Source organism: Camelina sativa, chromosome 11 (assembly GCF_030686135.1).
Source record: "Camelina sativa cultivar CO46 ecotype springtype chromosome 11, ASM3068613v1".
Lineage (NCBI taxonomy): Eukaryota > Viridiplantae > Streptophyta > Magnoliopsida > Brassicales > Brassicaceae > Camelina > Camelina sativa.
Window position 1 is genome coordinate 24166052 of NC_141890.1, and position 123727 is coordinate 24289778.

Sequence of the window (123727 nt, forward strand, 5' to 3'; positions counted from 1 at the left end):
TTGAATTCAAAATCTTCTCCATTTGTTCAGTGTCTCTAAGTACCTTTCATATGGCTGTGAGGATGCCATGTCTGGAGTAGACATTAAGCCTTGCGTCTGGGTAATGGCCGGTTGTGAACAATCTACTAGGAAGATCAGCACATTCAGATGATGGTTCATCAGTGGCAGCAATGGAAGGAGTATTGCTCGATGACGGTTGGTCGGAGTTTGGTCTAAAGAAACGAGTTATGCGGCGATTAGTCATTCTCTTATATAACCAGACGACGATTCAGAATTGGGTTACTCTGGTGACGAGGAGTGAGAATTGGGTTTTATCTGGTGAAATTGAGGATTCAGTGGTGACGGCGTATTATAATTTGGAACTGAGAAGAAGATGATGGATCGTGCAATCGGGGGCACTCACGTGACGGGTAACTTCGAACTTCAATACGATAAGCAGATTGGGGGTGGTTGCTCTAGGCTTCTACAAGTGATTCCGAAAACGGAAGGAATTCGAAGTTATCATTGTGGGTGAATTAGGGTTTGAGAGAAGGGGATTGACGACAACGAAGTAAATTGTGTTTTTTATTTTTAACTTCCAATATTAAACATAGTAAAACTTTTGGGTTGAAAAAAAAAGGTTAAAAGTGAGTGTAGAAGAATGAGGGGGCAATATGTAATTTCATAGAGAAAAAGTATAGTAGTAGTGGAAATTAGGTGTATTTGTTATTAGATGTTTGGAAAGTAGGTGTGAATGCTATTTTCTCGATATTAAATTACATGGGGAAATTTCAAAAATACTCCTTTTGCAATATCATTTTTCAAAAATACTTTCTCTTTCAAACTTTACCAAAAAAACCACTACAAAATTGTAAATTTTCAAAATTTGTGTGCAAGCTTATAAATATATACACAAATTACCTTTATATGTGTGTAAACTTTTTATATATATTTTATAAATACAATACAAATATCTTTTAAAAACCTTTTAAAAACTGTTTAAAAATCTTTTAAAAACCTTGTAAACCTTTTAAAAATATTGTAAAAAACTTTTAAAATATTTTAAAACTTTATAAATATTTGGATTGAGTCTGGAGGTAGTAGTTATAATCTAGAAGTAACTTGTGAACCATATAAAACTTTATAATTTTTCATATTTAAAAAGGGGTATTTTTGAAAATGGATAGATGAAAAGGGTATTTTTGAAAAGGGATACACCAAAAACGGTATATCTCAAAAATTCTCTAATTATTTTGTAAGTATTCTAAAAACAAAAGAAAACAGTAGAGTAATAAAATTGTCAAATGTATACTCGGGCGTAGCCCAGATTAGTTTCTAGTCTTATTATATAAAGTATGGTTTCAAAAGTTACTAATTCATAAGATTGCGACATGTGTCAAAATCTTATTATGTTGTAGATTATTAAAATAAAAATTAAAAATTGAAAATTAATTTATATACAATTTTGTAATTTTAAATAAAAATGAGTGTTTACGTTATATTGAATTCCTTGGCCTAATCTAAAAAGATAAGAATTTATCCTAAAAACTCTAAAATAAATAAATTTATACAAAAACAATTCTACGTTATATTGAATTCTTTGGTCTAATCTTAAAAGAAAAAGAATTTAAATATAAAAATATATATTCTCTCAGATCTTTGTCATATATATAGAGAGGAAGACGTCATTCCGATGTATCAAACTCAATTATAATTTTCAAACATAAGCACTACAAATGAAACCAAAATTGTGAAAATAACGAAAAGTCAGCCAGGAAAAATAATAGAACCATTATGAATAATGATCAGATTGTTATGATGGAGAAGGCGTTTACCAATGAACCTCATATGCGACTGAAACTAGCTACACTTCAGGCATGGATCGACAAACTAAATTAATGCTTAAGTATAAAACTCATATTCAGCTTCACATACATATTTTTCATAATTGACTAATATTATTTTACAAAGTATAGGGACCCCAGCTTACAACTATACAGCTAAGAAAATGGTAACAAGTTTAAGTTTTTAACTTTTTCTCTTTTTTCGAAACACTTTCATCTAACAAAAACATATATTTCAGGATTTCTTACAAACAATAAAAATAAGTTAAAACTAGCAAACATTCGAACCCATCAAATTTAACCACAGATATCTTGCAAGGGAATCTAACAGATATCTTACGCTAATTATATTAAATGTGTTTTCTCAATTAGATTTTGACATGTATAAACAAAAAATAATTCATTAAGCATGTATATTATTAATAATCAAGAAATATTGAATAACAAATCTATACTAATAAAAAGTAGGAGCTATAAGCTCCTAAGGCCGTCCACAGAGGATTTTAAACAACCAATAGAAATTTGACATATCACTTATTAACATTTTATACAATTTCCAGCATTTTCTATATTAAGAATTATTTTAAACAATCTATCATGATTTGACATGTCATTCATTAACATTTTTTAAATTTATAGAATTTTGTAGAAAAAGGAAAATTTTAAATTTATGGAAATCAAAGAACTAAGCACAATATCCCACATCGGCTAGAATATCCCTCATCGGCTAGAAATTTTTTTAGACAATGGTTCAGAACCAGTATAAATAAGATTAATATGCTTCCAACAACGAATGAGCAAGAAAGCTTGATTTATCAGGCGTCCAAGTTTAGAAGTTATATTTGGTTTGATCTGGTTTTTTTTTGATCATATTTAAACTTTAAACAGTTTCAAAAAAATATTATAATATTTAAAAAATTTAAAAGTTTAAATCTTATAAATATTGAAACTTTTAAAAGTTCTTAGCTTATTTTATATTTCGAAACCTTTTAAAAGTTTAAAATATTTTAAATATTGATGCAAAACATAAATTATCTTATTTATGTACATTTGTGTTTTTTATTTCTTATGAGCTATAAAACATATTTTTGTGTATAATTTTATAGATGAGTTGATATTCTTTCATTAATTTTTTATTTTGGGTCTAAGGAAGAAGGATTGACATCGCAAGACCTTAATTTGATGTTTGAGTCAAATTTTGAGGTTTAAAGAAGAAAGATGGACGACAAACACACATGTTTTATTAGCTATACATAGGCATGACCAGGGTTATGGTTGTCACGGTTAAGGTTTATTAACCATCGGTTATGGTTAGAAATTTTTGTAACCTTAACCAGAACCGTTTAAAAAACGGTTAAACGGTTACGGTTCAAGCGGTTACTGTTATATACGATTACGGTTATTTGATAATATGATATGGTTGATATTATTTGATGATATAATATAATTGATATTATTTATTTATAATTAATATGTTCTTATAGTGTACTCATATTTCTATATATTATATGATTCATATTAAATAAATAATTATTAGTATATTTTATTATGTTTTTAAAATATTATAAACCAAGTAAGGATTTTGGTTTGAGAAGTTTCTAATGCGTGGATCTAAAACCAAATAAGTATATGGATAAAATTATCAATAAATTGGGTGCATGTGTTGACTATGCAGATAATCATGAATTTTACAAATTTTATGAGAAAAGAAATGATTTTGTTCTTGGAGTATGATGGGTTAACAAGTTGTGTGGTAGTCTAAAAAAGGTTTTTCAGTGGAAGAATGTGAAGAAGTTGACGAGGAAGAAGAAGAAAAAGAGTATAACGAAGAACCAAACGGTAAAATTTACGATGACAATTAATACAAAATTTGACAATGAAAATGACAAGAAACAATATGAAGAATAAGAAAACATTTAATAAAAACACGAAAACATCAGTTTAAACAGAGATCATGAAAAAAATCAAAGATTATATCAGCAAAATTATATCATGAAAAAATTATATCAGCAAAATATATCGGCAAAATTATATCATGAAAAAAATCAAAGATTAAAGCTTTTGATATAAACATGTAAATTTTATGTAGATATAATCATATTTTCTAAATTAGTTGTTCCTATTACGTTTCACAAATAAGAATTCTTTTGACATAACTTATGTTATTTTTTTTAGACTAGGTTTTGAACTCACGCTACGCGTGGGTTTATTTGATATATTTTGATAAAAAATTATATATGATTGATTACGGTAATAAAATATTATCTCATAAAAAAATTAAAATTAGTACTAAGAAAAAAAATTAAATTTCAGATACACAATTTTTTAAAATATAAAAATCAGTTGTGTTATAAAATCAAATCTGATAAACAAAATCATAAATTTAACTTGACGTCCAGGCGCGGCAAATCAAACTAATGACCTCACATATCCTAAACCATTTTTTTTTATCACCAGAAAAATGAAACAATTTTATAATCATGAATTTAACTCGTTTTCATATTTAATTGATCACGTACTTCTCTGTACCCTTTCGAATAAAAAATCAAAACTTTCTGCTCAAAATCTCTTAAGGATCCAAAGAGATGCTTATCCTCTCAATCTAATCACTCAATAGTCAAATCACTGCCAAAATGTTTCTCAAGAAACAGACAGACAAAAGGAAATAAAGCCTCTTCCTTTATTTGGATCTAAACCCCTTTTACCAATCTTCAAAATCACACCTACAGTAAGAGAATGAGATTAATGAGTTTTTTTTGGAACAGAAACTGCCAAAAGAAGTATCCTTTAGACTAGATTTTGGCAGAAGAGTATAGCATGGGAAAGAGATTGATAAAGATATATTATACTATCATCAAACTCATGTGTACAACCGCATCACAAGTACAACAGTTTATATATAATATTAAGATATACATCTCACCAAGCTAAGCTAAGCTAAGCACTCATATTTCACCGCCATGAAACGAGAGAGATAAGGAGGAAGAAAACACAAGTGAAACAGAACGTTTATTTAATTAGTATATGTGAGGGCTTACTAACTTTACTTGAAGCACTGATATCAATTGATATCGGACGCTATATGCTTTGTCTGACTTGGGAAGTTCTCAGCTTTAAACAAGAAAAAGCACGTTTACAGGATAGAAACAAGACAGTGTAATAATAAAAATCTAGAGAAGAAGGAAGCATAAATGCTGGCTCACATACAAACAAGTAGAAAAGCGCGAAAATTTGTTAAACAAACAAAAAAAAAGCTGCCTTTTAGTTTTTATTTTGTCCACACAGTGAACCAAAAACCCTTAAATCATTGTCTCTCTGTATATGTGAGTGTGTGCACTGTGTGTTCCTAATTAAATATTATTGGTTCCTACATAGCCCAAACAAAAAAAAAATAGTGACTATAAACCAATAATATATATATAGTTAAATTTAGATTAACAAAAGAACATATAAGGTATGTAATGATACAAAAATTATATTTCTAATTAGAAAGTTATTTTGATGTTAAAAAAATTTAGAAAGTTATTTTGTGTTATTTCTCATTCCCAATGTTCTTTTGTTTCATGAGGCTGTAAATTTATAATAATAATTAATTATTTAAAACCTTATTTATGTACTAATTAACAAAATAATATCAGAGTGATAACGAAATGATACTTATAAAGACAATACATAGCATCAAGTTTCAAATATCTCTGCAAAGTTGCATTGTGTTCTTTAACCTTTTGTTCTTTCTTCTTTGATATAAAAAGCGTAAACAAAACTTTGTTATTTTTTTTCTTCGTCAGCATGTAAGAAACACTTTAGTTTGAAATTTAAATGATTGTAACTTTTTAGTAAGCTGAAACGATGTCTGCATTTAGCCAGTAAATTAGTTTACTAGAGTCAAACAAATTGTGTGTGTCATTGATAGAGTTTGGACCAGTCACCAACATAGGACCATAATAAGCTGCGTTTCTCTGACCAGAGTCAGTCACTCTCCGATTGATAAATATTTACGGCTGTTTATTATCAGTCTCGTCTTGTCACACTTCTTGAGAAGCTAGTCTATGAAGCGATACTATTTTCAACATAAATAAATAATTAGAAAACAACAACAAATCTTAAGCAAATTTGATAGCGTACAAACGTTATAACGCTTTAGCGGCGGTTGTCCCGCTCGGATAACACAACGATTAATTAGTGTCTCTTCATAGACTAGCTTTTTTTTTTTTCAAAATTATGCGTAAAAGACAAAAATTTTAGTTTTGGAAGGATTACTACATCAGCATATATATATATATGTATCTGTAAGAGTTTAGAGTGATTAATTAATGAATATGTGTGCCATGTTTAGTTCAGAATATTTTGGGGATCAAAGTTGACAAGTTTTATATGTTCACCATTTGAGGCGGTTTATTGTCCCTCCCGTAGTAGTCTCGAACCTTGTTTTGTCTTATGTATAAATTTCAACAATCTCCCTTGCTTTGCTAAATAAGCTTTTATAAAATATTTTGTATCCGACAGATTTGAAAATTCTATAATTGTTTTACGATGTGTATACAACACCGGAAAATGGTTAAAATCAATCTCAACTATTTGGCAAACGTTTTTTTATATCTAAACTTCAACACCCTGCAAATAACAACCTGAACTGTATTAAAATTTAAATTTTCTACCTAAACTATAAAAAATATTGTCAATTTCAACCTCTGTTCGAACAGTGTTAAATTAGAGTTTAACGATGTTGAGTCAGACGATCTTTGGCATCCACATAGCAGTAGGAATGACCAAAACTAAGTTGTTTTGGTCATTTTTAAGTGTGTTGTAGCAAGAAATAAAGCATTTGAAAAAAAATGGAGTATTGGAATCCGTTTTCGGGTGTGTTGTGAAACTTTATTTTTGACCATTTCTTGCTATAAAATACCCAAAAATGACCAAAACGATATAGATTTGGTAAGTCTCAGTGCTACGTTGATGTTACGGACTTTTTGACTCAACATCATTAAACTCTGATTTAACACTGTTCGAACAGAGGTTGAAATTGACCACATTTTATATAGTTTAGGTAGCAAATTTAAATTTTAATACAGTTTAGGTTGTTATTTGCAGGGTGTTGAAGTTTAGGTATAAAAAAGCGTTTGACAAATAGTTGGGGTTGATTTTAGCTGTTTTCCCTGTATACACACACCTTACTGATTCAGAAGATCATAGTGGTTCAAATGAGTTAAATAAAGTGCGGGCGCCTTTTCCATATAGCTTTTCTTCCTTTGTTTCATGATGACAACAAGATACTATCTTTTTTTTGGTCAACTGATTATATTACTGATAAGATGAAACTGATATTCTTTTTACAAAGCTTTTGACCCCTACTTTGAAATCCCCAAAAAACAGGTCGCCCACAATTAGCCTACTTCTACCAACCCCTACACCCTGTTAGATAAACCTGGTTTATACAAAAAATGGTTAAAACTAAAAACCATTTGGGCTGCTAGAAACGAGAGAAAGCTATAGAGAGGATGCAACCCTCTCATCTTCGAAAACAGCTTGAAGCCAAAACGGGTAACCGGAAGCCACATAAGATTGAATCCGGCACTCACTTGTTACACTGTGCGCAATGAGATGGGCTCCTCTATTAGCTTTAGGTTTCTCTGCTACCACCCTCCACTGTCCAAAAACCCCCAAAATTCTTAACAGTTCCCCTGATTCATACGAGAAAGACGGCCATGCTTTTGGTCTCAATACACATCTTACCCACAAAGCATCCTCAAACGCAAAAACCACCTTCCCACATCTGTGACTGATCATGCTTTCCATCGCCCATCATGTAGCTAGAAAACTTGCATGATCTTTACTTGGCACTCCTGTAAAGGCTCTACGACTATGCAAAACAACTGTACCTTTATCATCTCTCAAAACCCATGACCCACCTGCGAGTTGGTTTCTTCTAGACCATGAACTCCCCACATTACATTTGAGCCAACACGTTGGAGGAGCCTCCCAAATCTCCTTTGTCCTCAAAGTACTCTGAACCGGGTTTCTCGAGTCTGCTACATTGATTTCTTCATCAGACCTATCCAAAGTCCTCTCTTCCCCATTTGAATCCAATCTTTGAGCTACAAACCATTCTTCCACATCCTCCCTGATTTTTTGCACTGATTCAACGGGTGAAAAACGTTTTCCTTCAAAGAAAGAGATATTCCTATTTTTCCAAATTCTCCACATAATCCACGAGAAACTCTTTATTAAGGAGACCGGCCAATGTTTATTGCCTCTGTTTACCAGAAGATGTTGCATATTCGAGTACACTGATCCTTTATCAAACCCATGCTCAGGCGAAGGATAGTCTGAAAATGCCCACACCTGTCTAGCTCCAACACACTCAAACAGAACATGGTTGATTGATTCACCCTCTTGACCACACATATGACATCGTTCATCGAGTCTCAAACCCCTTCGGTTAAGTTTGGATATAACAGGCAAAGCTCCACTCAAAACTTTCCAGAGAAAAACTTTGAGTTTAGGGTCAATTTGAAGCTTCCAAACCTGTGCTTTGAGCAGATTAATTTATGGCTGAATATCCGCTTCTTGATAGACCGTTTTCTTGTTGATTTGTCCTGCTAACCAATAGGCTGATTTTACTGTAAAATCGCCACTTTTGTTATATCTCCATACCAAAAACTCCTTATTCACCACTGGTCGATGTTTTTTAATCCTCTGAATATCCATTGGAAGAAAATGAAACTCCAGCTTCTGATCATCCCAGTCTTTTTGCTGAAAATAAATGAGGTCCCTCACTCTAAGGTTTATGTCAATCAGAGAGTTCTTTATCCAAGGTGGTCTCATAATCTCGTCTTCCACCCACGGATCCATCCACACTTTTAAGGATTCACCATTGCCTACTCTGATTTGTAGACCTTTTTTAAGAAGGTCCCTCCCAAAGATAATGCTTCTCCAGCCATAGGAAGTTCTTTGACCCAATCCCGCCTCCAGGAAAGAAGAGTTGGGATAGTATCTCGACTTTAAAACCTTTGCAAAAAGACTATCCGGATATTGAATCAACCTCCATGCTTGCTTTGCTAAGAGAGCTTGATTAAACAAACCTATATCACGAAAACCCATTCCACCTAACTCTTTCGGCAAACAAAGCTTCTCCCAACTTATCCAGTGAATTTTCCTATGTCCTTCACTAGAACTCCACCAATAATTAGCTATCGCACTTGACAGATTAGCACATGTAGACTGAGGCAATTTAAAACAGGACATGGCGAAAACTGGCATTGCCATTGCTACTGATTTGATCAACACTTCTTTACCTCCCATGGACAGTGTTTTTGCATGCCACCCCGAGACTTTAGCATTTAATCTTTCTTTGATATAGCTCAACATCTCCACTTTTGATCCGCTAAAACACTCAGGAAGACCTAAATACTTCCCCGCACCTCCTTCATTTCTTATCCCCAACTTGTTTTTAACCTCCCACTTGACAGATTCAGACACCTTTACTCCAAAGGAGATTGAAGACTTTGCTTGGTTGATAACTTGTCCAGTAGCTTTCCCATAGATTGTAAGGATATCTAAGAGCGCCTCTGCTTGATCCTCATTAGCTCTGCACATAAAGAGGCTATCATCCGCAAAGAGGAGATGATGAATAACCGGTCCTTGTTCATGAAGTTGAATGCCTTCAATTTTTCCTTCTGCTTGAGCTAAGTTCAAAAGATGAGAGAGGCCTTCAGTACACAGCACAAACAGAAACGGAGACAAAGGGTCCCCTTGTCTCAGTCCTCTTTGCGCTTTTATCAGACCGTAAGGTTGGTCATTAATCAAAACCGAAAAAGTAATTGTGGACACACAAAACATCACCCAGTCCACCCATGTTGTGTGAAAACCCAACGCCAACAAAAGAGATCGTAGGTAGCCCCATTCTACTCTGTCATAGGCTTTTGACATATCCGTCTTAACGGCCATATAATTCGTGGACACCTTTGGAATGGTGTGCAGGCTGTGAACCAACTCATGTGCCACCAGTATGTTGTCAGATATGAGTCTTTCAGGAACAAAGGCGGTCTGGGTCTCTGACACAATCCCTGGAAGCATCAGTTGTAGTCTTTTAACCATGATTTTAGATACCACCTTATACAGCACTGAGCATAGACTTATTGGTCTTAAATCCTTCATTTGGGACGGATGAGGTATCTTTGGTAGCAAGCATAGATGCATATAATTCCAATCCTCCGGGAAAGATCCACTTTCAAGAAAACCCTTCACTTCTTCTACTACTTGATCTCCAACAATCTCCCAATATTGTTGGAAAAACATGGCAGACATCCCATCAGGACCAGGCGCCTTTGCTGGATTGATAGAAAACAAAGCTTCTTTTATTTCCTCTTTTGTTACCCTTCGAATCAACTGCTCATTCATTCTATCTGATACCCTCGTAGACATACCCAAGAACCAGCTTGCAAAGGTATCCGGATTTGATGCAGTAAATAACTTTTGAAAGTAGTCAGTCGCAACCTCACCCTTTGCTACCTCTGACTTCTGTTCCACTCCATTCTCATCGATTAAAAAATCAATTCTCAATCTTGATCAGTTCTCCTTAACTGACGCATGGAAAAATTTTGAATTTCTATTTCCGCTTTTTAACCATTTGAATCTGCTTCTTTGTCTCCAGAACTGTTCTTCCTCCCTGTAAGCTTCAGCAAGCTCCCTTTTAAGATTGAAAATCCAATCTCTCCTTGGATAAGAAGAATATTGCTCTCTCTCTAGATCATTTTCAATCCGATGAATATCCTCTTTAGCATCTAGGGGATTGTTTCTTTTCCAGGTACTGAGCGCTCTCCTGCATGACCGGATTTTCCCTGAAATCTTCAAAACATTTCCATCTACCCTCTCCCCCCAGGCTTGAGCTATTACATCAGCCACCATTGGCTTCGCTAGCAATCTTCTATCCAATCTAAACAGCCCACAAAAACCTTCATTTGATCCCGAAATTTGCACCAGAACCGGTCTATGATCCGAGCCTCTCATCTCTAAGAAAGCTTGGTTTGAGTCTGGGAACCGGTTAAACAATTCTTTATTTCCAAAGGCCCTGTCCAAACGACTTTGTATCCACAGATCATACCTTTTACCAGCCCACGTCAAACCATTCCCCTTATGTTTTATTATAAAAGGTATATAACACCACCACTCAAGAAGAAACAATAAATTAAGATTACTTAGAAGATTGTGTCATAGCCTTCTCATCACCTTTACCTCCATATGTCCATATCTCAAATCAATTGTGAGAGTTCTCCTTTTGAACCTTCCCGACGTTCCCATGTATTATGTTTACATGTACATACATGGACGACACCTTATGAAAGTCGATTCAACAACATCAATAATTACTCCAAATATACGATTTTACAAATATACTATACTAAATACATATTATCATATGATATTTAATTCATTAAATTTTTTTTATTTCATTATAAATTCAAAATTGAACGATATGAATGCTAATTGTGAAAATATTCCCTATATATTAATAGAGAAGTACTCTCTTGGAAAAACTGATATATCACCGTTAGAAAGCTCGAGACACATTAGCTATTTAGCCTCATTTAGATTTATTATTTACAATTATATGCCATTATATTTTTGACAAAAAAAACAAATGTGTTATTCTTAAAAACTTTATCACATAACTTTATTAATACTAATTAAGTTTAAGCTTTAAATATATTTTATATATTAGAAAAATTATTTAATTGAAATACATGTGTAACCCACGCGGATCTCACGAATTCAAGCAGGACGGATGCAAAGATATTTTGCGGCTCAAAATATTTAAACCCGTTGCGGATGGCTTAATGGACGAGTTTGACCGGGTTAACAATTTTATTTAACATTCATGAAATTTTAGTTTTTTGTGATTTTTATCTGATTTGATAGTTCAAGATTTTGATAAAAATCTAACGATCACTACTTCGGTTCATATTCTATCCAAATCCGCTATCATGTCAATTTAAAATTTAGGGTGCAACGATTACTATTTTATACTTTCATAAACTTGATGAATTCAAACTAATATAAATTTGTATTATAAATATTATACTAAGTACATAAATTTACAAACGTAGTATCTCAAACAAAAATTTTACTTCGTGCAACAGCAAAGAATATTACCTAGTCATATTTATAACACAGTCACATGTGACAGAAATATATGAGAATTTGTTAGATTTGCCTTTTTGAGATATCCTTTTTCAAATATACTCATTTTTTAAAACATTTTCATATATACTGTTATGTTATGTTATCTGTTAAGTATGGATACAATATCACAAAATTGAAAAGAAATAAATGAAATAAAGAAGACTATAAGAAAACTGAAAAAGTAGGAATGAAAGGAATATTTCTATTGTTTTTTTTAGAATGAAATGATTAAATGAATATATACATTTTGAAAATAGGCTATGTACAATATGTAAGAAAATATTATATAGACAATGGTAATAAAAACAAAGAAGGAAAAGAAGACTAATAATAGCAATAAGATTAAAATGAATTTAATTTTTAAAATATCAATTAAGTGGAGAAGGGGAGACTAATAGCCATATTTTTATCTATTTATCAATTTGTAAAAGGGAATAAATTTAAAGTTTTTGAATGAATAAATGAAAGTCATTTTTTTGTTGGACAAAACTAATTTTTTATACCGTTAAAATCCAACCAAGCTATAAATATTTGAAATTCGTTTTGGTTTTATATATGAAAGAGGGAAAAAATTTGGCCACGGGGGTTCGAGTAACATTGTTCACAGGGGTTCAAAATTTAACATGATTTCTCCCGATCCCAGAAGATTAGTATTTGGGCGTAAGAAGCCTTTAAAATCACTTCTGAGTTATAAAATAAAAAATAAAAAAAAAAACAATGACGATGAGGTGTGTATGATATTTTTTAATCCAAGTATAATTGTTCAATTAATTGGTGTATACGATTATGTTTTATTTTTGTTTGTAACTGAAATTCTATAATTATTTGAGAATCGAATTAACTACGCCATAAACTTATTTTTTCTTTGAATCTGATATAACCCCATATGATTACAGAGATTCTGTATGAGTTTATTAAATCCGGTTCAGCTGAGAAAACTAGATTGAACCATACTCTGGTTCGGTTTTGACTGGGCCGTTGGTTGAAGGGTCGAGAAGAAGAGGACACAAATTTGAGCCGATACGGCGTCGTTTCAGTTGTCTGTCAGTCCCCCTTTTCGGATAATCCAGCCCTCGGTTCGACCCGACCCGACCCGACCCGTAAAATATCCCCAGAACAGAAGAAACACCTTAAACCCTAAAATGTCTGATCTCATCTTCCTCACTTCATCATCTATTTTGACTCTTTCCAAGTTCCAATGGCATCTTCTTCTAAAGTATGCAGATTATCATCAAAGATACATTCTTTAACACATAAGCTAAGCAAGACGAATGTTCACGTTTCTTCCATACCTTCTCCCATTAAATCTTCATCTCCATCCTTAGCATCTGCCCGTATCAATCAATCTTTTAGGTCAGTCTTTTTTTCTCTCAGAAATTTCGCTATTAAATTGGTATTTACTGCAAATGAACTTTTGGGGTTTGATTAATTTTGGTGAAAAATTGCGAATTTTTGATTTGATAATTTGAATGTGGGTGTGGGGGGGGGGGGGGGTTTAACAGAGTACCAGTGGAGCTAAGTAGCTGTTTATCGATGTTTCCACTGCACAGTGCAATAGCATCAGCCAGATTGATATCAAATTTGTCTGTTGAATCTAAGAGCTGGGGTTTAGTTCCTCAAGGTCTGTCCTTTTCTCAATCTCTCTCTCTCTCTCTGTCTCTGTTACATTTCAGAATATCAATGTTTTTGTTATTTGGGATTGAAGAATGAGGACTTGTTACATGTTCTATATATCATGAAGATTCACAATATGTTGTTTCTCAGTGTTTGCAACTGTATCTTTTTATCTTTGGATGTTGTTGTTGCTTCCTTGTGTCCCAGTTTTAGTCATTTTGGTTGGTTAATATGGCAGTAAGTGTCATCACGCTTACACTTTATAAACCGTGGTGATCAGTTCTTGATAGGGAAAGTATATTTCTATCTGATTAACGTAGCTGTAAGAGGAGCCTGATAGATTGTGTTAACTTTGCTTTATGAACGTGTTTTTAGTCCCTGATGTCTCTTGCCTACTTTTACATTCTCGGATTGTTGTTACATGTTCTTGTGATTGGAACTGTTATATCTGTTGCCTTATAAGTGTATCACTACATGTGTTAGCAGCTCTTGTTTCATGGTTTCGTTTATTAATTTGCATAATTCATCAGAGTTAGTTATTTGTCAATGACTCTGGCAACACTCTTATCGTGTGTGGGAAGCTTATATTTGATATAGACTTGTTGCTTTGCTCAATGCATTTGCAAATTAACCTCTTTATCTGAAATTGCAGGTATTTCTATGCCTTTATGACAGCATTTCTCAACTTTCAACAAGTTTGGGGGAGGATAAAGACATGAAATGTAAACAAAACTGACATGATCCATACAATGTTCGATCAAACATATGAGTCCTCGATCATCAGACCCTTCTTTAAATTGACATGATCCATACATTGTGAAAAGTAGAAAAAAATCGAATTTTGTCTGTTGGGGGGGGGGGAGTCAAATGTCTGAAAATACAAATCAATGTTCATGGAAATAGAAATCAACAATTAGTATTTGATGAGAGGTGAGAGGATGCTTCTTCATCTGCTACTTGTTCTTCTACACGAGAGACATCTTCGGAGATTAAAGCGAGTAAATGGGAAAAGGAAAAGGAACGAGAGAGTTTGAAGCCAAAAGATCTCTTGTCCTCTTCATCTTGATATTGGAAGAGAATATGTCGGAAGAAGTGGAGATTATCAGAAACGCCAGAGCTTGGATTATCACAAACATGGCAGCATTTGTCAGTACTTCCGTCCACGAAGCCATTTGAGGGTTTTTCGAAAACGTTGGCCGTTTTTGCAAATTAACAATGAACAACATGGATTTAAAGGGCTAAGCAAGGGTTATCGTTTTTTGCCATTATTTTTATAATATTGAATTGAGTGTACGTTTTTCCAATTACATAAAACAAGCCTTTGCTCTTGCTTTTTAGTAAAAACGTAGTACGTGTTATAATGATTTGGACATGTAAATTTGTTTTTCCTCTTGATCATGAGAAAAGATTTGCTTTATGGTAAGAAAACATGGAGGATAGAGGAGGAAAATGAGAAAAGACGCATATTTCTTGCTAGACCAAGTATACTTCATCAGGTCATAAGTCTTTCCAATAATGAACAAACTATATACTATTGTATTCAATATCAAATGAAACAGAGCATTCACAGAAGTTTTCTTTTATCTTTAAGTAGAGCGACATTTTATAGAAGATTTTTATAGCGTGTTGTCGATGTGTCATCAGTTAAATGGAAAATTGTAATTTACAATTTTCCATAGGAGATTGTACTAGTTTTGTCGATGTGTCACAATACGTACGATTGAATTTTATGAGAGGTTGGTTGTTCATCGGAAAACAACAAGTTAATGTTGGTAAGATAGTTCGACCACTGGATGGATATAGCACACAACTTTATATCTTTCCATAAGACGAATAGATCACATCAAGACAAGCATGACAGATTTCAGACATAAGCTTCTCTAATAATCAAATATGAAGCAACACCAACAAAGACACTCATTTTACACTAGTCAGAGAAGACATACTTTGCTCTTTCAACAATGTGAACACCAAACATAATTTAATCAATACAGAAATGTCAAGCATATAACCAGCTATACGATCTTTACACTTAAATAAAACACACCAAACTAAAAAAACACTGTAGTAACAACACTCACACTGCATGCAAGTAAATGTTTTCTAATCAAGATCAATTGCCACAAATAAATGTGCAGTTGTGATCTCTGTATACAGGAAACAAGACCCTACCAAATATTAAAATTAACACCAGCTCAGTGTTCCATGGAAATTTGACTGACTAAACGGAAAAAGCATTAGTATATAGCAAGTAAAAAAAGCTTAAACTTAGCAGTCAACTCTAACTTCTAAGAGCTCAAACAATAGAAGCAGAGACATAATGTGAGTGCAAGGAAACTTTACATGATGATGATTGCAACAGGAATAACACCTAAACCTGCATCCACCTCTGGCTGAATCCCAAATAACCAACGTCAGCCATAACAAGAATAGGACCAAGAAAGAATACGTAACATGAAACACACTCAAATCAGATGCCATAAGATTTACAAAACTAAAAGAACTCATGCATTATTCAGCTTCAACCGTAACAAGCAGGCTATGTGAGACACGTTTCAGATCACGTAAGATAGCTTTAAATAACTATCTTACGAGAGCAGATGTACTTATTTCTAAAAATTAGGTTAAAGAGAAAAATTCACAATAAATAAAATAAAAAGAACAACATAAATGATAGAAACACACAATATCATACAAATGAACAACAGCCAAATTGTGGACATCATCACTTCGAAACTGCAAACAAACAAGGGCATACAACAACAATAATAAGAAGACAAAAATGCAAAAGAGATTTCAAGCATGAGCTTCTCTAAGAATCAACTAAGACAATTAAGATGTTTGATTCAGTGGTTCAAACGTGTATACCACTTTTTAATTGTATTTGTTTGAAATCTTTCAAACATAAGAGAAGATATGTGTGAGAATTTTATCTTTTCAACAAACAATAACGAAGTAAGAAAAACCAGAGTTATAATTTCTTCTCCTAATCTGAATCTTATGTAGGTTATTAATAGTGGTTCACACTTACAGCAAGAGAGAGAGGTGGGGGAGGAGGTTGTTATATTCTTAAAGTTATAAACGATCCTTCATCAAACTCCATTTATCTATCAGCAAAAATGCAAAAGAGATTTCAAACATGAGCTTCTCTAAGAATCAACTAAGACAATTAAGATGTTTGATTCAGTGTATACCACTTTTTAATTGTATTTGTTTGAAATCTTTCAATCATAAGAGAAGATATGTGTGAGAATTTTATCTTTTCAACAAACAATAACGAAGTCAGAAAAACCAGAGTTATAATTTCTTCTCCTAATCTGAATCTTATGTAGGTTATTAATAGTGAGAGAGAGAGGTGGGGGAGGAGGTTGTTATATTCTTAAAGTTATAAACGATCCTTCATCAAACTCGATTTATCTATCAGATCATAATAGCACACAATATCATTAAAACAAACATAACTAGGATAAGAAAAATGAACAAAAACAGCCGAACTGTAGACATTTTTCATCACTGGGAAATCCCAAACAAACAAGGACATACAACAATAACAAGAAGACAACCGCTGATAATGCAAAAGAGAAGGACCACACAATACACTTCCATAGAGACAAAAACCGAGAAATTAGTAACTAACAGCAAGATTGTTTCATCAATTACATGATGCAAAGGGTAACCCAATATTTTAAATTGGAATAAGGAATCACAGTGAGACAATGCACTCTAAATCCAAACATGCATAGCTTTATCGCTGCACACAACTTCCTATCTTTCCACAAGACAAATGGATCACATCAAGAAAAGCCTGACAGATTTCAGACATAAGCTTCTCTAAGAATGAAATATGAATGAACACAGACAACACTTATTGTACTAATCATTCTACACTAGTCAGCGAAGACATAGTTTGCTTTTTCAACAATGTGTACACCAAATATAATTTAATCAAAATAAAAATGTCAAGCACAACCAGCTATACGATCTTCCCGAATAAACTGAATTATCACATAGTCACCTACACGGTAACACGGCTACACTTAAAGAAAACACACAAAAAAAGAAACTATAGTAACACTCACACGGCATGTAAATAAATGATTTTCTAATCAAGCTTGGTTGTCACAATTAAATATATGTAAGTTGTTTACAGGAAAAAAGATCCTACCAAGACAAACAATTGTAGACATTTCATCACTGGGGAAACCCAAACCAACAACCACAGCTTACAAATGCAAAAGAGATTTCAGATATTAAAGAAAACACACAAAAGAAGAAACTATAGTAACACTCACACGGCATGTAAATAAATGATTTTCTAATCATTGGTTGTCACAATTATATATATGTAAGTTGTATACAGGAAACAAGATCCTACCAAGACAAACAATTGTAGACATTTCATCACTGGGGAAACCCAAACAAACAAGGGTATACAACAATAACAAGACAACCAACAACCACAGCTTACAAATGCAAAAGAGATTTCAGATATAAGCTTCCCTAAGAATCAAATATGAACCAACACAGACAAAACACTCATTGTAGTAGTCATTCCACACTATTTAGAGAAAAATAGTTTGCACTTTCAACAATGTAAACATCATATATAAATTAATCAAAATAGAAATGACAACCCCAACCAGCTATACGATCTTCAAAAGTAAAATTCCTGTCGCATAGTCATCTAGATGGTAACACGGCTACACTTACAGAAAACAGACAAAAACCCCGAGAACTGCATGCAAACTGCAAAGGGAGCTAAAGAATAACCTGAAACTCTTATGACGATCTTCAGAAACCCGAGAACAACTGCATGCAAAGAAAGATAAAAAGGCAATGTTAGAAGACCTATGTTAGTTTGTTTGCTACTTGTCGAGAATGGGTAGACACAGTAATGAATTTGTTAAACAACAGAAAACATTAACCTTAGAGATAACGAAACTGAATCAAGTAATAAACATATATTAACGAAATAGAAATTCACATACCTGATTTTCAGACGTAGAATATCAAGAAATTCACATACCTCAATTTAAATGTAAGCGTGATCATGCTCCATGGACGTCATATTTCTGCAACCCAAGCAGTTTAAAAATTTGGGACTGCTTCATTATGCTGAGATCACGGCCAGGGACAATCAGAGAGGTAATTTAGATTACCTCAACAACCGAGGCATTTGCTTTTAGCATCAGGTGACTAGGAACCCGAATAATATATGCATTCTAGGGACAGGGACAATCAGCGAGGTAATTTAGATTACCTCAACCTTACCGAGGCATTTGTTTCTTTGCTCAGGTGACTAGGAACCTGAATGCATTATAGAGACAGGGACAACCAAACCTATAGGGACAGGGACAAAGAGGTAATTTAAATTACCTCAGCCAAACCGAGGCATTTGTTTTCTTTGCTCAGGTGACGAGAAACCCGTATGCATTCAAGGGACAGGGACAATCATACCGATAGGGACAGGGACAAGCTGAGAGGTAATTTAAATTACCTCAGCCAAACCGAGGCATTTGTTTCTTTGCTCAGGTGACTAGGAACCTGAATACATTTCAAGGGACAGGGACAATTATACCGATAGGGACAAGCTGAGAGGTAATTAAAATTACCTCAGCCAAACCGAGGCATTTGTTTCTTTGCTCAGGTGACTAGGAACCTGAATACATTCAAGGGACAGGGACAGGCTGAGAGGTAATTTAAATTACCTCAGCCAAACCGAGGCATTTGTTTCTTTGCTCAGGTGACTAGGAACCTCAATTCATTCCAGAGACGGGGACAATTAAACCGATAGGGACAGGGACAAGCTGAGAGGTAATTTACAAACGGAGGCATTTGTTTCTTTGCTCAGGTGACTAGGAACCTGAATACATTCAAGGGACAGGGACAGGCTGAGAGGTAATTTAAATTACCTCAGCCAAACCGAGGCATTTGTTTCTTTGCTCAGGTGACTAGGAACCTGAATACATTCAAGGGACAGGGACAATCATACCGATAGGGACAGGGACAGGGACAAGCAGAGAGGTAATTTAAATTACCTCAAATAAACCGAGGCATTTGTTTCTTTGCTCAGGTGACTAGGAACCCGAATACATTCAAGGGACAGGGACAATTAAACCGATAGGGACAGGGACAAGCAGAGAGGTAATTTAAATTACCTCAGCCAAACAGAGGCATTTGTTTCTTTGCTCAGGTGACTAGGAACCCGAATACATTCCAGAGACATGGACAATTAAACCGATAGGGACAGGGACAAGCTGAGAGGTAATTTAAATTACCTCAGCCAAACCGAGGCATTTGTTTATTTGTTTGCTCAGGTGACTAGGAACCTCAATACATTCAAGGGACAGGGACAACCATACCGAGGCATTTGTTTCTTTGCTCAGGTGACTAGGAACCCATATGCATTCAAGGGACAGGGACAGTAGGGACAGGGACAAGCAGAGAGGTAATTTATATTACCTCAGCCAAACCGAGGCATTTGTATTTTAAGGTGACTAGGAACCCCCATGCATTCAAGGGACAGGGACAAGCAGAGAGGTAATTTAGATTACCTCGATAGAAACAAGACAAGGAGTATTTGCATACCAATACATAACAATTGTAGTTATGACTAGCTCATCATATGAGTGAACGTGTGACTAGTTAATTGGCAAGCAATCAAAAACGTATGATACACCAGATAAAACCAAACCTATAAGGAACACAGACACACACAAAACTATAGGCAGAGTAAACGATTTTGAAACCCAGTAGACGTTAAGTTGAAAACCTATAACCGAAAATACTAAAATCAAAGAAAGTAAGATTTTTGTTTTAAAACCATAATTATAACCTAACGCCACACAAACTATGTAGGAGTATTGAGTAGCATCAAAGTCATCCCATACCTTTCGATAACCATTAGGCTTCCCAATATATTTGTCCTGATTTCCAGTAACGAGATTATCTGATATCGAAGCTAACGCTAACGCCCCTCCATGGAATCCAAAATTTTCACTGGCTGACTCCAAATCATGAAACTTTGAAGTGGCTGTTTCCACAGATTGCTTAAGGTAAGTTTATCAATCGAAAACTAAGAAGTGGCCTTCATATGTGCATCAAACATAAAAGATCACCACAACTTACTGCATCTTTTTCCCAACAAAACCAAATCATCTCTGGAAACGCCTGATCCTGAAAACCAAAACCAGTAAAATATTTCCAAATTAGGACTTAATCATGAGGTAAAAGTAATCATAATGGAGCTATACTCACCATCATCCACAACCTTGACAGAGCACGAAACAACACCCACGAAGATAGAAACCTGAAAATAGAGAGATCGATCAAAAGAAATCCAAAGAACCAGATCAGAAGTAGAAGGGGAGAGATCGATCGATTAGGACTTAATTTGATTATTGCGGACCTTGGTCGCATCGAGATTGTTGAACACGAGTTCCTCCACGACCTTCCTCGTCATGTCAAACATCATAATTCCAGAACGCTTGGAGTGATGAACACCCTTAGGCAAAGGCTTGATCGACTTCATCCCCTGAATTATCCCGACTGAAACACGGAGAAACAAAAACCCCCAAAATTTTCAAGAAGCAATTCGGGGGATATCAATTATTGGAGATCGCGGAAACCCTAACGACAATCAAATCGAAATTACCTAGAGATGGCGATTTCATGGGAACTGGGAAGTGATTGATCGTCGCTAAAGGATAAAAAGAACAAAACAGAGTCAATACGACGGAAATTGAAAACCCTAAAACGGGATAAAATCAAAAAAGGCAAAGAAAGATCTAGAAATCCTCATATAAAATAAGCGAAGAGAACTTATCTAGAGACTGTGGATCTCTCCTCGCAAGAGATTGATTGATTCTTCTCTTGAACTTGATTTCGTCGGGAGTGAATCAACAAATCGCCTCTCAAGGAAGAAGACGATGAGAGCAGAGCAGAGAGAACTTTAATTTAATTAGGTTTACGAAGGGAGCGTCGGGTGTTAAAATAAAGACTTCTCTCTCTCTCTCTCTCGGCTAAGCCTTTAAACGGTGCCGTTTCGTTGTTTATTGTACCATATACAATATAGCCGTTGGAAAATATTGAGATTCGGAATTGGAAAATAACCGTTGTACAAGCCTCACAAAAGTTAAATCAAAATACTGAAGTTCTTTTTTGTATATTGCACAGTTGGCTTTTTTTACAACGGTTATTTTTAAGTAAAGATAAATGATTTGCTTCTCATTTAGATCACAAATAAAACGATTCTTAAGTAACCTGTGACCCAAAAAGGAAAGATAAATGACCTGTGACCCAAAAAGGAAAGATAAATGATTTGCTTCTCATTTAGATCACAAATAAAACGAGCCAAAAACATAAGTCATTGTAGTTTTTGTCAAGTACTGACAATCAAAGAGTGATCCGTTTGGAGCATATTCAAATATCAAGATCCTGGTGAAAGGTTCCTTTTCCTCACAGTGCACAAGCAGGTTTACAAAATTCTTGTGGTTGATCTTCCACAACATTTCAATCTGAAATCATGAAACAGAACGCGCTAAGTGCACTTTATATAGTTGTAAAAATAAAACTAAAAATGGGAGAAATTATACCTTCTGATCCAAAAGTGAATTTATGTATTGTTCTTCCAGTCTTTAGCGGATGTAGTAGCAAACGAAACAAAAGCTATCTCCACACCACTTGATAGTGTGTGTTCCTTTCAACAATCTCCCAACTAAGCAAGATTCAATGACATTACTAAAATCTTCACATCACATGCAACTTCAATCTCAGATCTTTTGAGTAACAGGGATGCCTGAGGATCAAAATCACACACTGAAGATACAAAGTTGGCTTAATACTCATAAGTAAGTAATACTCATGCATTTCCATGTATGTAACAATGAAGAAAGAAACTTACCAGTTACAAATACTTTCTGTTTAAGACTGTTTTCTTTTGTTTCCTTTTGTCTGTCTGTTTTATTGTCTATGAGGCTATGTATTGTCTTTATAAGTATCATTTCGTTATCACTCTGATATTATTTTGTTAATTAGTACATAAATAAGGTTTTAAATAATTAATTATTATTATAAATTTACAGCCTCATGAAACAAAAGAACATTGGGAATGAGAAATAACACAAAATAACTTTCTAAATTTTTTTAACATCAAAATAACTTTCTAATTAGAAATATAATTTTTGTATCATTACATACCTTATATGTTCTTTATTAATCTAAATTTAACTATATATATATTATTGGTTTATAGTCACTATTTTTTTTTTGTTTGGGCTATGTAGGAACCAATAATATTTAATTAGGAACACACAGTGCACACACTCACATATACAGAGAGACAATGATTTAAGGGTTTTTGGTTCACTGTGTGGACAAAATCAAAACTAAAAGGCAGCTTTTTTTTTGTTTGTTTAACAAATTTTCGCGCTTTTCTACTTGTTTGTATGTGAGCCAGCATTTATGCTTCCTTCTTCTCTAGATTTTTATTATTACACTGTCTTGTTTCTATCCTGTAAACGTGCTTTTTCTTGTTTAAAGCTGAGAACTTCCCAAGTCAGACAAAGCATATAGCGTCCGATATCAATTGATATCAGTGCTTCAAGTAAAGTTAGTAAGCCCTCACATATACTAATTAAATAAACGTTCTGTTTCACTTGTGTTTTCTTCCTCCTTATCTCTCTCGTTTCATGGCGGTGAAATATGAGTGCTTAGCTTAGCTTAGCTTGGTGAGATGTATATCTTAATATTATATATAAACTGTTGTACTTGTGATGCGGTTGTACACATGAGTTTGATGATAGTATAATATATCTTTATCAATCTCTTTCCCATGCTATACTCTTCTGCCAAAATCTAGTCTAAAGGATACTTCTTTTGGCAGTTTCTGTTCCAAAAAAAACTCATTAATCTCATTCTCTTACTGTAGGTGTGATTTTGAAGATTGGTAAAAGGGGTTTAGATCCAAATAAAGGAAGAGGCTTTATTTCCTTTTGTCCGTCTGTTTCTTGAGAAACATTTTGGGAGTGATTTGACTATTGAGTGATTAGATTGAGAGGATAAGCATCTCTTTGGATCCTTAAGAGATTTTGAGCAGAAAGTTTTGATTTTTTATTCGAAAGGTACAGAGAAGTATGTGATCAATTAAATATGAAAACGAATTAAATTCATGATTATAAAATTGTTTCATTTTTCTGGTGATCAAAGAAAATGGTTTAGGATATGTGAGGTCATCAGTTTGATTTGCCGCGCCTGGACGTCAAGTTAAATTTATGATTTTGTTTATCAGATTTGATTTTATAACACAACTGATTTTTATATTTTAAAAAATTGTGTATCTGAAATTTAATTTTTTTTTCTTAGTACTAATTTTAATTTTTTTTATGAGATAATATTTTATTACCGTAATCAATCATATATAATTTTTATCAAAATATATCAAATAAACCCACGCGTAGCGTGGATTCAAAACCTAGTCTAAAAAAAATAACATAAGTTATGTCAAAAGAATTCTTATTTGTGAAACGTAATAGGAACAACTAATTTAGAAAATATGATTATATCTACATAAAATTTACATGTTTATATCAAAAGCTTTAATCTTTGATTTTTTTCATGATATAATTTTACCGATATATTTTGGGTCTTTTATTCGTGCGGGCCCTTCAATGGAAGATATCAGATGCAATGAAATGGAATCAAAGTATATAAAACCCGCTATATTAATCGAGGATGTAGACACTAATGCATGTTCCAAAGGTAATTCTAGAGTTAGTAGCGTTATAAGTTTCAAAGATTAGTCGGTGGTTGATGTATTTGGTCAAAAGCTAGAGTATTATCTTCTGGATAAATGTCAATGATTCCGGTAATGAAACAAGAGCTGCTTGACCGAGTAATTGAGAAGCAATTTTGTAATTTGGGAATTTGGAACGGTAAACCGTTTTAAAATTGGTTTCAAACCTGATTTATTTGGTTTTCTATCGAATTTGGTTCGTTAACCATTTAAATCCAGGTATATAGAGAAATATATGAGAACTTTTGATTCGGGTAAAAATAAGTTAAGAACTTACGATTCGAGAATATTTGAGATGAGGTCATAGTTCTAAGTAGTTTTGGTACAATACGATACTTCTGAGGAGTAAATAAAGCATCGATCTTTAACGTGATTATGACATATATCATGTTTTGTATTGTTTATAAAGTTTCTATTTTGTATATCTGAATTATCTAAGGCTTTATATATATCATCATGATTATAATATTCAAATTTTTATTTTTCTTATGTTATATTAACTTTTTTTCAATTTCTAAACTTTGATTGGATTGGTCATAAAATCATTGTAATAGAGTAGATAATTTTCACCAGTTGTTCATCCAAAATATCTTTGGAGTAAAAAAAACTAAGGGTTAAAGAAATAATGTCACAAGACAATTTTAGTAATTATAAAAACTATAATTATGTCCAATGCACTAAGGTAAGTCCTTAATGCATAAGGCACCATTACACCAGAGATCGAGTCCTGCTCCCTACAAATATATGGATTAGGCTAATGGGCCGGCCTGTTGTGGCCCAATGGTTGAAAAAAAAACTATAATTATGTCAAGCAACATAAAATTTGTAAAAGACATTTTATAGGTTGGTGATAAAGAGCATACTTTAACAATAAAATAATATAGGGTTTAAGAGCATATTTTTAATGGTGAAACATACAGTAAAATTGTACGTGGTTACTATATTATATGTTGCTTTGATGAATTCTTTGCATGTAAAATATTTTGTAATATTTTGTGAAAAGTTTTTGAAATTTGACAATAATAATATTTTTAATGATGAGTATTTGGCAAAATTTTTGGTGAGATATAATTTAGCTTTAGATTATTGTAATAATTTTTATACTATATTAAAAATATAAAAAAAAATAAATAAGTGTATGAAGGTAAATACAAATATGATTTTGGTGGTGTACAATTTAGCTTTAGATTATTGTAATAATTGTTATAATATATTAAAAATATAAATAAGTGTATGAAGGTAAATACAAATATGATTTTTCTCTAACTAAAATTATTTATATATTTACTTCAAAAATTTAAAAAAATATATTTTTTAAAAATTGTTTAGGGTTTAAGATTTATTCTCTTCAACGATTTCAATACCTGCACATCGTGCGGGCCTTATCTAGTTGCAAATAATAGCAAGTTAGAAGGCTTTTTTTTGGTAGAAAACCTTTCAAATATTTATTTAGTATTTCTATTAACAATCTCATTTTCTAGGTTAGTTTAAAAAAAGAAAATTTGTTAGAAATGCCCTTTTTAGATATCCTTTTTAAAAATACCCTTTTTTTAAAATTTTCTTTTTTGTCCTCTTTTACACAATTACAATAGGGAAATTACCTAGAATATTATTAAAAAGTAGTCTTATTACAATAATAATACGTTTGAAAACTGACTTACTAAAACAATACAAAAAAGTTTGACTATTACTTATAAACCATGGTTGTTTGTTTTATTACAGTAATGCCATTTACATTTAAAGTTATCTTTGATTTTTAAGAGAAAGGGAACACAAAAACCTTGAAGGATCGATTCCTGATTTTTTTGGGATTCTCTTAAATTTGGGTTGACAAAAAACATGAGATTGATTCCTTCTAATTTGATTCATCTTCTTCGACTAAAATCATGGCAAAAGAAAGAAAATTATCAGAGCTGGACAATTGTTTCGTGGGCTCACTATCACTTTCTCTCTCGAGAACAAAGTTGTAGATCTAGTTTTGCCTTTGCGTGAGTTTCGTTTTCTTCTGGTTGATTGTTGTAGGAACTTAGAGAAAGATACGGTCGTGGAAGTGGGCAAAGGCATCTCTCCTAGCTAGGGTTGCAGAAGAAGATATGTTGAAGATGACTACAAAATTACAATAATATTCTTCATTAAAACGGATTTATGGACATACACTAATCTCAAGAACGCTATGTACGTACACCAAACTGCAACATACATTAAACAAAAGAACGTTATGTACGTACACCCAAACTGCAACATGCATAGCTTATATTTTTGACACCTCTATAACTATGTTCAACAGTGGGTTTGACACTTTTATAACTATGCTCAACGGTGGGTTTATTTGTAATTGTGAGAATATGGTGAGAGAATGTGATATTGCACCTTTTAGTTATACATATCTTTATGTGTGGTTGTTTTACTTATCTCCCTAATTAGTCTCAAACAAGATTAAATGACATAGTTCGCTTTATGATGATTGCTATCACGTTTCTCACATAAGTATTTGTTTTGAATGTTACATTAAAATAACTTGTGTACGTACATGTTTTGAATGTTTTGTTTGTAAACAATTTGTGTGTTTATATGCACGTTTATAACTTGTGTATGTATGCGTTCATATGTACGTACACGTTTATATGTAAGTACACGTTCAATTTTAGGTTTAATGAACCTGAAATTACCAGAATATCCTCGTCTTCTACCTCTAACATACGACTGAAAACTCTAATTTCCCCTGCCTCACTTTATTTTTTCACGACTTATGTCTATTTTTTTGGTTTCACTTGTGGGGTTTTTACTCAACTATTATAGATTTTCATCTCAACATCTGATTTCTAACTTAAAAACCTATAAAAAGTGAGTTATATTGTTTGTCTGATTTCTTGGTCGATTATACTCAAATCATGTTGAGGAAGAACAAAGACATAAGCTTCAAAATAACATGTAAATAATGCAAACAAATGTAACATATGTTTTCCAATAGTCACCAAAAAAAAACAAAAACTAAGTCTATCATGTCTAGTATACCATATACTAACTCTAACAAAATATGAGGTATTCTAGTCAGATTTAAATCTATCGCAATAACCAACAATATCTCTACCATATTTTATAAGTCTACCATTACATTTTTATAAATCTGTCAGATAAATCTATTAATTATATAAGTATACCAAAACAATCTATTAACAGCTTAAGTTTGTCAATTATATCTATTGCAACGGTTAATAAGTCTATCAAAAATATCTTCGCTACCAAAAAAAAATCTATCTAAAAACTCGCTCAATTAATAAGTCTATCATCAAACACAATTAATCTACCAAGTTAATCTACCAAGAACATAAATCTACCTAATTAATCTACTTTTCACATAAGTGTACCATCACTACAACTAAATCTTCCATTTTAATCTACCGTACACTTACAGTCTACCAAGTTAATATACCAACTTTCTCTACCATTTTTATGTACCCGATTTGTATACCATCAAACCAACGATAGACTTTCTCCCACTTCCCAATGTTTTTTTTCTTCTTAATGACATTTTCTGTAATTGCATTTTTTCTAACACTAGTTTTAGGGGTACAAATGGTACATAAGTTATTATAGTAATTATCAACCTTTTTGTACTACTCTAGTAATAAGGAAACAATTTAGTAATATTATAGTAACTCTCCCATTATAATATGTGAAATTAATTTTTAGAAAATTTTTTGGGTTGGAATTCTCTATTTTACATTTAGGGTATAGTTTTTAGGAATTAGGGTTTATATATTAAAAATGTTATTTTTGAAAATAGACACCGTAAAAAGATATTTTTGAAAAATGACATAGAAAAAAAAGTATTTTTGAAAATCTCATTTAAAAAAACTAATTATAATAAACATATATATATATATAATTAGGCCAACATTTATATTTGATTATTTAATAATACGTATAACATTACTACAAATGGTGTTATATTGCGCATTTTGTGTAACAAAACTATATTTATAAGATAATTAGAAATGCTGCATTTTAAAAAAATAATTTTTAAAGTTAAGTTAACCAAAAATGTTTATATAATTTTAGTTCAACATACAATTATAAAAAAAAATGATAATTTTGACCACATTCGATTATACTTGATGAAAATGTTCATATTTCTTAACAATAATTCGATTATACGCGGGCCTATTTTACTTACCTATATCTAGATTATCAACATGAGTATAATGACATTATAACCGACTTTAGCCTATTGAAATGGAATAATTTACATAGTTTACTGCATTTGTATTTGTTTTAAAAAAGTAGATGACTGCTCTCAACACTTTTCACACTTAGCATATTAAAAGTTGTTTCTTGATGTTAAAATCTTCCGCAGAATTAATTTCACGAAAACTTAATTATTACCAGGTGAGAAAAGCATTAAAACTTCAAAGTGTGTGTGACAGAGGGTTTTTGAAAGCGACTGCTGTACGGACATTTGCGACAACTCCCCTATAAAGATTTTACTCAGCTAACACACAAAACAGAATATATTCTCAACACAACACTAAAGACAATTTTTACCAACCACAGCCACAACCACAAGAGAGAGAATGGGAAAGAGAACGACTAATGCTCTGAAGAGAGAGGAGTTAAACAGAGGAGCTTGGACTGATCATGAAGACAAGACCCTTAGAGATTACATCACGACTCATGGTGAAGGCAAGTGGAGCACTCTCCCAAACCAAGCTGGTACTAATTTATCTATCTATCTATTCATAGTTACATCATATCTTCTACCTACAATAATTGTCTTTTGCACACACAAAAGGGCTCAAGAGATGTGGCAAAAGCTGTAGACTCCGGTGGAAGAACTACTTAAGACCGGGGATAAAGCGCGGGAACATCGCACCTGATGAAGAAGAACTCATAATCCGTCTCCATAATCTCCTTGGAAACAGGTTTTCACCAAAACACATAGAAATTTTCTTTTTTGTAGTAAAATTATTTGTTACATGACATGTATGATAATTAACGCAGATGGTCGTTGATAGCTGGGAGGCTTCCAGGCCGAACAGACAATGAAATAAAGAACCATTGGAACTCAAACCTCCGCAAAAGACTTCCCAAAACTCAAACCAACCCACCGAAACGTATAAAACATTCGACCAAGAACGAGAACAATGTCCATGTTATACGTACAAAGGCGATGAGGTGCTCGAAGGCTCTTCTCCTCTCGGATCTGTCTCTTCAGAAGCAGAGTAGTATCAGTCCACTTCCTTTGAAAGAACAAGAGATGATGGGTCAAGGTGGGACGTCATCTTCGTTGATGGGAGATCTCGAGTTCGATTTCGATAGGATCCAGTCGGAGTTTTTATTCCCGGATTTGATTGATTTTGATGGTTTGGACTGTGGAAACGTAACATCTCTTGTTTCGTCTGAGGAGATTTTGGGAGATTTGGTTCCAGCTGAAGGTAATCTCGATCTCAATAGACCTTTCACTTCTTATCACCACCATGGCGACGATGAAGACTGGCTCGGAAACTTCAACTGTTGAACCTACCGCAAACATCTATATAGTATTACATACTTTTCTAGCTATACGGACAAAAGTATATGTGTCTGAACGCTTCTAAGTCCTAAAATTCTAACTTACTATAAGGAGAACAAAGAAACAAATAAATTATACAATTTCGAGTGCTGTGGAAATTAGTTTTGTCTTTAACCTAATAATATTTATTTATTTATATTACTGCAAATACGCACGACTTATTTATTTTTTGAAAGATTTTGTTTAATTAATTTAGAGCATACGCCAATGATAGAGCTTTTATTATAGCCTAACTACCGCTTAACCACCACCCTACCATGAATTTCTACTTGCGTTGTTTGTTTGTTCCTAGTAATACGAATCCACTTTACAATATTGTATAACGAAATTTCATTTTAATATACACGAATAGTCTATTCATAGGCAGGCACGGTCATAAATGTAAGGAATTTGTTCTTTTCATTTATGGAATCATCGTATATATACAAATAGATAGTAGATGATTGTTTCGTATATACAGTATACTGAACTTTTTTACTAGATTTAACTTACCACTAAATTTAACCTTTGGTACTTATATTCAGGTGCTATTAAGAGCAGCTCCATTGGTATGCTAAATAGAATACTTTAATCATTTTATAATATATGAATTTTTAATTTAAATTAATTTTAAAAAAAATAACCATATGAGAAACCTATTATGAGTCGTTTCTCATCGTGTTTCTGGAATTCTCTCCTCTTCTCTCTTCCTTTTTTTTTTCTTATAAATATTTTAATGCTGAGAGATTTTACCTACATACGAATGGACGGACCTGTTCTAAGACCCCAATTTCCTGTAGTGAAAACAAAATTGGTTTAAAAGAAAGTGAACTAAGGAGTTCTTTCCTTGGTCGACCCTCTTTTAGCTTCAGACTCAACATTCGGGTTTTTACATCCTAATTTATTGTGTCATTTTTCCTTGCAGTTTGAGCATATCATGATACGTCTGTCTTGCTTTAACTTGGTTTTGGTATTCTTAGGGCATGACTGATTCCAACGCATCATTTGTGATTACGGTTGCAAAAGTTTTCAGAAACGGACAATTACAGTTTCAAAAGCATTGTTAAGTTGAATGATTGATTTAGCGGTTGAAAATGAATGCGTCTACAGAGAAGATTTATGACTAATTGATCAGTGGGTGCGATAGCGGTTAAACAGAAAATTACCAAAATAAATATAATTTACAATTATAAAAAGTATAAAAAACACAAAAAATATATTTATGAAAAATTATAGAAGACTTTTTAAGCTTTTTGTTTGTTCCATTTTAAAAGATTTTTTATAGGTTTCTATGTACTATTTATATTAATTTAATAGTTTATGACTCTTAAAAATACTGCAATATATTTTTCTATTGGTTGAATATTTATAAATAAGAAATTATTTATTGTTTTTTCATTTTGTGTCTTTAGCTAAAAACTTTTATATAATGGGACAGAAGAAGTACAAAAAATTAACATAATTACTAAAGAGACATAAATAATTATTCAAAAAAGAAACAAATAAACTTTATGATGAAACACAAATTATTATTCATATTGGAAAATTTAAAGAGGATGATTAGTGTTTAGAATTAATGTGAATATATATAAACTTTTATAATATATTTTAGATTTATTATTTATGTGATTTTTTTCTTTATTTTTTTAACCTCCCGCTAAAGTCCGTAAACGCAGATACTTGCGTGAAGAAGCTTTTGGAATTTGACGATTTAGGGCGATTTTAAGCAGTAAAAAACGATTTCTTTAATGAATTCCAATCGCTACCAACCGCAATAAATCGGGAAAACTAATAATCAACACCTTACAAGAAGTTTCATTAATTCATCTTTTCCTAGCGTAGTTACTTGGCCTACCACGGTTGCCTTATCTGTTTGGCGGTGGCAAGACATGCAAGCTTGGAAAACTAGCTCACTACCGTGCTTATTTCATAACGTTAAAAATATTTAGAACTTACAAACATTATTGGAAGACGGTACGTGAAAACCAAGAGGGGCTTTATATTCACTTCTTCATCAAGGTTTCCATGAGGAAAAAATATTATAAACATTCATTTAATAAGTATAAATTTCAATCATGCGTTGTAGCCAGTTGAACAAAAATATGTATATACACTATTTTAGCAATCAGAGAAAAATGTCTCATTGTAATCAATGTCTGATATATGTCTTGACAATTTTCATACATCACAAGATATACACACATATATATATATATATATATAAGTCTTATTAGACCGCTCAAGTGAAGTGAGTCATCAGTCGCAAATTCTTAATCTTGAAGATCCATTTACATTCAAGAGCTTTGTTATCTAATAGATAACACTTCCAAATAATATCCAAGTACTATATTATTCAATCATCTGTTAATGTTAATCCTTTACCGCGTCATTAAAGCACCTAGGATCCCAAAAAATTGCGACAGCTGCGAGAAAAGTTCGATAAGAATATGAGATGCAACTGGCCAGAATCAACATATTCAACAACCATAATACTAATACTCAGCTAATGAGAGAATAAATCAAAAGCGGGCACTCAATGTGATTCAATTACGCACATAGACTCTCTTTAAACAAAAAAAAATAACAAAAACTGATTTGTGTCTTGTTTTTTTTTACTTGAACGAGTGTTGGAGGCTAGTCAAGTAGTCATCACCGTCCAAATGCAAAATGAAAAACATAATCACGCAAAGCAAATACATTAGCAGAATTTATGTGCTTGAATCACCCTATCATGCATTTATTAACAATACTTTTATTTTATTTTTTTTTGTTGAACCCTGCTTAGCTCACATTTCTGATGCTAGTACTCTTTAGATTGTTTCTCCACTTGAACATTTGTTGATTCCGGCTTAGGAAGGTCTTCTTGTTTATAACTTTGTTGTAAATTGCGTTTTTTTTTTTTATATGTGTTTGGCTTTTTGTTTCTGTTTCTACAAATTGGTAAATTGCGTTTTGATGTTGCCCAAATGTAGATGTGTGTTTTCCATCTTGAGTGAGGGCTGCTTGCTTAGAATCTTTACATTTGTTGATGTTAGTAGTGTTGAACGTGTTTCTCTGGTTGAAATTTGTGGCTTTGGAAGATGGGAGAAGAAGGCTTTAAACATCTTACATGAATCTGTTAAATTTTTCTAGGATTTATCCAACTCAATTCCCCGAGTAAATCTACTTGATCGTAGCTCCCATGATTATATCTATAAAGATGGAGGGAATGATGTTGATCCAACTTTGGTTATGGTTGCTTCACACTTGGTGGGCGACCAAAACAGTGTAGTTGAAGTAAGTTTTATCTCTGCGTATCATCTTTTCTTCCACTGCTTCAATTGGCACAAGTTTTCAAGTTGATTTAATTTGCAGCTTCATTCCCTACTCTCCTAAATCTTGCTACTGAAATCTTTTGCTCTATTCTTCATTCAGTATTCAGGTGTTTGGGCAAAACCTGAGAGTGGAAATTTCTCGCAGTGCATTGACAGTTCAAGGAGTCGCAAAAGTATGCAATATAAACTGTTAGTCCTGTTAGTAGCTTAGCAAATCTAAACTTTTTGTTGTCTTCTTTAAGTCCTGACCATATTAGTACACATTTTCTGCAGAGTTAGGTGCTATTACGAATGGCTACCTTCTTATAAATGCTAATGGAGGACTTAACCAAATGAGATTTGGGGTCAGGCTTTTGTGTTTTCTCATCGTTTCTCTAGTTATCTTCTGTTTATAAGTTCTAGGCTGATGCGTTTAACTATTTTAGAATGCAGATATGTGATATGGTTGCAGTGGCTAAAATAATGAAGGCCACTTTGGTGCTTCCCTCACTTGACCACAGCTCATATTGGGCAGACGACAGGCTAGTTCCTGACTTTATTACTAATTTAATTATTCTCATGCCCTTACGAAGCACGTAACTTGTTAGCACTCTGTAGATTTCACCTAATTAAACAATTAAAAAAGTTATCTTGTTCCTAGCCTACTAAAGATAAATAATGAAAGCTCAACCATAGTCATGATAGGTGACTATCAGTTGGTTATATTGTCTATTCATTAGCTTATTTCCTAATATCACCGAGTTTGCAGTGGCTTTAAGGATCTATTTGATTGGCAACACTTCATTGAGGAATTGAAGGATGATATTCACATAGTTGAGTCGCTTCCACCAGAATTAGTCGGAACCGAGCCTTTCGTTAAAACACCCATATCGTGGTCTAAGGTCAAGATTGCTTTCTTGCTATTTGGTTATTATTGGGGTCCTCTGGCTCACTAGTTTTTGCGTACAATTGTTTACAAGAAGACCCTCAGTAATTAAAAAAATTCCTTGTTACAGGTTGGTTACTACAAGAAAGAGGTCCTTCCGTTGTTGAAACAGCATATCGTAATGTACTTAACCCACACAGATTCCCGGCTCGCTAATAATGACCTACCTGATTCTGTACAAAAGCTTCGTTGCCGAGTAAATTATAAAGCTCTGAAATATTCAGCTCCAATAGAGGAACTGGGAAACATTCTAGTTTCTAGAATGAGGGAGAACAGAGGTCCATACCTAGCTCTTCATTTAAGGCGAGTAGCTTTCTCTATTTCTCTATTTGTCACTTCATATTTATTGACATTGGGCCGTATGCCAGTTTATTTAGATAGATCTAGATGCAAGTCTAGTTTGAATGTGCTTGGTGTATAGCTCATGCAGAGACACTGAGTAATCCCGATAAAGTTTGGTTTTATTATAAGCATATTATCCTCTACAGGTATGAGAAGGATATGCTGGCTTTCACTGGCTGCAGTCACAGTTTGACAGCTGAAGAAGACGAAGAATTACGGCAAATGCGATATGAGGTTAGTCACTGGAAGGAAAAAGAAATAAATGGAACAGAGAGAAGATTGCAAGGTGGTTGTCCCTTGACTCCGAGGGAAACCTCGCTTTTCCTGAGGGCTTTAGAATTCCCATCCAGCTCCCGGATTTACCTCGTAGCTGGTGAAGCTTATGGAAATGGAAGCATGGATCCCCTCAACACAGATTTCCCCAACATTTTCTCACATTCAACTCTTGCCACCAAAGAAGAGCTGAGTCCGTTTAATAATCACCAGAACATGTTGGCTGGTTTGGATTATATTGTTGCACTTCAGAGTGCGGTATTTCTCTACACATATGATGGGAACATGGCGAAAGCGGTTCAAGGTCACAGGCGATTCGAGAACTTCAAAAAGACCATAAATCCAGACAAGTAAATTCTCCCGTATACTGTTTGTACCTGCTCTAGGTTGTTGTAATATTTTTGTATCATTTTTGTTCACATATTCTTTTTCGATGCAGGATGAACTTTGTGAAACTTGTTGATTCATTGGATGAGGGGAGAATATCTTGGAAAAAGTTTAGTTCCAAAGTGAAAAAGCTGCACAAAGACCGAAATGGAGCTCCATATAACAGAGAGTCAGGGGAGTTCCCAAAGCTGGAAGAGAGTTTTTATGCAAATCCTCTTCCCGGGTGTATATGCGAGACTAAAGAAGAAGAGGATAGGATGCGACGGACATAAACATGGGCAGATACTTCTGGTAATATTTTTTAGTAGCCTGAGTTTTACAGTTAGCAAAAAAAAAAAAAAAAAAAAAAAGATGAAGCGGACTGTGATTTTTTTGCCTCCTGAAACTAGAGAGGGTGATTGAGATTACCAAAGCTCAAAGATTGAGCAATTGGTTTCAAAGAGCCAAATTAAAGAAACTACGGGGACAGTAACTTACTGCATCTTTTGTAAGAAAAAACCGCGCTGAAACGTTCACGGTTCATCCTCAGTCAAATTATACGGACAAAGCTTGCCTCTAGCTATGGCCATGGAGATTTGTGGAAGTGGGTAAACAATAGGATTCATTGTTTGTAAGTCTACAGTTGTCATTTTTTGTGTTGCCTTAACTCGAATCAACTTTTTGTTCTTTTATACGCATTAATAACATAGAATATAATGTATTGCTGCATGTATCTTTTTCGAGCTGTTGATGAAAGTGTTGTTATCTTTATTCAGCAGCTTACATTTTAGAGATCGTTCAACCAATCTCATGGTTTTACAAGTTGCAAACGCAAGACTGCTTGATCGAGAGACTGTTAAACAGTTTAAAAAAAGTAAATTTGTAGTAATAAAAAAAAAAAAAAATAGTGATTATTTTGTTTCATCATTAAAGTAACGTGCAATGTGTGGAATGGATTTTTCAAAGTAATATGAGACAAGTTACACAAGAGTCTCATCCCATCATATTGCATCAGAGTCTTTGTGCTGTGCAGACTACATTGAAGACCCTTTCCGTTAAACGCTTGCCCCACGCGCATAGACTGAACATGAATATTCAGCCCCCCATACAATATCTTATATCATGTAGTCTAGTCTTGTTCATTAAATTGCATAATATACCCTCTTCTTTGCCAACGGGTTCCCGTGCCGCCTTCTTGTCAAAATGGCAACGAAAGTTTGTAATTTATTTTTAAAAGTCAATAAAATTTAGACATTTAATGCATCAGGAGAATTTTTTTTTAATTACTTTTTGTACATGTTTTCTGATATTTTTTTGAAAAATTGAATTGATATGTTTTGCTTACTCTGAATAGAAAATGAACTATTCAAAAAACATGTACAAACAAAATATTAGGGGAGTATGTTTTCATTTATGTTTTTATTTGCATTTTCATTTTTTTTAGTGAATGACTATTCATCTATTGTTATTGTATTTTCATTTAAATAGAGGTCAGAAGCTCTATGGAAAAATTGTGGTTCAATTTTATGTTTTCTTAGGGAGAATTAGAATACAAAGACAAACTAAATAAACAATGAATAGTTTTGCTTCTTTTATATATTATATGGATTTTTTTTTTTTTTGAACAAAATATATTATATGGATAAAAACTTTAATGTTTGGGGTGAACATTCTAATTATTCCAACAATGTTGATCTTTTAGTTAGCTCCAAGAACATTCACAATTTCATATCGGATGACACATTTTTGCTAGGGGTTTCTTAAATTCATTACAGTTCAGAACTTTAACCCTAAAAAACTGAAGCTCCCCATATTTATTAACCTATTAATTAGTATTTAGTGTTGTTCAAAAAAACCCAAACCTAATGTTTTAAAAAATCCAAATGAAATATTTCCAGTATCTATATGAATCTTAGGGAGTGTAGTCAAATATAGTCATATCGGGAGATAGCTAGAATTCTCTCCCAGGCACGACTATCGAGGAGGCTCTTTCAACCTTTTTCTCCGGCGCCGGTGAGGCTTCTGCTCGTCGGCGTCGGGATCCATCCGGTCCTCTACCCTCTCATTTAATTTTTACTCTTTCTAGTGTACCTTTTCACCTTTATTCCCCGTTTTTTCCCTTTTTTAAACTACCCCAACCCGAATAACTCCTCTCTCTGATCCACACCAAAACCGCCGTATGATCCCGTCGATCTCCACTTTACCGAAGAGACCCTCTTCGCAAATCTCGGGAAGCCACTCTTCTCAGCCCTTCCTATGGCAAGTTACTACGAAGCGAGGATTTTCCTCAGTGGACTTAGCTTCTATCGTCGATTCAAACCGAAGCCACCAACTGATTCCGCCGAACTTTCATTCACCGGAGATGTGCTCTGCTTCGCAACCATCTCTGTTTGACTCGGACAGTCGCCTCAGCCAGCTATCATCTCGGAAATCGGTCATGATACTAGGATTTTCCCCAGTGAACCTAGTTACAAAAGACGATCCCTGCCACGGCCACTGCAAGAACCCGCCGATCTATCACTCATTGGAGAATCTCTCTACACCGCAGATCTCTCCGTCAGTCTCGGGCGGCCGACAACTTGACCAATCTGTGCGGCGTTCTCTTGGAAACCTACGGTTTCCCTTAGTGGACCTAGGCCTCAAGACAAGCCCATTAGTACAAAACGAGGTAAACCCATTTATTATCCTAAGGTTGGTCAAAATATTAAGCCCATGTTATTTACTTCATCGTCCATGGATTATCATTGCCGAGTCTTGCTTCGCTTTCCTTTGCTCTTTGGTCGAAGACTCCATTGGAGAAAGGTAACAATAGTGCTGGTATGCTTATTCATATCTCTTGTACGGAACATGGCCTTAGCTGTTACTAGGGTTTTGAGATTTGGCTATAGAAGATTACGGTTATTTCGCCTTCGCTCCTTGATTTGCTCTAGCGATAGTTGTACCCTGGATCTTGAGCACCTTTTGCTCATTGACGGTTACCAACTAAGCTGGCTACGTGATGATTCCAAGCATCACTTCCCAACTACCTCCATCACATGGATCCCGTACCAAGCAGCCCTTATTGCGCCTCTGCGAAGTGATCCAACCTTTATTCTTTGGGTTTCAAAGCAACCCCTAACCGACTACATCAACATAGTCCCTGGTTTCTCTGCCGTCCTGTTACTGTGGGTTCCTATCGCCCCGGTGGACATTGATGCATTGATACTCTTGTTAACGTCACAATGTCTTATGACAGTGACCATTCACCTGTCCTTTGAAGCTCTTGCCGATGGTCCCTCGATGTACCAAGATCTCACATGTACCATTGGGTTCCCAAACCTATGGATCATAGCTCTCCTGGGTACAACTACAATCGATGAACTCCTTTTATCACATTTTGGCATTGGGGAATGCTCTCTTTTTATTGTCTCAAACTTTGCCTGCTGCCTCATCTCTGTACTTGTAATGGCTACCTATATTGAATGAATGAAGGCACAAGGTTTTGACAAAAAAAAAAGGGGAGTGTAGTCAAATTAACATTTTAAGTGATTTGTGTAAAATTTACAAATTTTCTGTTATTCAATCATATTTTAAAAAGTTTAATAAAATTTATTGTTATTGAACTAATGATTTAAAAATTTACTATAACATCCACTATTATTCAAAATAATTTGTGGATTTAGATTTTAATGATTTTATGAATTTTGGAGGTTTTGAAAAGATTTTTTAGTTAAAAATATAGAAATCCAAATCTCATGGTTTTAGTTGGGATTTGAAAATTTTTTACAATAAATCATATTAATTTTTCTAAAATCATCAAAACATTTAGAATTAGATTGAATACACTCTCTTAGATTCTATAACCGAGAAAATTGAAAACGACCTGAATTTGTATGTGTACATCCTTACTTTTACTTTTATTTCTTCTAAAGAAAAGAAATGTGGTTAACAAAAGAAAGTAGTTTTATCTCAAACACAGAACACGATAAAATTTTGAGAAAAGTAAGTTACAAAAAATTAAAAACTTAAAAGTATATCTCAGTTTGAAACAAAAAAAAAAAAAAAAATTACACCAAGTCCAAAAATTAGTTAATATAATTTTATCAACTCTATATATCAAGTTATCAACTCTCTCTCTCGTGAAACTTGAACCCCGATTTAGGATTCAAAAAGTTGCAAAAGGATGTAGCGTCATTTCGTGGGACCAAGCAAATGTCAACAACTCAGAGTGAAGAATTCCCTTTTCTTCCCCAACGCGCTCACAAATACTTTCCACATCAACTGCTTTCGTTTCATATATAGTTGTAAAGTTTCCACATCAAACCAAATATAGTTTTTTATACCCTTAATAAAGAAGAAGATGACACAAATATTTTATCAGGTGTTCTAGAAGCTTGACTCACTCGCCTATTGCAAATTCCACCAAATCATTTTTATTTTGAACGAAACTTCTGTGATCTTCAAATCATTTTTATTATCCTCTTTTTTTTTTTCTTGGATAATAGTGAGTGCAACCCTCTTCCACCATTTTTTTCTATTCATAAACATTTTATGGGTGTCTTAACATTAAAATAGAGACATTCTCATTTTTAGAGGTCTAAATTTGAAGATACTCTCCTATTTTTATTTTTCATTGCTTTTGTTCTTTTAAGACACTCCCAAAAAAATAACTAATGCTGGTGCTCTTAGAATGTTTCTTAAGTTCATCTCTAGCTTTTTTATTCAAGAAAAATCGTTATATAAATGTCGTTTTAGAACATTGGCTCGTTACTCTAATAACTTCTTTGACAAGGAGTATAATGAACTTCTTGATGATACATTTATTTATCTAGCTATCCAGATGTTTTCAACGTTTTTTGGTCAACCATTAATAGATTCGGTTAGTGACATTTTAAGGACATTAATATAAATGGTTTGATTGTTTTCGGCTATTTTTTCTTTCTGAAGTCAGTCAATTAATGAATTTTTACTATTCTTATTTATCATTGTATGAAAAGGTATTATATGATTGTATTCAAAATTCTAATAGGAAAACGGGTAAACATGTCAATTTCTTCTCCCTTTTAGCCGTCCACTCACGACTATGAATGAACTCACTCGTCTAAAACATTAAATTACATGACAATGTCAAACCGCTGTTAAAACTTGAGAAAGAAGTATAAAATCTCCACCTCAAGAAGTCGTCGTCCTATTTCTCTAATAAACTATTAATTCTCAAAATAGAAAACACTTGTTTTTTGCCTTTTAGGTAAGAAATGTTCTTTGAGAAAAGAAAAACATAGTTGTTAGTAAATATGAATTAGGAAAATATTAGTTAAAGTCTTGGTCCTCTCTTCTTGGACTACTTTAAAAGCTCTTTCTCCCAATACAAACCAAAACCATTAGGAAAAAAAAACAAAACAAAACACCTCTCCAAGAACAAAACAATGGCGGTGAAGAAGAAATCTTCTTGGAGATGTTTAATGGTTTCTTGTTTCCAAGATCAAGACATCATAAATTCTCCCAAAAAGGCAAAGAAAAATGATGGTGAAGGTGTGATCACCAAACAGAAATCGTTTCTTGGATTGTCGATTCTAGACATAAGCGATCCGAGTTCAACAACCTTGTCTGAAGATCTTTCAATCTCTCTTGCTGGCTCTGATCTCCACGTGTTCACACAAGCAGAGCTCAAAGTCATAACACAAAGCTTCTCTTCTAGTAACTTCCTTGGTGAAGGAGGGTTTGGTCCGGTTCACAAAGGGTTCATCGACGACAAGCTCCGTCCTGGTCTTCAGGCTCAGCCCGTTGCCGTTAAACTTCTTGATCTTGATGGCCTTCAAGGTCACCGTGAGTGGATGGTTCGTACATACATCTCCGTAGCTAAATCCTCTGTTTGTGATAAAAGATGATGAGTCTAAATATCTAATCTTTTTGGGGGTAAACTTTTTCAGACGGAGGTTATGTGTCTAGGGAAACTAAAGCACCCGAATCTGGTGAAGCTGATCGGATATTGCTGCGAGGAAGAACATAGACTTCTCGTTTATGAGTTCATGCCTCGTGGAAGTTTAGAGTCTCAACTCTTCAGAAGTGAGTTGACTTTTTTTATTTTGTTATCAACTATCAAATCAAATGATCTATTCCTTTCAAGAACAAGAACTGATGAAACTGGTTTGCAGGGTGTTCCCTACCGCTGCCTTGGTCAACGAGGTTGAAGATCGCTTACGAAGCTGCAAAGGGTCTACAGTTTCTCCATGAAGCCGAGAAGCCTGTCATCTATCGCGATTTCAAGGCCTCCAATATCTTGTTAGATTCTGTAAGCAACCAAGTCTCAAATTTCTTCTTCATTGATCTTAAGGGTTTGTAGATTACTAATTCTCGGAAGCGGTATTAAACAAAAAAAAATAATATATATATATATATGGCCTTACCATATAAATTTACATAAAATGGACGTATTTGTATCCACAAATTGTGAATGGTGAAGGAAAAGGGTCTTGGCCGCAAGTTCCATCCATGACCGCCATTCAAAAGTCTAATTGTTGGATTTGACTAATTTTGATTTTTTTTTTTTTTCAGGATTATACAGCAAAGCTCTCGGACTTCGGGCTAGCAAAAGACGGACCACAAGGGGATGCAACACATGTGTCAACACGGGTGATGGGCACACAAGGGTACGCGGCACCAGAGTACATAATGACAGGTCATTTAACGGCTAGGAGTGACGTGTACAGCTTTGGGGTAGTGTTACTTGAGCTGTTGACGGGTAGGAGATCGGTGGACAAAAAGAGATCCTCAAGGGAACAAAGTCTCGTTGACTGGGCTCGTCCAATGCTCAACGACGCACGTAAACTCGGGAGAATAATGGACCCGAGGCTCGAAGATCAGTACTCCGAGACCGGAGCACGAAAGGCAGCAACTCTAGCTTACCAATGCCTAAGATACCGACCAAAGACAAGGCCAGACATCAGCACCGTTGTCTCAGTTCTCCAAGACATCAAAGATTACAATGATGATATTCCCATTGGGACGTTCACTTACACGGTCCCTACTAAGCCAAGCCGTGAAGTTAAAGAGATTACAATTCTCCAAAACTACGACAAGCCTCGCAACGTTCAAAAGAGTGATCAACAACAAAAGTTCCGGTCGCCCGCACATACTGCACGAAACCACCGGATAACTTTGAGAAATGGATTGAACTCACCAATGCGTAATGAGGCTGGAGGGGAACGGTACTGAATTACTGATTGCTTAAACCCATTCATAAAAAAAAAAAAAAAAAAATACATAAAATGTAAATATTAATTATAATTCTACATCAAAGAAAAAAAAGAATTTCTAGTATAGGTTTTGTCTAGATGGGTATTATTTTTTTCGTGAGGTTTTCAATTGTTTTTTTTTTTTCTTCTTTTGGTTTGATTCAATCAAAAGCAAGCGAAATGGACACATAAGAAAAATGTTGTTGTTTTTTTTTCTATACAAGTTGTGTCACAACTTTGGTCTAAGAAGTTACAAGAAAAAATAAACCTTTGGTCATTAGATAGACGCGTTATATAAATCACTCGTCTCTGTCCTCTCTTTTCTTTAATGCTATATTCTATTCATCCACGTCTTTAGTAGCTGTAATTTAATAAAGTCCGTCCAAAATTACAATCATTTTGTCTGTAATGCATGACACGAACCTATATGACTTGCACATTGTTCATTTTTTTATTGTAAGTTCTCAGAATCACTTTGTTTTATTTTATTTTCTTTTTGTACTGTCGGAGTTGGTGCAATGCAACATAGCAAACAACAACCAAACTGGTATAAACGGTTAGGAGGTGAGGGCAAGCATCATCTCTGTGTGCAAGCATCATGCTTCATGCCTATGCAAACATTACCAACCAACTCGTATCAGAGCAACATATTATTTTTGCAATGCCAACCACCTGAAGTTAATCATTCTTATTTTGGAAAACGAGAATGATTCTTCACTTTTCAATTTTTTTAGGTTATAGGACATTCTACAAATGAAACCTTAGAAAAAAAAAAATCTGATCATTCTCGATATTGGAGATCAAATCTTGCGGAAGCTCACCAACTACTAGACCCTAACAATGAACAACATGATTGAAAGGCCATACATATCAAAGTATCTCCCTAAATGTGTATATCTTACACTAAGTTTCTATACCATAACTTAAAAACTAATCAAGTTAACAAATGAAAATATTGATGAATTTGAAGATAGTTTCTTATTAGGGGTTATTGGTTTGATATTTGAATAGAGTTTTAAAGATTTTAAATGTTAGGTAGAATCTGTTGTTATTAGATCAAAATTTTGTTAAACTCTGTTAAAGTTTAGTGTTATTAGTTTGTGATTTGTAAAAAATCATTTAAAGTCCTAACAAATTTGGGTTATTAGATTCAGACTTTTATAAAGTCATTAAAAGTTTTGTGTTATTCCATTAAAACAAAAAAATCTAGGATTGTTAATGAGTTCAATTATTATGTTATTGGTTCATGTTTTTAGACTCTTTCTTCACAAAATAAAGTCATAAAAAGTATAACAAAAATACAGTGATTGTTTGGAAGACTTTACAAATTTTAGAAAACTAATCTAACAAAACTCTCTATCAATCTTTAACAATCTTTCACTTATTCACTTTTAATGATTTTGTTGTACTCTTCAAAAATCTTCATAAATTATCAATAACAATCTTTCACTTATTCACTTTTAATGATTTTGTTAAACTCTTCAAAAATCGTCATAAATTAAAATCCAATACCACCTTGACCATAACGATGAGGTTATTTATTGATGATAATTTGAAGATAGTTTCTTATTTCACGGCCAACTAATTTAGTTTGATCATCGGCCAACTAAAATAGTTTCTTATTTCACGGCCAACTAACAATCTTTCAATTATTCACATTCACTTGCAAATGTAACATGATCAAAGGAGGAGCTAACTAAAATGGGTCAAAAGAAAGAAACCTCAGAAAAGGTCTCTGATGGGCAAAGAGAGAGAGAGAGAGAGAGAGAGAGAGAGAGAGAGATGACTTGAACACAAACAAAGGTCTCAGATCTAAATCAATCCGTAAAAAAGGTCATTACAATAAAACTGAAAAAAGTTTGCTTGGCATCATTTCTGAAGAGTCAAAAGACTTCAGATGCTCTGACAAGTGACAAACCTTACAGTGCTTTTTTTTTTTTTTCAAAGTTTGCTGGGTTGACTAAGTGAATTAAAATAGGGAAGGACAACCAAACGAAAGATCGATAGAGAGTGATCACTTAGCGAAATATCTGAGAAAGCAAAGCAACTTAACGTAACTCATACTTGTTTCACTAACTCGATCAGTCTCGTTCACTAATGGCTGTCAAATGCTCATCAATCTCCTCTGTTGTCAATGCACGGAATAGCGGATTCTCAGCTCTCACCACTCCAACCTATCATTCCACCAACCGGTTTGATAAGATATATCAACCACAAAATGAATAATGACTACTTCAATCTGTACATAATGTTTTGCCATTTAAAAATTTGGGTATTACGAGAAGAGTTTTATATACCTCAATCTCAGTAGCCTTGAAGTCTTCTTGAAGAACAGATTGCAAAGCGGATATGGCAGTCTAAGAAAGTACACAAAACACAAAGTGAGGAACAATGTGCATTTGGTACATGCATATACAATAATAATCGATTTGTAAATTACACTTTAAAAACGGTGCCCTTACACAGGAAACATCAAAACTATTCACCCGGAAAATGAACATATGCTCTACCATATTAGAACATAAACAGGCAAAAATGTCAAAGTTAATGCATATAATCACCTGCACGGTTTCATTAAATGTGAAAGCTGGGTTTTCTTTCATTTTCTTCTCCAAGAAATTGACTGCTTCTTGTTCCTTCATACCAGCACTAGTTGCCTGCACGAATATAGGTTTCGTATTTATTAGCTGCTTCTCAGATTACATAGGACTTCAACATGAAAAATCCACGCAAGAGAGAACAAAATTGTGTATATTCTCTAGAGATCTTAGTCATATGGTCCACAAGACTCATGTTTAACCTGTATGCAATTATGTGATTGAATAGGTACACAAAACGTGACACATTTTTGTTTCGACCTACGATCAACCAGTATCTAAAAGTATAAATGATTATGTTGCTTAAAAACCTAAATACATTCAAGATTTCTGAAAAGTGTTAAGATCAGCGAGAGAAAGACAAGATTGAAAAAGTTTCTTCTATTCTTCTTTGTAAATCTTCAATGAAAACAACCCAAGGAAAACCAGATACAAAGAACCAAAGTGAAAGTTAGGCTACGTTATAGAGTCCCCAAACTATCCCAAAGCCCAAAAGGCTTACCACAAATAACCCAAATAACCAAAAGCTTCTGCAGTTATGACAACCTCTTATTATACTATTTACACTTATGCTTATTATCACAAAGACTTATAGACTGAGGCATTTTCTTCTATGTTAATCACAAGCAGTAAGTAGTGTTTAGTGCGTGTCAATATGCTTGTAAGAACATGCTATTGAGATAGGTTATCAAAATCGTGATGCAGCCAGCAAAGGCAATGAAAACAGCAAGCATGAGAAAACAAGTTTAGTTAAAGCATAAACTAAGAGTGATAATACCTTGTGACCGTAAAAATGTCCAGCTGGGTCACATTTGTAAAGTAAGGGACCATTCTCTTCATCAACGCCCAATACCATAGCAACTTCATATTACATATAGAGAGACAACAAAAACAATTATTTTTGTCAACTAATAAGATTTATCAAAATGTGAAGGCGATAAGTAAATAAAAAAAATGTACGAAAGTAATGTATAACTTTGTCTTAAGAAAAGAAAGAGATAGCAGGCTTACCAACTCCAAGGGGTCTCATGTAAGCATGTTGAGTGTAGACCTGTGACTTGTCTGCGATCCTGTAAGCAAGATAGTTATTAATCAGCAACCTCAGTTATATAAATTTATCACAGGAGAGCTCGATAAACTATAAGCCAGCCTACACTAAAGAGCTAAGAACCGCATATGAAAAAAAAAAGAGAGGAACAGGTCAATAAACAAGTATACCATTTAGCGAGAATGTCGACAGGCATCTCGTATCCATAAGTGAAGCGAAATTCAGCTGCTTCATTCCTTGCTTGTTGGACCAAAGACCTTGCATCAGCTGAACATATAAAAATTTCACATTTTAAATCTACCAGTGCAGAAAGGATCATGAACTCTACAACTTTAAGAGGAGATACAAACCTGTGATGCCAGTAGCAACCAATCCAATGTACTTGGTGATCGGGAACAGATGTGTAACACTAGACTGATCTAAAAGCTTGTCCTGTAGCAACCCCCAAAAAAAAAACGTTAAAGATAACTAAAAACCCTAATGGGTGAGATCTGCCAACAGATCCTAAACCTACTCGAAACCTCAACGGTTCAATTCATTGTATCGACGGCGATAAAAGATGCAAACTTTTTTGCAAACCCTAAAGACGAGAGAGAGAGAGAGAGAGAGACGAAGTGACTCACCGGAACTTTCTTCTGGGTAACGACGCAAACGGAATCTTTCCCTCGAACTCCGATAGAAGTGATACCAGATGTTTTCACGGCCTTGAAGGCATATTCTGCTCTCAAACCAAAACAGTGTATTCAGCACTTTTTTTTTGGTGAAGCTACAAAGAAAAAGAAAAAGAAGGGATTGAATCGTTTCGAGTAATACTGACCTACTTGAAAGAGACGACCTTCAGGAGAGAAGATAGTGATGTGACGATCATAGCCAGCTCCGCTTCCTCTACTCATCTTCTTCGATTCGATTCGGGGTTTGGGTTTTCTTCTGCAGTGAATCGGAGATTTGATTTTGATAATAACAAAAAGGAACGGAATTGAATTCTTTCTGTCTTTCTCTTCAAGACAGAAGAAAAAAATTGTTCAGTGTGTTTTCCCATTGTGCCCCTCCGATGATCTTTTTATTTACTCTTTTGCCACTTATGATTTAAGTTCGGACCGACGTAATATTTCCCCCTTGGAACTATCATATCTTGCCAGCTCCCCATCGATCTTCGATATCTTACCAGTTCTCCTTCGGACTTATATTCTCCGCTTATTTCCGCCTGAATCCATACTTATACGCCTATTTCCCCATCGAACTTGATTTACTCGGTTTTGGTACAAAACCTGATAGAAACCCATGTTAAACCGGTATGAAACCAATTTAGAATCCGGGTAACATATACAACCCGACCCGACTTCTTCTTCTTCTATTTTAAAACGAGAAACCCCAAATTGGCAACTAAGAACCCTAAAAATCGAAATTGAAAAGGAAATCTCTCTCTATTTCTCTCAAAATCATGAGCAATGTCTCTGGATCTTCGAGCGGTTCGACAAATGTCCGCGAAAGATGAAGAGTTGTTGGTGTACCTAAGAGATGTTGGTGTGGAGAAGCAATTGTGGCCAAAACTTCCAAATCCGACCATAACCCAAATCGACGATACTTTTGTTGTGTATATGCAGCTGGAAATAAGGTAATATGAAGAATGACATTCAAGTTTATGGTCTAGCTTGTTATTAACTCGGTTCTAAATGATAACCAAATCAATCTAGCTTATGAATGACAATCACGTTTTCAAGTGGGTCGATGAGGCTTTGTTGGATGAGGTGGAAACAATGAAAGAGTTCATATTAGAGACAATGAAGGTTGAGAAGAAGATGCAAATGGAGCTGCAAATAGAGCTTGAGAAGAAGATGGAAATGGAGCTTGAGAAGAAGATATTTGAGAGGATTGAAGATGTAAAAGCTGAATTCAAATCAAGGATGAATAGGATGATAATTGTTTTAGTATTTGGTTGTATGATCATCTTTGGTCTAGTTAAGCTAATATGATGACATTGTAAGTTGTTAAGGTTCAATGTTAAGCTAATATGATGACATTGTAAGTTGTTAAGGTTCAATGTTATGCTAATTTGGTAGAATTGTTGAAAAGAGATGTTAGAATTGTTCAAAGGAGACCATACAAATTTATTCAAAAGAGTAGAACATCAAGGCTTAATAATGTTCAAAAGACACATAGACCATACTAAAGCAGAACAACATATGTTCTGAAATAGGTCATAATACCAAAAAAAAAAAAAAAGATTGCGCCTTGTGCTAATCCTCCACATTACTTCATCCATCAATTACTTCTCTTCAGTAAGACAACCTTGAGTAGATTCCACTTGAGTTCCACCCTACAAATTTAATCAAATATCATAATCAATTGAGTGAAACAAAGAACAACCATCATATTAGAAAGTATAACTAACCTGTGTTGTATTCTTCTTATTCTTATTCTTCTGGTGGTACCTACAATTATGATCAGCTGCACCACATATCCCACAATGCATGATTCTCTTCTTTTGTTTTGGTTTCTTCTTGGTAGGTGACTCATGAGCACCTTTCTTCCTCTTTTTGTCTACCTTTTCATCATCCGGTCTTGGTGGTGGATGCACACTTTCACCACCAGTGCAAGGCCAATAGCGTGGACCTCTTTGTGGAACAATCCCCTCCGTGTAATTCTCCTTCCACTTGAAAGTTCGGAACCATTCACACACGTAGTCTTCAGCTTCCAATGTCTTCTTGAATATCAGTCCGTAAGCATGTTCGCAGGGAATTCCACATATCTGAAACTTCATGCAGGTACAAGTCCTTTCATTCAAATTGACTTTGTGTTTGTCATATCCCAGGTAAACTTCATAAGCTCCATTTGTGTTGGGATGTACAAAGCACAGAGAAGCTGCCTTATGCTCTTCAGCCAAGAAACGTTTCACATATGGAGTGCATATCCTTGACAAATACATGAATACACATAAAACTTTTGAATTCAATACAAAATAAATGAAAGATAAAAGAAATGTAATGTTACTAACCTTCGTGTGAATGAGAAAGTGCAGACAGCTTAGCAATCGGAACCATTGCAAGCCTTCGAACAACCTCCAGCATGGCCACAAATGGCTTCTCTCTTGCCTTGTTGATTGTACTATTGAAGGACTCCACAAAGTTGTTTTCCACATCCTCATAGTAGCTGCCAATCTTGTGGAATGCCCTACACCAAGTCTTTGGTTTAGTATTCATAACATCTTCATATAGGGAACTGTCATATGCATGGATCCTCTCAAAACTCTCTTAATAGTCTTTACTATTATAGCACCAAGCTAGATCCCATAGTAGTTTCTTCAGCCGCTTCTTATTCGGATGAATCTTCTTTAGATTACCATAAATGTGCCTAACACATTTTCGATGCTCAATCTTTGGTAACTTTAACTCAACAGCTTTAATCAAACCCTGAAACAAAGAAAACATAATTAACTTTTTGTCGATGCAACCTTTATCAAAACATAAAACATATCAAATCACATTATAACCTTTTGTCGATCAGACACCATAATGTAACCATCCCCATCACCTAACTCCAAGTTGATCTTCAGCCTATTCACAAACCATGACCAATTATCTGTGTTTTCAACTTGAACAACACACCAAGCTATTGGGTAGATATCATTGTCAGCATCTCTTCCTAAAGCAACCAGAAGCTGTCCCTTGATTTTTTCTTTCAAGAAACAACCATCAACTCCTATAAGTGGCCTGCAGGATTTTTTCCATGTTCTCCTAAGAACATCAAAGCATACATAGAATCGCTTAAACACATCCTGTCCAGCCTCGTTCTTCACCGTTTCAACCTCTACAATAGAACCTTGATTTGCTTCCAATATCTCGGCCCCATAATCTTTGAGCCGCTCAAATTGAGTGTCATATTCAAGCTCTATCCATCCCAATGCCTTTCTCCTAGCAGCTTGACATTGACCTCTAGTAACTGATATCTTCCACTTCTCCATTATAGTCTGCTCCATCTTCAAAGGCATGTAATAATCTGGTTCTTCTCTTATCTTATTTAGAAACAACCTAGCTATCACTGGCTTCTTAAACATTTCACACTCTCCATTAGGTACACAAATATGCTTCTTCGTGTACAATGTAATCCTCCACATCGACTCATTGTGCAGACATGCCGCATAAACTTTCCACATACATTTCCCCTTAGCACCAACACACTTAAAACCGATTCTAGCTCTATCGTACCTTTATTGCTTCAGGTTACAACCAGATACAAGTGCGTAGTCGAGAACACACTCCTTAAAAGTGATTCCATTGTAGAAGCTTTGACCTTTGTACATTGAACCATCACCACGAACGATGGGAGTTCCCCTTCTCGCAGCACCACTACGAACACGTTCCTCATCCTCATCGTCACTTTCTGGGTACACGTTATGACGAATCGATTCCTCGGTTTCGGTAAAATCTGTCGCCATCTTGTCGATATGAAACTCATCATGATCCTTAGCTTCTGCGTCGAAATCTACTCCAGGAGGCGGATTAGGAATGGGAACTAACACCATCGCCATTGCAACCGCCGAGAAGAAACGATTTCGGGAATTTAGGGTTCGTCGAGAGAGCAAAAGGGAAAGATCGATTTGGGATTTTATGATTTCTAGGTTTCCTTAGGTTTAGTTATCTAATCGGGTTGTAATTGGGTTGTAATCCGGTTTAATGTGGTTTAATATGGTATCATTTGGTTATTAAGGTTCAGAAGTTGGTTAAACAAAACAGTAAACCATTTTAACCAACACAATGGGGAAACGATATGAGTAAATCAAGTTCGATGGGGAAATAGGCGTAGAAGTATGGATTCGGGAGAAAATAAGTGGAGAATATAAGTCCGAAAGAGAACTGGTAAGATATCGAAAATCCATGGGGAACTGGCAAGATATAATAGTTGTGAGAGAGAAATAGTACGCACATCATTAATGAGGAAATATGGGCTTTTTTCTTCTTTGTAACGGCAAATGGGGCTTTGGGCTTTTTTCATACCGTCAGGCGTCAAGGTGATCGATTAATTAAACATCAATTTGAATGCGGGAAAAATCATACATTAGCCATAAAAGATAAAACGGTGCTAACGAAATAGGTCATTTATGAAAAGCACAAAACTGGTTTAAAAAAAAAAACAGAAAAACACACATATCTGTCAAAGAGAGGTTTATTATCTTCATGATCACAGTTGGACAAAAATTACAATATATTGTTACATCAAAGACACATTTAAAAGGTCCAAGTTTGCAGTGAGAACAAGCTTCAATAAAATTTTAAGAGCTTTGTTTATAATATAGTTTCAGTGGTTAAATCTGATCGTTTAGTGCAAATGAAAATAAGACATTATTTGAAGAACGTAAATAGATTTATTATGAATTTATTTCTGACATTATTCTAAAATTTGCCATTGGAAAAATTCACGAGAGCTCCATCTCAGTCAAAACAAAATTTACGAGTGAATTTCCTCAGTGTTTCTCGATAACTGGACTCAACTCACAAGTTTTCTCTAGGCTTCATCATTGCTTGCTCAAGTTTCTGATCACATATGGAAGTATGCCTCCGTGGTTGAAGTACGCCAGTTCCACCTATGCACAGCACAGTTACCATTAGTTTTTACAATTTCTTCACGAAAAATATTTTGCAAAATGGAGTGTACAAATATTATACCTCAGTGTCAAAGCGGACTGTGCAGGTGAAAGATTTTCCAGTGTCTGTAGTGACAGTAACATCTTGCCCTGGTCTTATCTCCGAGATATCGGTTGGGAGATGGATGGTGTAACGCTCCTTACCTGTCAATCCAAGGCTGTCTGCATCCTCACCAGACTTGAAACACAGTGGGATGATTCCCATTCCCACCAAGTTACTCCGGTGAATCCTTTCAAAACTCTTTGAGATCACTGCTTTAACGCCCTGCAAAAGACAACAATTTTGTTTCAGAGAAAAAACAAAAAAGCAGACAATATAGACACTAACTGCAGAGAGATAGAGGGAGGTTCGAACCTGTAACATGGGTCCCTTGGCAGCCCAATCACGGGAGCTACCACTACCATACTCGGCTCCAGCCAGAATAATGGTGGCCTCACCAGCTGCTTTATATTTCTGGGAACGCAGACATTATCATTACTTCATTACACAATCAATAATACACCCACCGAACTTCGTTGCGAAAATTAAGCTACCAAAACACTAACCATGGCTGCATCGAAGACAGAGAGCTTCTCTCCAGTAGGAATGTGAACCGTCTTGGGGCCAACTTCCCCATTCAACAGCTTGTTAACAAGTCTAATATTAGCAAATGTTCCCCTAGCCATAATTTCGTCGTTGCCACGTCGACTTCCATATGAGTTGAAATCTTTGCGGTCAACCCCCCGTTCGAGGAGAAACTTTGCAGCGGGGCTATCCTTGTGGATACTTCCAGCTGGAGATATGTGGTCTGTGGTGATACTATCGCCTAAGTTCAGTAAACAGTATGCATCCTTCACACTGCTAGGCCCTGGAGGATCCATGGTCATGTCCTTGAAGTATGGAGGCTCGTGTACATAAGTTGACTTGGGATCCCATGAGTATAGAGTATTTTCAGGAACAGACAGCTGATTCCACATCGGGTTTCCCTTGGTGATGGACTCGTAAGTAGCTCGGAACATGTCCGGTAACACACTGGACTGAACAACCTGTAACATATGCCCATAGAAAGTTTCATTAATGTGTGTACCTGGAGAGAAATACATTCAATGATTCTAAGTTGTAAGTACCTGAGCAATTTCCTCTGTGGTGGGCCAGATATCCCTGAGGAAGACATCCTTACCGTTCTTGTCCTTGCCAATGGGCTCTGTCTCAAAGTCAATATTAACCTGGGAAAGAAAACACATACATATAAAATATATTAGTTAAGTACAATCAAAAAGGAAACATATTGAACTCTTAAAAATTCCCCAAAACTGTGTACCGTTCCAGCCAGAGCATAGGCAACCACCAAAGGTGGAGACGCAAGGTAGTTAGCTCTTGTTAATGGATGAACACGGCCCTCAAAGTTCCTGTTCCCAGAGAGTACAGCCGCTGCCACAATGTCTGACAATACGCAAAGAAAATATTAAAATAATATTGCATGCCACTATTGTCTACAAAAGCTAACCAATTCCATTTTTTCAATCTCAGTAATACCATTTTCTGTAATGGCAGCTCCCACTGATTCATCAATTTCTCCAGAGTTCCCAATGCATGTAGTGCAGCCATAACCGACAATATTGAAACCTTGCTGGTTCAGAAATTTTTGCAGGCCGCTGCAGCAAGAGTACGAGAGTGCGAATGTTAAATGTGTCCACCAAAGCTCGAAATTACAAAGCATTAACTACGTGAAATGTGCAACATACAGGGCAGTACCTCTTTAGTAAGTATTTTGTAACAACTCCTGAACCTGGTGCAAGACTTGTTTTTGTCCAAGGCTTAACCTAAGGGTGGAATGATTAACTCAAGAATCAGAGATATTCAAAACATTACATAAGTTTAGTTAAATCTGGTGGAAACTAACCTGAAGGCCAAGTTCACAGGCCTTTTTTGCAACAAGAGCAGCACCAAGCATGACACTGGGGTTTGATGTATTAGTGCAACTTGTGATTGCAGCAATAACCACACTGCCATGTTTAAGCTCTGCAGGTTGTCCATTGAAAGAAAACTTTGCTACCTTCTCCTGCGCCTCCTTAGGTATAGCGAAACCCTGCCCAGAATGTACACATCGAATCAAGAAAGTAGTACCCACCAAGTGCGTCCACAGCAAGTTTATATCAAATAGGTGCAAAAAATAACTAGACATCCATATACCAAATATGATTGCTTACCTTGAATCCAACTTTACTGTCTAAACAATAGTGCCAGTCAGCTTTCATTTCTTTTAGAGGAACACGATCATGCGGCCTGTGAAAAGAAAAGAATATCATCATAGTGGTCAATCAATTAAATAGAATACTTAGTGGTTAAAACCAACAGATCTCACACCTCTTAGGTCCGGAAATGCAAGGTTCAACACTATCAAGATTTAATTCCAGATAAGACGAGTAGACGCGCTCTTGCTGAGGCTGAATTTATTTAAAAGACAAAAAAAATCGATTAACAACCAGAAGCAAAATTGATAAGAAAATTCCAAGATACACGAAGGACAAAGTCTCACCTCACTATAGTCAACAAACATGTTATTTGCCCGAAGGTATGCTTCAATCATGGCAACCTGCACCCAAGGAACTATGTCAGTTCAGACTCCTGAAAATATGCAACAGAAAAATTGAGGCCAAACATTCACCGTCTCATCACTTCTTCCTGTCAATTTGAGATATTGTAGAGTAACATGATCCACAGGAAAGAACCCCATGGTTGCACCATACTCAGGAGACATATTGGCAATTGTGGCCCTGTCAGCCAGGGACAGTTCACTCATACCATCACCTAAAATGCCAAAAAATAAAAATACTTAACATACTGTGGCCAACGAACACAAGTATACAAAACTTACGGGAAACGTGTTCAAGAAAAAGACTTTACCATAAAACTCTACAAACTTGCCAACAACACCATGTTTCCTCAGTATTTGGGTCACAGTTAAAACTAAATCAGTAGCAGTAACACCATTTCGTAATTTTCCGGAAAGATTGAATCCGACAACACCAGGCAATACCATACTCATGGGCTGTTAAAAACAGAACACTCATTAGTAACAGAAAGCTTGGATGAACTAACAAATTAATATACTGAAGCAGAGAACTAATGACACAAGGTGATCTTAGCATCTGACACAAATCCATGAAAGTAGCCTTCAAATTCACCAACAGTAGATGGGGAATAGTGTTTGACCAAAAAGAAAAAAATGGGGTATAGTCAAAACTCAAAAATAAGAAATAAATACTTTACCTGGCCAAGCATTGTCGCCTCAGCTTCGATGCCTCCAACTCCCCATCCAGCAACTCCCAACCCATCAATCATAGTTGTATGCGAGTCTGTTCCAACCACACTGTCTGGGTAGAGAAGACCTTGGGTATTGAACACAACTCTTCCCAGATATTCCAAGTTAACCTGAATTTAAATATCCAGACTTAATTGATACCAGATGAAAGCTATAAAAAGCAAGACAAATTTTAAGATGAACCAAGAGATTAGCGTAGCAAGCTGCAAGGGAAATTACCTGATGCACAATACCAGAACCAGGGGGCACAACAAGCATGTTTTGAAAAGCAGTAGAACCCCACTTAAGGAAAGCGAATCTCTCCTTGTTCCTCTGGAATTCAAGCTCCATGTTGGCTTGAACTGCATTCTCAGATCTAGCAACATCAACTTGAACTGAGTGGTCAATCACAAGATCCACTGGAACCTGGAAGGCATGATGGTGTAAATAAAACACCTAAGATAAAAACAGAAGAAATCAGCTGGTTGGACAAGAGATGTACCAACGGATTGATCTTGTTGGAATCACTTCCCAGTTTATTCATAGCATCACGCATACAAGCAAGGTCAACAACAGCTGGGACTCCGGTGAAGTCCTGCCCAAAACATAAGTTTCAAAAAAAAAAGGTTGAGAAATAGAAAACTACACATTAATGGCATATCTTCTAGACTAACTCCTTAGTTTACCTGCAGAAGAACACGGGCGGGTTTGAAAGGAATCTCGACTTGTTTAGGAGCAGTGTTCTCCCAGTCAATGATCTTCTCAACATCTTCCTTAGTGACTTGGAAGTTGTCACAGTTACGAATCGCAGATTCAAGAAGAATCCTGATGGAGTAAGGAAGCTTATCTGCATCAAAACCATATAAAAGATCAACAAAAAAAGAGGCTTTTCGTTGAACTGGTCTACTCTAACTACTTTTAGACTTGACTTAAAGCCAAATGGAAACAAAAAATAATCTGTTGCTTCATTCTAAACTAACTGACAAAATTGGGAAGCTATAGGAATTGGGTCGTTTCTTGAGACATACCAATACGTGGATCATTGAGAGCAGGCAAGCTGTAGAACTTTCCGAATTCGCCACCACCAGGCTTAGGAAGAGTGGTGAAGATCCCTTTGAACGGATGCTCTGAAGCTGAAACAAACACACACAGAAAACAAAAAGAAACATCAGTTCTTGTTCTCCATTTGCAAAATCCTCAAAAGAGACAAAATTCGAAATTACCCATGGAAGAGAAGGTTCTCTGGAGACGGTCTAAAACAGGAGAAACGGCTCTGATCTGAGAACCGAGTCGAATTTGAAAGGGCTTCGAGTGGAGACAGTGACTCAAACGAGGCAAAGAGGTTAGAAAAGAGCGGCGAAGAAGAAGATGAGAAGACACAGGGGGAGATCTCAAGGAAGATGAAGAAGGGAAGTAAGATCGAAAGGAGAAGAGAGCAGAGCGAGAAGAAGAAGCAGCAGCTCTGGATATATACATGATTTGATCAATTGGGAACGATCATGGAGTATGGGGGGGGGGGGGAATCTGACGTCGGAGATGATGGAGAGCTTAGGGCTGCGTGCCACACTCCTTTGGCAATATATACGAAATTACGAATGAGGCTTTTGTTGTTATGATTAATCCGCTCGACTAGACATATACTATTATCATTTTGTTATGAGATAAGGATCATTTCGGATATGAGATATGAGATAAGGATCACTTCGACTAGACTAGACTACACTAGTGATTTCGACCACGCTAATTAGCCCTGGGAGTTTGGTTTGTTCGGTTATTTTGGTTCCGTTATTTTGGTTTTTCGGATTTTCCTAGTTTTGAAAAATCTACCGAATTAGACTGAAATTAGGTTCGGTTCGGTTCGGTTCTCAAATAATTCGGTTTTTGGCCAAAAAACCGAAAGAACCGAATTAATTATTTGACTTGGGAAAACAAAACTTAACTGGGCCAAACTAAAATAAATAAAAAAGTCCCGTTATAGAAATTAAAGTAACAAAAACGGGCCCAGCCCAAATCATTGTTATTCTCACATGTTTGCCCTACCCGAACCCCTAGATGATCTAGGCTAGATCAATGACAGGTTCTTAGACGGCGACTGAAGAAGATGAAGGAGATCGGAGAGGAGAGATATCAGACAAGAAGGAGATCGAAGAAGAAGAGGAACAAGGAAGAGAAGATCTAAGAAGAATAAGATCGGTGAGGAAGAAGATGGGAGAGGAAGGAGATCGTAGGCGAAGAGAAGAAGAATAATAAGGAGGAGAAGAACGGAGACAAAGAAGATTGGAGACGAGAAGGAGACACATATAAAACTCTCAAGAAATCTTTACAAATCCTCTAACTTCAGCATGATAGAGCGAGAGAGAGTTGGCGATGGAGGATAAGAAATCAAAGAGTCGCCAATGGATACACTCGTACACATACGTTAATATTATTATATTAGGTTTTTTTTTTTTTCGGTTAACCGTTCGGTTAAGGGCAACCAAACCGAATTAACCGAAAACCGAATACAGTTTATATATGTCGCCGATCGGTTCAGCCTCCAAAACCGAAATCGAACCGAACCACTAAAATTTCGGTTCGGTTCGGTTTTTTCTCCCAGGGCTAACGCTAATGATTTCGACTAGACTAGACCACTTCGATATGATATAAAGATCATTTTGTTAATAATTTATAGTCTTTTTGCTAATTTATTCAAAAATAAAAAATTTAATACAATAAAGCATCAACATATACTATTATCCACCTTTTAATGACAAGCTAGACTTTATCGTACTTCGATTCAAATCATGGAACACATGTAGAAGGAAAAGCATCACCATGGTAGAGTCCGTTACTTCACACAAATAATAATAATTTACAGTTAAATTGTCTCTTTAACACCATGGTTCGCTAATGATTTTAAATCGAGCTTGTACGACTCCAAATGCATGCTCGATGTCCTTCCGACATTCTTCTTGATGTTGTGCAAATAATTTGTCTAGTTCACTTTGAGGAAGATGAATTGATTTAATGAAAGTTGGATAAAAATAATAGATACCATCGGCTAGATAGTATGCCATACTATACGGATTTTGGTTCACAAAAAGTTCACTTTTGGCGTGTTTCCTTGTTCAACATCATCGAACAATGGTGAACGATCTAGAACATTTATATCGTTCAATGTGCCCGGACACCAAAAAAAACATGTCAGATCCAGAGATCATGGGATGCAACAACTTCAAGAATAAGAGTGGTGGTTCTCTTACCTCTCCAAGTAAATTGGCCGTCCCATGATGTAGGACAATTTTTCCATTCTCAGTACATACAATCAATACTCCCAATCATCCCCGAAAACCCCTGCAGCTCGCTAACATGCAAAATTCTTTGTAGATCGTCTTGAGTTGGAGCTATGAGATATATTTCCTCATACAGTTTAATGATTCTTTTACAGAATCTACGCAAGCACTCTAATGTTGTAGAACTTTGATGTACTCATCAACTGCGTATGCTGCCATACAATAGGCTAACATTCGCATGGCCGATGTACATTTTGTTAGTGGAGATATACCTTCTTTACTGGTTGCGTCAACTCGTTTGGGTGAAGTAGTTGTCACTTAGAGATAGGTCTCCAACGATCCGAAGAAAAACATGTTTTCGCATACGGAATCACCGACGGAACATTGCATCATCATATGTAGGTTGATTAGCAAAGTAGTCGTCAATCAATATTTGGTTTGCTGCTACATGATATCTCTTGATGTACTTTCTTTTGTTGCGAGGTGGATAATCATCTTTAATATTTTTGCGACGCTCTCTAATCCAGTTGATGATATACCTCTCTTCAATTTGAAATTGTCTTTTGTAAACTTCCATATCAAAAGAAAATTCTGATGGATCCATTGAATTTTTGTTTAGTGAGATGATCTTTATAATATTGTTTCATCAATGGAAGAATGTGTTTCAATTTATAAAAAATCGAGTGGTTGAAAAAAAAAAGATCATGTGGTTGAAATCCAAGAGATAAGATTACATTTTCGTCAATAATGGAGACTATGGAATACTAACAAAGAAAACATTGCATGAAATGACAAAAAAATACATTATTGCATGAAATGACAATCAACCATTATTGCACATTACAATAAAAAGTAAGTAAGTGTAATCATACACTTGACAACCACTAATTTCCAAATAGCTCTTGGCCTAACTTCTCCAACAGCTCTTTGCTCTGGTCATCGAGATGTTCTTTTTCACTTAGCTTCATAAACATTTTCATCTTTTTCAGTTGGTTTGCCTCCTATTGTCTCTTAGCTATTTTTTCCAATTGTTCTAACTCCTACTCCTTCAGTTACTTGTATTCATTACACTCTTCATTAACGACATCTAAGGCTGCACCCTTACCTTTTTTTTTTAGTTCTTTTTTAGCTTCATCCATCCCCATTGGACAAACACTAGATCCTACAGAATTACAGGTAACTTGCATCACTTTCGTGGGCTCTCTTAGATCCACTGCTTCCAGACCCAGTATTTCCTCCTACCTGAATACCATAACGTGGTTGATCACGGACAGCGAGCCATTATGACATTAAATTGAAATGCCCATTCTTACCACTTGAATACAGTTCATGTGCTTTGGTTAATACATCATTCTCTGACCGTCCACTTTGTTGCATATGCTTAGCATTGTCGTAAGCACCAATTCATTTGCCCAATTTTTCGTTCACATAGTTGAAATGATTTATGCACGAAACTCCATCACACGGAGGATCAAATGAGCGATGCTCATTACAATACTCAGCAATTTTTTCCCCAATATGAATTCACTCTTTTGGTTTCTGCCAACAATGCTCTCTGTTCCATATTTAATCCATCCACTCAATAAAACCAAATTTTGCTCAGTTGTCCATTTGGGATTCTTCCGACGAGTAGAAGTTAAAATCTTCTGTATTTGGAGTGGCTTCATCAGGACCATTTATCCCTCCAAGATTTATTTATGTAGAAAATCCGGGAAATTCAATTGCTCTAAGAACATTTTCATTATCCATTGGAGGAGGTGGTTGAGATGATATGGCATCATTGATCCATAATATTGGTGATAGTTTGGAACAGATGATGACATAGGAAAATTTGGTGAAAAACCATAATTTGGAATATTTTGAGGTTGGTTGAAAGAAGAATTTTGAAATTGATAATTGCTAGGATTTGGATAGGGAAAAGAATAATTAGTAGAATTTTGCATGGAATTATTGTTGGAATTTGGATACGGAAAAGAAAAATTAGTAGAATTTTGTGTAGGATTATTGTTAGAATCCATTCACAAAAAAAAAAACCAAAGATAGAAAGCAAGAGTTTATTGGAGAATAATAAGAAAATTACGGTAGAAATGATATTTTTTTATGTATCTGGATGAAATGAACCAAGTGTCTATTTATAGAGTTTAAAAATTTATGAATTTCCATATAATTTTACATTTATTTGGTATATAATAATTGATCCTAAATAGATAGGATGAGATAAAAAATCTCTAAAATCAGAACCGCGAATTACAATTTAACAAGTGTCATAACAAAAATAATAATTAAGGAAATTCACAGTCAAACTGTCTCTTAAAACTAAACTACAAGATTATGTATAAGTGGGAAGGATTTCTAATTGATACTTTAAGATGACAACAACTAGATGGCTCCTTTGATTCAGATTTTAAGCTATGTTTTACCAAAATTTGATATTGCTTTATTCTTTTTCTATTGGTACAATTTTTTTTTTTTTTGAAGAATAACTTAAAAACTAAATAAATATTTTAAAGTATTTATTACTTTTAAAATATATTGTCAAGGTTATGAGTATTGACAAAAAAGAAGCAACTTTCAAACAAAAATGAAAATGTTAGAAGAATATAAGTCAAGAAAGCGGCATATATATATATATATATATATAGAATTTGAAAATAAATTTTCATACGAGATGAACAAAAAAAGTAGAAAACTCACTACGACAATTTGTTAGACATTTAGACCATACCTTTGCATTTTTACCTAATATATCCAAAATATTCAACCAAATAGAAAGATTATACATAGTAATGAAAAGGTAGTGGAAGTTGCGCACAATTTTTGAAAAAATAAGTTACTCTCTCCGTTTTTAATCAATTGTCGTTTTCGAAGTTAATTTTGGTTTCAAACTAGTTGCCGTTTTATGTTTATAATATATTTTTAAAAATAAATTTTCCAATTTAATCTCTATTTTTTTAGATTACGAATTAATGATATCAAATAAAACAACACATTAATTAGGGATAAAACATAAAAATTAAACATTTTTTTAATATGTGTGAAAACCCTAAACAAAAACTAAAAAAACCTGAGAGAGTAAGTATTATTCATAGTAACGGTTTAAACGATAACAATATAACTAAATAAGGTACTAGTTTAAGTACTAGTTCAACAACAAACTGGTGGTACAACATGGATTCATTGCATATTTCATTCTCTCTTTCGAGGGAGATTCTGAGGGAGAAAGTGATAAAACTCCACACGCAAGTCGTGATGATCTCGAAATAGGATAGTTACCTACAAAATAAGCATTCCGTCGAATCCAAAACATGCAATTCACGACCAATAAAAAAAGTTTTAATATAATATGTAAATATACCTCATGGCAGATCTCATCAGTGCTCTTTTTTTCCTTCATAAACATGTCCATAATATTCACAAATGATTTGTATATACGAACATCGTCCTGAAACTGTTTCTACGGATATATGACATGTAAGAGAAAGTGGAACATAAAACATTAAAGAGAAACATAATTTCTAGTAGAGCTAGACTACAAAATAGTTATATTTAGTTTAGGTTCTTATAAAACTGATAGCAAAAAAACACTAAAATTCACGATATAAAACTAATATTTATGTATCTAAAAAGTGTGTATATCTACCTTAACCTTCTTGACAAAATCAAGAGCTTTCCAATACTCATCAGACATTATTGGTGTAGTTTGTTCACCGTCCAGTTTTATCCTGAGTTCCTTAGGCAAAAATGGATTGAAACCCAAAATCAGTTCCTTGTCTTCCTTAAAGAGTTCTCTCACCACTGATCTTACAATATACGAATCCATCCTACCATGAAAATACTTTCAGATTATTTTGTTCAGTCCCCCCACAATACAAACATCTTACGTGAAAAAAATTTGAAATTTCTTTAAAAGCAAAACCCGTTATACATTAACACTGAAAATATATACCTCCTAGCTGTGAAAGCTGTCATGACCTCAAGAAACCTTATGTAGACGTCACGTTTGTTTTGAAGTTTTTTCTTCACAATCTTGAGATACTCCTGTGGGTTAGTTTTAGTTGGCCTCGATGCGACCATGGTTCACAATTTGTCAATGCTTCATTATACCCATAAAAAGAGGAAAGACATAAGATCATTGTAGGTGTTCCAACATTACAATAATGGAATGCAATCAAAGTTGTAGTAATCAAACTCGAAATCATCCGAATTATAAACAAGTGTTAAAAACTAGTAACGAGAGAACAATCAAATGAAATATTGCAGTGGAATTTGAAGAAAACATAATAAAAACTGAAATATCATCATCCTAATATTATTATAGATTATACTTTGAAACAAGTGAGAGATGCTCAAAGAAAAATTTGAAAACTAATAACAATAATAACATGATACAATAAAGAGAAGCATATTATACAATAATCAACACATGATTCATCTAGAGGGGAGAGATTCCTCACCTCACAAGAAACCCCGGAGAAGTGTTAGGCTTTACCAATAATTAATATGAAACTTATATATAAAACATATACAAAGAAGCAATCTTCATTTTAGGGTAAAATATTATGTTTTTACTCCTTTTTAGTGTTCTTCATCTTTTTATTTGACCAGTGGGTGACATGAGGAGAGATTTTCTGTTATCTCTTTATTAAATTTATAATTTTGAGCCATGGTTGAAATTGTTGTGATAATTTTAAATTAATATGTAATTAATTTTTACAGTAGTCAATGTCAAAAAGTAGAAGGAAAAAAATTCTTTATTGAGATTTATTCAAGCTTTGATGAATATTACCTTCTAACAGCAATCCATATGTACCCTAAATTGAAGTGTATAAGATTTAGTTTATTTTAATATAGTAATGTATTAAATACCTTTTTTACTAAATAGATTTTCTATTAAGTTTTTTTCTTTAAATATATATGAGATGTTGATTTGATGGGATATAATTTAATTTAAGAATGAATTTGGTAACAAATTTAAAAAATTTGACTTACATATATTTAAAATATGAAAAAGTAATTTGATTTAAATGTGGGATGTAATTTGGTTATTTATATGGTGTTTATCTCACAATTAAATAGAAAAGAAAACATTGAATTTAGTTGACCATATTTAAGACCGACTAAACAACAAAGTTAAGAATAAAATTAGAAAAATAGTGCTGAGTTGGCACTCTAGATGGAGAGAGTTCATTTTGATTTTGAATATATTAGGTTAGACCCGCGCTACACCGCGAGATACTTAGATACATTTAATTATTGAAAATATGATTTTTTTTTTTTTGGAATTGGAGAAGATAGAAAAATGCACCAATAAATATAAATAGAAAAAAATCTCAAAATCAAATCAAGGATGCCTTAATGTTTACATTTAAATCAGGTAAAATTGTTTATATAAATAGCCTAACTAACCCTGATTTGAATATATTAGAGTAGTTTGAATTATTATTATTATTATTATTATTATTTTTTTGTTACAACAAATGAAACAGATTAGCTCAGTTGAGGCAATTGGGAACAAAATTGTTTACAAAAGTAATATTACCGTTCATGGGATACATCAAAAATTGCATCATCGATACTACCATTTTGGCTCCTTTCGCATATTTGGAAGGCTAGAAACAACTCTGTTTTTAATGATTATTGGGAGGGGGGGGGGGGCTCAAAGACTGTACTACTCTCAATTGCTGAAACAAAAGAATGGATAAATATTACAAAAAATCCTGATTCTCATGGGCATGAAAGCAGACATACACAAACAACACAAACTACTTGGACCCCGCCCATTTTTCCTATGTTGAAGTGTAACTTTGATGCAGGTTTTGACATTGACAACCATACAGTTACGGGTGGATGGATTGTAAGAAATTATCAAGGACATGCACTGGTTTGGGGTGCACAGAAACTTTCTGAAGCCGAGAATTCATTGGAAGCTGAGGCAAAAGCATTATTATTGGCTCTGGAACAAACATGGCAACATGGATATAATTCTGTCATTTTTGAGGGAGATAATGAATATTAATATAAGTTGATCAATGGTACTTTAAAGAATGCTTCACTATCAAATCTATTGCAAGATATCAAGTATTGGACTACAAAATATAGCTTGATTAGTTTCAAATTCGTTAAACGTGAAAACAATCATGTAGCTCATACTTTAGCGAAATTTGGCTGTAGAGATCAAGAGTCTTATATTGAGTCTGTAATGGTACCTGAATGGTTACATACCCCTCTTTGTAATGATATTTTCTAAATCAATATAAGTTCTATTTGAGTAAAAAAAAAAAAAAAGTAATATCATGTGGTTGTGTACGAACTTGTCGTGCCAAATGATCCGCAAGTTCATTATCCTTCCTAGAAATCAGGGTCAACGAGTAGTTTGAATTTTTGGTGTAATTTTTGTAATTTTTACAAATTTTATAACATAATTGTTATAAAGTGTTTTTATATCGATCTTATTTTCGGGTAACTTCAAACCACTGTGTTGGAAAAGATCAGTACATGTTAATTTTTTAGTACCATCATATTTGGATCATTTTTTAATTGCTTCAATCATCTAGGGTGTATATATATTTGATCATATCATCACCTACGGGTTTGGTTTTCATTATTCTTTTTATATTATATTTTTTCTATATTTTTTATTTTATAAATTAATATATGCTGTTTAGAATCAAGTATCAGAATTAATTAAATTTTTGATAATTTTTTTTCTTTTTCCTATTATTATTTGCATCATCGTATGATACTTGAGGTTTTAATTTCATAAATTAAGTTTTTGAATATATTTTATTTCATATGATACAATTTCCATTATCTGAATGACAAACTAAATCCACACTAGTCGTCTAATGCAATATTATGCAAGTTAAGCAATAATTATGAACAAAACTGATACCAAACTTACTCTAAGCACACACAAATTATCTCCACCAAAAAAAAAGTACACTAAGATTATGAGATTAGCTCTAATAGGCTATGTAAACATCATCAAGAGACGAAGACTAATATCTGGCATGATTTCAATCTTATACCTCAATGACAAAGCCAAATCATTTCCATCACTGATTAAAATCATCTTTTGAAAGTCGTGTGACCTGAAAATAAATAATTTCCTAATTATCATCAGATGTAAGAAAACCAATCAACAATATATAAGAAACAAATCATCAAGTTATTATTCTTTAATGAACTAAAGAACATCATGAGAGTAACATATGAAAAACAATGATCGAAGATATTACGAACCTATAAGCCTAGATTAGAGCATCTTCTCCACTGGTCACTGCACAATAATGACGTTGACTCAATGTCAAATAATAAAATTAGCCAGATTTATGAACTGGAACAAAATCCAAAAAGGTCTCTCTATTCTTTTGTTTTTTTTACAACAGAAACATTACATAAAAAACCGCAGAGAATTCTCTTAGAATCATATATGATGTAGCAGTTACCTTTGAAGTATTTCACCCAAAAGTTCACCGCCTTGGCATAGCCTAACCAAAGGAGATAAAGAAAGTAGATTAACTACTTTCATCTCAATCGTTCAGTGGAAAATGATAAGGAGCCATGGAAAAGAAAAGTCAAATCTGAATAGGTGTATGTGATAAGGAGATTCACAAACAGCCTCCAAACCAAACTAAAGCAACATGTTATGGTACTTTCACATGGCGATTAATGTACCCGACAAGATCCTATCTCCAATCTACAAAAAATCAGCTAAACACCAAAGATAGCTTCGTAAAATCAAAACCCACAATTCCAATTTCACAATTATCCCAGATTCAGCCAAATACCAAAGATCAAGAAAACATTCAAAATTCAAACTTCGATAGCTTCGTCTAATCGAATCTGGTCCTTGTCCACATCCATCTCTTGAAGCTTCTCAATCAAACCCTCTCCAATCGACATTCTTTAGATTGTCCTCCACCCGAGTCATTGAGTTCCAAAAACCTCTGAGAAATCTTCAAATCCCCATGCTCTAGATCAATTGTGGCTTCTCATAGAACAATACAAACGAAGAAAAGAAGGAATCGATCGACAGATAGAAGAAGAAATTGACATAGAAAAGAAGAAAAAGAAATCGATGGGTCCACCTTGTAAAAAAAACAATGACGTGTATTAATAGTTATAATTTTATTGGTTACACATTTTATCTGATGTGTCAACTCCTCTTTCAACTAAAAGACTGATGTGTGAGCTCTACAGAAAAATACATTCTATTTTTATTGTATTGATGCTTCTCATCAGTTAAATAAAAATAAATGTATAATATAAAGTGCTACAATTATATTTTACAACCAACAAAATAAGTTATTGAAGATACCATACATACAAAATCATATACTCTTTAACTTAGATGGTTCATCATGCAATCACCTGATTTTGAAAATTTACATAGATGGAAATCTAAACTTATGGGACTAAATATTTGCTTAGCTGAGACTACAAAATTGATATACATCTCCCAAAAGAATGAAAAAAACAATTAAGTAAATCAAAAGAATGAAAAAATTCCAATCTTTTATCTTATAAAGCACAAGTCACTTGTGCAATTAAATTGTGACATTTGGCAATTCACTAAAAATAAAACAAATTAAAAAAATAAAAGCATATATTCAAGAACTGAAAAAATTAAACGTAAAAGTAATTAAAAGCACAAAATCCTCGTTCTAAAAATTTCTAAATTTTCTCATCGAAAACTACCACGATTCTTAAAACCGTTCCCCGACTTCCTCTATTATAAGAACTCAAGTGGAACTGTAATTCATCTTTATATATCTCCCTTCGCATCTCTTGCACCACTTTATTCGATTCATGGATAAACGTTTATCTCAATTCCATTCGCTCTACACTTTACCTAAAATATATGCGATCCTCTTTGCTGGAAACAAAATGAAGATGTTATTGGATTATAGTAAGTTCCTAACTGAATCTATAAAAAAAAGGAATGGAAGATGAAGAGCCCTTATATCCGAAGTTGCGAAGTTATGTCAAAGATAAACCTGGAATAACTCTCGGCATATTAAAGTTATTATCGTGGATGAAAAGGTACTAAAATCTGATATTTGTTTGGTTACACTGATTAATTAGTTTACATTACATGCACACCCATATATGTCTGTGGATCATATCAAAATACACACAATTTTAGAAAATCTTTGTAGTAGATAAGTATAAATTAAAACATTCGTCAAACGGCAGTTGATTCTAAATTCATGAAATGATCTACAGGAAGGAGAGTGTTAAACGCCACTTTATCATTGCTGCAATTGCTGCAGTGATATTATGGAGGTAACTTCTTCAGACCATTACTCAAAACTGCTAAATATTCAACTTATCTTAGGTGTTATTGATCAAATTTAGTTAGAAGTTAGAACGTTGCGCTAATCAAATTTTCATCGCTTGGTTATAATTCTTTAGATAATGACATTATATGTATGGATCTCAAAGTTTACGTTTATTTAACAGAAAGTGTACTTTGTTTGCAATTTAAAACCACATTGTCACTTGATATGCAGTCAAATCCTTTTTTTGTTAGTAGTATCGATCGACTACATTGCTCTTAAGTATACTAATAAGTGTGTGTGTCACTTTTGTTATCGAGTTTACTAGCCACGCTAATGAGAAATTAATTATTTTTTAAAAAGACTATGTGACATTATGAGGATTCAAACTGGAAGAAGATTCAAGGAGCAAAGAGGAAGAGAAAAAAAACAGACACGTAGAATAAGAGAAAGAAATAGGAGGTAATTTAGGAGCTCTCATTACTAGGAAAATGTAATTTTCCAGATTATTAAAATTCTAGTTACTGTGAAGTATAAATATTAGATTATCTATTTCTTCTGCCTTTTTCCTTTTTCACTTTCTTCTTATTTGTCTCTCAGAGAAAAAAAGATTGATTTGTTTTATTGAAACAAAATGAATTTCCGTGCATTGCACGGGGCTAATACTAGTACATTATAACTTACAAGTTACAACAGAGCAGAATAATGAGTAGAACAAAGTAATATTAATTGAAAGAAAACAAACAATCATTTTTTTTTTTTTGTGCAAACAAATAATCATATATATTGACAAAAAAGGACATAATAACTTGCACAGTAGTGCAGAATAATCAGTAGAACAAAATAATAATCAGCATAAGAGAACAACAAGTCAACCGAACATCTTACCAATGTAATAATAGGAGAATGGTACGACTCCAACATAAGACAAGCCAAACCAATGCAATACTCAGATTGGAGGTCCAAATGAAGACTACACGAAACCAAATTCTTTAGTGACAAAAGTAATCTCTGAATCTATTAATTTGTTTTTCACGGTATCCGGCACCAGAGCTTCTGCCCACACGGGTATATAGGATTCATCATTCTCATACATAATAAAAAAGGTTGGTGGTACAAAGTACAAACCATAGTACCTGTCCCCTTGTTCCAAGCCATTTGAGGCATAGTTGACCACCTATGAGCCTAGAATATACCGATTGACCGAGGAACTTAATTTATTGAATTGAAGAGTAACACAAACCAAAAGACATAAAAGGTACACCCACAAAGACTGTACCAACACATCCGAATCTGGAAACAATGATGCTATTAGAAGTGCTCATCCTTTTAGCCCTTTTATATCAGAGGGATCTCAGAAAATGGATTATCACCATCAATACCAACCATGACAATCGCATTAAACAAAAAATACAAAAACAAAGGCAATTTTAGGAATCCCCCCATAAAGAAAAAAAATACAAAAAATTAGAATTATGTTGCTACGAAGAGAGTAGTATCTCTCTATTTGTCCAAATTTGATGCTTTCAAAAGAGATTTATATAACTGAAGTTAATTAAAATGAAATTCTTTTTCATGAAACAGAAAACTTTGTAGAGTTACACCTCAAAGTGCGTGTCCCTAAAGGTCTCAGCTATTTTGAGTAAACCGACCAAACAATGCAAGAAAAAGCCATCATATTGCATCTTCCTCTCGTCTCACACTGGTTTCTTTAGACACTGAACCGGCTTCTTCTCGAATCGTCCTGCACAGTGACACCGATTTATTAAGCCACATGAGGAGGGGTAAATCATGAACAAGAAGATGATAGCAACTAAAGAAAATTGTAATTACATGGTTAGTGAAAGCTATCTTGTCGGTGACATCAAGTATCTCCTTCCACTTTTTCCCAATACCCATCTGGATTACAATAACAAACAACAAGTAGTAAATTAGGTCAGATATTTTCATTAACCAATCTTAACATACAGCCAAATTCTAAAAAGATTGTCCTTTGGCGAAAAGAGCTATGTTTACTACATATATCTTAAAATAACGCACACCATATAAATGAAAAAAATAAATAATACGTTTAGGGGGTAATCCAAAGTAGTAGGAGTATCTCAATCATCAGTAGCTGGTAAAACTTATAAGTAGTAGTAATAAAGCAAGAAGCTACTAGTTGGTAAACCAGATGTAGTTAAGCTCGCAATAGTCAGTTCAATACGTATCATTGAGAACATCCAGCGTGTTAGCATATTCTAAACCTTCCACAGCTGGACTTGTTGCTATTTACTACATAGTAGGCAATCAACAAATGCAACAAAGGTAATTTTGTTTAATGAGCGGACCACTTTGTACACAATACACCAGCAAAAGGAAAAAAATGGAACACGATAACCAAACTAAATTCAGAGATCCCACCAGATTACAACTAGAAGAAAACAACAAGAACAAGCACAGCAACATCAACATGAATATAAAGAGAAGACAAAACATCATACCAGAACAGCTTCATTTGATTTCGTCCTTGTCCATAATGAGAGCTTGTCTTGCTTGGCACCAGGGCGGATGCTAGCAACCACACCACATATCTCATCCGCCTCATCAAATTGCTCCCCAATTAAAGCCATCAACTGACGAGAGAGAGAGAACTTAGTTGGTTAAAAAAGAAGAAGCAGCCACATATAATAGTCCAAAACACAAGAGAGAATGTAATTACAGTTTCAAGCCAGCCTTTGTTCAAAGCCACATTCCTGTCAGTAGAAACAACCCAAGTCCACTTGCCTCCATTAGCACACTCTGGATCTTCCCACTTAGGCTCAACACCAGCTTTGAACAAGTGAATCTCAGCATTCGCTTTCAATTTGCTAGTCTGGAATATAGTCTCGTACAAACTGCACAAACAACCAAATCAAATCAAAATCCTGAGATTCTTATCTACTTAATCGATCTAGACTCTCTATAGATTGACATAGATCGAGAGGTAAACTAAATCACATCTTCATCTTCTTCTTCGGCGTTCACAGAGTATTATATATACAAATCCCAGATTCAGAAGAAATCTCATTCAACAAAGCAACATCGGAAACGAATACAAAATCTATAGAAGAGGGAGGTCGTGTTGACATCAAAAAATAAGGAGAAGAGAGAAACACAAACCCCCAAAAATCTTCGACGGTGTCGAAAGTATAGGCTTTGCGAAGAGAAGCTCCCCAGGCGGCGCCTTTCTTTGATTGGTTATCGAACCAGAAACTCCACTTCCTTTCGAGCTCGTGCGGTTGTTTCTCCGCCTCAGTCGCCGGTAACTCCTCAGCCGCCGCCGGGAGGGGCTCGTTCACAACATCTTCGGTCGCCATATTCTTCGCAAAAGTTTTTGTGTTTGGTTTTCTGAGGTATTATCTCTCTCTCTCGAGATGGGTCAAACCGAGATACTAGTATTTGGGATACTTGAAAGGCTTTTTCAGGACTTTGTTGGGTCTATTTTGGGCCGGTCCATTATATGGAATAGTTTTTTTTTCTACATAATATGCCAATATGGTTTGGCTTTTTGGACTGCAAAATAAATTTGTGCTACTCGAGTACTCTTGAAATTTGAGTGTGCGAGGTGATACTCTGTGTAGCACAGAGTGTTTGAAATTATTTTACGTATATTTTGAATGCATAAATATTTTAGTTGATGTGTTTTTTATAGTTTTGAAATTTAAAAAAGTGTTAAGTAGTATATTTGGTTTACGTGCATGGTAGGTTAAAATATATTTAGATAAGTATGTTGTTTAGACATCTTTAATCTTTTGTACGGTAATAGATATAAAATGATCGTTTTGCAGTTTTGAAGCGATAACGGTACGTTTAAAAGTGTTAAATCCAAATATCATATTTTAATTTAGTTTTAGTTTGGACTATTACACGTATATACACTACACGTAACTATTTTAGAATAGCAAAAATATCTCGTCTCATCCCGTCTTGTCCTGTCCCGTCATGTTTTATCTCGTCCCTAGCCGTAAAATTTTTTATGTCCTATAACTGTTCTCTTTTAAATAATTAACTATTAGATAATTTTTATCGTCCAAACATTTTGGATAAGAAATAACTAAATTGGGTGCTTTTCTCAAATTTTTTGACATATTATTTATTTCCTTCTGCAATAGAAGATTTGTTCATAGTAAATAAATTAAACAGCTACTTATTAATATCCAATTTTGCATAAATATATAGTAATACAATATTGTCAACCAATTGTATTATTGAATTTTAGAGTTTTAAATACTTATTTTAGGTTAATTAGAAATACAAATATAAATTGAATTTTCTTTGCTTCTTTTTTGTTTCTTAAAAATGATTTTTTATAATTTTTCTTTAACAACACATGTAATCCATGAAATAGTTTATTTTCATAAATATATATTATTTTTATTTATGATTACAAAATACAGTAGTTACATAAGATTTTAAAGATATTTCTTGCATATCTTGTGTTTTAGAGAGTATTTACAAATAAGTTGATTTTAGATATATTTTATATATCCATTAAAATAAATTTGAATTGATTTTTATTAATTTCACATATCTTATATATTAATTAACTTTATATTATTAAGGCTATAATGAATACTTTACTATTTTAAAATACCTTTTAAAATAATTTAATTTTTATTTTAAATTGTAATTACTTAATTGTTTTCAAAATTAAACTGGATTTATTTCTTTGTTCCTAAAACTGTGAGGAAAAATATGCACAAATATTAATTTTAATTTCCTTTTTTTTTTTGTTTTTTCCTAAAATATTTATAAATAATCATAAATTTAAATTTGAGATATTTCAATGGTTAAGAACTATTGTATTTATAGTGATATTAGGTATATTTAGATATATATTTAGAAGTTTATATTTTATATGTCAAGTCTCCTAAAAATTATCTTGTTTCCAGTTTTGTTATAACTAAAATATGAATATTTCATGTGTAAGATTATCTCATAAGATTGTTTTAGATTTGCAGTTAATGAAATCTTGGCAATCTAGCAATTTTGTAAGATTCGGAAATAAAAATATATGGTTTAAATTAAAACCATTGAAAAAATCAGTGGCCAAGATTTAATTTTATTTTGATAATCGACGGTAAGTATTTGAAGAGAAAATTGGATCAACTAATCAGGTATTAAATGACTTGCGCGTATCCGATTTGATTTGAAAGGTTAGAGAATTTTATTTCAATGATATACTAATGAATATATATATTCATAACACTCTCCCTTGGATGACCATTATAAAAATGTAGTTCCAAATGCGCATGTGAGATGCTGCCTCATTAAAAACCTTACCAGGAAAACCCAGTGGGAAAAACCATGGTTAAGGGAAAAAGAGTGCAGCGCGCTTTTACTCCCCCTCTTGAGTACATCACTTGAAATCTTTGAGATGACCGAACCAATATGATGAAGTAGCTTCTTGAAAGTAGTTGGTAAATGGTTCGCTAAATCTTCACTTAACAAATTTGTAGGACATGTATATCCACCGTACATCATCATTCTTCTGCAAGATATTGGTATCTTAAATGACTCATCTTGATCATTATCTTCATCTCTCACAATCTCAGCAATGTATGTCAAAGACTTTGAAGATGATAGTCTTTCACCATTGGAATCATAATATTCCTTTTCAGGTGTTTATCTTCCGCGTATTCTTTTGTTGTCTCGTTAAAAACCTTTCATGGAAAAACCCATTGGGATATAAACCATGATAAGGGAAAAAGAGTACAACCACACACATAATCATATTTCTCCCCCTGAAAGCATCATCTTCAGGTTATACATTATGATCATATATATCATCTTTTCTGAACTGTTATAAACAGCGCTTTCAGGCACAAACTCATATGATCATCATATATTTTCCTGGGTCATTGAACTTCAAGTCATTTGAACCCCTTTCATATAGAAGATCTATTTGAACTTTAAGCCCAAATCTTCTTTTACATACAATCTTTCAAACAATCATCTTATACATTGGAGTTATTCATAATCTTCTTGTATAAATTTCTCTTTCAACTCTTCTTCTTAATATGGTGCTTCAAGACCATTTTTCTATGTAAGATGACGTAAGGATCTTGAGATAACATCTCATTCTTCATATGTCAAATCTATAACCTCAAAAAATTTCATGAAATATATGATCTTATATAATGCGGTTTCTCCATCTTTCAGGTTTAATACTTTATCATTGATTGTTGCTACCGGAGATCAGATAATATTTTCATCATCAACATATTTTGCACTTGTTCTTGTACCTTCCTTTTAACAAGAACCACTTGTAAGTGCTGAAGAGATAAGATGCACATATAATTTTTCTTTGAACAAGGTTCAGCAAATGCCTACATCCTCAAACTTTGTTAAAAATATTTCTTGAACACATTTACAACTAGTGTTCAATCTCGGATTTACACAACCATAAGATCTTCTCTTAGCTTGTTCCCGATTTATTTTCAACCCACTATGAGATCTCTAAGATCAACAATGATCTACACACATGATTCTCTCATATAGATAAACTCTCACCATTTTCTCTCCAAAGGTGTAAAAAAAAAAGGCATCAAGATTTTTCCTTGCTTTTACAATATTCTCGAGAACTATAAAGTATTGCTTCTAGCAATATAATTATTTTAAGGAAAACTCTTATAGTTTGAAAACCTTCTAAATAGACTAAAGCAAGTCTTGCCTTATTTTCAAACTCATAAGGGATCTACATAGTTGCTTCCACCATATGAGAGTGCACTTCTCATAATAATCCCCTTATGTCCCACTCATTTTACACTTTCAAGTGTAAGGATTACAAATCCAAATATTATCTCTTTAAGAGACTGAACTATCTCAAATAGTTACTTCTTTCAATGATTAACCAATCATTCTTTGTGTACACTTTCCAATAAAAAATTCTATTAACCGTGGTTTATGATCCTCGATTTTTATCAATACAATTATCAACTGCAACACTACATGCAAACATATTACGACGTCGATTTGCTTATTGGTTCCTTTTCATTCTAGACATGACTCAACTTGTTGAGATTTCCTTTCATTATGATTCTGAGGTACCTGAATCTCTTTCTTACTCATGTCTACATCTCTTCGAGAGATTTGCCATAACTCTTTGCTTCCTCGGTGCCATATTAAATTATGCTCCTTTTCTTTTCCGAGAATGATTATATTTGGAACCATAAGTCTATCACACTTCATGCGATCTTTAGACTTACTAGCAGTTGATCTTATCATTTTAGGACATTAATTGGAGCACAGCTGGTATATGTGAATTTTCACTCAAGGTCAGAAAATGGCTCTTGCATGCTTTTAGCATCTTTGCAAACTTTGCCAATAAATTATCTTTTCAACTTCTAGCGCACATTTCTTAGTACGAGGATCAAGATAATTTCTTCCAATATATTTCTTCAGCTGTTTATTTTCTCCCCCTAATGTTGGAAAGACTGACTCACTGAAACAACAGTCTCTTCATCTCGAGCCTCAAATTCTTGAGATATTAAATCTTGGAAAGATATTCATATCCAACATATTTCCAACATTCTTTCAACTTCCATCTTAATCATTGTGGTGGAGCAACTTAACATGTATAATCACATTTAGATGGAATATATCTGGTTTCTGACCCAAACCAATTATAGAGGGGAGTACTCATGATTATTCGTTGGCATGATGAAAATTACTTGACACATAGAGTCATTTATGTCAATTACTTGGCATGGTTTCACCACCATTGTCAATTAACCAAATACTCTCGCAAACTCCATGTTGCAAGTTAATAACAAACATATATAGTGGATGATCAGTCCACAATATCGCTTTGTATATGTACCAGAAAATTGACATTATCCAAATTCATGGGGTCGGTGAAAGCCATATAATCGGCTTGCTTTGTAAAGCAGCACACATAAGAAATCACTACGAAAACTCTTTAGGTTCTCTAATGAATCTTTTCAGAAATTTCTGATTATTCTTTCGCATCACTACTGAACCGGAATGGCTTAACCGGTCATGCCAAACAGTGAGATTTTCATTAAACCTTCTGGTTTATTATAAGCATTTTATCTTCTAGATAATGCATTTAATCTCTAAAATACTTTTCTTGTCCTGGGTAATACTTATGATTTCAAACTATTCTTCCTTCCTTATTGTCTCAACATTATTACTTTTCAAATCCTTAAGATTTGCTTTATCATATGAGTGATTAAACTCATTTTGGGTGTGAACATAATCTTATATCTGTTCCATCACCTCTGTATGTGGGATTCATTAATTCTCCCCCTCGAGATGATGACACTTTATGTCTATCAATCTCGATTTGAATCCCACTGTAATCAATAACATTCTCACATTGGGTCATGTATTATATCTTGGACCCTTTTAACTTTTGAGACTTAAGAGACTGTAACACATTAATATCAAATTGTGTTCCCATAGACAATAATATATATACTCTTCTAGAGCTTTCAATACTTTTTCTACTACTTCTTAATATTGTAGTAGAATAGTGGAAACCACTTATAGCATAAAGTCATATTCACTTCAAAGAATAGACCAGCCCAATAGGATGTGATTCACATCAACATCTCATAATTTTACTCATTCACAAATAACAAGATTATAAAATTTTAAAATATATTTTTCACTATATTGTGTCTACATGACAACAATATTTTGTGACAAGTAAATTATGTATTTTCTAATATCTTTCCATCAAAGATATTAATTTTAATTATATAATCTTGGTAATAATTGGAATCAAGTTGATTTGTATTCTTTTATAGAATTTTAATCATTTACTTTCTTTAGATTATTCTAAAAAACTATTAAATTTTTATGGTCATATACTTGGACTTAAACCTCCCCATAGAAGTGATGCCAAGAAAACATGATCAATAATTATTATTTAGTAATTTATTACTAAATTTTCAATGTATTCACCAAGAAGGTTGGAGACATGATTTAAAATATTTTATCATGATATTATATCTAATTTTAATTAGATTTAAATTTGTGATTAAAATTCACAAACATTATAAACAGTCATATAAATGAGTGTTAAATAAGTAATAAGCATCATTTATATATATTTTTAATAACCTTTTTTCTTTTGTAAAACAATTAAGAAAATAATTTCACGATAAAAACTTTGAAATTTCTATAAAATCATGTCACTGAAATCGTAAACAATAAAATCATGATTTTTAGATGTCACGTATTTTAACCGTAATTCTCTATTTTTGCAGCAACTAATTAATAACTTGTTGACTGTTATACATTAGTTAGCTAAATACATAATTTTTTAGTTTGATATGCGAAACACACATACACGTTCCTCGTGTATAATATGCATATACGCATAATAAAGTGGAACGATAGTAATATCAGTTAATCAATTAGCTTATGGATTTGTTTACCAAACCCAATTACACCAAAATAACCAAACTAGCAAAGTACCAAAACAGTTAACCCAGTTCGTGTTTTTCGTGAATGACACTAACACTTAATAAAATATGTGTCAATTTGTTATATATTAAACTAAAGCATGTTACGATTGATCACATATTGAAATCATATTTTGGTGTTCTAATGAAATTTAAGTTTCATCTATCAAACTTAAATAATATGTCAGATTAAGAGGTACTTATCTTAATGGGAAGCGGAGATCTGAGACGTTCCAACGACGGTATTGGTTAGCTCGATGTCGGTAGTCGGTAGTTTTGAAGTTTGGACAAACGACGGAGCCACGAAGGTAACATCGCCTAGGATTTCCAAAAGTAATCTCAGTAAAGTAATTAACACTAATGATACATGAAACACCGTACAATATTGTGTAGCCATAAGTATATTAATAATAATAATAAAACTATCAACGTAGGCTTAAGCACTGTGAAACAATATACTTAATAATAAAATACAGTAACAATCAAATAATCCAATAAGACTTAGGTAACCACATACACTAATTACGTTGATAGGCATGAGAACACATATACTAAAATATGTATAAGCCGATCAATTATTAAAAGTGAGGTTACTTATCTCGGATGGTGAGATGGGGAGCAGAGGGAAGAGACGGCAGAGATTTGTGTTTTGCTAGCTCACATGGTTAGGGGACAAAACTTATGGTGACGGCTGATGGGTTTTTTTTTTTCGGTTAAGGTTAGAAACTCGTGCTGATAACGTATTAAGACAAGAGGTTTAGGGAATTGTTCTCTTGTATTATTCCTCTATTTCATATGATATAACATATATATAGGGATACATATTAGGGTTTACAAGTCCACTAATGAGCCGATAATGAACATCCATACTATAATAGATATATTCATAACAAATACTAACTTAAAAAAAAAACTATCAAAAACAAAGTCATAATCTAAAAGTTGATCCATAAATACTTCTGCTTTAATAGTATAGATGCATGTATATGTGTTGTATCAATTTAAAGGGTTTCTATCAGTGAACGATTTTCACTTTAATATATAAAGTATATTATTATTAAACTTAGTCATAAAATATCATTGCTAAAAAATACATCGTAATTTATATAATTACTAATGATTTGTCGTAGTGAGAATGTGAAACTGAATTATTTGGCATGCATTATATCATTTATCTAAAGTATATTTTCTCTCCTAACTGGCTCGCTTGAGCTAATCTATTAAAATTATTGACAAAACAAATACAATATAATTAAAGTAAAGTCGAGAGAAAAATCGGGCGAGTGAATCTCACGTGCGGCGATTTTTCTCTCTCAAAAGCCTTCTTCTTCTGATCACAACCTCGTGCGCCGACGTCGGGTCCTCCGTCAATTCCGGTGGCGGTGAGGACCCTCCGGTCCATAGTTCTTCATTCGTGACTTGTTGCATCATCCCGGCAAAGCTGTTGGACGAAATCAAGGGAGCGGTGGAGTGGAAAAGCATCCGCGAGACGCTGACGGTAAAGAGCTCTACCGGAGGTGTTGCTACGCGGAGCGGAAGAGGGAGATTCACGGCGAAGAACGAGAGAAGAGGGAGATTCACGGCGAAGAACGAGAGAAGAGGGTAGATAGATCTGGAGATCGGAGATTCTAGAAGTTTCACCGGATTGGTTATGATAGGGGAGGTAATCTCCGATCTGGTGAAGCTAAGCCACCGTCGACGGTCCTCTTATCTACTCCCTGCTGCCTCTCTCTCTCTCTCACTACTAAGCATGGATCCTCCACGACAAATGACAGATCAGATCTCTTCCTCCTTCTCAAAACGGTTCTACGGTGGCGGAATGGCAAACGGATCTTGGATCACCATCTCCGTTCGGTTACCGTCGTCCAGGCTTGCCGGAGGTCCTGTTCCGGTTGAGTATCCGCAATTATGGATGGCGGCTGCAAAACGAGTTCTTCATTTGTAGATTAGGGTTTCACATAGTGTCGGTTTAATCCAGTTGTTGTAACCCAGCCGGTTTTGTTTTTCCAACGGTTTAGTCCGGTTTGATGTAAACGAGTTGGATCCTTTGGGATTTCTGTATGGGCTTACTCCGGAAATAGCCCACTGGACATTATATTTTTATAATTGAATACCTTTTAACAAAAAACAAATACAATATAATTAGATTCAGTAAATTTTTGTTTAAAAAAACTTAGATATTGAAAATCAATAGCTGAATTAATGTAAGTTTCAGGTTTTCTAACAAAAGCTTTATGAAAATTTGTAAGTATTGCATAAACGTGTTGTACAATTTTTTTAAAAAATGTGCATTTTGAAACATTTTTAAAAAATGGACAATAAACACTGTTATTTTGAAAAATGGTACCATGAATAAAAGTAGTAATTTCGAAATTCTCCTATTCATTGGCTCACTAATGAATATGGGAAATAGGTAATGTATCAACTCGATTGACCAAAAAGAATTGTGTCCTTAACAGTTGTTGGAACATAATTGCTAATATATCAAAGCAAAGAACCACACCAAACGAAAAAGGAAAAAAAAAAAAAGAGAGGCCATCCATAATAAGTGTACTGAAGTTTGAATTTTGACCCCAAAATAAATGTGTATTAAGGTTTGAGATAGAGGTACAAAGGAGAGACCTTATCTGCAGAAGACAAAAAGCCATTTTTTATTTTAGTAAAACATAAAAAAAATAAAATAAAAAGGATTGAAACACAAATATGCGCCACTCGTAGTCCACCCCCCTATCTCTTTGGCAAAAGCCACTTCACTCTTTTAATCCTTTTTTTTTTATTATTATTCTTATTTTAAAATCTTCTTTCTAAAAAGAAAATATTCTTAAGGGGCTCTTCATATTTTTGTCAACTCTTTCATTGCCATCTGTTACAAACACCAAACACACCCAACTCTTCTGATTCATCAGTTTCAAGTCTTCTTCACGTCTCAGGTACCTTCTCATTTCCTCTGTGTTTTTTTTTCTTTACTTTTTCCAGCATTCTGATCTGATCTTGTTGTCACTTGTTTTGTAAGAATCCATTTGTTTCTGGTAAGAGAGAATCTTGTTTTGTAATAATAAAGTTAAACTCTGTCTTTCATTGCTTATTAAGCTCTTGATTCTAGTAGATCTCGGGTCCACCATTTTCACCAATTTTACCAACAGCTCTCTCTCTACTTTATGAATTAATAATAATCAACATGGATCATCACACCTTTTTGGTATTTTAATGGATCTCTTTGTCTTTTGCTTTTTAGTTTAATGTATTTGGTTTACTTTTTGAGCATTACTGAATTGGGTTTAGTTTTTAATCACCAATCTGGTCAAGAATCTGAATGATTCAGACCAAAGTGCACAAGTCTTTTAATCTTATATAAACATAAAAAGTTGTAGTAGATTCCTGATTTGGATCTTTTTTGGTGGACTTTCTTTGAGTTTTCTTTTTTGTTTTTTTACATCAGGGATTAACTCCAATGGCACAGATCTTAGCAGCTTCTCCAACATGTCAGATGAGAGTGCCTAAACACTCATCATCATCAGTCATCACAAACAAGTTGTGGAGCTCTGTTGTATTGAAACAGAAGAAGCAGAGCAGCAACAAACTCAGAGGCTTTAGAGTGTTTGCTCTCCAATCTGATAACTCTACAGTCAACAGAGTTGAGACTCTTCTCAATTTAGACACCAAGCCTTACTCTGACAGGATCATCGCTGAGTACATTTGGTATAATATTTATTGCCGTCTCTATCCCGCATTTTTCAGATTTCTTCGAAACTTTTCATAACTTTTTTGTTTTGCCTATAGGATTGGAGGATCTGGAATTGACCTTAGAAGCAAGTCGAGGGTATGTATATTCAAGACTGTTAGTACATTTTATGTCAGTAACTATGATGCTAATAAGGTTTATGGATGGTTTCAGACTATCGAAAAGCCGGTCGAAGATCCTTCTGAGCTTCCTAAATGGAACTATGATGGTTCGAGTACTGGACAGGCACCTGGTGAAGACAGTGAAGTGATTCTATAGTAAGATTTTTTTCACATTTACTATCTCATTCCATCTTTTATTTCACAATCTCATATTTGGTATGACCGTTGTAATCTTTTTTTTACTCAGTCCGCAAGCTATCTTCAGAGATCCTTTCCGTGGGGGCAATAACATCTTGGTATGTGTCATTCAGTTTCATAGTATAAGCAAGAGTTTCATAACCACACACTAAGTTATTTAGATTTTGTCATGTGAAGGTTATCTGTGATACTTGGACACCAGCTGGTGAGCCAATTCCAACAAACAAACGTGCCAGAGCTGCTGAGATCTTCAGTAACAAGAAGGTCACTGGCGAGGTGCCATGGTTTGTTACTACCCCTAAAATCTCATTGTAATCCCCATTTACTTAGAATGTGGTACATAAGTTTGAATACTTACTTGATCGTGATCTAGGTTCGGCATTGAGCAGGAGTACACTTTACTTCAGCAAAACGTCAAATGGCCTTTGGGTTGGCCAGTTGGAGCATTCCCTGGTCCTCAGGTAATCATCAGTCAAGCCAAGAGGTATGTTTTGTGTTGGTTTACAAATAAAAAAAAAGTAACCAATTCTCTGTTTTGTGTTCAGGGTCCTTACTACTGTGGAGTTGGAGCTGACAAGATTTGGGGGCGTGACATTTCAGATGCTCATTACAAAGCTTGTTTATATGCTGGAATTAACATTAGTGGTACTAATGGTGAAGTTATGCCTGGACAGGTCTCTTTTTAAATGGAGCTCTTACAATAAATTATGTTATTGTATGATTTACTAGCTGCTAGTCCTCTGATGTTATTATAAACATTTGTGCAGTGGGAATTCCAAGTTGGCCCGAGTGTAGGAATCGACGCAGGTGACCATGTTTGGTGTGCAAGATACCTTCTTGAGGTCATCAAAAGTTATATTTTGTAGATACGAGTGAGTGAGTGAGTGCTAGTTCAGCTCTTGTAACTGTTGTTACTTATTTGCAGAGAATCACAGAACAAGCTGGTGTTGTCCTAACACTTGACCCCAAACCAATAGAGGGTGACTGGAACGGTGCTGGTTGCCACACCAACTACAGTACTAAGAGCATGAGAGAGGAAGGAGGATTTGAGGTGATCAAAAAGGCTATCTTGAACCTCTCTCTTCGCCACAAGGAGCACATCAGCGCCTATGGTGAAGGCAATGAGAGAAGGTTGACCGGAAAGCACGAGACAGCTAGTATCGACCAATTCTCATGGGTATGCATTTTGCAATGGGAGTCTGAAAGACTTCACACTAAATCCCTATTTTGTGTCCCTCTTCTCATTTACTTTAAACGTCAACTTGGCAGGGTGTGGCTAACCGTGGATGCTCTATTCGTGTGGGACGTGATACCGAGGCGAAAGGAAAAGGTACTGTTACCGGAATGGTTTACGTGCACACATTGTTTTTTTTATGCTATAACATGTATTGTTTGTGAATGGGAATATAGGTTACTTGGAAGATCGGCGTCCAGCATCTAACATGGACCCATACATTGTGACCTCACTTTTGGCAGAGACCACACTCCTCTGGGAGCCAACACTTGAGGCTGAAGCACTTGCCGCTCAAAAGCTTTCCTTGAATGTTTAATATTAGTCGACGCTTTCATGAATCCGATGAACACACATGTCTATGTGGTCCATCCGGGATCATAAGGTTTGTTTAAAACATTGTTTCGGATCAAGACATGATTTGTTATCTTTTCATTTGCCTTGTTAAAAACTCAGAACTGTATGGGAAAATGTTTATCCTTTTTATATTGGTTCTTTTGACTGTTATGTGTCTTACTGTAAGATATTGCACAAGTCATCATGGCTATTGGCTAATGTGTGATTATGTGAGTTTGGCGTCAAATAAACACTTTTAAGTTGCAGAGAGAGAGTTTAATAGACTGTGAGCTATAGAAAAGGTTCGACGCCGATACTTTATCGGTTAAACTCACATAGTAAGAAGGATTATAAAGTCCTTAACGAGCGTATGTAAAACATGACTTGTTTACACAACATAGAGTGAATTTGTGATCAAAGGTATTATTGTTATTCGTCTTACATTCACTATCCACAGAAATATAAACTAAAAGTCAAGACATAATGACAAGAAAGCGAAGCATGTTAATTGATGTTGGCTTAAGATCTTAAAATAAATAATGTCACAAAGAGATGTGAGGTTCATCACAAATATACGTATCCTGCATTAATAACTCCTGCAGATATGATTGTTTAGCTTTGAAATGTGATGAAGCTGGTCAAGGTTAATCATGCAAGCATTCATGGCTCCAAAATGAAATGTAGAGACTAGATAAATATAAGTTATGCGATCCCAAAGTGAGGTTTCGTGATCTAAGAGACTCTACAGCCAAAAAGAGAAGGTTTTAAGAGACTTTTACCGATTAAGGTGTACGTACCAAGCATTAGTTGGAGGACGACATACACGGGTTTAAGGTTTTGTACTTCAAACATATTGTTGTGTATTCCGACATCTTTGTAAAAGCTAATGAGATATTAGGTGACCACAACTCAATTCCTAATCGTATTTCTGTGTGAACGAATGTGAAAATTCTGACTAACACTCAACTGCTAAGATATAATTATTATAGGAAGAGGATATAACGTACATGACATCAGCCCTGCATGATAGGTAGACCGTGCATCAAACTTATTTACTATAGTTCACTATTTTGCATACACTTACATTTCTACTCATAATATTTAGTTTGCAGTCGTGAGTAGAGACGGTCGATTCTACATTCCACCTCCAACACCACCACCTCTACCACCGCCTCCCTTCCATCCTCCTCCTTGACCACCGCCTCCCTTCCACCCTCCTCCTTGACCACCGCCTCCTCTGCCACCGCCTCCCTTCCATCCTCCTCCTTGACCACCGCCTCCCTTCCATCCTCCTCCTTGACCACCGCCTCCCTTCCATCCTCCTCCACCACCGCCAGAATTCTGTACGTCCTCTGCCGTACCATCTATTTCTGCGGTGTCCAACTCAGCACTGCCTCCACCACCTCCTCCTCGACCACCGCCTCCTTTCCATCCTCCGCCTCGGCCACCGCCTCCTTTCCATCCTCCGCCTCGGCCACCGCCTCCCTTCCATCCTCCGCCTTGGCCACCGCCTCCCTTCCATCCTCCTCCGCCACCTCCAGAATTTTGTACGTCATATGCGGCACTATCTATTTCTTCAGTGTCTAACTCAGCACCGCCTCCACCACCACCTCCTCGACCACCTCCTCCTTTCCATCCTCCGCCTCTGCCACCGCCTCTGCCACCGCCTCTGCCACCGCCTCTGCCACCGCCTCCTTTCTATCCTCCCCCTCGACCACCGCCTCCTTTCCATCCTCCCCCTCGACCACCGCCTCCTTTCCATCCTTGATCAACTTCATAATTGTTTTCTTCTTCTTTATCAACCTTGGCCTCGACCCCAAGGTCTCCTTGGTTGAGACTACCCTTAGCGTCGTTTTTGCCTTCTCCAGTTGGTATCTCTACTTGCTTTGTACCTGTTTCAAACCACCTCTCCAACATAAGAAGTCTATCAAACTTATAAAACCATATATAGAAAATAAAGAATACTAAACACCTTCTTTCTTGTCATCCACGGAAGTCTCTGCTGCGACAGCTACGACAACAGCCGTTAACAACAGAAACCATACGATAAACGTTTTCGTATTCATGTTTACTATCATGCAATGTTGAGTTATACAAGTCTGCTCCTATGAAAAGATGTGCTACTTCACCTATTGCTATTTATAGAGGCACCGGTTAACGTAAGCAACAAGCTATTTAATTGTAAGATACATGTCATGATCGATTCAAACAAAAAGAATGCCAAGCGGTGGAGCTGTCGAGGATGCTCATCACCACCAACGCCTCGTATTTAGTTGGCACGTGAAGATTTTGTCTTCGAGCTCTCTTCATGTCCCTCTCAAGGTAACACGTACGATTTCAGACTGCCACGTACGAGGTTCATTACATGAAAGTGTTGTAGTCTGACAACTGGCTTCTCTTTAGTTACTGAGAGTTTAGTGCCTTCTTTTAGCTTATCTTCTTTTTGTAAGACCACGAACTAGTACATTACAAGCTTTCTGGACATGTTACTTGACATTATTAGATTCTTTAAACTATCTTGAAATGGAAAGGAACCAAATTTTTTGAATATATATATATATATATATGGACTACTTACTTCCATTCACAACATCAGATTTCAGTTTTAAAAGTTGTAATCTTCGGTTTAAATGTCAAAAGGCTCTATGGCTTAAACTCGCTTTCTCATGAAACTTTAGTTTGAAGTAGAAATTGAGTCAAAATAGAAGAAATGTTTTGGTTTTAACGAGTTCAATCTCGCTCCTGAGTTTACGAGAATTACTTCTATATATCAAGCTCGTTACAAACAAGTACCAAACAATCCTTACGTCCTATGCAAGTTCTATTTAGACTTAATTAGGAGACTAGGCACCTTTTCACAAAATAATTTGACAAATAGGTACTTTAAAAAAGATATTAGTAATATAGACACTTTTCTCTCTCTTCTCTAATACATATCTCTATTAGAGTGACATTTAGTAATAGACTATTTTATTCTTTTTTGTTGGTTTGTGTATGCAAAAAAAACAAAATAGTAATTGGGCCTAAAATATATCCAATAACAAATATATATTTATAATTGTTTATAAGTTATTTATTTTATATTTAAGCTACAGTTTTGAGAAAGGGGTAGAGTTTAGATTTTATAGTTTAGAGTTTAATTTTGAAAGTTTAATTTTAAATCATAATGATATTTTGAAACTTTAGATATATATATATATATATATATATTTTAAAGTTTGAGTTTTCTATTTTACATTTAAAGTATTATTTTGAGAGAGAGATATGATTTGAAATTTATAATTTAAAGTTTAATTTTAAATCATGATGTTATTTTTGAAAATTTAAAGATTATGTTAAATTTGGAAACAATATTTTTTTTAGGTTTAGATTCTGTACTTTACATTTAAGGTGTAGTGTTGAGAAGAGTAAGTTTAAAATTTATAGTTTAAGGTTTAATTTTAAATCGTGATGTTATATTTGAAACTTTAGAGATGATATGTTCCATTTTTAAACCAATTTTTTAGATAGATTATGAGATTGTAGAGTTACTAGCATGTACACCACCAATCAAAATCACAATACAACACCCCATATGGTACACCAAACCTCGATGGTACACCTGACATAAATGGTACACCCAACCCAAATGGTACACCAGAAACAAATAGTATACTAGATTCAGATGGTATATCAACAGAAATGGTACACTAGACCCAGATGGTACACCAGACGCTGATAGTACACAACCCAAACCGTACACCAGACATAGATGGTACACCAAACACAGATGGTACACTAGCCCCAGATGGTACACCAAACGCAAATAGTACATTAGACCTAGATAGTACACCAAACTCAGATGGTACACCAGACGCGGATGGTACACCATCCAAACGGTACACCAGACCCAAATGGTACACCAAATGCAGATAGTGCACTAGACCCAAATGGTACACTAGACTCAGATGATATACCATACGCAGATGGTACACTAGACCTAAATGGTACACCACCTAAACGGTACACCATACGCATATGGTACACTACCTAGATGATACAACAAATCCAGATGGACTAAATATACACAAATCATAATTTTAGTGGGCTGGTATTAATTAATTCAGGTCCAACTAGAAAAAAATTATGGACCCACCCATAAAACCCTTTTTTAAAGTATATGGATATATTGGTCTTTTTATTTAATTTTTATCTTATACTCTATCTTACAATCTCTTTATCTCACAAGACATAAAAAATGCTTATTCTCCAAATTTTGTTTTAAAAGTGTCTATTTTTCAAATATTTTTTTAAAAAGTGTCTAGTTGACTAATGGACTCTTTTATCCAGAAAGACGAGTCAGCTAGCTTTGAGCTGTTAATATTATTGGACTTCACGTTATATATACTAGAGCCTTCTCGTGCTATTGGTTCCGCATGTGAAATAAACACTTCTCCATCGAAGTCAAATACAGACTTCACAAAACTCTCATCGAATTCAAATACACACAAGACTTTGGATTCCTGATTTACTTTAGCTATTTGAATTCTAATTTATTATCGGAGTATGCTCATTGGTACATATGGTTGTTCTGAGATTTTGTTGGCGGACTGTAACGTTTCAAATATATATATCTTGGGGCTTAATATCGCCTTGTAGGTTCAGATGTAGGTTGGTGAAGGGACTTCTAATAAACTGATGAAAACAATAAATTAGAGGTGGTTAAAAAGAATTATCATTACTACCGAAAATCAGTGTTTATTTTTTTTTACAACTACTGGCCTCGACGTAAAATTAGTAGCTAGTGACAACTATTAGTTAGTAATAACTAATAAGCAATAACACATTTCATATAGCAACAAATTAACCAACGAATTTGCAGTGATCGTTTTACCATGGTCCATGCTAGGGTCATCTTGGTGTTTATATAACTACAAGAATATTATAGTGGCTATTGACCGCAACTTAGGTACCCTAGCCATTTCATATTAAGGGGTGGGAATTGGGATAATTACTTTAAAAAAATTTCCTGACTTGTTATTTGTCCCATACAGTTGTTGTCAAGGCAAGCAAGTAAAATAATTTTGATAGTTGCAAATACGAATCAAATACACTCGTTCTTTCATAAAAAAGTGTTATTTTGATATTTTTTTTAGAAAAAAGTATCATTTTATGTTTTCAATGCACTTTTTAATATTAATTTTTTAATCACTATTATTTAAGTTTACTAGTTAGAAATAGGATTTTTTCGTATATTTGTAAATGGTAAAATAGAAATTTAAAAAAAATTTAGTTTCTATGCATTGTGTCAAAATAAAAAACAAATAACTAGTAAAAGTAATATCCGATTTTGCTTTATCCGTTATTCGTTTTTTGAATAGTCAATATGTTTTGATAATTCTTTCACAAATCAGTCTTCATAACTTTCACAATTTCCTTAAAACTCGATTTTGGGCGTAAGATATAAGCTAAATTCAAGAATAAACATGTCTTTCTGTTAGACCAGACTCTGATACAAAAACTCATCATCAGCTCTTGAAAAGAAATGGAAGTTGATTATGAAGGCTGATTCGTTACAGAATTAGCAAAATATTGGCATATTAAAAATTAAAATATAACAATTGTCAAAGATACTACTGGTTATTAAAAAAGATTGGAACAAGTTACAAGTAGTTGCAAAAATCTAGACATGTACATCTTAACAATGGACCTATAAATAGAGGGGACCTTCATTGTCGAAACTTGAAAGGATTTAGCATTGTCTTTTCTTTTTTTCTATATATTTAAAATCTGCTTTCTGTTAACATGAGAGTGTTGTACACAGTTACAATGTAAAGCATTTAAAATTAAATAAGGAAAATAAAATGATTGGTGTATATATATGCTCTTTGGCCTTTGCTAAAATATCAGCAGGGTGATTATTTGATCCTGGAGTCATATCCATTTTACCTGACTAAAACTGTCCAACCGCAATCCCACAAAACATTGATTGGTTCCGACAACATCATACTGTTTTAGCCACACAAAACCAATTTCACCGTACCCAATTCCAGTAAAAAAAACAAAAAAACCAAAGCCATTAGTAAATAAATATTCATCAGCAATGTCGGGAGAGAAATAAAATAAATTTTTAGAAAGGTGAAATTGAGTGAAATTGCCGTTTGCATAAGAAAAGAACCAATCCGATGCTGTCCATGTGCATCCACAAAGCATATCCCTACTCTTTTATTTTCCTAAAGTAATCAAAGTCGAGAGACCACAAAAACACACGATTTCTTTCACTCTCAAATATAAAAATAAAACAACTTCTCTCATTTACAGATGCTTTCCTTCTGGATCACAATCATCACTAATTGCACTATACGCTATGCTTCTTTCTTTTTTTCTCTAATACACATGTCCTTTGAATCACTTTGTTACATGTACTCTTGTACACGTCTCATGTGCTTGTGATTCTAAAATAATGCACCTGTTTTTTTCTTTTCCAGCTTTTATATGTAATCAATCTTACATGTTTGTTTGTTGTCCCCATTTCTCAATTCCCAACTTCTTCATTATCCAAATTGTTCTGAAACATTGAGAGAACCAATGGGAGGACTAGTGAGAAGCATCTTCTTCAGAAACAAATCATTTGGAGCTCATGACTACAACAACAATGTAAGTCATTCAAAAAGAAAAACCCATCACTCTTGTTTTGTGTTTATATTATTATTAACTAGTTTGTTCAATGTTCTGTTACGTTTTCAGGGAAGAAGCAATCATCTAGGAGAGAAGAAAAGGTGGAGCTCGGTTAGATCGTACCTTTGCGGAGATGAGATCAACTCTGTTCTCGCTGTTGATGATGCAGGATCGGTAAAGGACTCTGACGCTCTTAATACAATGTCTCAGCAACTGAGTTCAGATTTTGGTATGCCTTTTGGTTCGGTTATCGCAATTGAAGATTCAGCTTCTGTGAAACGTTTGGAGGATGATGACTCTGTTTCCGTTAAGAGCTCTGAGGCAACAGTGACTCAGCCTTTACAGGAGGAGAAGTCGAAAGTACTGAGTCAATATGTTAAAGAAGAAGAAGATGTTGATAACCAAAGCGAAGCAACAGAGACGCACATACCTAAGAAGCATCAGACTACTCCAATCTCCAAGTTGTTCCTCGAAGAAGACGCTGCAGTTATAATTCAATCAGCATTCAGGAGCTACATGGTTATTTTTCCCCCTTCATTCTTGTTTTTTTGTCTTCTTCCGTTATGTCCACTCAATATGTTGTGTTTTTCAGGCAATACGTCAGAGCGAAGAAGAAGAAGTTACATGTGCTAAGGAGGAGAGCTTCTCAAGAGAGGAATCTCAAAGCAAGGTTTCCATGGGGGCATCACTAGAAGCTCAGACAGGTAATTCTGTGAAAGCACCATTATTCACAAGTAAACGAGTATCTGCAAATCGATCAATACTACACAATAACAAAGCTCAAGTTCTGAGGATAAAGGTACGTGATAATCTGGTCCAATAGAGGGTAAATCAAAGTGATAGTGGACAATAACATAACATGCTTCACATAACAGGAAGACTGGGATGATAGTACAGTGAGCAGCACCATATCGAAATCAAGGATTCAAAGCAGGATGGAAGCAATGACAAAACGGGAAAGAGCACTTGCGTATGCATTTTCACAGCAGGTTTAACAATTTGAAAACACTTGATCTGTGAATTGAATCCTAAATTGATCAAATTAATCATATCTTTTCTAAACTACATTTGTTTAAAGCTAAGGATTTGCTCAAAGAAGAAGCAAATGGATCGTAGCGATGAAGATGATTCCAACATTGGTTGGAGTTGGCTAGAACGCTGGATGGCAACCCGTGTACCAGACAGCATTCCAATGGAACCCAGAACAAACATTCAGACAGATGTTGCAACAAAAACACAAAGATTGGTAATAAAGAATAGATCTTTTGGTATAGCTGGCGAGTTGGAGAGCTGTGCTTCCAACGATATACCTCTCCAATTTGAAAGCATATCAGAGACACAAGAAGAGGAAAATAAAGATTTGCAGACCAGAAAAAGCAACCTTAAAGCGAGCATATCTAAGCGCAAATCTGTTCCAAGCTACAAAAGCCAGAGAAGGCATAACAGGGTAAAGAGAAAAACCACACAATGCATAGAAGTTTTCATCTCACCTGCCAGCCATATTAAGAGTGTTTCGTTTTTCTTTGGGCAGCTTCAGGCAACCAAAAGTGATCTGCAACAACAGACAAAGAAGGCTAAGAAGGCCAAGACCATAACCTGAAGCTGAAAAATGGGAAACGAATGCGAGGAAACCTCACGGAAGCTAACGAACGAAGATAATCATTACCTGTAAAGCTTTGCATTTAAATAACATGTTTCACAATAGTTTGATCTTTCGAAATCTGATAATAAGTTTCTGTGAATTATTTGGGGGAATCAACCAGCAGTGGTAAGGGGATAAGAAACTGGAAACCCCAGAAATACATAACAACAATGGTAGTAAATTTAAGAGGTAATGTAATCACCAAATTCTTCAGGTTTCTAAGAAGATTTGTGTGTCTCAAATATGATAATACAAGCTGGAACCAAACGAAACGAAACAAACTTAGATCCTATCGATATCCTCGTCCTCAAACTCAACATAGTCATCGATGAGATTCTCATCATCAACATCAAGATCACCAACAATTCCTTCGTTGAGACGGGTATTATCCGGAAGCTCACCATAGGCCTTGAGAAGCCTAGCCTCATCAGACATGTACTTGAGGATGACATCGGCTTTGTCATCTTGGTAATCCCTCAAACCAACAAGTACAATGTCACCTGCAGCAATCCAAACCTTCTTATGCATCTTACCACGGATATGGCAAAGACGTTTGGTACCATCGATACACATAGCTTCACATCTCCCATTACCAAGCATACGTTGGACTTGCGCGTACTCTTGCCCATCTTCCTTGAATATAAGCTCTCTCTTCTCGTCATCAGCTTCGTTCTTTCCTCTCTTCCTGTTCTTTCCTCCCTTTCCCTTGTTCTTCGGCATTCTCTCTGCAAATAACACAACTCTCTTTGGAATCAATTTTTTTTACATATGATGATGGTCTTATTTACATTAATCTCTATGGCAATTTCAAAGGGATACAGAATCTGTTTACACAGTAGTAATCGGCGTGAATGTTAAAAAAAAAAAATAGATTCGTTTCAATCCAGACAAAAAGCGATTGGCGAGAATCAAAATCAAAATCAGAACAAGAAATTTTCCGATCAAAACAAATTCCAGTAAACGATCAACGAATACAAAAGACGATCAAACCCAACAAAATACGAAATCGTAATTGAACCACTAGAAACCCTAATTTCGGAGTTGGAATAGCAAAATCAGGCCGGCGTAAGAGAAGAATCAAAGGGGGAAACGCGAGCTTACCTTAGTATGGATCCCTTGATCAAAGTAACAAAGACGATCTCTTTTGAAGACCTTTTTTTACAAATCGCTCTCTGGGTTTTTTTTTCTTTTTTTCTTTTTGGAGGAACGTGTGCGGTATGTTGCTTCTAGTTTCTCTCGCTAACGCAGAAACGTCTTTTCATTAAATTGTGTGGCTAATAAATAGTAAAACACCCCTCGAGTTGAGGTTTTATTACCAAGTCATGCCATTCCTCCTTTCCTTAACACATACGTTTATGATAAACGGTTTATCCATAATAAAACGTTTTTAATTTTCTAATTCAAGTCGGCCTAATATAAAAATAAACATATAAATTTGTTTTTTATTTTTTTGGTCAACAAAAATATAATTTATATTTTTGGGAATTCATATCTAGCCTCACTAGCAACATATGTTTATATAGAGTTTTAGTATTTTTGAAAATATTTTTTTGTTAGAACTCATCACTAATTTTCTTACATAAAATTGTTATGGTGTGTTATTTAAAAGGTTTTATTATACGATCCTCTACATTTTTTTCATAAAAGTAGCCACATTTTTTTTTTATAAGTTTCCGTTTTTGGAATATGTATTATTTTCAGTTTGGTAATCGTATAAGCGACTCAAAAACAACAATTAAGATCACTAATCACAAAATAGAATTTATGTATATCATATGTACTGGTGAATTCATCAATACTTTTGTTATTTATAGGAAAAATAATTTTTTTTTCAATTATTAACTTTCAAATAAAGTAATTAAAAAATTATGTAATATCCAAAACATTATTTTTTTTTCAACCAAATAATAATTAAAATAAAACTCTCCACTGATGGTCCAAACCGGAGGAAAAAAATTTACAAAATAAATTGCAGAATATAACAATCGAGGAAGACAATCTACATTCAAATTTACCAAACTTGAAATCTTCGACAAGGAGAACACGAGGAAGGAAACTTGTAGCAGCTAGAAATCATCCAAAATATTAATTTTATTTAGATTAAGTTATTTAATTTCTATTTTTATAAAATTCTAACAATTAAGTAAAGTTATATAAATTTATTAATTTATAAATAAATAAATTAATTTCACTTTCTTTGTAAAACAAAAGTGATTTTTAAAAAACTAATATGTACAATATCATGGTCGTAATAGTGATTTCATTGTAATGATTTCATTATTCCCAAAAATTAATATGCCAATCAGCGTACTAGTATATATGGTTGCATGTTTCAATAGCCTCATATGCAAAAGATTGCAATCATAAAACCATCAACTCTACCTATTAAAAAATATTTCTGTTTTCTTGAAAATATTGAATTGTAACATATGCCAAATAATCCAAATTTTGGAGTAAATATACTATGTGAAAATTTATTTTTTCACATTAATTTGATCAAACAAAGATGAAAGAGTGAATAGATGATTAATAATTAATATATTTTTTTTTTAAAAATACGCTCATTTGTTTGATCATATTTTAAAAATATTTAAATCAATACATAGTTCATCATTTTTAATAATTAAAAAGATATATTTTTAGGCATGTGTTGTAATGAAAAATTTGCAACTTTTTCTTTTTTGAACAAAAAAGGTACACAGTCGGTGGCTTTGGCACTTCCCACGCATGTGATGTCCTGCTACAAATTGCCGCAAGAGTTGACATCTAAATTAACGAGTGCTATTTCCACTTTTTGGTGGAAATCCAACGATAAGGCTCATGGTTTACATTGGGTGGCTTGGGATAAACTATGTAAGGATAAGTGTGATGGGGGTCTAGGTTTCAGAGCCTTGGAACAATTTAATGATGCTATGTTAGCAAAACAGTATTGGCGTTTAATTCAACACCCGACGTCATTAATGGCGAGGGTTTTGAAAGGCCGATATTTTAGCAATAAACACCCGCTTATGGCCAAAAAACCTTCTAATCCCTCCTTTGCCTGGAGGAGTATTTTTTCAACGAAAGATTTAGTGGAATATGGAGCGCGATGGGCGGTAGGTTCGGGTAGTTCTATTTCGGTTTGGAGAGATCCATGGATTCCGGATATTAGACCACGTCCTGCCAATGGTCGGGGACGACTCTGGTTACCGAGCTTGATGGTGAACCACTTAATTAATCCTGTCACGAAGGATTGGCACTTGCCTACTCTAGAAGAGTTTCTGGATCCGGGGGATATACCGATTATTCGGCGTATGTCGGTCAGTAAGGTCCAGCAACGGGATCGGTTAGTATGGCATTTTACCAAGTCAGGGAAGTATACGGTTAAATCAGGTTATAGATTAGCCAGAGAACTGATGACGGAAGTCGAATACGGACCAACATGTATGGCCCTCAGGGCCCAGGTGTGGAAGCTGGATGTTCCCCCAAAGGTCCAACATTTTTTCTGGCAGATTGCGTCGGGCACCCTCCCAGTGCTCGAACGACTTGCGTATAGGGGTATCCGGTGTGATACACTCTGCAAACGGTGTGGGGCTGCACCAGAAACTATCAATCATGCTCTCTTTGAGTGCCCTCGCTCGCTCGATGTTTGGGAGTTGTCCCTAGTTTCGTTAGTCCCCGATGGCTTTCCATTTGCTTCAATTTATGCAAATTTAGACTTTATTTTTTGGCGGGCAGCCTCTCAGTCGGGGGATTCGGATGTAGCTAATCGTCTTCCTTGGATACTTTGGACATTATGGAAAGATAGGAATAAAAAAGTTTTTCAGGGGTTACAGGCCGAGCCGACGGAAATTCTACACCAGGCGAATAATGATAAATTACTATGGGAAGAAGCAAAATCCTATTCGGATAGGTATTTGCATACTACGCCTCTGGTGGAGGATAGGGGAGCGTTTCCTCGATGTCAGATTGATGGTTCTTGGAAAGGGTCAGATGCTATGCAGGGTCTAGGATGGTGGTGTTGTAGTGATGATGATGCGACTCTCCTTTTGGGAGCACGGAGTCAGAGATGCGGTCCTACATCCTTACATGCAGAGCTACAAGCCTTGATTTGGGCTATGGAGTCACTCTTGGCGGCTGGAGTTGGATGTCAAAGCTTTGAGACAGACTGTGCAGAATTGGTGGCGATGGTGCAGACGCCTGACGATTGGCCATCTTTTTCGAACCTGTTAGAGGAGTTTCTTGTGCTCAGACCATGCTTTTCCTCGTTCTCCCTGATCAGGATCTCTAGAGAGCTCAATGTAAGGGCAGATTGTCTAGCCCGTTCTTCAAGATTGCTTTCCTCTGAAATTTCCTTTGTAAACTCTTTTCCTCCGGTTTGGGCAACCAATCTTGGAGTTATTTTTTAATTTGATTAATGTTTGGTTGAAAAAAAAAAAAAAAAAAAAAGGTACACAGTCAATAAAATGATAACTAAGCACTTAAAAGAAAAAGGTTGTATATCTGTTTCTAGTAGACGATTTTAACCCCAAAAAAAAGAGATACAACCTCAATACATTAATAAACACCCTACTATTGGCGGGTTTGTATTGAACGTGGGGAGATGTTCAGCGGCGTTGGCGGAGTTGTGGGGGGTGTACTATGGGCTGTATTTGGCATGGGAGAGTCGGATAGAGAGGCTGGATCTAGAGGTGGATTCGGCAATGGTAGTGGAGTTTCTACGGACAGAGATTGGTGAATCGCATCCGCTGTCGTTCCTGGTACGTTTGTGCCATGGCTTTCTCTCAAGGGACTGGACGGTCTGTGTTACACATGTGTATAGGGAGGCTAATCGCCTTGCAGATGGATTAGCGGCCTATGCATTTACTTTACCTTTATGATTTCATAAGTTTGACATGCTTCCAGATGTTGTGGGTTTACTTTTTCATGAGGATTTAGTAAGACCTGCGTGTTCCTCGCAATGTTGTTGTGTAATTTTATTTTTAAGTTAATAAATAGCTAGGAGATTTCTCCTGGTTTTCCCACCAAAAAAATAAACGCCCTACTATAAATAATGAAATTTTACAGTCCAAAGTCGGAAATGCATTTGTTTCATACTTTCATATCTCTTCTTAAGCCATCTCTCTATTAGTCCTATTCATATCATGTTTTGCTTTACAATCAACACTTTCACACACTCTCCTATCTAAAAGAAATGCTTCTACATAGGGTGTAACAGTAACAATCTTTATATACTCGGTCTCAAATCATAGTTTTATGGTACAGTTTACAGAGAAAATGTCGTATTATTAGCTGGAACTTGTGGAGTGTAATTCTTCAATCATGGACTTGGCAATCCACAAGAGCCCTGGGTCATTTCGTTTAAGTACCAAATATGGTTCTTGTACTCCTGTGCCTTCCGATACCATCTCTTCGACAAAGCCAACGACGGAAAGGATCTCAACTGCAGCTGCAAAACATCCCAAGCATGACTGTTTAACACAGATATATCTCATACAAAACCTGTTATGAGAAGAAGGAAAAAGTAATACCTGCAAAGTTGAGAATGTTGCGCTTAATTGCAGGATTTCCCTGAAATGGCGTTCATGTAGTTGAACAGATCAGACAGACGATAAAATAACTCAATGGAACTAATATTATATCAGCGGCCTAAGGAGTCCTCACCTTACGCAGCCTTTTGAATTTCATTTCCTGTGGTTGTTCAATGATGTTCCTGGACCACAAGAACAAAAGTTGAATCTTCAGTCACATAACAATAGACTTACATCTGCAGATACGGTTGTTAGTTTTCTAAAGCTGAAAAGGTACCTCACTACTTTGAGAAGCATTTGCAGCACACTGGTTGCTTGAGCGGGGCTAACTTCAGTTTCCAAGGAACTTATAGCTTTCTTGAGACGGTTAGAGATAATGGTAACAGAGTATTGGATCCTCTGAATCTCTTGATCATCTGGATCAGGCTCATCAACCTCCATGATTGTTTCCTTCTCTGTGACCACCGGGTTATAGTCTGGATACGGCTCTGCAATATTTGGATCAGGTGGAGCCTGGGTATCTTCAACTCCATTCCCACCCAACATTATAGTGTCATTTGATATTTTCATATTTTCAACTTCCCCTATACTTGCTCGTGTTTCTAAGTCATCCGGATCAGGTTCATCATCATCTTCAGTAGTATGGGCAAGATCACTTGCCATTTCGTTTGATCCCGAGTGATGCTCAGGTGCAGATGCATCCCTTGGATTTGATGGGATCCATGAGTGACCTGGTTCAGTTTTGGTTGCATCAGCTTCAGTGGTATCATCAGGATCAGGCTCAAACTTACTCATAGAATCACACTGGGCTTTAGGGAGAACTGGCTGTTTATTCTCATCACGAACATCAACCAAGTCATCAGGATCAGGTTCTTCGCTGAGTTTCGAATCACTTGTTTGGGAGAGACGGCGATAAGCAGCAGCAACAGACGATTCACGAGCATTTCCAAGATTATCAGACTGGTTTCCACCAAGCCTCTGCGAAAAATTTTCATTATCGTCGAAGAAGAAGTTTTCCTCATCATCGTCATACATAAGTTTTGTGCCATTCAAAGTGTGACCTCTTGATTTGGTCCAATCTAAGCTTTCAGCTTCTTTATTCAACTGTCACACAAACACTCATTCGTAAAATCTCCACCAAAAATTAATTTTGAGATAACAGAAACATAAACCATCACTGCTGTATATATATTACCTGTCTATCAAGAGCATAAAAGTTTTCATCATGCTCCGTGTATACCATGTGAGCCTGACATTTTGATTTGAAGATTATTAGCTCTCAAATTCAAACTCATGCAGAAATGTTCGTAGTGTTTGGTGATAAGAATTCAAGTTGCAGAGAAATGAACTTACAAGCTCATGCAATAGAGTCTTTTTTATGCTCTGATACTTTCTAAATCCCTTGAGATCATCAGTCCGGAGGCGTAGAGAAATCTCCTCTCCTTGATTCTACATCAGCCAATGCAAAAATATTTGTAAAAATCAAAATCAGAACAGGCAACAAGTGATTTTGTCTAATAAACAAAACATGACGTACCTTGTTAAATCCCAGAAGGCATCGCGGACTAACACCAACATAACCAACTGGTGCGAGTTCAGTCATAATCCCTACTCTCCAACGATGCTACAAATATAAAACAGACTTGATTGGTACATTATCATTATGCTGACGGTTGCAATGATAAGTTTCTCACATAATTTAGATATAACCTTGTTCATAATAGCGATAATAGCAGGGTCTGTTGCTAGCATGTGCATTCTCTTTAAAGCAGCAGAAGCGGGAGGGTTTAACTGCAGGAACAAACATCTCAGGTCACTTTATATCGAGGTAGAATTCGAAATTACTTAACAGCTCAATTATCAGGAAGTAAGTTCACTCATTTCATACGGCGTTACTGCTAGTAAGGTTAACTTACAGCATAGTAAGAGACAAAACAGTAACAGGGAACAGACAAAAGTCAAACATGAATTCATCAAGCTTTCTACTAATTCAAAGAGAAAGAACGATGGCTAAGTTGACATTTTGACTACTACAAAACGTAAGCATACATGTCAGACATGGCTACAAAGAGAATTACATACCTCTATACCCGGGAGCTGAAGAGTGCGGAAATCACAAAAGATGTAAGTCCCTTGTGGAAGCTTGATTGAAGCGCTTGAAACATACTTCTTTTGCCTAAGCCTTCTCTCCTCTTCCTCAAATCCAAGTATCCTCATGTCAGGCATTGCCTCTATTCGAACGCCTTCGACCTCTTCTTCAGATACTCCCATCATTCTTATAGTCTTATCCTATAAAACGAAAAGAAAGTACTAAGAACCATTTATACAGAGAAATCCAAGAAACCAAACACATCTCGACAACCTTAAGCAAAATCTACCAAAACAGTGAACAAGATTGACTGCTCGCGGAACTATGCAAAAGACATATGAATGCAACAATTCGACTAATCAGACAATAACATTAACAAAAAGAGTAACCTCAACAATGTTTGATTCCTGCAAGCTTAAGCTGGAGTGGTCATCAGAGAAGGGTAACATCAAAATTGATCCTTTTCCATTCAACCTCGGAACAATCAAACGAAGCGTCTCGGCAGTAACGCCTGTTAGCTTTCTCAATTCGTAACCTAAATCTTTGAGGGAAGCTCCAGAATCGATCTCAACAGAGTAATTGTTTCCTTTCCATAGAAGAGAAACTTTTATTGTTTTTCCAGAATCTTCCATACGATGAGACAACTCTAAGCTAGTACTATCGCCAACCGCCATGGATTCTGAATTGGATCCAATCATCAGATCGAATCAATACAATTTGCAAAAATTGCTAGAGATATGAATTGACCAAGAAAGAGCGAATTACGATGATTGAACGAGCACGGTGGTTTGGTTTGTGTTGAACAACGCAAATTGGGACAGAACCGCAAAAGATTAGAATTAAAAGTCTGTAAGAACAAAATTTATTTATCTTGTTGATGAAGAAAATTGGATGAGAGAGAGAGAAAGAGAGAGAGAGAGGCTTTGATGATGATGAAACGTATGCACATACGTTGAATGACGTAAGTGATGATAAATTTTGGGAAAATTGGGGTCCAAAAAAGAGTTCTCAACTATAATTGCCATGAGCCAAATCTTTTAGTTTTTACAGTTTGCCTCGATATTTTCAAATTTGCCATTTTTACCATTTTTAAATATAAAATATTTCAGATTTTTTTTTTATAAAACACATAAATCATAATAAAAACTATATCCTAAAAAACTGGAATCCAATAAATTCAAATATCATGTGTAAATTTATGTGTTTTAGATACAAAAAATGGCATTTTTGATTTTTTTTGGATAAATGGCAAATAAGTCTATATCTAGTAATTAACTCATATTTTGAACCATTCATTCGTTCCCAAAGGGGTCTGGGGAGATAATTTTTTGTTGAGGCTTTGGGTGTGAATGGTTATTGCGGTCGGGGCGGACAAATCTGTCTGCAGATTAGATCGCTCTATTTTTAGTGTAAACAACAAATTGTAGTAGACCAACTCTATTTATATGTAAAAACGGTCGGCAGTTGGTTCATTATTGTTTTGTCTCTATTTTCTTCGGATCGCACCACTGTGGATTACATTTGTTGAATAGTAATAGTAAATAAAAAACGGTCTAATCCGCATACAAATTTGTCCGCCCCAACCACTGTAACCATTCACGCCCTTTAAACTTCTGACCTCTTGGCAGTGTTCAAGAAAGCGGTCTAGACAGTTGTCTACGCGCCGTTTAGGAGTTAGACGCTCAGCAGAGGTCTAGATGACCGCTTGGACCACCTAAAATCGGATAGATTTTATTTTAATATTTATTTTTGATTTTTAACAACATATATTTAAATTATTAAGTTTTATATATATACGTAATTTAAACGTTCATTTATTGTTAATTTAACTTAAATAAAGGTAATTTCTAACTTTTGTTTATGATTTATTATTTTTTATTAACTTAACATATAGTTTTACATAATTTTATATATAATGTTTTATGTTGTAAACGTTTAAACCGCCAAAAAAGCATTCGAGACGTTAGGCGTTGTGTCACCACCTACATACCACATAACACTTTCTTAAACACTGCCTCTTGGATAAATCCATGAATACACCAATGATAGCATAACAAAACAGTGTTCTTTTGAAAGTGGCAAAAAATGATCGACGTATCAGAGATGTCAGGAGAAACGATTTGAGAAACTGATTTCAAGAGGAGTAATACTTGGATTCACCCATAGAGTTAGAACGTTTTTGTTCACCTCCTATCTCATAAACCAATAAAAAATGCTAATAGATACTAAACATAAATAAATATTTACTTCAAACTAAAATCAGAATAAAACAAAATAAATTAGAAAAAACAGAATCATTAAACAAAATATATAATTATGTCATATAATTTTTTTTAATAAATAAATAAACAAAATGAAACAAGATCATTAAAATAATATTAATTTATTTGAACTCAAACCGATATATAATCTTGTTTAATTATAAAATTTAAACCTTAATTATCCTTTGTAAACCCATACCGACATATAAATTCGTTTAATATAGACAGCCTAAACCCTAATTCTTATTTATAAACCCAGACCGACACATAATCTCGTTTGTAAACTCAAATCCTCAATTTATAAATCTAAACTAATATATAATCTCGTTTAATTGTAAAATATAAACCCTAAATCCTCATTTATAAATCTAAATGACATATAAATTCGTTTAATTAAAAACTGAAATCATAATCCTCTTTTATTAATTCAAATCAATATTTAAAATATGTATCATAAAATAACATAGACACTTTAGGTTATAAAAATATATGAAAAATTATAAAATACATAAAGTTATATATATAAGTTTAATAGTAAAAATGGAATGGATTAATTACTCAATAATTGTTTGAACCTTAACTTAAAACACAAATGACGAAACCCATTTATGTTGGCCTGTTTTGCATATTGGCCCAAAGGCTTTTTTTTTGTGTTAAGTCACATTTCCTATCCTTGTAGCTCTTGTTCTACTACTACTTTCTTCTTCGTTAATCACGGATTCACGATGGTCTTGTCCATCTTCTTCTTATCAGTCTCTTCACCTTCTCAATTCTCATGGACTTCTCCTCTGTCAAACCTCTCGGCGGCTCACCTTCTCTGTCCTCAACGATCTCATCGTCTACTCCTCACCATTATAAATCCACCACGACACCTACCATTATTGTCGCCGCCATCTCAGGAATCTCCTCCGTTACCGATTCGATATCCGATGCATTCCTGGTGGGAATCATTCCCCAAGAAACAATCTCGTATCGTCTCTCCTCTCCGGCGACTTCACTTCGGAAGACGGCCAAGTTACCCTTGCCTCATCTCTAGAGAATTCAAATCGACATGCATTGTAGTTAGCTTCTTCTCGCGCTGCTTACTCCTTTAACCCGATTTCTCTTTACAATCCAGCTTCATGTTCTTGATCTGATCCGCTTTGTCGATGGCTATACAAAATTGACCTCTCTTTTGATCCACTGCTTCGTCTTGTCGTCCTCTAGCATGCGTACAATATTTGGAGGCCTCTCTGATCCTTCAATTACAAAAAAAAAGCAAGGTAAATTGTCTTTCAGTTTTTCTACTCCGAAACATTGATGTGTTTCTAATGCCCAATAGAAATATCGTTAATTGCCTTGAGTTTTATTGGAATTGATGGAGTGCAAAATGACATAATAATGTTAAACTCCTTGAGTTCATTTTTAAAATTTGTCATAAGATCTTATTGTAATGGTTGTTATTAGTTAAAATAGCTCTGACTTAAGTAATAATATTCGGATTGTTGTATTGTTTATATATTAAAGATTTTACATGAAGCTACACGTGAGAATCGACTTAATATTAGTTCTAATGCAAGATTAGATGACTATAGACACACAATAATGTATAGATAGTATTCAGCAGTTACTCAATATCTATTCAAATCCTTATTACCTTGCTTGCTATTAATAGCTCGAGGACTAAATTGTGTAGAGATTCCATGAGTTTGTCTTCGTTTAGTCGGATTACTGAAGCAGCAGATCCTTGTAATTGCTTTCTCTTGATCGATGGTGCTTCTCGACCATGTTTGGCAAGACCAGGTATGTTTGTAACATCATTCAAAACCGTTGTTTTTGGCAAGTTTGATTCTGTAGTAGATCATATAAGATACAAACAAATAAGAAAACAATAATTTAGTCCCCCCCCATCTATGTTGTTCCTTGTACACTATCGACGATTTCACCTTTACTTTTCCAACTCTTTTTGAAAGGCTTGATGTTAGCAAGCTTTCTTCATCCACGATTAGCAGCCTTGATGACAAAATTGGCTGATAGATCTAAAGTATTGAGTATTAAGTTTGTTCATCGAGGTTTGTATTTATATGACTAATAGAGACGGTTTCGGGAAATGATAAATTCTAGAATATGCTTATTAGATATTAGTGATAAGATACGTTAAATATTTTCATCAAGTGTGGAAGTTGATGCTGTCGTACCAAAATGTGAGATTTTTAAAATATTTAGTGAATGGCTTATGGTTGCTTAGCAAAAACCAAGATAAAATTTAGGTATATATGTTCACCTTGATTTATTGACAAACCGTTGTATAGAAAACATGGGTAAACCACATAAATCTATTTGAACCATAAAGCTTACCCATTTCAATTATTATAAAGAAAACATATTTGAACAAACAAAATTTTTTGTATAGTTTGTTTCTTACACAAAACAAAGTGTAAACAAATATTTTGACATGTTCTATACAATTATAAAATATTGAAATAAAAAGTAGATTCTTCTTAACATGATTTATTTAAAACAAAATTTGAGTATTGTAGATAAGATATAAATAATTCCTTATCACTTGTTGATTGTTTGAAAATCCTATAGTTGAGAATTCTGATTTACAAACTTATCAATTTGCTCGAGATGGTTTTGTATTTTACTTTTCAGCTGCAAAATTGTTAGGATCACAAATTAGAAAACTTAATATTGATGTAAAACATACGAAAAAATAAATATTAGTAGCTTATCTCTACTATCTTCTTAGAGACGTACAAATTCATATCCAATATGCTTAGTGAATTGCTTCCATGATTGAAGGGTCTTGGTTTGGATGCTTGGATTCGCTAACTCGTTTTCAAGGGCTTAATGTCGTTAAGGTATGTGAATCCATCAATCTTTTTTTTTGTAATCGATGTTTTTGAGTGAAAGAAATTAGAGCTTTAGGTTATCTAAAAAGGTAAAACCCCGATGCTATATTTATATACAAAAGTTTGTACACAATGGTCAAGTTGACGATATTGAGTTTCTGTTTTAAAGATATTCTCCCATAAATTCAAATATCTTAATTTCCTATTCTATTGAATGTGTGGAAAAAAGTGAATCATCATTTTGTATTTTTCCATATTTGTAGTTATATTTAAATGTTATTTGCTAAAATATCAATAATATGAGATTTCAATCCTACTAAACTAATCCCCATATTACGGTTTGTGATTAATGTTCCCTGTTAATAGTTATTGTAATTACTAATTATTAGGGATACTGATTTGGTTGTGATATTGATTCGAGATGTAAATATAGAGGATGTTTAGGCTGATTCGTTGATTTGGGTGATGATTAAGTCGGATTAAATAGCAGATATTGATTGTAGTTTAATTGTTTGGTATTATATGGAATGAGATTGATATTGATGATATTTAAGGCAATTCGCTTTTTATAGGAATTTTAATTCAATTATATATTCCGTAACTAACATTATCTTTTTGATTCTGGTCGGTTTAATCCTTTTGTTTTTTCTTTTGCATGCAACCGAGGTGATTGGATAAGGGACTATATATTCGACAGTCAATCTAGCAAAACAGGATCCAAATATGATTAAACCGGTTCGGTTAGGATCCGCATCTTTTATACCCATTTGATTACCTTTTTGCCCTTTAAAATTTTATTTTTCTCTTCTTCCTTGCTAAATCCGTAGGGGCAATATGTGGAATTTTTTGTAAAATTTTTTTTTTCTGGTTTTGTACTCCCCAATTAATAGTATAAATGGTTAAGAATTCTTCCCATGAAATCAAACATGTCATTCTATAAAAAAAAGTTATATTTGGTGAAAAGAAAGGGTAATAAATAGAAAACAAATACGTTGGATGAATATGTTCATCATAAAAAGACGTAGTTAACTTAAAATCCAAGGAAATAAGCATATGTAACTAGTTCAACCATTCCAGGTTACATGTAGAACAAACAGCAAATGGAAGACCATGGGCCATGTACTCTTCTTGGTTCTTCTTGTTCACGTCCTGGCTTTGTTCTTGCCCTTTCTTCTCTACAATGTTTTAGCATCAACCAAAAAGTCAGCAAATCAAATTTCATGTTTCTGAGAAATCAGATTTCTTTTTTTTTTTGTTTAAACTTTTTTATTAAACATTAATACTTCTAAATTTTGGAAAATCTCAACTAGAATTGTTGTTAAAACATGCCTTTGGTTGCTTCTTCACCACGGAACTGGAAATAGCATTCTTCGGATGAGATTCTGCGGAAGCCTCCTCAACTGTTGGTCCCAAAATAGACGACAACTGCAGAAAAAGAGATTTAGGGGGGGGGGGGGGGGGGGGGTGTCAAATATGATACATTGTAATTGAAAAGCAGTACAAGACAATGACAAATGTATTATAACAATACATGTGGAGGCCAAGGGAAACGATGCTTACACGCAAAAGATGGTTGTCACTCTTGAAATGCATGATGAAATCGTCAAAGCTATGGCAAGGAACAAAGCATAAAGAGCAAAACCAGGGAGAGTAAATCTCGTCCTGATGAAGAAGAACCTGCAGTGTATTGGCCACAGCAGCATCTGTGGCTTCCAACAAGCTTTCCCAGAGCCAGTTTCCAGAAGCGGCCACGGAGATGCCTGTAGGTTCTGGAATAGATGGATATGCCCAAAAAATACTGTATCGTTGCAAAACTAGCTGGCAAAGAGACTGAGATAAGACGGTCTCAATTCCAACACTGGGTGAGAGCTTTAAACTGGAAATGAACATCAAATTAGCCGGAGACGGGTTAAAGTGAATCCAAGTATACGAATAGGCCACAAGGCCAAATAAACCTGTACAAATAGCAGCAGCAGCAAGTCAATAACACAGCCAAGTTGAATGTTAACTCTAAATTCAATAAGAAGATTCTTAACCTTTGCCGACGTTTCTAAGAGCGATTCCAGTGCAAGATAATGATGTTAACTGTAATATTGTATGCCTCCAATGGTAGATTTAAAATGGATGTGTAGAAAATAATTCTTGGGATAGGAGCACAAAAGAATTAAATCCCTAAATTCTCCTAACATCAATTAACCCTAATGCATGAACTATCTACAATTGAAATCAGAGAAATTCTTACCAAGAGATTTGGCCACTTGAATCTCCGATTCCAAATCCCACATTTCTCCTCTAGACTGGATGGTCTTCAAGCCTCCTCCGTTCGTTTACAATGCTGAGAGAGAGAGAAAGAGAGATGGCATGACGAGAGACGCGAAACCAACTCAAAACATTTTTTTAATTCCCCCAGCCAATCAGGTGATGACACACCCTCTGTCCTTGGAACTTCTGTACCAGAAACAATGGTATCTCCAATTATAGCCCCTAAATTAAGGTTGAACAAAACTTTAGCTGATTGTATTAATTAAAATTTAGGCATCAAAAACCCCACTGCCCCTCTGAATTAGGATTTAATTCTCATGTACCCTTTGGCCAGGAAAATATTTCTACACTATTCCCTCTTATTCTACATATCCCTCTACCTTTCTTCTACCTTTATAATAAAAGACAATTTCAATTTTACCCTTGTATATTATATTTATTATTTAATCATTACAATAATTTTAAATTTAAATAATTATTTTTTCAAAAGAATTTCCAACCAATCATTAATCTACTTCATTTTTGTCCAACGGTCCCATCTGCAGTAGCCAAATTATGAAAAAACTCGTACAACTAAATATGACTCGTACAACTAAGTATAACTAGTGTTTTAGTAGCTTTTGAAAAAACTAATAATACACACAAAACAACATATTTATACCAATATCACTTTTAATTAGTAATGATAAATTAAGGGTGTGAGCAAAACAATAGTAGAACACTTGTATATAAGGTTCCAGAATGATTATATTTATTTTTGAAATACAATTCTTCTATCGTGGTACAACTATGTGCAACTGGGACAACTAAGTTTATTAGCAAACCAACCAAAAATACAAACAAAAATTGTTGTATAGTATTCATTTCTATATTAGTAACTATAAAAAAAAACCATAATTTTATCACTGAAATCTAGATTATTCCAATTTATATGAGTATTTATCCTATTGGCATATTTTTACTTCAACTACCTTATACATTTATGATTACTTTGTAAATAATCACCACATTATTATGGAAAACAGACAAATAACATATTTTTAAAAACATATTGATAAATAAGTATAGTAATTGTACTTTAATTACCGAATATCATAAGTTCAATTGCAAAAAATTATTAAAAATTTGAGTACAACTATTTATACTTTTAATCTACTAGTACAATTGTGTTAACATCAATACAACTAAAAGCTTGAGTACAACTACTTGAAAAATTTATCAATATTTTAACTTTTTTTTCAAGCATGTTTTTCTTTTGCGGCTCCATGTATTAAGTAACGTACTATATTATTTATTTTCTTTACACTGGAACACATATTTATTTTTATATTAATTTTAAATTCATCAATTATTAAATTCATTTATTTAAAATTTCATCAATTTAAGTTGTACACAAGAGTTTTAGTTGTCCCAAAATGGTCTAAGTTATATGTAAGAGTTCTAGTTGTATCGAAATAGTCTCAGTTGTACATACAAAATCCAGTTGTACCTATGAGATCCATTTGTATATAAAGTTTTTGTCTCACAAAGAAAGATACTATTACGTATGGAATATAATTCTGTTTTCAATTTAGAAATCAAGTTTCATTGATGATTTACATCAAGCCTTGTGCTTTTTGTCCACACCTTCTCATGATCATACCTGCATACTCTCCTTTATGCTAGTGCATTGGATATGAAACATAGAGTTTTTGGTTCTCGTGATTGTGAATTTTTTGGTGTTTTCCTGGACTTTTGCATTACCTAATCTCTTTTCATAAATCCTAAATTCAAAAACCCTAAATTCACAATCAATCTTTTAAAAAAAAAATTAATGCCAATAATGGGGAATATGAAGAAAATTGATTAAGAAAGTGAAAAAATGGAGAAGATTTTGGAAAAGTAGAATCTAGAGAAAATGAGAAAAAATGAGAGAAAAGAGAGGATGAGAGAGCGACAAAAAAAAAGAGAGAGGATGAGAGAGATGAAGTTTTTTGAGTTTTAGATCTTTTAAAAGAAAATTAAACTAAAGTGAGTTGTAGTAGATCCATTAGGTTATTGGATATGGGTGGAGATCCGAAACATTGGTGGTTGGGTCAGTAAATATTGACAAATCTTAAGGGCTATAAAGTAATTTTTTAATTTTCTGATTAAAAGAAAACAAAAAAATAAAATAAATATTATAAAGAGAGATTTGAGAAATGTATTTTTGGTCAAAGGGTACCAGAAAATTAAATCCCTCGCATTCACGAAATAGTTTTTGTTTTTAATCACTCAAAACTCGCAAAATGACTCTTTTACCCTCGTTTTCTTAATGTTATTGCCGATCTCTCTTCTATGGACAGACTGAAGTTTTAAAATTGGGGAAACGGGTTTACTGTTCATGACAGCAAACTCAATTCTTTTGCTCTCTACCAAAATCAATCAGTCCGACTCCACACCGCTTTGATTTCCAGAGCGTCACTCCTACTATCATGGCAAAAATTAGGAATATGTGTTGATCTAGTGTGGTTGCGCTTGTTGCAGTAGCGACAGAGAAATCATGAAAACTAAGGCCACCGAATTCAGGACTACAATCTTCGCGGTCTTTACTCCCACGGTCGTCTATGCCCCCAAATTATGTTGTCTTCTCATTCGTTTCAGTTTTAACAATCGCTAAGGAATTTAAATCTTTGTCAAAACATAAGGAAATAATATTTGGCAATGCACATATTATCACTGCGAGTTTAATTGGTTTCTCTTTGGGTTCTCATCCATTGCCTTGGCTTTAGGGTATAGTCTTGATTACCACAGCAAAATTAAATTGGTTTCCCTTGGGTTTAGTCATCTGCTTTGGCTTTAGGGTATAGTTCTGATTACCACATCGTAGTTAAGTTTTTCTCCCTTGGGTTCATTCACCCATCTTGGTTTTAGGGTATAGTTATGAACACCACTGTATTGTTATATTGATTTCCCTTGGGTTCATTGAACCATCTTAGTCTAGATGGACAGAAAATTTAGATATCTCCAACATATGGTACATGACATAGTTGCCAACTTAGTTATAAACAAACATTATGAAGATGTTCTGGTTTCAAAAGTGTTCTATTCACTTAGTATACTATGCTGATCTGAATTTTTGTAGGTGAAACAAATGTTGAACTCTCTTCAACGTCTTTTAAAGGCAATATATTAATTTCACTTTCATGGGAAGGTCAAAGGTGTTTACTTCCTTCCTCTTCTTCTTTCTCTTATAATCTGTTTTGTTTCTAAAGATATGTTCAGCCAGTTATCATGGAAAGATGACGTGGACCAATCATCTGGATATATGGACTTCATCATTTCAATACAAAAAATGAGTAGTGTATTTTTTTTTTGTGTCTATAGCTAACTGGATGTAGATGTAGTGCTTTGTTTCAGCTAGTTTCCTAGAAAAACCAAATTGTAATTAATTTATTGACACAATATTACTAATAAGATACATATAGTTCACTTATAAAACAAATATTAGTGTTGGTGTGGACAGTAAACACATTATGTATTTTATTAAAAAATTTTGATGAACGAAATCAAAAAAAAATGTTATAAACGCTTTCTGTTGCTTCTCTTCTCAGACGCTTCTCATGTCATCACATTGCGTCGATCGGTACAAGAAATATAAATTCTTGTTCATTAAGCATAAGGGCAAAATAGTCAGATACAGTGATGTTTGTGTGTATTGTGGTGCCTTTCACTGTTCTAATACCTAATTCCGAACCTCACTCCATAATAATGCCTGTTTTTATATATTTAAGAATATGTTTATCATAAAAAAGACGTAGCTAACTTAAAAATCTATGGAAATAAGCATATGTAACTAGCTAGTTCAACCATTCCAGGTTGCAAAGTAGAACAAACAGCAAATGGAAGACCATTGGCCATGTACTCTTCTCGGTTCTTCTTGTTCACGTCCTGGCTTTGTTCTTGCCCTTTGTTCTCTACAATGTTATCGAAACTCGATAAATTTTTAATTGCAAAATTGACCACATAGTAGACTTTACATGATATTATGACGGTTAGACTAACAAATGAAGTCTAATTTTGCCAAAAAAATCAAGGAAAATCACAAAATCTACCGGAAAATAACCTTATCGGTGGTTGTTTCGCAATGTCAAGCACTGAGGACGTCATCTTTAGTCACCACGGAAGAAACCCAGCACCAATTTAATCAATATCCAAGAATCATGACATATAACAAGATGAATGCACTTGCAAATTTTCTTGGATTAAAATGAGAGGAGATGAAAGAAAATGAAGTTCTCATAGCATTGGGGGTTATTTAAGCTTACAAATTCAGGTGGTTGAAGCTTTAAAAGCTTCACATTTGGTTGTTCATGGTTGTTGGAAAATTGATGGCGGTGGCACAACCGTAAATAAAAGAAAAAGATGAGGATATGGATGTAATAAACATTTTTGCAAGATATTCAAATAAATCAGAAATAATAGCATTTTTGTGAATACAATGAATGACCGAGGATTTAATAGGGAAAAAGTGGCAAATGTTGGAGAGAGAAAAAGAGGGGTCTAACATTGCAATTGACTCAAGTTAGGGGTCCAATTTTGCAAGCGTCCCGAATAATAATTAGATATGTCATCATTTCTCAAACAAATTTAAATATCACATATTAAAACTAATTAAATAATTACATACTATTTTCTGGCAAAATTTCACTAAACTTTACTTACTAATATACAAGTCAAAGTTATATTGATTTTAAGAAATCAATATAAAAATATTGATTTCTTAAAATCAATATAAGTAAAATATTATAAAAAGGCTATAAAAACATATCAGCTAAATGAAGTTAATAAAAATAAAGAATATGTAACTTATTAAACATATAACTTCTTAACAAAATCATATAAAAACAAAATGTTATTTTTTATGTTAGTATTATTACCATAATAATTTAAATAACAATCTTTCAATAGTTATTATAATTGATTATAAAAAGAAGTATAGTACCCCTGAATTATTTCCAACTCATTAAAAGAAACTTATTCCCAATAAATATAGATTTATATATATTCATAAATAAATATAAAAATGACAACAAATTAGGGGATATCATGAAATGTGATTATTTATATATATCTAAGTATGGAAACTAATTAATCTCAACATTTAGGGTGATTTTCATTAAAAATGCAAATATTGATAACCAAATAGAAATATATGTTCTAATTGTACATTAATCTATGTGCTATTAAAAAGGAATGAGACAATAACCCTTATCATTATAAATAAACTTAGTGATTATTAGATTATGCAAAATTGTTATATTTAATCAATTAACCATAAATACAAATTTGATTTTTAAAACACACAAAAATATATATTGCAATAAATTGTAACATTTTATAAATGTTGTTTTTACCACGTTCACATATATCACGGGTGAAATGTATTCTTACACAAATACGTTGATTTTAGAATTTCATTAATTTTTCACAATGGTTTTTTGGTAATAATCTGTCATATTAACAAATCGACTAACTCAAAAGATTTAAATAGCCTAATCAAAAATATTAAATTAATAAATTAGATTATCTTCAGAAAATTTAGTTTAGAATCCGATTGTTACTAACAGATAATAAAATTTTTTGAATAAAACTACCGAGTAATTTAGTATATGTTGTTATGGTTACATAATAAAACATAAGAGATATGAATTTGATTTTTAAACCACACAAAAGACATTTTGCAATAAATAGTAACATTTTATCAATATTTTCTCTATCATAAAACCTCTTATACATTCAAAGATTGTACGGGTGAAACATATTTTTACACGAAAAATGCAGATTTGAATAAATTAATAAAAAAACTTTAGTTACATATTATGTTCGACACAAACAAATATTGGTTCTAGGAGAATAATTTTATTTATAATAATTTTCTTTAAATCAATTTATTCTGCACATAGTGCGGGTTGTTACCTAGTTTTATGTTATACACTTATGCATGTCTTAGTAGAGGTTTACGTGAACATTTTCTAATTTTTTAAAAAAGTATGTAAAAATAACCCCGCACGTACGTGCGGGTCCGTACCTGTGTATTATGAACAGATATGGAGATAGATGTGGAGAAGTCTGCTGTGTGTATTAATTCATGTTCCAATATGCAATAAAAAGAACTAAGAATGATATACTAATTTTTTTCAATGTTTACATTTACATTTTAATAAAGATTGTATTAATCATTGGGTTGGTTGTATTGAAGATTTAATTAAAATAAGTATTTATTAATTTGATTCAATTTTATCCAGAAATTACATCTAGATCTCAGTTTCTGAATCACTATATGTAGACTTGTTCCTTTCTTTCTTTTCTTCTTTTAGATTAACTCAATATCAAATAAGTGTGAAAACTAAATCATTTTTGCTTGAATCCGGCGTTGACCACTATTAACCGTTATTGACCAAAAATTTTGAAATCTTTTTTAATATATTTTTTATAAACAACAGAAAAATAATAAAATAATTACAAAATTTTACTAAAAGATTATATAACAAAGACTACAAAATAATATAACAAATACACATTCTCCTTTTGTAAATTCAAAAGTTGGGTTTTAATTAATATTTTTATATGTTATTTAGAAAATATTGTTTTTAATTAATTTATTTGAAAGTTTGTATACATATTAATATGTTATTTAGGAAAAATGATACTCATTTTCCATGTTATACAAAATGATACTCCTTTTTGTATCCCTTAAATACTCAAAATTGATACTCCTTTTCCTATTATATAATTAATATGTTATTTTATTTTTTATTTTTTATTTTTTTTTGTCAATCAAACCCCATATATTAAGTTATCGGAGATGACTTTCTTCGAGAGAGAGCCAATTAGATTCCGACGAATTTACATGGGAAAAACAGAAACCTCGTGCTCTTGCACATTTTCGCAAGTTTATCGGCACGAATATTATCCTCTCGAGGAATATATCTAATACGAAAGTTAGCAAATCTATCTCTGAAATGAATAATTCTGATGAAAAGGTCGGCCAATCTTATGTTATTTATACAAACATATTAATTATAAACAACAAAAAATAAAAAAAAATTACACAATTTTAATAAAAGATTATATAACAAAGACTACAAAATAATATAACAAATATACATTTTCGTTTTGTAAATTCAAAAGTTGGGTTTTAATTAGTATTTTAATATGTTATTTAACAAATATGGTTTTTAATTAATTTATTTTAAAATTTGTATACATATTAATATGTTATTTAGAAAAAGTGATACTCTTTTTTGGCGGGAAAATATGTCCGAAATTTTGTTTTTTCATTTTGTTGACTAATATATTTTTCAAGTAAGAGTAAAATGGTCATTTAAAATTAAAGGATGACAAAAATAAAAATGACCAAAAATATGGTTTTTTTGAAAAAAGGTATGTCAATAAAAAGATACTTTTAACAAATTAATAGCTCTAAAAAATGTATAAAATTTTATGAAAGTATAGTATGAGTAAAATAAAATTAATTAAATAGCCAACAAGTAGATGACTTCATTACTATTTCCCACCATTGTTCAAAAATAAAAAAAAGATGTCCAAAAAATAAAATAAAACTTTCACAATTCAAAAATGAGGTTTAGGTACACAATTAGTTTTACATTGTGAACCAAAAAGCCTCTTTGTTTGTATACATCAAACCTTTTTTCATCTTTCTTTCTTTTGGATTTCCTTTGTGCCAATAAAAAATCCAAGGCTCAAAACTTCACGCAACCAAAACCAAAAAAGAGCGATCAAATTAACATTCAAACGCATTATGCATCTTTATTATTCTCACCATCAACCTCATCCTCATCCTTGCCTGCCTTTGTCAGCAATTCTTGATCCTGGGAGGTGGGACTGGACTCAGAACCCCCATCGATGGACATATTGGTGATTTCACCAGCAACAGAGCTTGCATCGCCTTCATCAGTGGCATCTTCTGAGACATTAGACTCTGTGTCTGATTGTTGCTGGAGGCTCCAGTACATGATGCTGGCCGCCAAAATAAGCATCATCTTCTGGTTCACCTGTATTCACACACATAAGTAAATTGACTCAGAAAAAACCCTTTAAAGCATTGAAGCCTGTTTCACTATGTATATATCTCTACCTCTATGATATCCTCAGGCAACAGGAATATGGAGCATCCGAGCTTTCGTGCAACACTGATGATGTATGTGGCATTCAACTTCTTATCTTCCTCTGATTAAGTGTCAATTACAACAAAAAGAAACTCACTCTTCAGAACAGTACTGACAATTAATAGTTGACTTAACACCTGAGAATAAAAAGCACCCAGAAACAATAGGCAATGAAGTTAAAACATCATAGTTTTACCTGTTTCGCCATTGGTAACGAGGCTCCAGTTGACAACTCTTGGCTCTACCGCACTAAGAAGTTCCAGAAAGAACATTCCACTTGACAGGTTCTTGTCCTAATATCAGAGAAAAGCAACCATCAAACTTATAGGTTTCCGAAGATGGCTCTCCATGAATCACATCCTTACTTAGTTGACACTTACCCTGAAGCTCTCAGCCTGACTAGTTCGGCCCCCTCTCTTCACTTTCCTATTCGCCCAGTTTAGAATATCTGCATCTGTAATTTCTTTACCTTGCGAGTGAGATCTCAAGTTCTTCAGAAGTTGGAGCATTGTATATCTCATTAGTTGCCACAAGAGTGCTGCAGATGGAACAATAAAATACATGTCATTCTACCAATTCGAAACAACTGAAACTAACAGACTATAGATGAGAAGCAACGGTACGAAAAATGCTAATAGTTACTGCAAGAAATATATTTTAAGCTGACGAGTCTGATAGATGGACATGCATTATCTTATTGGTAAGCTTTTCATGAGAACTCACCGAGAAGTAGTTTCTTATTTCCTTGCACAATGTCATTACCAGCTACATTGACAAGGGAGAAGCGCAGTTCCTTCCCGATCTTTACAACTTCATTGCAGTTTTCAACCTTTTTGAATGGCATTTTTATGGGAGGTTTATTTGCGTGTTTCCAGTTGACCGAGCCAGGTGAAACTTTGTCGAGAACTTCAAGAAGAACCCACCTGAAGGAGATGAGGTTCAGATACAAGCAGATAGAAAATAAAACGTCCTCAAACAGAAATCCATAGCTCACCCATTCCTCAGATCCTCAAAAACATTATTGACGTAAGTGGCAGTGCCAAGACTATTAATCCATAGGCGGAAACATCTTTCTTCTCGTGAAGTTTCCACATCATCTGTCATCATCTCAGCAAATGACGTCTTTGAACTGTCAACAGTCAATCCATTCCTGCAACAAAGAAAATAGCACTAGTAATGAAGCAAAAGAAAAATCACTATCAGCTTTTTCTGACTCGTTTGGGAACCCCGTCAAATCAATATCAGAGGCATAATCAAATTCAAATAGTACCACAATTTTATCATGCAACACCAATGGAATTTTGAGCTAATTAATAATAAAATAAATGAAACACTGGAAAGATACACTCAAATTATTTAAAGCAACCAGTCAAGTTTGCTTACTGACCTGTTCTGAAATATTTGTGCCACAAAAACAAGATTAAGGTTTGCTGAGCCGTCCACTATATCCTTAGGAGATAGGTATCGTTTACAATCCAGCTTCTCAGCCTGCTCAAGAACCTTTTTTGCTCTTTCTGTGGGGTCTTTAGTATCTAATGCCACATGTGTACTGTGTTCTGGAGCAAGGGCATTAAGCAGGTATGCATATGCCTCACCGTCCTGAAAACAGAAAAGAAAGCTGAGATCATGATAAACATGAAAATGCACTTCATAACATTCTTAGCTTAGAAATAAATCATGGACCTTAAACAAGGAATAAATACATCACGGTCAAGACTTTTATAAAATTGTTACTCATGAGCAATGCTGGGTATAATAAAGGGAATATATGTTATTGAGGACAAAGGGTAGCAGGGACAAGTTACCTTCACATCAGTAGAAAAATTTGTAACCTGCTTTTCATAACCAGCTTTCTTCAGATGAAAATTCATCCATTTTAGCAGAACTTTTTCAGGAGCCAATCCCATGAGCTCCTCTGCATCCTGCAACGTCATGAAGATTTTTATGTAGTTTCAGTCTCATAACAACAAATCCTCGCGGAAAGCGTCAAAAATACGTCAAATATATTTACCTGAGTGTCGTCCACCAATTGGAAAAGCGAAGGAGTTTTCGTAAAATTGAGATCAGCCAACAATTGGATCTGATATTATACCCCAAGAACAACAAAAATGTCAGGAGTTAGTAAGTTTTATAAACAAGTCAACACTGAACAAAATGTAACCATCATATGATTTCCTATGAACTATATGACACCAAGAAATGGTGAGTACCTTTATAATCTGAGATATCAACCCAAGTACGAGATATGGCTTCACAACAAAAAAAGAAGAAGAAAAAAGATCAATCAAAATTGGAAGATGAAGAAGCCAAGCACAGGAACAAAAGATTTATATCATCCTTGTAATTTACTCACTCTTCCTTCAGCTATGTCCTGTGTGCCAATGTTGACAACGGTGCAGCCAATTGCTTTGGCAGAATTGAGACCTAGAGTAAGGTTCTCATTCCTCTCCCATGGGTTAAGGGTTTTCTTTGTGTTGATAGCTCGTTCGTCTATGGTCCCAGGAACGGCAACATTTATAAGCTTACTGCAAAAAAAAAGTGACAAAGATGACCTACTAAGAAATTTCAAAACGAAAAGCAAAAATTGAAAGGAATACATACCACAAAAGAACACCATCTTTAACAAGGTCAAAGAAGGCATTGGTTGCAGGGTCGATGGGAAGATAGCTCTTCAAGAAAGGATCATCTCTCAAGTAATTATTGACATGGGAAACATAGGAAGCCTTCTCAGATTCATTGATGGCATGATGAACCGTTGTAGTACTGGTTTTGAGGAATGAAGAGGAACCTTTAGATCCTCCTGTTTTCTCGACACCTCGGGCTTGCACGCTTAAGTAGGCCCGGAGAAAGGTCTCGAAATCGACTTCTTCGTCAGCATTGGAATAAGACTTGTCCAATACAGATTTGATCTCATCCTCATCAATGGTACCGTTAAAAGCTTTCAACTTTGCAAACACAGGAGGTAAATCTCCAACAGTGAAACGCTCTAATTGAGTTTTGTTCGAAACAAACTAAAATCCACCAAAAAAAGAAGAGTTTCAATTTCAATGCACACAGAAAATTAAAAGAGAAGCGCGATCTAAGAGTACCTTGGATTTAAGGGTACGCAATTCGACTTGTGTAAACTGGCTCTGTAACCATGGATCAGAGACAAGAACACCAACGTAACTAGACATCTTTTTTTTTCCGCGGAATCAAGAGAGCCAAAAAGAAAAACAAATCCCTGCAACATAGAGATACATGTCTTTTTTAATCAAACAGGAACCAGAAAAGACCAAAACTTTTTATAACCCAGAAGAAGATCAAAAACAGCATTGGGAATTGGTAAAGCAACGATTTTTTTTAGACAGTTATGGCGTTGATGATGCATCGATCCGATGTAATGGGAAGAAGAGACGATGATGATCAAAATCAAATATAGAGAGAGGATGATGATTGACCTTTAGAGAAGATTGAGAGATTGAATGTGATTCGTGTTCATATCGTGTCTCTCTCGCTCTCTGGATAAAGTTTTGATCTTTGAAGAGCTCAAAGAGATCTGTTTCGATATTAATGGAATTGTAAGTTTCCCGAGCGCACGACCTGCGACGAAATGGAAATGATATATGACAACGAGACAGAGATAGAGAGAGATGTGAGGTGAGGGTTTCTATTTCGTGTTTATTTTGTTAATTTAATTTTTAATCATTATTGAAATAGAAGTTCAGTGTTCCTATTATTTTTGGTTATTTAATTTAAAAAAATTATAATTTGAAGTCTGAATGGAGGATTAACACTTCATTTTAAATTATTTTACATTAGAATGAACTAGATGAGTAGCCGGGTTGAATTTTATTTTATAAAAAAAAATATTTCTATTTTTTATATTACAATAATTTTTGATATTTTTTATTAATTTTAAATAATCTCATCATATAATTATAATATTTTATATTTAACCCGTCGTGCGTTATAAAGATCATAACTCATTACATCAAATCATTATATGCTATAAATATGTTAAATATATTTATTTAAAAAAAATAGAGTATTTTGGTCATTTTTTATATGTTAAATATTTATCTTATTCTGTAAAAGTATCAAGTTAAGCTTGAACATTAAAATTTACTAATAAACTGTTTTTTTCGTGACCGAACTTGAAATTCAAATTCTCCACTATCTGTAAACAAAAATCCACAAATTTTTGTTTTTCCGTAAGGAGATGGTGTATAATAAGTGTAATTTGATTAATAATGGTTATAAACCCGAGTTTTGTTAGAAAATGATAATTATGGTTTGTTTATGATAAAGATTTTTAATAACGGTATGTTAAATATTTTTTTTGAAAAAACAAAAATTCGGGTTTAATCCATAATTCAAGATATCATGAATGGGTTAAGAATAATTGTTATCATTATTTGGTTATTTGAATAATATGACAATTGGTTATAAATCTGATTAGACATTAATACCTTTAATGCAAATAAATTTAGGTTAATTTGTAATAATATTATATTTTGTAATGATATGGACTATACTTAATGTTGTGTACTTCTGAATTAAATCATTAATATAGTAGGGTCAATTGAGAGAATAACCTGAATAACTTATATACCAAAACTAATAAATAGAGTAACCTCTATTTTGTAGGAGTAGCTACAGTATTTTCATTATAAAAAAAAAGAAATACCCCTTAGTAAAACTACATTATAAAATGCCATTAAGAATGTGAAGTGACCTTAGTGCAGTGGCAGGAGGTAAGTCCATTTGTAGAAAGCACTATCACACCCGGGATCGAATCCCGGCTCCTACGAATGTAGGAATTTGGCTAATGGGCATTAAGAATTTAAATCCAACTTGTAAAAGTTGGACATATCAATACAATAAGAATTTTACAAGTTGAAGAGCTCAAAGAGATCTTTGGCCATTAAGAATTTAAATCCAACTTGTAAAAGTTGGACATATCAATACAATAAAAACTGGATGTGCTTCTCTCCAGTGTTGACACCTCAACTTTTTAGTTAAATTTAGTTAAAGGAGGAGTTAACAAATCAGTTAAAACAGTTAGTAAATCAAATTATAAGGATTAATACAGCTCAATATTTTTATCTAATAATAATCCTTCTCAATTCCATATCATTCATTGTGCTTTCTATTACGGACTCAGCCCAATTACAATGTTGTCCAAGAAAACAGTAAAAGAACCCAAATTAACCTATGTATGGCAATTGAAGAAGGTGACCAACAACGCACACTCAACATCAGAGGAAAGAAAGAGGACATCGAAACCCTAATCGGAGGTCATCCAAAGAAAAGAACAATAGTCTCAAACCATTTTTGAAACAACTAAAGGCTAAGAGTCTCTCCTACTTGATGCTATGTTTCAGATTTGGCTGCCAAATTGAACCTTAATATTTCACTCTTTTTCTGTGTAGAAATTTCCAGTCTTTCCTTAGTTCTAAAACTCAAAGGAAGATTTAGATCAAAAGAAGCTCCTAACAAATCCAACTAGTCAACGACGATCCAACTTAGCCCCATAGTCCACCAATGAAGTGTGTGTTCAGACGAGATATGATCCTTGTCGCCATCAGAAAACTCTGAACCGTTGTTGTTATAAAACATGGTGCTGGTGGGATCGTGGCGGGATTGAATCAGGGATATAGTGGTAGTAGTTCGAGTGAGTCAGCTGTGGAGACTGTGTTTAAGATAAAATTGAAGCCTTTTGATGATTCGGCTAAAATAGTTGAGAAGTTTTACAAATTTGGATTTAAAAGAAGCTAAAACATTGGTGCAGAAGACTCTTCGAGATTTGAAAGCTAGATTCTGTGGCATAGTGCGGTTTTTTCTAGAAAAACAAAACTATTAAAACCTGTTTTATCACGATTACCCTATGAATTATGATTTTAAAAATTACAAAACAAAAAAAAATTATAAAAAACATATAAAAACAAATCTGCGGCGTAGCGCGGTACTAACCTAGTATACAACAAAAAAACCAACAATTTTTTCTCTCATTCCACAAATTTTTTGAACAAATATATGGAAATAAATTAACCGTTTACCTACTTTTTGTTTAAAATTGAATTTTTAATTTTTAAGCAAAAAAGTTCATGTCTCAGAAAATGTGTTAGTCTCATTATTAACGGTTTTAGGGTTAATTTATAATCATGTTTAGAGTTTTCTTGTAGACAATTTGTCTGTTCTCGGTATTTTAGAATTTTACAGGTTGTTGGACATGTTATATGAATACATGGTTATTTTTTTTGGAGAAAAAATGGGATAGAACCATATATAAATATCGCTATACACCATAGGTTGATTTTATAAAAGTAATCCATGTTTAAAAACCTTTTGTCTTATATATGAACTTACATATTATATATAACTACCGGCATGATTGATCAATGCTCTTTAATGTTCTTAAATATTCTGATCTGTTTATTTTACAGTTTGATATGGATTGGTATTGCACGTACACCGATCGATATGCTTTCACTTTTCGTACCAAAATTCACGAGTTTTTGTAACTCATTTGTTGAAAACATGGTATTTTTTCAAGAAGACTTAGAGAGGAGGTAACTTTGAGTTTAGTTGCCCTTTTGGTTCCATAAGAGTCTCTTGTGTGTTTCATCGATGGATCATGGCATGTTTTAGATGCTCATAGCAGACATGGGTGGATTGTATCTATAGGCGATAAAATCATCAAATCCTACATTTATGACTGGAAAGTTTATGCTGATGCTTCTCCTCTTTGCATGTTAAGCTTGAAACATTTCTATGGACAATGAAGCGTCTATTGGCACTCTCTATGAATAGAGTCATCATTGCGATAGATTGTTCATATCTCCTTTTTATGATTGTTAATAAAAAACTGTCTATATTTTCTCTAGTGTTAAAGGATATTATATAATTTAGATATTGTTTTGTATCTTTTAGTACTATGTATATTATTCATAAAGATAATATACATAATGGCTGACTTGCGAAATGTGCAAGATTAAGTGGATTATGCGGTCTCATTGACAGGTCCGGCTCAATAGAATGGTATGGAAGTACGACAGCCAAAGCCTTACCTACTACAAAAATTTTCATAAGCCAAAAAGGTTAAGATTTATGGAAAAAATAATAAGTAGTCTAAAAATGATTATTAAAAAGTCCATATTTCTTTTAAAATTTATTTAAAAGATCTAATTTTTTTCTAAATGTCTTTTTATATCGTAAAAGAGCCTATATTATCTATATTCGTTAAAAATCCACAAAACTTGCTTTAAAAAGTCAAAAACGCCGAAAACCTTTTTTGTATAACAAAAAGGTCCCAAAATCTTTTTTTGTATAATAAAAAGGTCCCAAAACCTTTTTTTGCCCTAAGACTCAAACTTATGATGAGCGCTACTCATTGACTGTCTTGAAGAAAGTCACTTTTATTGTAAAATAAGTGTGATTATTTCATCAAAAACACATAGTATTACACTTATCCATGTAATGTTACACTAATCTTTGAAGCGTAACATTTCTCATTGCTTCTTTCCACTTTTTTTTACTAAAACTAATGAGTGTGTAAGTCATATATTTTGTTTACTCCTCGATAAATAGGAGGATGTATTAGTGGTGAACGTGGTTGTCTTTTATTCTTGTCAAGTGAGAAGAAGAAGCATAATTCACTCTCATTCTCTCGTCTCTTTTTATCTCTTGTTTTCTTTACAATATACATTATATTACCACATATGTATATATACACGTATACATATATTATATAATAGTTTTATAACACGTTATCAGCACAGTGACTTCCAATCTGTTATCAGTTTGAGCATAAGTGATTTCGATTCGTCATAAATTTGAGGTAACATTTAAATTACACTAAATTCATTTAAGCTTATATACATATTATTTATGTAGTAGTAAGCTATAGTTCCTCTTTGATCATAATGGTAAACAATATTTCCGAAAATAATTCTTCAAATTTCTATTTCTATAATAGATTATAATCTTTTAAGTTTTTTTTACTATCAAAACAAAATTTTTACAAAAGTTTTTCATAGAAGGTATACATATTTAACAAATTGTTTTATTATATAGTTATTAATTCGAACATGGCAAAGCTTGAATTTTTGGTCCTTGATATCTCTGAAAAAAATTATATGACATGGGCATTAGATGCAAAAATGTATCAAAAAGGGAATGGGCTTCTCAAAATTCTTGATCCATCAGAAATGGGGTTCGAAGAGAAAAATGCAAGAACCATGATGTTTTTGCGTCACCATCTCTACAAGAGAAAATTCCGCAGATCTTTGGATCGCTCTCAAAGATAGGTTTGATAACCAAAAATATATGATCTTACCAAAAGCCAAACAAGAATGACTAAATCTACGGTTTCAGGATTACAAAAATATAAGTGAATAAATTTTGCTTTGTTCGGAATCACTTCAAGGATGGCTCTATGCGGAGAAAAAGTTTCTGATATGATCGGGAAAAGATTCCAAACTTTTCATCCTACAAATGTACTCATGTAGCAACAATATCGAGCAAGAGAGGTATACTCGATATTCTGAATTAATAAAAGTTCTTCATGTTGCTGAACAAAATATTGAGCTCATGATGATAAATCATCAAACTCGTCCACCTGGATCAGCTCCACTTTCAGAAGTGAATGTTGTGATATCCACTTATAATAATTAACAATGAAGAGAACACAGACGCGGTTGAGGTCGTGGTCGCGGTTGTGGAGGAGGTCGTGGACGAGGAAAAGGAAAGGGTTTATATCCTAATAGCTTCAACGCGAGAAAAAGCAACAAAAATCTTCAAGTGAATGATGTTGGGCGTGTTTTGAAGAAACATGATGAAAATGCTTGTTCCATATGTGGCATGAAAGGACATTGGTTTTAAACCTGTTGTATACCAAAATATTTAGCTGATCTGTATCAAGCATCTCAGAAAGAAAAAGAAAGGGATATCTAGACCAACCTCATCTCTGATGAAGTTGGACTTTCCTTCCACGGCCTAAATGATGAAACCCATCTCGACATCGCAGATTGTTCACAAAAACGGGAAATCATGCGAATAAGATCAATATGCCATGCTATGGTTGTAATAGTATTATATGTATTTCATGTTTTGTAAAAGTCTTTCTCAATAATGGTTTTATTGTAATATAGTAAATATTTTGTAAGACTTTATGTTATTCTTTTAATGCATACTTTATAAATATTTTATCTCAGAAAATGTTAAATTTTGAGATTGAAGATGGAGATATGTGTCTAGCAGACAGTGTTTCAACACACTTAATACTTAAACATAAAAAACACTTCTCCTCTCTCAAAATAAAAAACTCTACCGGAAGCGTGAGTACTATATGTGGTAATGCAAAGATTATGTATGGGCTATAGAAAAGCCACTTTCTCAATGCCAAAGGGAACATAATTTGAAATTGATGCATTATATAGAGTGTGTTATCCTTTGGATTATATTTCACTAAAATCATCATATTTGCATCATATGTTACAGTAAACTCTAAGTTTAATAGTACATTTCAGATATGACATGAAAGACTTGGACATCTTGGTTTAGTCATGATACGAATAATTGTGCAAAATTTAAATGGTCATCCATTAAAAAACCAAAAAGTATTTTAATATGGTGAGTTTTCATGTAATTCATGTTCTCAAGAAAAACTCATAATTCGGCCATCGTGAGTCAAAGTTGGAAATGAATCACCAATGTCCTTAGAGAGAATGGTGATATATGTGGACCTATACATCCTT

The 123727-nt window shown here is 34.1% G+C and overlaps 18 protein-coding genes and 3 pseudogenes across 30 annotated transcripts; 7 read left to right on the plus strand and 14 right to left on the minus strand.

The window, feature by feature from the left end:
- Window positions 1-10391: 10391 nt before the first annotated feature.
- LOC147934311 (uncharacterized) lies at window positions 10392-11123 on the minus strand. Its single transcript, XM_087472584.1, has 2 exons — window positions 11058-11123; window positions 10392-10955 (listed from the first exon to the last, which is right to left on the minus strand). The coding sequence occupies exons 1-2, from the start codon at window positions 11121-11123 to the stop codon at window positions 10392-10394; spliced, it is 630 nt and encodes a 209-aa protein (XP_087328710.1).
- A 2017-nt stretch (window positions 11124-13140) lies between these two features.
- Window positions 13141-14963, plus strand: LOC147934312 (uncharacterized). The gene is made up of 3 exons (XM_087476655.1): window positions 13141-13358; window positions 13508-13626; window positions 14272-14963. The coding sequence occupies exons 1-3, from the start codon at window positions 13204-13206 to the stop codon at window positions 14289-14291; spliced, it is 294 nt and encodes a 97-aa protein (XP_087332781.1). The 5' UTR covers window positions 13141-13203; the 3' UTR covers window positions 14292-14963.
- On the minus strand, window positions 14370-14845 carry LOC147934313 (uncharacterized; annotated as a pseudogene).
- A 3159-nt stretch (window positions 14964-18122) lies between the features above and the next one.
- LOC104723991 (DNA mismatch repair protein MLH3-like) lies at window positions 18123-21675 on the minus strand. Of its 4 annotated transcripts, none has more exons than XR_015573201.1 (7): window positions 21274-21675; window positions 21028-21167; window positions 20877-20928; window positions 20748-20795; window positions 20510-20652; window positions 18646-18734; window positions 18123-18428 (listed from the first exon to the last, which is right to left on the minus strand). XR_015573201.1 is itself a non-coding variant. In XM_087476653.1 (7 exons), exons 1-6 carry the CDS (start codon window positions 21290-21292, stop codon window positions 18668-18670), a joined length of 426 nt encoding a protein of 141 aa, XP_087332779.1. In that variant the 5' UTR covers window positions 21293-21675; the 3' UTR covers window positions 18123-18428; window positions 18646-18667. The 4 variants fall into 4 exon arrangements, 3 of the variants coding, with proteins under 3 accessions (XP_087332779.1, XP_087332780.1, XP_010440728.1); XM_087476653.1 differs by having other exon boundaries at window positions 18646-18691; XM_087476654.1 differs by lacking the exon at window positions 18646-18734.
- A 7242-nt stretch (window positions 21676-28917) lies between these two features.
- On the plus strand, window positions 28918-30081 carry LOC104723992 (transcription factor TT2-like). 2 transcript variants are annotated; one of them, XM_010442433.3, is made up of 3 exons: window positions 28918-29124; window positions 29204-29333; window positions 29413-30081. In XM_010442433.3, exons 1-3 carry the CDS (start codon window positions 28986-28988, stop codon window positions 29927-29929), a joined length of 786 nt encoding a protein of 261 aa, XP_010440735.1. In that variant the 5' UTR covers window positions 28918-28985; the 3' UTR covers window positions 29930-30081. The 2 variants fall into 2 exon arrangements, with proteins under 2 accessions (XP_010440735.1, XP_087329497.1); XM_087473371.1 differs by having other exon boundaries at window positions 28918-29094.
- A 2653-nt stretch (window positions 30082-32734) lies between these two features.
- Window positions 32735-35953, plus strand: LOC104723993 (O-fucosyltransferase 35). 3 transcript variants are annotated; one of them, XM_087473368.1, is made up of 9 exons: window positions 32735-33238; window positions 33377-33449; window positions 33550-33620; window positions 33709-33797; window positions 34025-34157; window positions 34272-34504; window positions 34690-35166; window positions 35256-35494; window positions 35593-35953. In XM_087473368.1, exons 1-8 carry the CDS (start codon window positions 33194-33196, stop codon window positions 35473-35475), a joined length of 1341 nt encoding a protein of 446 aa, XP_087329494.1. In that variant the 5' UTR covers window positions 32735-33193; the 3' UTR covers window positions 35476-35494; window positions 35593-35953. The 3 variants fall into 3 exon arrangements, with proteins under 3 accessions (XP_087329494.1, XP_087329493.1, XP_087329495.1); XM_087473367.1 differs by having other exon boundaries at window positions 35256-35953; XM_087473369.1 differs by lacking the exon at window positions 32735-33238 and having other exon boundaries at window positions 33380-33449; window positions 33702-33797; window positions 35256-35953.
- Window positions 35954-40467: 4514 nt separating this feature from the next.
- On the plus strand, window positions 40468-42611 carry LOC104723994 (serine/threonine-protein kinase PBL13). The gene is made up of 4 exons (XM_010442436.3): window positions 40468-40998; window positions 41092-41227; window positions 41317-41453; window positions 41717-42611. Exons 1-4 carry the CDS (start codon window positions 40588-40590, stop codon window positions 42374-42376), a joined length of 1344 nt encoding a protein of 447 aa, XP_010440738.1. The 5' UTR covers window positions 40468-40587; the 3' UTR covers window positions 42377-42611.
- Window positions 42612-44183: 1572 nt separating this feature from the next.
- On the minus strand, window positions 44184-47091 carry LOC104723995 (proteasome subunit alpha type-6-A-like). Its single transcript, XM_087473372.1, has 9 exons — window positions 46859-47091; window positions 46665-46759; window positions 46392-46473; window positions 46212-46308; window positions 46005-46063; window positions 45772-45854; window positions 44958-45053; window positions 44694-44753; window positions 44184-44570 (listed from the first exon to the last, which is right to left on the minus strand). The coding sequence occupies exons 1-9, from the start codon at window positions 46932-46934 to the stop codon at window positions 44478-44480; spliced, it is 741 nt and encodes a 246-aa protein (XP_087329498.1). The 5' UTR covers window positions 46935-47091; the 3' UTR covers window positions 44184-44477.
- Window positions 47092-48307: 1216 nt separating this feature from the next.
- LOC104728189 (uncharacterized) lies at window positions 48308-50155 on the minus strand. Its single transcript, XM_087472585.1, has 5 exons — window positions 49532-50155; window positions 49318-49451; window positions 49037-49212; window positions 48434-48981; window positions 48308-48358 (listed from the first exon to the last, which is right to left on the minus strand). Exons 1-5 carry the CDS (start codon window positions 50153-50155, stop codon window positions 48308-48310), a joined length of 1533 nt encoding a protein of 510 aa, XP_087328711.1.
- A 1228-nt stretch (window positions 50156-51383) lies between these two features.
- Window positions 51384-57449, minus strand: LOC104723996 (aconitate hydratase 3, mitochondrial). The gene is made up of 20 exons (XM_010442438.3): window positions 56190-57449; window positions 55995-56099; window positions 55653-55813; window positions 55469-55561; window positions 55207-55392; window positions 54936-55097; window positions 54570-54714; window positions 54331-54473; window positions 54202-54258; window positions 54030-54109; window positions 53873-53948; window positions 53566-53751; window positions 53418-53485; window positions 53199-53317; window positions 52984-53105; window positions 52790-52888; window positions 52229-52708; window positions 52038-52136; window positions 51705-51947; window positions 51384-51622 (listed from the first exon to the last, which is right to left on the minus strand). The coding sequence occupies exons 1-20, from the start codon at window positions 56440-56442 to the stop codon at window positions 51554-51556; spliced, it is 2946 nt and encodes a 981-aa protein (XP_010440740.1). The 5' UTR covers window positions 56443-57449; the 3' UTR covers window positions 51384-51553.
- Window positions 57450-59239: 1790 nt separating this feature from the next.
- LOC147934314 (glutathione S-transferase T3-like) lies at window positions 59240-59914 on the minus strand (annotated as a pseudogene).
- Window positions 59915-61234: 1320 nt separating this feature from the next.
- On the minus strand, window positions 61235-62859 carry LOC104723997 (paired amphipathic helix protein Sin3-like 4). 4 transcript variants are annotated; one of them, XM_087476480.1, is made up of 5 exons: window positions 62693-62859; window positions 62185-62331; window positions 61879-62059; window positions 61594-61692; window positions 61235-61511 (listed from the first exon to the last, which is right to left on the minus strand). In XM_087476480.1, exons 2-5 carry the CDS (start codon window positions 62310-62312, stop codon window positions 61425-61427), a joined length of 495 nt encoding a protein of 164 aa, XP_087332606.1. In that variant the 5' UTR covers window positions 62313-62331; window positions 62693-62859; the 3' UTR covers window positions 61235-61424. The 4 variants fall into 4 exon arrangements, with proteins under 4 accessions (XP_087332606.1, XP_087332609.1, XP_087332607.1 ...); XM_087476483.1 differs by having other exon boundaries at window positions 61879-61960; window positions 62693-62853; XM_087476481.1 differs by having other exon boundaries at window positions 61594-61686; window positions 62693-62852.
- A 6037-nt stretch (window positions 62860-68896) lies between these two features.
- LOC104723999 (eukaryotic translation initiation factor) lies at window positions 68897-70997 on the minus strand. Its single transcript, XM_010442444.3, has 5 exons — window positions 70661-70997; window positions 70221-70395; window positions 70003-70134; window positions 69353-69418; window positions 68897-69263 (listed from the first exon to the last, which is right to left on the minus strand). The coding sequence occupies exons 1-5, from the start codon at window positions 70855-70857 to the stop codon at window positions 69231-69233; spliced, it is 603 nt and encodes a 200-aa protein (XP_010440746.1). The 5' UTR covers window positions 70858-70997; the 3' UTR covers window positions 68897-69230.
- Window positions 70998-79549: 8552 nt separating this feature from the next.
- On the plus strand, window positions 79550-82848 carry LOC104724000 (glutamine synthetase, chloroplastic/mitochondrial). Its single transcript, XM_087473373.1, has 12 exons — window positions 79550-79904; window positions 80414-80673; window positions 80755-80794; window positions 80870-80973; window positions 81065-81113; window positions 81193-81299; window positions 81389-81476; window positions 81561-81689; window positions 81783-81857; window positions 81941-82192; window positions 82285-82345; window positions 82426-82848. Exons 2-12 carry the CDS (start codon window positions 80426-80428, stop codon window positions 82563-82565), a joined length of 1293 nt encoding a protein of 430 aa, XP_087329499.1. The 5' UTR covers window positions 79550-79904; window positions 80414-80425; the 3' UTR covers window positions 82566-82848.
- A 690-nt stretch (window positions 82849-83538) lies between these two features.
- Window positions 83539-84703, minus strand: LOC104728191 (uncharacterized; annotated as a pseudogene). The gene is made up of 2 exons (XR_015571513.1): window positions 84555-84703; window positions 83539-84474 (listed from the first exon to the last, which is right to left on the minus strand). The product of XR_015571513.1 is annotated as an uncharacterized LOC104728191 (transcript).
- A 3769-nt stretch (window positions 84704-88472) lies between these two features.
- On the plus strand, window positions 88473-90981 carry LOC104724002 (protein IQ-DOMAIN 33-like). Of its 2 annotated transcripts, XM_010442451.2 has the most exons (6): window positions 88473-89218; window positions 89309-89758; window positions 89832-90038; window positions 90115-90228; window positions 90318-90686; window positions 90771-90981. In XM_010442451.2, exons 1-6 carry the CDS (start codon window positions 89150-89152, stop codon window positions 90837-90839), a joined length of 1278 nt encoding a protein of 425 aa, XP_010440753.1. In that variant the 5' UTR covers window positions 88473-89149; the 3' UTR covers window positions 90840-90981. The 2 variants fall into 2 exon arrangements, with proteins under 2 accessions (XP_010440753.1, XP_010440752.1); XM_010442450.2 differs by having other exon boundaries at window positions 89087-89218; window positions 90318-90981.
- On the minus strand, window positions 90960-92239 carry LOC104724001 (eukaryotic translation initiation factor 1A). The gene is made up of 2 exons (XM_010442448.2): window positions 91983-92239; window positions 90960-91606 (listed from the first exon to the last, which is right to left on the minus strand). Exon 2 carries the CDS (start codon window positions 91599-91601, stop codon window positions 91164-91166), a length of 438 nt encoding a protein of 145 aa, XP_010440750.1. The 5' UTR covers window positions 91602-91606; window positions 91983-92239; the 3' UTR covers window positions 90960-91163.
- Window positions 92240-93841: 1602 nt separating this feature from the next.
- LOC147934315 (uncharacterized) lies at window positions 93842-95598 on the plus strand. The gene is made up of 2 exons (XM_087472586.1): window positions 93842-95161; window positions 95464-95598. The coding sequence occupies exons 1-2, from the start codon at window positions 93842-93844 to the stop codon at window positions 95596-95598; spliced, it is 1455 nt and encodes a 484-aa protein (XP_087328712.1).
- Window positions 95599-96067: 469 nt separating this feature from the next.
- Window positions 96068-99469, minus strand: LOC104724003 (uncharacterized). Of its 2 annotated transcripts, XM_010442453.3 has the most exons (11): window positions 99246-99469; window positions 98870-99159; window positions 98474-98680; window positions 98102-98182; window positions 97929-98015; window positions 97745-97840; window positions 97587-97640; window positions 96669-97495; window positions 96525-96573; window positions 96392-96431; window positions 96068-96309 (listed from the first exon to the last, which is right to left on the minus strand). In XM_010442453.3, the coding sequence occupies exons 2-11, from the start codon at window positions 99152-99154 to the stop codon at window positions 96149-96151; spliced, it is 1887 nt and encodes a 628-aa protein (XP_010440755.1). In that variant the 5' UTR covers window positions 99155-99159; window positions 99246-99469; the 3' UTR covers window positions 96068-96148. The 2 variants fall into 2 exon arrangements, with proteins under 2 accessions (XP_010440755.1, XP_010440754.1); XM_010442452.3 differs by having other exon boundaries at window positions 98870-99330.
- Window positions 99470-104484: 5015 nt separating this feature from the next.
- Window positions 104485-106203, minus strand: LOC104728192 (uncharacterized). The gene is made up of 4 exons (XM_087473375.1): window positions 105818-106203; window positions 105136-105530; window positions 104905-105000; window positions 104485-104750 (listed from the first exon to the last, which is right to left on the minus strand). The coding sequence occupies exons 1-4, from the start codon at window positions 105858-105860 to the stop codon at window positions 104718-104720; spliced, it is 567 nt and encodes a 188-aa protein (XP_087329501.1). The 5' UTR covers window positions 105861-106203; the 3' UTR covers window positions 104485-104717.
- Window positions 106204-113315: 7112 nt separating this feature from the next.
- Window positions 113316-117576, minus strand: LOC104724004 (fimbrin-5). Its single transcript, XM_010442454.2, has 14 exons — window positions 117428-117576; window positions 117077-117210; window positions 116589-116998; window positions 116341-116512; window positions 116198-116236; window positions 115999-116067; window positions 115793-115909; window positions 115375-115586; window positions 114982-115137; window positions 114711-114910; window positions 114368-114525; window positions 114184-114280; window positions 113957-114048; window positions 113316-113873 (listed from the first exon to the last, which is right to left on the minus strand). Exons 2-14 carry the CDS (start codon window positions 117161-117163, stop codon window positions 113619-113621), a joined length of 2064 nt encoding a protein of 687 aa, XP_010440756.1. The 5' UTR covers window positions 117164-117210; window positions 117428-117576; the 3' UTR covers window positions 113316-113618.
- Between the last annotated feature and the right edge of the window lie 6151 nt (window positions 117577-123727).

What these genes read in the sequence shown, in the direction of transcription:
- LOC147934311 (XM_087472584.1), bottom strand. Translation starts at nt 11,123, where the DNA reads ATGGGAACGTCGGGAAGGTTCAAAAGGAGAACTCTCACAATTGATTTG. An exon ending in TGAGATATGGACATATGGAG is followed by an intron (nt 10,956 to 11,057) that starts GTAAAGGTGATG and finishes ATAAAACATAAG; the next exon opens with GGGAATGGTTTGACGTGGGC.
- LOC147934312 (XM_087476655.1), top strand. Translation starts at nt 13,204, where the DNA reads ATGGCATCTTCTTCTAAAGTATGCAGATTATCATCAAAGATACATTCT. An exon ending in CGTATCAATCAATCTTTTAG is followed by an intron (nt 13,359 to 13,507) that starts GTCAGTCTTTTT and finishes GGGGTTTAACAG; the next exon opens with AGTACCAGTGGAGCTAAGTA. An exon ending in CTGGGGTTTAGTTCCTCAAG is followed by an intron (nt 13,627 to 14,271) that starts GTCTGTCCTTTT and finishes CTGAAATTGCAG; the next exon opens with GTATTTCTATGCCTTTATGA.
- LOC104723991 (XM_010442426.3), bottom strand. An exon ending in ACAATCTCGATGCGACCAAG is followed by an intron (nt 20,929 to 21,027) that starts GTCCGCAATAAT and finishes CTCTATTTTCAG; the next exon opens with GTTTCTATCTTCGTGGGTGT. An exon ending in TGTCAAGGTTGTGGATGATG is followed by an intron (nt 20,796 to 20,876) that starts GTGAGTATAGCT and finishes TTTGGTTTTCAG; the next exon opens with GATCAGGCGTTTCCAGAGAT.
- LOC104723992 (XM_010442433.3), top strand. Translation starts at nt 28,986, where the DNA reads ATGGGAAAGAGAACGACTAATGCTCTGAAGAGAGAGGAGTTAAACAGA. An exon ending in CACTCTCCCAAACCAAGCTG is followed by an intron (nt 29,125 to 29,203) that starts GTACTAATTTAT and finishes CACACACAAAAG; the next exon opens with GGCTCAAGAGATGTGGCAAA. An exon ending in CATAATCTCCTTGGAAACAG is followed by an intron (nt 29,334 to 29,412) that starts GTTTTCACCAAA and finishes TAATTAACGCAG; the next exon opens with ATGGTCGTTGATAGCTGGGA.
- LOC104723993 (XM_087473367.1), top strand. Translation starts at nt 33,194, where the DNA reads ATGGTTGCTTCACACTTGGTGGGCGACCAAAACAGTGTAGTTGAA. An exon ending in CACCCATATCGTGGTCTAAG is followed by an intron (nt 34,158 to 34,271) that starts GTCAAGATTGCT and finishes TCCTTGTTACAG; the next exon opens with GTTGGTTACTACAAGAAAGA. An exon ending in AAGACCATAAATCCAGACAA is followed by an intron (nt 35,167 to 35,255) that starts GTAAATTCTCCC and finishes TTTTCGATGCAG; the next exon opens with GATGAACTTTGTGAAACTTG.
- LOC104723994 (XM_010442436.3), top strand. Translation starts at nt 40,588, where the DNA reads ATGGCGGTGAAGAAGAAATCTTCTTGGAGATGTTTAATGGTTTCTTGT. An exon ending in AAGGTCACCGTGAGTGGATG is followed by an intron (nt 40,999 to 41,091) that starts GTTCGTACATAC and finishes AAACTTTTTCAG; the next exon opens with ACGGAGGTTATGTGTCTAGG. An exon ending in CCAATATCTTGTTAGATTCT is followed by an intron (nt 41,454 to 41,716) that starts GTAAGCAACCAA and finishes TTTTTTTTTCAG; the next exon opens with GATTATACAGCAAAGCTCTC.
- LOC104723995 (XM_087473372.1), bottom strand. Translation starts at nt 46,934, where the DNA reads ATGAGTAGAGGAAGCGGAGCTGGCTATGATCGTCACATCACTATCTTC. An exon ending in TTACCCAGAAGAAAGTTCCG is followed by an intron (nt 46,474 to 46,664) that starts GTGAGTCACTTC and finishes GGGTTGCTACAG; the next exon opens with GACAAGCTTTTAGATCAGTC. An exon ending in GTCGACATTCTCGCTAAATG is followed by an intron (nt 46,064 to 46,211) that starts GTATACTTGTTT and finishes TCTTGCTTACAG; the next exon opens with GATCGCAGACAAGTCACAGG.
- LOC104728189 (XM_087472585.1), bottom strand. Translation starts at nt 50,155, where the DNA reads ATGTGGAGGATTACATTGTACACGAAGAAGCATATTTGTGTACCTAAT. An exon ending in CTACTATGGGATCTAGCTTG is followed by an intron (nt 49,213 to 49,317) that starts GTGCTATAATAG and finishes GACTTGGTGTAG; the next exon opens with GGCATTCCACAAGATTGGCA. An exon ending in ATAAGAAGAATACAACACAG is followed by an intron (nt 48,359 to 48,433) that starts GTTAGTTATACT and finishes TTAAATTTGTAG; the next exon opens with GGTGGAACTCAAGTGGAATC.
- LOC104723996 (XM_010442438.3), bottom strand. Translation starts at nt 56,442, where the DNA reads ATGTATATATCCAGAGCTGCTGCTTCTTCTTCTCGCTCTGCTCTCTTC. An exon ending in TGCATTTCCGGACCTAAGAG is followed by an intron (nt 53,949 to 54,029) that starts GTGTGAGATCTG and finishes TTCTTTTCACAG; the next exon opens with GCCGCATGATCGTGTTCCTC. An exon ending in CAGTCCGCTTTGACACTGAG is followed by an intron (nt 51,623 to 51,704) that starts GTATAATATTTG and finishes TGCTGTGCATAG; the next exon opens with GTGGAACTGGCGTACTTCAA.
- LOC104723997 (XM_087476480.1), bottom strand. Translation starts at nt 62,312, where the DNA reads ATGGTCGCATCGAGGCCAACTAAAACTAACCCACAGGAGTATCTCAAG. An exon ending in ATTTTGTCAAGAAGGTTAAG is followed by an intron (nt 61,693 to 61,878) that starts GTAGATATACAC and finishes ATATATCCGTAG; the next exon opens with AAACAGTTTCAGGACGATGT. An exon ending in CTGATGAGATCTGCCATGAG is followed by an intron (nt 61,512 to 61,593) that starts GTATATTTACAT and finishes CTTATTTTGTAG; the next exon opens with GTAACTATCCTATTTCGAGA.
- LOC104723999 (XM_010442444.3), bottom strand. Translation starts at nt 70,857, where the DNA reads ATGGCGACCGAAGATGTTGTGAACGAGCCCCTCCCGGCGGCGGCTGAG. An exon ending in ACCGTCGAAGATTTTTGGGG is followed by an intron (nt 70,396 to 70,660) that starts GTTTGTGTTTCT and finishes TTGTTTGTGCAG; the next exon opens with TTTGTACGAGACTATATTCC. An exon ending in AGATAGCTTTCACTAACCAT is followed by an intron (nt 69,264 to 69,352) that starts GTAATTACAATT and finishes GTCACTGTGCAG; the next exon opens with GACGATTCGAGAAGAAGCCG.
- LOC104724000 (XM_087473373.1), top strand. Translation starts at nt 80,426, where the DNA reads ATGGCACAGATCTTAGCAGCTTCTCCAACATGTCAGATGAGAGTGCCT. An exon ending in GTGCAAGATACCTTCTTGAG is followed by an intron (nt 81,858 to 81,940) that starts GTCATCAAAAGT and finishes ACTTATTTGCAG; the next exon opens with AGAATCACAGAACAAGCTGG. An exon ending in TACCGAGGCGAAAGGAAAAG is followed by an intron (nt 82,346 to 82,425) that starts GTACTGTTACCG and finishes ATGGGAATATAG; the next exon opens with GTTACTTGGAAGATCGGCGT.
- LOC104724002 (XM_010442450.2), top strand. Translation starts at nt 89,150, where the DNA reads ATGGGAGGACTAGTGAGAAGCATCTTCTTCAGAAACAAATCATTTGGA. An exon ending in CTCATGACTACAACAACAAT is followed by an intron (nt 89,219 to 89,308) that starts GTAAGTCATTCA and finishes TTACGTTTTCAG; the next exon opens with GGAAGAAGCAATCATCTAGG. An exon ending in CGTATGCATTTTCACAGCAG is followed by an intron (nt 90,229 to 90,317) that starts GTTTAACAATTT and finishes ATTTGTTTAAAG; the next exon opens with CTAAGGATTTGCTCAAAGAA.
- LOC104724001 (XM_010442448.2), bottom strand. Translation starts at nt 91,601, where the DNA reads ATGCCGAAGAACAAGGGAAAGGGAGGAAAGAACAGGAAGAGAGGAAAG.
- LOC147934315 (XM_087472586.1), top strand. Translation starts at nt 93,842, where the DNA reads ATGGCGAGGGTTTTGAAAGGCCGATATTTTAGCAATAAACACCCGCTT. An exon ending in GGATCTCTAGAGAGCTCAAT is followed by an intron (nt 95,162 to 95,463) that starts GTAAGGGCAGAT and finishes GAACGTGGGGAG; the next exon opens with ATGTTCAGCGGCGTTGGCGG.
- LOC104724003 (XM_010442452.3), bottom strand. Translation starts at nt 99,178, where the DNA reads ATGATTGGATCCAATTCAGAATCCATGGCGGTTGGCGATAGTACTAGC. An exon ending in TTCAGCTCCCGGGTATAGAG is followed by an intron (nt 98,183 to 98,473) that starts GTATGTAATTCT and finishes TTGTTCCTGCAG; the next exon opens with TTAAACCCTCCCGCTTCTGC. An exon ending in CAACATTCTCAACTTTGCAG is followed by an intron (nt 96,310 to 96,391) that starts GTATTACTTTTT and finishes GATGTTTTGCAG; the next exon opens with CTGCAGTTGAGATCCTTTCC.
- LOC104728192 (XM_087473375.1), bottom strand. Translation starts at nt 105,860, where the DNA reads ATGTGGGATTTGGAATCGGAGATTCAAGTGGCCAAATCTCTTG. An exon ending in TCAAGTGGCCAAATCTCTTG is followed by an intron (nt 105,531 to 105,817) that starts GTAAGAATTTCT and finishes CTATTTGTACAG; the next exon opens with GTTTATTTGGCCTTGTGGCC. An exon ending in TGGTGAAGAAGCAACCAAAG is followed by an intron (nt 104,751 to 104,904) that starts GCATGTTTTAAC and finishes AAAACATTGTAG; the next exon opens with AGAAGAAAGGGCAAGAACAA.
- LOC104724004 (XM_010442454.2), bottom strand. Translation starts at nt 117,163, where the DNA reads ATGTCTAGTTACGTTGGTGTTCTTGTCTCTGATCCATGGTTACAGAGC. An exon ending in AAAGATGGTGTTCTTTTGTG is followed by an intron (nt 116,513 to 116,588) that starts GTATGTATTCCT and finishes TTTTTTTTGCAG; the next exon opens with TAAGCTTATAAATGTTGCCG. An exon ending in TGCCTGAGGATATCATAGAG is followed by an intron (nt 113,874 to 113,956) that starts GTAGAGATATAT and finishes GTGTGAATACAG; the next exon opens with GTGAACCAGAAGATGATGCT.